This window comes from Pseudonaja textilis, chromosome 2 (assembly GCF_049901715.1).
Source record: "Pseudonaja textilis isolate UNSWEBS1 chromosome 2, rPseTex1.2, whole genome shotgun sequence".
Taxonomy (NCBI): domain Eukaryota; kingdom Metazoa; phylum Chordata; class Lepidosauria; order Squamata; family Elapidae; genus Pseudonaja; species Pseudonaja textilis.
The window spans coordinates 98603520-98732894 of record NC_141991.1 but is presented as its reverse complement, the minus strand read 5'-3'; the positions used below and the strand labels follow the sequence as shown (position 1 = coordinate 98732894).

General features: G+C 41.8%; 2 protein-coding genes across 5 annotated transcripts; both read left to right on the top strand.

Annotated features, from left to right (window-relative positions):
- The first annotated feature begins 11287 nt into the window (after positions 1 to 11287).
- Positions 11288 to 18590, top strand: EPHX3 (epoxide hydrolase 3). Of its 3 annotated transcripts, none has more exons than XM_026696235.2 (8): positions 11288 to 11429; positions 12207 to 12463; positions 12792 to 12874; positions 13469 to 13644; positions 13876 to 14004; positions 15055 to 15158; positions 17006 to 17139; positions 17663 to 18590. In XM_026696235.2, the coding sequence occupies exons 2-8, from the start codon at positions 12224 to 12226 to the stop codon at positions 17898 to 17900; spliced, it is 1104 nt and encodes a 367-aa protein (XP_026552020.2). In that variant the 5' UTR covers positions 11288 to 11429; positions 12207 to 12223; the 3' UTR covers positions 17901 to 18590. The 3 variants fall into 3 exon arrangements, with proteins under 3 accessions (XP_026552020.2, XP_087780803.1, XP_026552019.2); XM_087924677.1 differs by having other exon boundaries at positions 11288 to 11879; XM_026696234.2 differs by having other exon boundaries at positions 11289 to 11441.
- A 42488-nt stretch (positions 18591 to 61078) lies between these two features.
- Positions 61079 to 127821, top strand: NOTCH3 (notch receptor 3). 2 transcript variants are annotated; one of them, XM_026696237.2, is made up of 34 exons: positions 61079 to 61322; positions 74893 to 74974; positions 94806 to 94948; positions 95133 to 95468; positions 96044 to 96166; positions 96509 to 96742; positions 96933 to 97088; positions 97301 to 97486; positions 100678 to 100791; positions 102276 to 102389; positions 103151 to 103384; positions 103665 to 103775; positions 104290 to 104482; positions 104692 to 104837; positions 104998 to 105111; positions 105986 to 106105; positions 106244 to 106396; positions 107565 to 107793; positions 108754 to 108955; positions 109160 to 109313; positions 110410 to 110594; positions 112470 to 112602; positions 113229 to 113480; positions 114612 to 114724; positions 115177 to 115715; positions 116078 to 116398; positions 118588 to 118736; positions 118861 to 119077; positions 119764 to 119848; positions 120147 to 120309; positions 122905 to 123209; positions 123698 to 123845; positions 124607 to 124704; positions 125172 to 127821. In XM_026696237.2, exons 1-34 carry the CDS (start codon positions 61226 to 61228, stop codon positions 126417 to 126419), a joined length of 7197 nt encoding a protein of 2398 aa, XP_026552022.1. In that variant the 5' UTR covers positions 61079 to 61225; the 3' UTR covers positions 126420 to 127821. The 2 variants fall into 2 exon arrangements, with proteins under 2 accessions (XP_026552022.1, XP_026552021.1); XM_026696236.2 differs by having other exon boundaries at positions 61087 to 61322; positions 119764 to 119902.
- Positions 127822 to 129375: the final 1554 nt, after the last annotated feature.

Genomic DNA, 129375 nt, shown 5'->3' with positions numbered 1-129375 from the left:
TGTTACTGCACATGTCTTTTTACCATGAGCTAATTAACTAGCCTTAATCTTCTCTTAGCTCTTGTTTAGATCCTTGATGAGGAAGTAGGAATGTTGGTTTTCCTCTGGACATGTTCTGATTCTTTCATTTTCATTGCCAGTCATTTCTCACAGTATTCTTTGACCTTCCATCTGTCCATCTCCTCTCCCCAGTCACCTCTTTTACAAAGCACTTTGGATGAACATCTCCCTCCTTTAATTTTATGCTCAGGGTTTTTGGGGTACTTTTAAGTGCACATCCGCTGTGAAAGTTGATCACATATGAGCTCACTGCAATTGTACATAACAGAACTGCACCACACTGATGAAATTGAAAACATAACGAAGTGGAGATGCTGGAACTTCTATCAAGAGAGCACCCTCTGTTGTAAAAAATTTTAAATAAATAATTTATATGTATGCAATGAACAACACCCCGTTCCCCGTATCTAGTCAATAGCGAGATTAGTTGTTTTTTTATTTTAATGTTTAACCCTCTTTTTGCATTGAACATTTGCCAAACTTTTTCTTGTCTGTAGTTGAGAGTTTCAAAACCGTGATAGCAGTTTTTTTTTTAGCTTGGTGGCTTTCTCCGTTGTCTTGTTCTTCCTCACTTTCCTCTTTGATCATTTCTGTGTTTTGCAAACTTTTTGAAATGTTTACAGGCCTTTACTTATTTACTTTAATTTTTTTTTAAAAAAACAACAACCTGTACTTGGTCTTTGATTTTTATACATTTCTATATGATGAACATAGTTGGTATCATTAAATTGGAGACTTTTTTTTTCTGCCAAAGGGTTGCTATTCTTTTTCTTTCTTCTTTCTTTTTTGGGAGGGAGGGGCTATATGTGTGATTTATTTTTGTTTTTATAAAATGTTTGAGTTTATAATATGGCTATTCAGACTGAGACCTATTTAATTTCCCCTTCTTCCCCCTCCTCCATGTATAAGTTCAATAACTACAGAGTTTTAAGTGTAAGGGTGTAGCCTAAATGATGTAACCTTGGTTTTTTTTTTTCTCCCTGCAGTCCTGTACAAATAAATAAATGAAATGTACAATTCCACTGTACTTAATGCACGGAACGCTTGGCAAATAATTATGTCAGTGAATTTGAAACTTGTATTAAACACTTTAGACATTTGTAGAAGGGAATTCATAGAGTTTTCACTTATATACTAAAGGTTTTTTGTGCAGTTCTCATTGCAAAAATAAACATTTGTACTGAATATATGAAGTAAACTTTTTCCCTTTCATCTTTTGCTCTTTAGTAGCAAGATTTGGCTAAGATTGTATTGAGTTATGGCTCCCAATAGTTCAGTAGGCTCTAATCCCAGTTTCTATTCTAAAAGTGCAATGAAAGTTAGGCTTCAGAAGATTTTTCTAACATTTCAGCTCTTGCCCATGCTGAGAATTAATTTAAACGAGAGACCTGCCTGGTCAAATCCAACATTTCAGACAGTAACAATACGGTATTACCTGTATGAGAAGATCAGCAGGGGAATGCAACCATACTGCTAGATTTAAAGATAGCGTCTAATATTTGAAGTAACATGGTGTATCAGTCAATTGACTACACAAAATAAAATTATCAGTATCATGTGACAAATTGTGTTGGCTTTCTGGCTAAACTGCATTAAAAAAGTCTGCAATATGCCTGAAACATCTCAGGTGGTCAAACTGAGGGGCTAAGACTGCAAGTCTCCCATTCATTAAAAACCTGTGTTTTCCCTTCCTTGAAAAACAGGAAATGAGAAAGCTGCAGTAAAAATAAAGCCCATCAAAAAAATCCCAGTTCACTCACATCTGCACAAAATGTGCTGGCTTTATATAATAACTTCAGCCATTGCCGAGCTTATTGGCCATCAAAATATGAGTCTAGAGAAAATATGCAGTTCTAGGTGCAGATACATTGCATCAGGAGTGCCACACATTTCAAGACTAAAGTCTAGGGCCTGTCAATATGCAAAATCACTTTTTTTCAGTGCTGTTGTAACTTTGAACAGTCATTAAATGAACTGCTGTAAATTGAGGACTACCTGTGTAAATAAACTTGTGCTTCCAGCTTTTTCTTTTTCCCCAGCCACCTTGCATCATCCTGGCTGGCCTTCCCAGCAGGCAGCATCCTTTTGCATAATCTTTTTGTGTACATCTTCCCCTATCCTCAACCTCTGGAGAGAACATCCTCTCCTTAAGTTTCTATTCAGTTGATTTAATCTCGTCAGTGATTAAATGGCCTCCATTACTTCTTAGGTGGAATTCAAGGAGCTGTAATCCTAACATACTAGGGTGATGTCACATCGAGAAAGGCTGCTAGGCACTAATAGCTGATTTAGTTCTGATTTTGAAGAACTACATCTCCCTGTGTGGGATGATGTCAAAAACTTATTTCCTCATTGGATTTCATGCTTTGGATTTGTGCTCACAGGAAAATAAAAGAACAGACCATTCCGTTTTCGGGGAGAGGGGAGAATCACTGATTACCCATCTTGACCTATACATACAGTACTATTATGTCAATTCATACATGATTTTAAACTGTAATGTAATTTGGATTTTGATTCAGTTTCCTAACCATTTCAAAGACCTCAGGAAACCATTGGTGAAAATGTGACATCACTAAAATAGCTTGTGGCCTACAGGCAGTCCTCAGCTTACAACTGTTCATTTAGTGATTGTTCACAGTTACAACAGCGCTGGAAAAAAGGGACTTAACGACTGTTTTTCAGTTACAACCTTTGCAGCATCCCTATGGTCATGTGATCAAAATTCAGATGCTTGGCAACTGGTTGATATTTATGAGCATTGCAGTGTCCCAAGGTCACATGATTACTTTTTGCAACTTTCTAACAAGCAAAGTCCATGGGGAAACTAGATTCACTTAACAACAGAGTTACTAATTTATCAACTTCAGTGATTCACTTAACAACTGAGGCAAGAAAAATCATAAAATGGGGCAAAACTTGCTTAGCAACTGTCTCACTTAACAGCAGAAATTTTGGGCTCAATTATTGTCATAAGTTGGGCTATCTGTATTTTCACCACATCCGTTTTTGGCTACTTGGGGGGTATTTGAAGGATAGCAATATCCTTCAAATGCTCCCCAGAGGCAAAACGTATTACATAAACTTAGGCAACCGTGCCGCATTCTGAGTAAAAATGGGGAAAATCAAATCACCATACTTAACTTCTTTGCGATGGAGTGAAAACAGTTGAATAAACAAGCTCATACAACCTTAGTGAAGATTATCTGAGATTTTAAAAAAAATCTCTACCTTGGATAGAAATTAAATTCGACTTGTTCTGGGTTAGAAACATATCCATTCTTGCTTCGTGTGGAATCCAATGAGAAAACTCCTTTCTCTTCATGAAAATGCACAGGTAAAAAACCAAATTTCCTGAGTGGGTGTGAACCACAGCCACATTGCTCTTCGCTTTTCTGAGAAACGATCAAGAATCACAAAAGCTTTTCCCAATCTTGGGAAGGGAGATGTTGTTTTGACAGAGCTCTCTGAACAGCTGGAAATGGGCAAATGTCCCACTTTTGGTGCTTGGTGCATGCATAAATAATGACAAAGAAACAAGGCTCTTCCTGTCATTCTTTTAGCAGTAGAAGGTTTAATTAATCATACGAACATATTATATATTCTATTAATTCTTACTGATGTGGTATGAATGAAATGTGACTTTGATAAGAACATTATAGCTTATTAAATTACACACAGAAAAATGAATGGCAGAAAGTTAAATGTTCATAACAATATTTGCACTATAAATCCCTCTTTCCTATCTCAGAACTAAACTTACCCAGTTCCCCCTCAGGCTTCTGTTCTGGTCCACTGCTGACACGTGTTGCTGTTTGGCTTGTATTTTTGGCTTGCTTTATGAATGTAGACATCCAGAGCTACTGTAGAATCAGATGGCCTTATAAATGTAATAAAACAACCCCTGCAGACTTGTCAGAACTGCTTGCAATTAGTCTGAATCTGGCAGAAGTGGATGCAGTATCAGCATGCAGGTATCTGACGGATCATAACAGGTTGGAATTGTTTGTTCCTATGATCATTCTTGAAAATATACTGGCATAGCCAAAACAAGTGCTTGCCTTTCTGGCAGTTGGATCACCTGCTGACTCATTGTCAGCCAGCTGTCAGCTACAATTCCAAGATCTTCAAATCCATCACGGGCCTGCTGACGGTCCCACTTAAGAGGAAGAATTTATAATTACATTTCATGATGCTATTTTCAGCCCATTCTCTAGCCTATTAAGCTTGCTGTGAATAAAACCTTTCACCCAGAAGCATAAATACATCACCTGATTTTGTCATCTATCTGAACAAAAAGTCAATCCCAAAAAGGGGTTTTCACATTTTTTTCAGAACGGGTGTCAAAGTCAAGGCCCGGATGCGGCCTGCCGGGTGCTAGGATCTGGCCTGCAGGGCCACCCTGGAAATAGCGAAGGACCACCCTGCGGTGCTTCTGCCAGCAAAAATGGAGCTTGCGTGGGCTGCACATGGCCCTCCCGAGCTCTGTTTTCTCTGGCAGAGGATTGCAGAAGGCCATCCCAGCTAAAAACGGAGCTTGCAAGGGCTACCTGTGCCCCTCCCCAAGATCCGTTTTTACTGGCAGAGAGTTGCAGGAGGCTGTCACAGCCAAAAACGGAGCTCAGGAGCCTGTTTTCACTGGCATATTTTCTATGGATATTTTTGCCAGAAACTGGTAAAAATGTAATAAATCATGGTCACTTGATCATGGAATGCTACAGCCAGCCATAAACAAACTGGTTGCCAAGTGTCCAAAATGCAGTCATATGACCAAGGGGGAGTTGTGTAGTTGTCAGAACCCAGTCATAAGTAGCTTTTGGGTGAGCCATCATAACTTTGAGCAGTCATTAAGTGAGAATACTGTGCACTATACTTTTGCCTTGCCTATAGCTGTTTTTTGAATTATTCTACAGAGCTAAGCCCTAGTTGCCCATCCATAGCTCCTGGATCCCATTGCTCACTTGTGGAGAGATGCTCAGAAGTGCTAACATCTGATATGTGCTTCTTGTTGACCCAGGTAACAATCAGCCCGGTATAAGATTCCTCTTTTGTTTTCTCACCATAGAAAATGAGTTGATGGATACACTCGCTCTGACTCTTCTGAGACCTGTGTGGCAGGGTGAGCCTTCCGATAGGATGTGTCACTGCTAGCATTGCTCTGATTCTCTTCGGAATGACAAAAGCCCCACCCCTACCACAGGGGGGTATCCATGGAGGGGAATAAATTATTAATAATCACTTGTTATGGTTATGACCTCAATTGAGCCCAACTTTTCTGTTGTTAAGTGAGTTTTGTTCCATTTTATAACCTTTCTTGCTATGGTTGTTAAGTGACTCACTGCAATTGATAAACAACCCAGTTGTTAAGTGAAACTTTGCTTGTGAGAAAGTCACAAAAGATGATCACGTAACATTGGGGCACAGCAACGGTCATAAATATGAACCAGTCACCAAGCATCTGAATTTTGATCACATGATCACAGGGATGCTGCACAGGTGGTAACTGTGAAAAGTGGTCATAAGTCACTTTTTTCAGTGCTGATGTAACTTTAAATGGTCACTAAATGAACTGTTGTAAGTTGAGGACTACCAGTATTATGGTTTGTGTGTGAGCTAAATTTTTCCAAATATGTGCATAGCATACAGTACCTAATCAGGCCTAGCAACACTAGCCACAGTAGGATTTGTTTTGCTTGTTACATTTTCTCCTTTTTCTGTGCCATCTACAATTAACCCGTCTTCCTTCTGTTTGCCTATCTCTGCAAATATGTTTCTCATGGATGTTTACTCTAGAGGAAGTCCCACCCCAAAGGGTACTGAGGCACAAGTGCACTGTAGCTCAACAATACACTGTAGGTCAAACAATACAATCCTAAAATTCTATTAATTCCAACACAGCTCAACGTGATGACTTCCGAGCAGGTATGCCCTGCAGGTCACTCTGATAATTAAGCAGACATTTTGAGGGTGTGCGCACTCATGCCCACAAATAGTCTGCAATGTGAAACATGGAGTGACTCACCCCAAGTGCTCTTGTGCTGCTATGCATGCTAGAGGCTCTTGCTGGATTTCTAGTTTTCTCTGCTTTCAACTCCATCAACTGGGCTCCCTAGAGAAACAGATACTACAGTTTGAAGACAGAGAAGTGTATGTGTGTGGGGGGGAGGGTGCATTTCGGAAAAGGCAGCTGTTCCCTATGCAGACAGCTTGCAAACCCTGGTAACAACAAACCAGACTGCAAAAGTAGTTGGAATGCTAAGTGCTGTTCAAGAAGTGTATATAGTCAAGTTTGCAAATTGTGACAGTTGTAAATCGGGTTATGCATATGACTGACCTGATTTTATGACCTTTTTTGTGAGTCCTAAAGCAGGGCTGTCAAACTCAAGGCCTATGGCCTACATCTGGCCCGTGGAGTGTTAGATCTGACCCACGGGCCTGCCCTGGAAAAACAGCAAAGGACCAGCCCTAGTCAGTGAAAACAGAGCTTGGGAGGGCTGCATATGGCCCTCGCGGGATCTGTTTTCGCTGGCAGAAATTGCAGGAGGCTGTCTCAGCCAAAAACGGAGCTCAGGAGCCCATTTTTGCTGGCAGAGTGCCCTGGTCACTACAGGCGCCTGCCTCCCAGACACAAGTGACATCAAGCTGGCCATGCCCGGCCTGGCCATGCCCCCCTGCCCTCCCTCCCAGGTCAAACACAACTTGATGCACCTTCAATTAAATCAAATTTGACACCCTAAAGCAACTGCTGCGGTTAAGGCATCAATGTGGTCTTGTTTTGCTGAAATCTGGAAGCAAATGCCAGGTTTTGGCAAAAAAAAAAACCCACCATAATAAAACAGGTTATGTAACTGTGGGATGATACAAATTACTTGTAATTCCTGCAATCTTCTTAGAAATAGTTTTAGAACTGTTGCCACTGATTTTATCGTAGGGTTAAGAGAGTGTGGTTTTCCAAGGTCATGTTCCTAGTCAACATCTAAGTCATTAGATCATAACTAGCGTGTTCAATAAATACCATGCTATTAATTTAAATGAATAAGGTACCTTTCTCTTCTACATACTTCTGCCTCCTTGTTCTTCAAACTAGATTGCCAAATGATACCGCATGCATATGGTGTTATCAACCAAATGTCATTTACTTCATGCATCCCAATACCCAAAGCAATACTAAATTGCACTAGCTGTGTGACATTGTCATGCATTTTGTCATTCCCCCTTGCTATCTTCCTTGCATGTGCTGTAGCTCCAATGGAAGACACCCTTGCTTCTGCAAGGTTATGTAACTTTGCAGTAGTTGGTCTTGCCCTAATTGTACTGTTGTTTTTCAGTTGATGAAGGGGTTTGTTGGATTTATACCTTTCTTGGCTCCTTAGTTTTAGTATGCTGTATTGGCTAGGATTCAGCACTTAGGTTCAAATTCAGTTCCCATATTAAACTTTAATCCCAAGTCATGCGATCTGATGGCATATCATAAACCAGCAAAGAATATTCATTGTGACACTCTATGGAAGAGAAGGTTGGATTTTGAAGAAGCAGGATATAAATAGCACTGATGCTTTTGATAGTTGGTGTTGGAGAGGATTCCTGAGAATATTGTGGACAATCAAGAAGACAAACAGATAATTGAAGAAAACAATCCATTTTGGACACATTGTGCAAAGATAAATCTTGAGAGAAGTCTGTAGTGCTGGGAAAAGATGGAAGGAAAGAGAAGAGGAAGAGAATGACCAAATAGCAAGCTTGATGGACATTACAATGGTAATGGATACATCACTGGAAGACCTGAAGGCCAAGCTAGAGACAAATCTTCATGGAAAAAACGGTCTATGTGATCACTAAGATTCAATACTGACTTGATGGTACATAATAAGTTCTTTTGGACCACTAGGCCCCAAAAGTAGCTGCCTAGGAAGTAGCCAGAGTGTGAATCAAACAAGATCCTTGCAGCTTTTAAGTACTGTAAAGCAGCTGGAATTTCAACCATTCATGTGCATACTTTAGAATTTATTATTTCTATATTACTGTTGGCATTGCATTTCACCCAACATCAACTGACTATCTCTCTGTTTTTTAAAAAACTGAAAGGCAGATGGTTCTCTTCCAGGAAACTAAAAGTGACTTGTTTGGAGCCTAGTAGCTTACTTTCCCATAAACAATAAACACAGAGGCTGAGTTCATACATTGTGCTTAGCCACAGATTTCCTAAGTGAAGAAGGCCCCAAATATAGATTATATAGCAGGACCCAATCTGAGTCAGTCAGTGGGACCAGCAGCTTGTTCTTCCAAGCTTTTGAACTCATGCTGTAACCTATCCTCAGGGAACTTTTCAATCTCCAGGATGTGGAGATCCATACCTCTGATCCCAGTGACCAACTCAGATTGGATTTTGCAACATTATCCTGGGACACCTATATCTGCCTTCATTCAATAAGCGTATATAATTCAGCACAAAGTCAAAATAAAGCTTAGCGCATGTACTAACCCCTGTACCGGTAGTTCTCCACTTACAACAGCTTGTTTGGTGATCATTCGAAGTTACAACGGTACTGAAAAAATTGACTTATGACCAGTTTTCACACTTATGGCCATAGTAGCATTTTCATGGTCATAGGATCAAAATCCAGATGCTTGTCGACAGACTCATATTTATGACAGCTGCAGTGTCCCGGGTTCCTGTGATCCCCCTTTTGTGACCTTCTGACAAGCAAAGTCAATGGGGAAGTCAGACTCATTTAACAGTTTGTCTAATTTAACAACTACAGCGATTCACTTAATAACTGTGGTGAGAAGGATCGTAAAATGAGGCAAACTCACTTGGCAACTGTGTCACTTAACAGAAATGTTGAGCTCAATTGTGGTTGTATGTCAAGGATTAGCTGTATTGTGTACTGATCAAAAAAATAAAGGGAACACAAAAATAAGACATCCTAGATCTGAATGAATGAAATATTCTTATTAAATACTTTGTTCATTACATAGTTGAATGTGCTGACAACAAAATCACACAAAAATTATCAATGGAAATCAAATTTAGCAACTCATGGAGGTCTGAATTTGGAGTTACACTCAAAATTAAAGTGAAAAAAAAACCAATACAGGCTGATCCAACTTTGATGTAATGTCCTTAAAAAAAGTCAAAATGAGGCTCAGTAGTGTGTGTGGCCTCCATGTGCCTGTACGACCTCCCTACAACGCCTGGGCAGGCTCCTGATGAGGTGGCGATGGTCTCCTGAGGGATCTCCTCCCACACCTGGACTAAAGCATCCCCCAACTCCTGGACAGTCTGTGGTGCAGCATGGCATTGGTGGATGGAGTGAGACATGATGTCTCAGATGTGCTTAATTGGATTCAGGTCTGGGGAACGGGCGGGCCAGTCCATAGCATCAATGCCTTTGTCTTGCAGGAACTGCTGACACACACCAGCCACATGAGGTCGAGCATTGTCTTGCATTAGAAGGAACCCAGGGCCAACCACACCAGCATATGGTCTCACAAGGGGTCTGAGGATCTCATCTCGGTACCTAATGGCAGTCACGCTACCTCTGGCGAGCCCATGGAGGGCTGTGCGGCCCCCTAAAGAAATGCCAGCCCACACCATTACTGACCCACTGCCAAACCAGTCATGCTGGAGGATGTTGCAGGCAGCAGAACATTCTCCACGGCGTCTCCAGACCTTGTCATGTCACGTGTGCTCAGTGTAAACCTGCTTTCATCTGTGAAGAGCACAGGGCGCCAGTGGCGAATTTGCCAATCTTGGTGTTCTCTGGCAAATGCCAAACGTCCTGCACGGTGTTGGGCTGTAAGCACAACCCCCACCTGTGGACGTTGGGTCCACATACCACCCTCATGGAGTCTGTTTCTGACTATTTGAGCAGCCACATGCACATTTGTGGGCCGCTGGAGGTCATTTTGCAGTGCTCTGGCAGTGCTCCTCCTGTCCCTCCTTGCACAAAGGTGGAGTTAGCGGTCCTGATGCTGGGTTTTTGCCCTCCTACGGCCTCCTCCACATCTCCTGATGTACTGGCCTGTCTCCTGGTAGCGCCTTCATGCTCTGGACACTATGCTGACAGACACAGCAAACTTCTTGCCACAGCTCGCATTGATGTGCCATCCTGGATGAGCTGCACTTCCTGAGCCACTTGTGTGGGTTGTAGACTCCATCTCATGCTACCACTAGAGTGAAAGCACCACCAGCATCCAAAAGTGACCAAAGCATCAGCCAGAAAGCATAGGAACTGAGAAGTGGTCTGGGGTCACCACCTGCAGAACCACTCCTTTATTGGGGAGGTCTTGCTAACTGCCTATGCTTTCCACCTGTTGTCTATTCCATTTGCACAACAGCATGTGAAATTGATTGTCAATCAGTGTTGCTACCTAAGTGGACAGCTTGATTTCACAGAAGTGTGATTGACTTGGAGGTCCATTGTGTTGTTTAAGTGTTCCCTTTATTTTTTTTGAGCAGTGTATTTTCCCCCTTTCCTCCACCCTTGAGATGTAGGTATGGTCTTCCGCTATTCATTGCCCTGGTCTTAATCTTCACAATATAAAACGAGGACTACCTGTAGTTACACGGAATGGATGCGGAGGTCGGCATTACGCGGAGAGGGGCCCCTTAATATCGCGGGCATTTCCACAGCCTCATCTTGCTCTGCAGCCGCGGCTGTTAAGAAAGCGGAGCCGAGGGGCCCCAAAAGTCACCTGCCAGCGGGCCTCGACTGCTTCGCAGTTTTCCGAAGTAGCCCGCCCACTGCCTTCTCCTGGCGGTTTCCCCGTCTACTCTGCTATGCAAGCTGGCCTTCGCAGACCGGGGCCGAGTTAACTACCGGCAGCAGGTCTAGCCCTGCTTCGGTTTGCTGCCCCTTCGAACATAAATACGCCTCGTCCGCGCAGCACGCCAAGAGGCTCGACTACATCGGCTGCCTAACGATGGACTTTGAAGCCGGGCCTTCCTGGGGCTCAACGAAGGCCGAGCCAGCGCCTTGAAAAACAAAACAAAACGCTTCTCGTTCCGACCACTGGCCTCTTACAGCAGCCGAGCCCCCACTCCCGCCCCCGAAATGGGCTCTGGAGACGAGTTCCAGGCCCGGCTGCCAACTCCGATCTTCTCCGGAGCAGCGACCAACTCGCCGCTTTTGGCAGCCTCGGCGGCGGCCGGGTGTAACCTATGGCGGCGGCGGCGGCGGATGCCCGCCAGTGGGCGCTCTCCCCGCCCGAGCCAAGGCGTAGAAATAGCGCCAGCCTTCACTTGGTGGGGCGGAGCTGCGAAGTTGGCTTTAAACGGAGGAAGCGCGGCGCTTCCGCTTCTCCGAAGGTGGAAGCTGGGATTTGGGGCGACGTCTGAGCTTTGGGCATTTGAGCATCGTGCTGCGGTTTGTGCGCGGGTAACTGTCTCGTGGATCGGGTCGGGGCATGCCAAGCTCCCACTCTTCGACACTGGCTGGGATTCGGTAGTCTGGACGCCCGGGTTCGCACGACACGCGGACCCACCATGTAGCCGATCGCGTTTTAGCGTCGCGGTTTGTGTGAATGCAACCGCGGTGCTGTGGATTTCGCTCCCGTGGTTTTACCCTGTGGGCAAGGGGTGCGAGAGAATCAATTCCGGCAAATCTGTCAGATTGTTTTCGAAGTGGAGAAGGAAAACAAAAGAATGTAGGAAAGCGCCAAGACTTTTGCCAAGTTGAATAAGAGATGTCATTCTGCAAAACCTAAATGGAAGCATTAATTTTTGAATTTACAGCTCTCCCCTTTTCTGAAAGACAGCAGCTATAGTCCTTGTGGAAAATGTCAATTAATGTGCATGTATTTCTTCTGCCAGTCAGGTGATGCTCTCTATTCCCTCTTAGAGGTGTTATCTGTAAATTTATCTAAAGTATATTCTTATTATCCTGGCTGCTCTTTATGAAGCTGCATAGCATTCAAAGGAAAGGTTGGGATATTACTGTTTTGTGGCTCAGGGTGAGTTTGGATATAGATTTTTGTTTTCTGTTCACAATTGTTTATGCATCCTGGACATGCTAGCCACAGGTAAACAGGAATCCCTTTTCTCTGGGAGTTGTTGCAATAGATGTAGCTTGAAGTATTTGTTGGTGTCTAATGGTATTTGGAATAAAATACCTAAAGGAAAAAAAATCTTCCCTTTTGTCCAGGATTATAATCCAAAAAAATGGCATCCCTCTATCGCTCCTTACTGGTGCCCACTCGCATAATGCTGAAGGCCTCCAACATTGTGATGCAGTTGACCTTGTATGGTGCTGGTTGTATTGCTGCTCTTTTCTACTCTATGTGGGCATTCTGGCTGATACTTACTAAGGGCCCAAGTCAGGTGTTCCGGAAGATTGAGAGGCTCCCACCAAAGATCCTCACTGATTCCTGTTATGGTGAACACAAGTATCTGACCCTCAAGGTGAGTCTGCTTAAGTAAAGGTAGAGTTCCTTATGAGATCACATTAATCAGAGTTCACTTCAGATGTGAAGATAAGATCTGGGAGCATAGTGTTAAGAAATGAAAGGCTGGGAGGGACATGCCTTAAGCCTTGATTACCTGCCTGTTTAGCATAATAATTACTCTTCTGAATGGCAGCTGCATTCAAGAAAGCAGGAAGAAGACTTTGTCATCACTTGTTGCCCAGTTTCTACCTGCAGATCAAATATCTATAGGCAAAATGTGCTTTCTCATATGATCCTTGCATAACGGTGTGTTACTTCTTTCTCTGTCTTGGCACATTGAGAAGTCAGGGACACGGCTCCACTATGTGACAGCTGGTGAAGAAGGGGCTTGCCTGATGCTTTTTTTGCATGGATTTCCCCAGAGCTGGTAAGTCTTGCTTTGGTGTGGTAGTTGTAGAACATGATCGTGCAAACAGTTTTAAACTGAGGATTGGCATAAGTTAACAGCCCAGGGTACAGGAATCCAAAATTGTAGTTATCTTGGATTTGGACGATAGTGAACCTGTAATTTAGATTTGAGCAGTAAGGTGGACTCATATCTGTACTCAGGAAATGAATGTCTGAAATAAGTGGGTAATCATGTCCATGTCCAGAAAAAAGTCAAAAGATGTCATACACATGGCATTTTACAAATGTAGGAGAGATGCATGACATAACTGGGACAGGAAATTACCCAGAGAGAGCTGATGTTCAGCTAATTGGAATTACATTTCTAGAAGTCACTGTAAATCGTCAGACATTCAATTTTAATTACAACTGCAAAATACACAATTTATTTTATGTTAAGTTACATGTCAAATGAAATGTAAAATATATGCCCAGTGGAATATAATCTTAATCGAGTGAACTGGGAGGTCAATATGAATGGCATCAACTTAAGCTAAGAAAATACGTGATGGCAAGGGAGACTTTCATTGTCCTTTTTCCTTTCCTCTACGTTGTTTGGGTGTATATTATGCAGGTTTTCATGGCGCTATCAACTGAAGGCGTTTAGCGAAGAATTTAAGGTGGTGGCACTTGATATGAAGGGCTATGGCCTTTCTGATGCACCACTGGCTTGGGAGTGCTATCAAAGGGATATTATTCTGGAAGACATACAAGATGTCATCGAAGCCCTGGGCTCCAGTGAAAAAGATGGTGAGTTCCGGAAGAAGGAGAGTTTTTTTTCCTGACTGGAGAATATGATCTGCTATAATAGTGGCTATGGTAGCTCCCTGTTCTTGGGTGTGGGGGGAGTGGAAAGGACATACCTGCTGTTGCTTACCTGGCTAAGCTTTCAGGGAGCTTTTTGTGACTGAGTGAATTGATGGCCAAGATACTTGTTCAGGCTTTCTTTCCTCCTGAAAGTTTTTCTCTTTTGTTCTTTAGAGGATCCCAAGTGCATCCTGGTAGGTCATAACTGGGGAGCAGCAATTGCCTGTGAATTTGCAGCCAATTATCCTAACATGGTGGAGAAGCTGATTTTTATGAATGGTATTCCAGCACACGTTCTCTTCGGTAAGGCTAATCTTCTTCTGTGTCTTTGGGCTCACCATAAGGGATTCCTTATTCAGGGTTCAGTGGCCGTTGAAATTGTATGTGAGTGGTGTTGGGATCTGGCTGGACTACTTCACAGCATGAGTATTTATAGAGGAAGGAGGCCTTTTCTGAATCAGGTATTCTATCTCCGTAAGTTGGAACTGACAGCCCAGACCAATTTGTTTGTCATTTCTAGAGAGGTCTCTGGTCCAAGTTACTAAAAAATACACAGGATGAGTGTGGCACATTTACATGTGAGAAAGTAGCTGTAGCTCAGAATAAATAGCCAGGAGACAATAGGCACCTACAGATACAGATATTGGTTCACATTGTCAGCACGTGAATTCATTAATGGGCACAAGAGTTTTGAGACAATGCTGAACCATGTTTAGAATGAGAATAAATGCCAAGGGGAAGTGAAGTCGAGGCCAAATAGCAATGCCATCACATTCAAGAATGCCAATCTTTCTTGGTAAAAACTTGGAGTAAGAAGGAGGAGGAAGTTTTGAAGTTTGCTGACTTTCATCTCCAGCAATGGGTTTTTATAGAGTAAGCCCTAAAATAGGATGGGCCTGTTTAAAACGATGAAAATTCTTCTATACCAAAAAAAGAGAACAATCCACCCAAAAATGATCCTGACTCTGTGGGTATTATATAGTCCTGCCCACTTTAAAGTGCTATTTCAACATTGAATTGTGTTGCTGGGCATTGAAAAGGGTTCTTGCTCCTGATGGAATTTAATTGCATAACACATTGGCCCAGAATTCATGTAAAATATCAGTTGTTTCCCTTGCTTGGGCTGGCAGCGGATCCAAATTCTAGGAATAGAAATCCAAACTGAATATTTGAATTTTTGACTATTTTAAAAATGTTTGTCTAAAGAGGGCTTCAAGAGAAACATAATCTGAAAATTAACTGAAATAACTCCAGTGAGGCTTCTTAGCTCTTCAAGGTGACCTTTTTCAGGTGTTTCATATAGATTAAGCATTGCTTGTTTGCCTGAGTTTATTTTCCTTTTCAATCTTGCAGAGTATTTCCCCAAAAGTCTCACCCAAATTATTAAATCCATGTACATATTCCTCTTCCAACTACCAAAGATACCGGAATGGCTGTGCTCCTTGGATGACTTCCATGTGAGTAATGATTAGGAAATAACCTGCAAATTTATAACCTCTTGCTTTAGGAGAGTAAGCTTACATTAAACATATAGTAATTTCTGGGAGGAATTTTGGATATTTTTTTTAAGCCTGGGTATGTCATACTGCAATTCCTTCTTGGGTCCCTCTGCCAGGTTTCTGGTTTTATCTGAACCCTTTGATGCTGTCTGCTTTTCTTTAAAAAAAAAATCAGATTCTTTCCCTCCATGGTGCTTCCCGTGAAGCTGTCCCATTTTTTCAGTTTGTCTCCACAGAACAGACAAAAGTAGAGTGAAGGGAGGATGTTTCATTGGTAAATGAACTCCATGGAATGTGAGGCAAAGGTGAATTTGTTTCATGAAGATCTTGGGGATAAATAAAGAACAGCACTAATCATCTGAAAGATGTTATGAAATGCTTAGATTCCGATAGGTTTAGAAGGAGGAGTCTGCTGTATATTTTCCTCCCTATTTGCCTAGAGTTACCTTGTTCTGATCCTCAGTAGACTTTCCAACCCAACAGAATGTTGGGGAGAAGCTGTGTAGTGGGGCCTGCTTATCTTTCTGTCAGCAGGAGGACTCTGGAAACTGAACAGGAGGGGACCGGGTTGGGTGGGGACAGAGGAATGGAGAAGCTGGCAAAAGGAAGTTTGAGTTCAAAAATGGGGATGGTCCAGCTGTGGAGAGAAAAAAAAAACATCCCCATTCTGTTGATTGCTCCATGCTAAGCCCCCTTGGCTGATCCTTGCTGGTCATGCAACTCATTGAAGAGTATATGTAGCTTGCCCTGTGCATCCCAGTGTACAGAGATGTACAAGTAATACAGGAGGGGAAGCCAGAAATGCAGATAACAGCTGTTGTGCTGTCCAGACAGTTTATAGTTAGTTAGGAATTGGGAGCTGTCCCCTTAAGGGAATGCATCATGGTAAATGTAGTTAAGGTATCCTGGGAAATGTAGTCCATGTCAGGTGGTCACATCTGTAATCCTGATTGGTCACTGAATTGACCCTTGGTGGGTTGGGGGAGGTTTCTTCGCTCTTGCCTGAGCCCCAGCAGCATGCTGGTGCCTCGCCCCCTTACTCCTTCATTATGGGGATAAAAAGAGCACTATCCTTTTACACCATAAAGTCAGCTATGCAGAGAATTAGACATTGAGATGAATCTTGACGTAACTGTGAGTTATATTTGAGGATGCCTGATGAACCAATCAAGAGACTTTGTATGGATGCCTTTGTGGAGTTTAATCTGTCTGCCTTATAATCAGCTAGTGGTTGTAAAGGCCAGAACAGCTGTAACATATAGTCACAGAAGCCTGTGACTGCTCTGGGTAGAAGCAAGGCTCTGCATTATTTCCTTGTTTTATTAAGAAATGGGTATTAAGAAATCTTTAATGGCAGCCAACACATCCATACTTTTGTGTGGAGTCACAGAGACAAAACAGTGAAGCAATTCTGTCAGGTATCCAGTCCCTTTAAACCAGAATCCAGGAAGATGAAGAGACCAGACATATTGTTCTTATGGCTTCAAGAGATCCAGTGGGGTATAATCATGCAAATGTTGGACCAGGGCTGCAGGAAATCCCAGGTTCAGATCTACAGTATCTTCAATCATAGAAGCTCCCTTTGGACCCGTCATTGTCTCTCAGTTAAACTACCTCATGGGACAAATGGATATGCAAATGCTACATACGCTCCTTGAAGAAAGAAAAAGGGGCTATAAATGTTGTGCATAAATGTTTAATCTCTCATAAGCATTTTCAACAGTTTGCTCTGTCTCAAAAGACCTGTTGTTATACAAGAGGCATTGGTGCCTGACCTGTGTCTACATGTTCTGTCTTATTTCTAGATAATAAAAGCGGGGAGAACAAGCGAGAAGACAAGAATCCAGAACGTTGATTCACAGCAGAGCCTTGCTTTGTATAATTTCTCAAGGCCTAATGCCTTAACTCCACCCATTAACTACTACAGGAATATTCTCAGGTGGGAGAACACTCTACCTGAGCTCCGGTCTTGGGTTGAGTCAGCATTTCTTCCTTCCCTTGGGGTTCTCTGAACTGAAATCCAATTTCTTTTAATATATCAGGCTAGAGATTGAGAAAATCCTGTGAGCTTTCAGAAAGGCAGTCTGACAGATCTTTATTTCTAGTAAAATTGGGAGATATTGAGTGGTAGACTGATGCTAAAGTTCATGTTCTGGTGAGAGGGAAATTCCCTGAGGATGGGCTCCAGCACAAGTCTGAAAGCTCAGAAGACTAAGCCTCTAGTCCTGATGACCAACCCAGATTGGATCCTACAACATTATCCCGGGACATGTATATTTCCCTTCATTTGTGATGCTGAAATGTGAACATGCTGTTTTTAACAAATCCTCCTAGCTTCTTAGTGATTGGTGTGCATGAAACCTGGGGCGAGGTGGGGGGAGGAATTTAGCATGTAAAACCAGCAAGCTATGAATTACCCAGGGCTCATTTTAATGTTTATCAACATGCATCTGCCTTTACAGCTGGATACCTCCAAAGCACAAAGATATTTTGGTGCCCACTCTGCTGCTCTGGGGAAAGAAGGATGCATACTTGGAAGATGGGCTGTTGAATCAGATACTGCCCTATCTCCAAGGCAGCTACCACATACGTTTCTTCCCAGACGCGAGCCACTGGCTACCTGAGGAGCAGCCTGAAAAAGTCAATCAAGTGATATGGGATTTCCTTCAAGGGAAGCATAGTGACGAAGAGCTAGAATAACTGTTCTGTAAAGTAAAGGCATCCTTACTACTTGTCATGAAGAAATAGCAGCTGCTTGGGCTGGCTCTGGATTTCTGATCCTTGTTTTGTGTGTTTGTCTGCATTGTATTGGAATCCAAGTCTCAGCATTAACTGGCATTCTCCCAGGCTCCACTTACTTTTTTGCATATCCACAGGGTTAAAATACAACAGAAAAGCAAGTCTCAGCTATATTTGTAGAAGTGCCTTGTTGTGGCCAAGTCTTGACCTGTTCCTTACTGCCGAAGATTGAAAGCCAAAAAGGTGTTGGCTTGAATCCTATTGAAACCAAAGTTCTCATGACGAAGTCAGCCTCTTGTTGAACTATGAACCTGGGATGTACTATCAATGCCTCGTGAAGAATTTGCTTCATGACCCATGAAGGATTTGGAGAAATGACTGTGCTGAGAGAGATCCTAAAATTACCTGAGAGCTTATTTGCAAAAATATTGGACGCTCCATTATTCTAAATGGAGAAAGAACAAAGACTGCTTCTGTAGCAGGAAATGTCCTATGTACATACATACGATAAATTGGGCGGAAAGAGACTATTCGTATGTAAAAGGATAATGATGTGTGTAATTTAACATAATATAAGTGCCTCTGATGCAAGATTTGGGTAATACTGTATAATGGTTGCCTGCAATTGTGATAAAAGGCTTTTTGGTTGTAGATTTCATTTATCCTCATATTTTGGACCTGATCTCTAAGAGGTTGAGTTGATAGATTGTTTGGGTCAGCAGGTTCTAGTGCAGGGCTGATTCTGGAGAATGCAAGGTTGGAAGCCCCAATCTTTCTTTTCCAGAAGCCTTTGGAATTGACACATACTAGTTCCACGTTGTGGCTTAATAGCGTTTTTTAGGGAGTGCCTTGCTTGGCTCTTCTCTCTTGTCATGGCATATAAGAGAAGGCACACACAGTCTGTACTGCTTCCTTATGTTGCCACCTGCTGATATACTGCAGACAGTGCAGACAGCTGAAGCTCTGGGCTCCTCCTCCTCTTGGATGGGTTGATAGACCAATGTCACAAGAAATAGACTTAATTGGTTTTTTAAAAAGGAAAGGAGAACATGTAACAACCCTCTTCAGCTTTGAGCAGTTGCATTTAAAGGTTTAAGTAATGGGGAAATAATGTTCAAGTCACAGACTGCAACTTTAAAAAATCTCACATAGAAGAACAACAAAGCGCAATATAGGCTCCAGGACCAATTGGTGTTGCTCCCTCTTAAATTAGAGGAACTGTGCTGGAAAGAAAGTCCATGTTGCATAACAGGCACAATTTGTACTCCGTGTAAAGAGAATATAAATGCCAGAGACAATAAGGCACCCTTTTATTGTTATTATTATTACATTTATTTGCCACCTATCTCTCCGAGGGGCTACCCTCGGGAGCTTGCAGTTAAAAAGGAAGAAATGAAAAGAGTGTAAACAAAACAGAAGTAAAATAATAGAACAATAAATTAAACAATGGGAAAGAAAGAGAAAACATAAATAGGATAACAAAAAGGTGGGTGGGTGGAGAGCAGAGAGCAAGCAGAGGGAGGAGGAGTATGCCATCAATCCAGCAGCCACCTCTAGTGTGGAACTCCCTTATTTGGTCCCCAGCCCAGGCCTTCAGGCTCCTGCATATGGACAGGAGGATGGGGGAAGATCTTACCTTCGAGCAGGGGTGGCAAACACATCATCACATGAAATAAAAATAATCTCTCATTAACGGATGAGCACAGCATCATCACGTGATGTATCGGGACTTCCCCCCCTTTGCTAAACTGGGCGTGGGCATGGCTAGCGCATGACGCATCTGGCCCATGGGCCGCGAGTTTGACAGCCCTGCCTCAGAGAGTACGATATTCCAAAGGCCGGTGCTGCAGCAGAGAAGGCTCTTCTGGATCCCAATAGGGTTTGATGACAAGATCCATAGTAGGTTCTCTCTGCTGGCACTAGTAGGATGGGCTTGTCCTAATGGCATGAGGTGGTTCATCAGGTAGCCTGGACCTATTGCCCTTAAGGGCTTTAAAGGTCATAAACGGCACCTTGAACTTCATTCAGTAGCCGACTGGAAACCAGAGAACAGGAGAGGTGTAATATGGGCCATCCTAGGGGTCCCAAAGACTGTTCTTGTTGCCACACGTTTTTTTAAACCATCCTTGTTTAGCTTTTTATTTTTGTAAAGCAATAGATATTGTCGCTGGTTTTTTATATCATAAACTAACTATAACTAGTTTCCCGAAAGAGTTTTTTGCCATGGTTTTTCACATGAGACCAAGGACATGGTCCTTCAGTGACATAGAAACCCAAGCATTTGTGATGGATCCTACTTGCTTGTAGCATGTTGCTCATCCATCTGTTAATGAGAGATTATTTTTATTTCGTATTTTGGTGGCATTTGCCAAGGTTATTTACTGTGAATGCTTCCTTTGGAAGGAATGAATGGTTGAGTTCAGATTGTTTCTTCCTACACTTCTACATTACCGTTCATAAAATGATGGCACCAGGGAGAAGAGAGAATGGATTAGAATGGCTGATAATGATAAGATAGTCGTAAGACTGCTCATCCTCAGTTTGGCACTGGGAATAGTCCATGCTCTATGAAGAACCCCTTTTTCTTGGAATGGATCCAGGCGTTGCATCCACAATGATCCCTGAACTTCCCAACAGAGGCCCCTTCCTCCCACCTTCATTTTTGCCTGTAATATACCGGCCATCTAAATTCCATTCTCACCAACATGGATTTTTGCACTTCTGTTCCCTAAGATTTATAATAAGCTTCCTCCCGAAATAATCTGACAATCTGCCACTCTCTCCGTGGTGATACAAATGTTTGAATTTTCAAAAACAAAAACAGAACTGGCTGGTTTCTGTCATACAAACCCTTTTCTCACCTGCTGTCCTTCAAATCTTTATTATGTTTCCCCCTAACTCTTTCACATCTGCTTTTGGACCATATTTTACAGCTGGTATGAGAGGACGGTGCCATCTGGTTGCGCCGACCAAGTAGCTTTCAGTCTTATGAGTGGGGATGTAACACTTTTTGCAAGCGTGGCGCTCCTATTCATGCCAGATGTAGGAAAACTGCTTAGGTTGCCTTGTAGATTAAAGTGAGAAGTAAAACTGAGCGACTCTTCTGTTTTTTGGAGCAGGAGCAGCTCCAGCATCTGAGGAAGAGATAGATACACAATTCAGCCAAATTGTCTTCATGTCTTCCATCTGGCAGGCACAGTCTTAAAATCAAGTATTGTCTACCTTTTTGCAAGTCTTGGTTAGTTTTCTGGACTGTTTTCACACCAGCAATCATGGAAACTTTCATGTTTTGTTACTTTTAAAATAGTTTGCTTCTTTCCTTCCTTTATCCCTTGACAGATTTCACAACCTACATTTATGTTGTTTTACTCATTTCCTGTTTCTAATCAGCTACAATCCACCCCCTTCAAATCTACAATCCCTGTAGTCTGGAGATCATATTGACTCATCATACGTTTCTATGGTAAAGCTTAAAAACATGTTGATTCTATATTATCTCTAGCACATGTTCTGGGAAGCAAAGATTTATAAGAAAATATTGAAAATTAAAACCAGAACTCTTTCTGATGCTGGAAAAAGTAATTTTATATACGTATAGGTTCAAATATATTTTTTGCAGCTCTTTGCTCTATTTTTTTTTTTTGTTTTCAGGTGCCAAGAAAGTTAAACAGTGCCCCCCCTTTTTGCCCCTGTTTGTCCTCCTTTCCAATTGTCCGTGTCCTCTTTTGCCTGTTCAACTAGCTAGTATTCTTACCCTCAGTTGCAGGGGCAAGAGAGAATGCCCGGGGCAGAAATTGAGTAAGTCCCATACATATGGACAAAAGGGGTATTTCACTACAAGCAGGTTGTCTTCCACCCCCCCCCCCCCCACCCCCCCCCCCCCCCCCCCCCCCCCCCCCACCCCCCCCCCACCCCCCCCCCCACCCCCCCCCCCCCCCCCCCCCCCCCCCCCCCCCATGCCTCCTACATATGGCAAGGGATTCCCAACAGTTGTCTTCCTACAAGCCCTTTTGCCTTTTTGGCTTCTCTAAAGAAGTGAAAGCCTGATCATACAATCATGGAGAATCTCATTATGCAGAATTGCATGTCAAACCATCCTGAGGCTCCTAATATGCACTTTTTCATCCGGGATTCTGTCCTCACTCTGAAAGGAGCACTGAAAGGGCCAAGGACAAGTCGGAGCCCTGGGAATTAGGTAAAAGAGGACTGCTCAGCAGGGAGTATTGCCAAAGGCTCCCTGGAGATGGTGAAGAAGCAGGGGCAGCTCTACCCCTCTTTCTAAATAAAATGATGGTTAAAAATGGTGCCCTCATTCCAAGGAGCCAGGCCAGAGGATGCTGTGAATTAAACTACTGAAAGACTGGCGCCAAGCCAATTGGAGCCTTATCTCTGCTTGCCTGGCTCTTTGCCAGCTCCCTTCCCCCAGTTTGTTCCACTGTGGGAATGCTCTTCCCCAGGCACCAGAAATGCTTGGCTCTAACACTTAGCATATGGCAGGAGGGCCTAGCCATAGGAATGGATCACTTAGGCCTGATCCTGCATGAGAAAAGCCCCCTGCCCCCTCCCTCTTAAAATGAAAAGGGGGAGAGTACCTTGGTTTAAGAGAGGCACACCAGTTGCCCAGAGGTCAAAAAGAAGACTGTGTTAGCTTGGTGACTGGAGATGTACGTTGTTAAGAAAGAAACATTTGCCTACGGACATCGTTCTGTCTCCTAAGGCCTAGCTGTGTGGAAGGGCTTCAGAATGAGAGAAATGTGCTGTCTGCGTAAGGCTTTTTGCTTCAATGCCAGACATTAAATGCAGGGATCAAGTCTGAGTTCAGGGTAGTGACCAGAGGAAAATCCAGCTTACTTTCAATTGATCCTTACATATAAGGCCTTTGAAGTAATGGGCACTTGTTTATCAAGTCAGCAGTGTTATTCATGACTCTGGCCCTTATAAAGGTACAATAAGAAAATCACACTCTCTTTCCCTCAGTCATAGTCCTAGTCAATATTATTCCAAAATGGCCCAACGTACTATTTGACTGCTGGTGGGAATCTCCAGGAACCGAGTGGACTTCCTACTCTTATTTACAGCTCTGCTTTCCTCAATGGAAGGTTCTTCTGTTGATCCAGATTGTGACCTAAGAAACAGATTGCATTAACAATAACACCTGGGCTTGTTTTGTGTTGTAAGTATACATGTGGTATAAGACAATGAGATTGGAGAGATAAACCAGGAGCATAGGGAAAAAAAAGTGGAACAGAATTGTGGTGAAAGTGACTTTTCTGAATTGATATTTCAAAAATACCTCATAATTGTGTATACAGGTAACTGGACTCCAATGAGGTGGCTGTGCCCACCCAATACACCAACAATGGGGGACAGCATGTGAAGCAGTTGTTTCAAATTTCCAGATGAGTTGTTTCTTTTACAGACCTCTTTATTTTCAAAAAATGGTATTTTTCTACCCCCTACAAATGTTGCTGGGCTTCAGTTCTTATGAGTGCCACCAGCATGACCAACAGTTGGATAGCTGAGAGGTGCACAATCTACCTCACAGATGAAGAAACCTCTAGAGCTTAAATCCTACGGTGTAGGTCTCTCCCTTCCAGGCTTCTTTGAAAGACTGAGGCTCTTCTAGAGTCAAATGGCATCAGATATTAGATGTGTTATCAACTAATTTGGGGGGAACTGCAACTGCTAAGACTTTGTCCCACATTGCTCAAACAGACAATATGAGCATGTTATATAAACATAGCTATTAGGGTTTAGGATTTACGTGGGCACACCTAGTCAGTTGTGTTTTATTATATACCATAATAATGTAATAGACTACATCTTAGCAGGATATAGAATCCAAGATTATTTCTAAAATCCTAGGAAACCATACTCTTCGCAAGGTTAGAAATCCATTTAAAATATATAACAAAACGAGAGAAAATGTAACTGCCTCTGTTGGTACACTGCTCTCAAAGTTGTCCTGTTAACTCAGTGGCTTCCATATTTTGGACCAAATATAGAAAATCAAGGAAATTTGTCTTTAAGACAAGAAACAGCAGTTGGAAAGGGAGGTATCTGGAAGAAAATAATATAACAAATAAACAAAATGAATACACAGTACTGCTTCCTGAACTAGGCACGCATATATCTGGGCTGCTCAAGCTCTACACAACTATGAAATGATAGTAAAGAATTTGTTCTTTACATATCTGTTACCATCCTTGGTTGCAAACATCTAAAAAACTCAAAATGTTTGGAACCATATGATAATTGCATCCTGAACTGCAAATAGATTAACCAAGTCTAGCGTTAATTCAATTATATGAATTAACTCACGAAGTTTAGAGTTTAAAGTGTACAGAAATTGGGCCAAATGCTATGTGGTTCAGTCAACCATGGTTAATGATAAGCAAACAACCAGTGTCTATCTTCCACTTTCACTATAGCTATTTTGCTCTTTTTTTTTTCATGGGCACATTATGTCATTAATTCAGTGTTAATTCATAAGTGATTCAACTCTATGTTTTTTAAACTTCCCAATTTAGTCTATAGACCTGGTAAGTCTTGGTGATCTCCAATCCCTGTACGAAACCAATTTGACCCTAGCTAGTTTTTGGAGATTAGATAAGATCAGTTTACCAACAATGGTGTTTGGCTGGACAATGATACATTTTGTCCAGTAGGGGGAGCATTTACCTCAGGATTAGCTAAATATATAATTTCACAGTATTAGATATGGAAATAACCTGCTTTATTCAACTTTATATTATATTTTGAAGTCCAGAAGTGAATATTAAATGTTTTCTTTTGGAAGCAGTATACAAAAATTAAGGTTTTATCATTTTAAATTGTGTTATTCTCCCAAAGAAACATTTTAAATAAAAAATACAAATAATAAAATATGCACAGCAACACTAAAAACAATATCTTAAATACTATGAATACATTTATAATACATTAAACATTAGTCATTAGATTGGCCCCCACTCTAACACTCTTTCATAAGGCACTGAAGACATGGTTCTCTCAGCGGGCCTGGGGAATCCAGAGCAAAATAGAGCCCATTAAATGGTTTGTATAAATGTATATTATTACTGGTATGTTGTCACGGGTGTCAGGGGTTATCATTTTAGTAATTTATTACTTTATTATTTTCCTTTTTATTCTTTTTATTTCTTTCATATGGTTTTATATCCATCCAAGCTGCCTTGACTCACCATGTGTGAAAAGTTGGCAATATCAATTTTCTAAAATTAAATTATAAATTGTTATCTATACCAGATTACATAAGTAACAGTAAAACTTTATATCAATCCCTCTATCATCTATCTACATATGCTTACTCCAAAGCTGTTCAATAGACATCATTTTTAAAGTGTTTTCTTTCAATAATGGACTTCAATAAAAGTCCCCTGAAACTCCCTCAATTGAATTTTGGTAGCAGCATTGTGTGATAGAAAAGGATATGTTTTATTATATTACTTAGGTATTACTTAGTATTTCTCTTTGCTAACCGTGACAGTCAGTATTACAAGCAGCTAAAGAATCAGTTCACAAAGTCAAAGTTCTTTGCTCCAAGCATTTTCACTCCCATCAATCTTATATACTTCTTTAAAAACTTTCCTTTTGCATGATCATAATGCAGATGCAGAGAATTGAAAAACAAAAATGAACCGTGTGCCAGCACAGCTTCCCAAAAGACTAACCATGGTTTCATGGGAGAAGCTGGTAGAGGTAGTGATTCTTCTTTCAATCTGTTTTATCACCTGGCAAATTTCTGCTGGGTTTCTATCTATAGGCTCTACTTTTTTCAGCTCATTCTAATTATTTTCATTTTCCTACATCTCTTCATAGGGCTTTCTCTAATGGTATAATCGAAAGAAAAAAAGGGCAGGTGTCCCAAACCAAATTGCAAATCTGCTTGTTCCAAGGAAACTTCTTGTCAGGCAGTGCAATACATTTCAACACCAGATGCTCAGCTCCCTGCTCAGCAACTTCCTCACAGAAGAAATTTCAATTCGATAAGTGGGTTTGCTGCAGAAAAGAAATGAATCATAAGATCTGCTTGCTGAAAAACAAAGAAAACATTCTGTGTGTCTCCCCTGCAAGATTTAAACTCTAGGCTTTGCCTCCTGTCTTCATGAATGAATGAACTCTTGACTGTTCTTTTCACAGATTTGAGAATAGGAGACATCTGTTGTTGCTTTTTAATGTTTAGGTAGCAATTATGTCAGTTTTTTAATGTTTAGGTTATGTCAGACCTGAGATCTGCTGTTCCCGAGTTGCCAGCTTCAAGTCTTATGTTTGCATCCTGCCAAGTTCCATAACAAGCAAGCAAACCATATAGTCTCTACCTCTGTGAGACACACAGCTTTCTTCTTTCTTTTATTATGGTGTTTGTTAGATCGGTGGATCGGGTCACATAAGAGGCGAGACGCGAAAGTGAACAATCAGCTCTTTATTGAAGCATCTGAACAAGGACAAAATAAAGTGTGCGAGCCGCTTGGCTTTATACAGCCGGCCGGCGGCTCGGCGGCCAATGGCAGCGCTTTGAATCTCCGCGATCGGCCTCGTCCAATCGCGGTAGATTCTTAGCACTCCAATCACAGTCATTCAATGGACCAATCGGGTTCGGTCCGGGTGGACCAATCAGAATGCGAGTCTTCAAGAATGTTAATACAGAACACCCTCCCTCATGGTTTCGTCCGACGCAGCGTGCCGTGACGTAGTCGCGCAGGTAGGTGGGGCTCCGAATCTGTCTGGCTGACCTGCGCGGTTCAGTCTGTGTGTGATCGTCGGCCGGTTCGGACGGGCTCCGCGTCGCTCTCCACTTCGCTGATGGAACCGCCTGGAAGGGTGAGCCGGGCCTGTCGCCGCAATTCCCGCCCGGACTACCTGGGTTGGTCGAGTTGCGGTTCCTGTTGCTCTCGCCGGTCTTTCCGGGCTGGTTGAGCTGGCTTGGCTGTACCTTCCAGGTGAAGATCCCGTCTGCGACAGTTCGAGGTCTGCTGGTGAGTATGGCTGGTTTATTTGAGCATTTCTGTCTTCTGGTGGGGGTGTTCGGCTTGCTTTGGGGGTGTGCCGTTGATGATTCCGGCCTTCCGTCGTTTACACGGCTTGGTTGTTGAGGCTTCCCTCCCTCTCTGCTTTCCTTGGTTGTTGTTGTTGAGGTGTCGGGGTGCTGGCGGCTAGTCTGGACCGTAGCTGGTCGATGTGCCGCTTCCAGTTCCTTCCGTCTGTCGCTTGGAGTCTGTATGATCGGGCCCGGTTACCTGTGTTATTTGCGCAGGTACCCAGAGGGGGTCTCCTGTGAAGTTCTTCGCGGACCGTGTCCCGATGTTGAATGCCCGGTTCCGGCTGGAGGAGTCCGGGGGTTTCTCTGGGTTGTAGGTGGGGTGTAGGTGGTCCAGTGGGGACCTCAGTTTCCTTCCCATTAGTAACTCCGCTGGGCTCTTGTTCGTGGTCGAGCTCGGCGTGATGTGCTGTATGAAGAGTAGTTTGTTTATTTTTTCCTGGATGTCGCCGGTTTCGATTTTTGGATGGCTTTTTTGTGTATTGACCATCCGTTCCGCCCTACCGTTCGCCGCGGGTGAGCCATCGAGGTCAAGGCGTGTCGGATGCCTCGTTCGGCCAGGTATTTCTCAAATGCCAGTGCCGTGAACTGTGGCCCGTTGTCCGACACTATGACATCCGGTAGCCCGTGCGTTGCAAAGAGTTTGTTGAGCTTGTCGATGACTGCTTCTGTTGTTGTTGTTCTCCATAGTGCTTACCTCCAGCCAGTTGGAGTAAGCATCTACGGTGATGAGGAATGTATGCCCCTTGGTTGGCCCGGCGAAGTCTATGTGTATTCGCGACCATGGTCCTCTCGGGTTTCCCATTCCAGGACCGGGCGGCAGGGGTTGGCTCTCACTCTTGGCACCTGCTGCAGCCGGCGACCCATGTCTCGATTTGTTTGTCCATCCCTGGCCACCAAGCGTAGCTTCTGGCCAGGGCTTTCATCTTGACGATCCCCGGTGTCCTTCATGCAGCATTGCCAACACTCTGTTTTGCAGCGCTTCCGGTATGACTACCCGGTCGCCCCAGAGTATGCACCCCTTTTGTGAGAACAGCTCAGTTTGGCGGTTTCGGAAGACTTTGAACTGCTCGCCGCCATCATTTTCTGGCCAACCCCGCTCTACCCAGCTCAATACCCGCACCAGCCATTTGTCTTTATTTGTTTCATGGGCAATGTCTGGCGCGGTTAGGAGTGGGCTGGGTAGGGTCTCGATTTGCAGGGTCGCTGCTAGGGCGCTGGGTCGTCATCTAGGTCGGGTAGTGGTGACCGGCTTAGTGCGTCAGCGTGCGGAATGTTTTTGCCGGGCCGGTGTGACAGTTCGTATGAGTACGCGGCAAGGAACTCAGACCACCGCGTCATCCGGGGTGACAGGATGTTCGGGTGGCCTTGTTCCTCATGGTATCCCGAGCAGGGGCTTGTGGTCTGTTATGATTGAAAAGTTCCTACCGTAAAGGTACTCGTGGAACCTTTTCACTCCGGCGACGATGGCGAGGGCTTCTTTGTCCAGTTGACTGTAATTTCTTTCTGGCTTGGCCAGCGTTCGGGAGAAAAAGGCGATGGGTGCTTCCTTCCGCCGGGTAGGGTGTGGCTGAGGACTGCTCCGATGCCGAAAGGTGATGCGTCGCACGTTACCATGAGCGGAGAGGTCTTGCTATACTGGATCAGGACTGCATCCGATGTCAGCAGGTTTTTTGTTCGTTGGAACGCAGTCTCCTCCCGCTTCCCCCAGGTCCAGATGGCCGCTTTATCTAGTAACCGGTGTAGGGGTTCCGCCACGGTCACCTTTTGGGGTAGGAAAACATTGTAAAAGTTAAGCAGTCCCAAAAATGCCTGTAGTTCCGCCTTGTTTGTTGGTGTGGGGGCTTCCTTGATGGCTCTGAGTTTCTTCCCGGTTGGGTGTATTCCGTGCCGGTCCAGGAGGTACCACAGGAACTCGACCCTCTCGGTGTGGAGTTGGCATTTGTTTCTTTTGACTTTAAGGCAGGCGTCTTTGAATTTGTTAAGCACCGCCCTTAAACGGGTCTCCAATTGTTCTCTGTTGGCAGCTGCGATCAGCACGTCATCAAGTAGGGAACCACCCCTTTATTCCCTGGAGGAGCCTTTCCATGAGACTTTGGAAGACTCCTGGGGCGACGCTGACTCCAAATTGGAGTCGGTTGCACCGAAAAGCCCCCGGTGTGTAACAATCGTTTGCGCTCGGCTGTCTCTGCATCGACCAGCAATTGCTGATACGCTTGTGCCAAGTCGAGTTTTGCGAAGACCCGGCCTCCCCCAGTGAGTGCAGAAGGTGCTGTACTACTGGGACTGGGTAGGCGCTTTGCTGCAGCGCGTGATTGAGGGTGGCCTTGTAGTCCCGCAAATTCTTATGGAGCCATCGGGTTTGATGGGGTGACTATGGGCGTTTCCCAACGGGCATGGTCGATGGGCTCTAGTACCCCTTGCGCGACGAGCTTGTCTAGTTACTCATCGATTTTCGGCTTGAGCGCAAAGGCACTCGCCGGGTTTGAGGCGGATTGGGCGATGTTAGGGTTAAGGTTGAAAGATATAGGGGCCCTCGGTACTTGCCTAGCGAGTTGTCGAAGACCTCCTGGAATTCTTTTACAAGCGCCGCTTCCCAGTCGGCCTCGTCTGTGTGATGAATGCCCGTCACCTCGATGCCCAGCGGGCGAACCATTGCAGGCCCGAGCAAGCTGGGGCGGTCCCGGTCCATGATTGTGAGTGGCAAGATGTTGGTGTGGTCCTTGAACGTGACCTTAAAGTGCCCGATGCCGGCCACAAGGATGCGGTTTCCCTGATAGTCTTTCAGGATTAGCTTCTGGTCGTCTAGTTCGTTGCAGCGGATGGTAGGGACTAGGCGCTTGATTGTGCGCCAAGAAACCATCGAGAGGTAGGACCCGGAGTCCACTTCCATCTCGCAGGGCTGGTCCTCGATGCACAGGGCCACGTGTACCTTTCGGGCGTCCATGGTTGATGAATGGCCGATGACAACCATCTGGTGGGTTTCCTCGCGCCGCTATGCTTCGCTGAGTCGTCTGCTGCGGCTGTCGCGGCTCCACCAGCTCTCAGTCGGTCGGTCTCGGTGCCTGGGGGTGCCGTCTCGTTGTCGTGGGCTGTTTCCTCGTCGCTGCGGGCTGTAGCTCTTTTTGTTCCGGCACACCTTGGCGATGTGCCCCCGCTTCTCGCAGTGCCTGCAGATGGCGTCGATAAAATGGCATTCGGAGCGGGGTGATCGTCGCCGCAACCGGCGCAATGGAAACTCGACTTACGCCCCTGCGATCCCGGCGGTCGCGCGGTCTGCAGCCGATGGATTTCCTCGCTTCGTCCTCGGTGTCGGATTGGGGTTCAAGTCACCATGATGCGTGGTCGTATCTTGACAGCTGGGTTCCCCGGGCTTCGCGGTGGACGGGGTCGCTTCGTTGGTCAGTGGCCGTTTGGTCGTGTTGGCTTGCCTCATCCGGGCTGCTGACTGGCGAGTGGCCTCGGCGGCGGTGGCCTCGGCGAGGGCGTCGGCGAGGAGATGTTGCCTCTGGCCATCAGCCGGCTCTGCAGCACGGGGTCTCGGAGTCTGAGGACGACTCGGTCCCGGCGCCTGGTCCAGGTCGGGAATTCGTAGGGGCCTCCCAGGTTCCGCAGCTGGGCCACGAAGTCGCTGATGGTCTCGCCTTCGCGCTGATCTCGGCGGTAGAAGTCGTGCCTACGAATGAGGATGGGCACGGTAGGGGTGTAATGGCGGCGCAAGATGGGCTCGAGGTCGGCCCAGTCCATCTCCTTGACGTCGGTGGGTATCGCCAGCGCCTTGGCCATTTTGAACACCGCGGGCCCGCAGTGTGTTAGGAATACTGCCCGTTTCCTCTGGCCGTTGGCGTCCTTGAGGTTGCTGCATTCCAGAAACATCTGGAAGTGGTCGATGTAGGACTCCCAGTCTTCGGTTGCTGGGTCGAACGGAGCGGGCGGCAGGGTGCTGGCCAACTTGCAGGGCGCTGATCACCGTTTGCCACGTGCTAGTTGGTCCTCGCCTCACGATCCCATCCTCGTCGCCAGTGTTAGATCAGTGGATCGGGTCATATAAGAGGCGAGACGCGAAAGTGAACAATCAGCTCTTTATTGAAGCATCTGAACAAGGACAAAATAAAATGTGCGAGCCGCTTGGCTTTATACAGCCGGCCGGTGGCTCGGCGGCCAATGGCAGCGCTTTGAATCTCCCGCGATCGGCTCGTCCAATCGTGGTAGATTCTTAGCGCTCCAAGCGCTCCAATCACAGTCATTCAATGGACCAATCAGGTTGCGGTCCGGGTGGACCAATCAGAATGCGAGTCTTCAAGAATGTTAATACAGAACAGTGTTGCCAGGGGCACAAGGGCCTTACTGGAAAGTTTGGTCAGCCATCTTTGCTTTACAGGATCCAGCTGGGTTGTGCAAATCTATGCTAAATGTGCCTTTTCTACATTTGCCAGTGTATGGGAAACAGGTAGGAATTTTTCCCTATCTTGTTACCATCTTGTTAGCAAGGGAAAGCAGATCCCATGCCACTCCTGACCATTGGGTTTTAGTCAGGGAGTGGTAAGGATTTTCCCTTGCTGGACACACAGTGTGCTTTGCAAATAGAGACCAGGTAGCTAGTCCAAGAGGTGGGTGCACTTACCAGGTAACTAAGAAAATGGTCAGACATAAGGCAGTCAATGATCCACCCATGCAGTATGATTTAAAACAGGCTTGACTGTTTTTTGTTACTGCTGACTACTCTCTTGACAATAATATTCTGAGGGTCACCCACTGGTGATGCAGTGGGCTGAAATAAACAGGATGTGGGAAACCATTCACAATGTGGCCCAGGCTTTTCCCTCCTTCAAAACTCCTTCCCCTTCTCGCTGTCTGTTAGAAGCAAATATAGATTGTTTTCTCCAAAAGTCTTCAGATGAATGATTCTTCAGGTTTTTCAATGTAGGCCAAGAATTACATTTAGTTTATAGTTGATTTAAGGTCACAGGCTGTCCACTTTGGTGTAAAAGTCCAGGAATATCCCAGGTGGTAGGATAACTCTGAGCCCTCTGTTTTAGAAAAACATGCTTCCTTATCAATGAACTTTATTCATCTACACAAGAATGGAAATCCAACAACTGGCACAGCAGGGTCCCAAAGAAAGAACCCAAATCACAAAACCTACTAAGAAACCTCAATTTAAAATAATTTCAATCACATGTCCAAGAAACAGTGTTCCCTTAATTAATAAGTGACTCTTAAATACTGTAATTTATTATCTGAGTTATATTCCTGAACAATTACCAATTTGTATTCTGCATAGTTACATGTAATTTGCTCCAAGTTGTTTCCCCAGCAATTGTTAACTGCTGCACTTTCTCTCCATGTTCATAGAAGGCTAATTTGACCATTTGTATCTTCAGAAAAATCAGTACCTTTCCCTTCACCTGATTTTCCCTTCCAACTCTGTTATTCTATGTTCAGTAGCTGCACAAGTGACTAGGGTGCTATTCCTCTTATCTGAGAGTGACATGCCTTTGTTTATGGGCTCAAAGTTTAACCTGGAGTGGGACTAGCCAGCACTTGGATCCTCCCGATCTATGGTCCAAGTCGATAGACTAAATTGAAAGTTTAAAAAAACTAGAAGAAGGCAATATCTGTTATCTGTCAAGAAAACTTAATGAATGTTATCAGTCACTAGGAACTGAAATAAATTCAGTAACATTTTTATCCTTTATGCACAGGCAGGCAGTGGTGGGCTGATGCCAGTTCTGACTGCTTCTAGCAAACCGGTAGTTCCGACAATCAGCTGGCCCTGCCCTATCCTATATTTCCATCTTTTTCAGCTCAGCTGATTAGCACGGCACAGTGATTCCTGCGCCTCAGCTGTTCTATTTACTGGGGCTGCCCTAGAAGGTAAGCCGTAGAGGTTCAAATTGGTATTTTTTGAACGCTGCGCACACACTCACAGAACCGGTTGTTAAACCAGTTGCAGCCCACCACTGCAGGTAGTCCTCAATGTATGACCACAATTGAGTCCAAAATTTCTGTTGCTAAGTGAGACATTTGTTAAGCGAGTTTTCCCCATCTTACGACCTTTCTTGCCACAGTTAAGTAAATCATTTCGGTTATTAAGTTAGTAACATGGTTGTTAAATGAATCTGGCTTCCCCATTGACTCTGCTGGTCAGAAGGTTGTAAAAAGACTGGTGGACTTGTGGTAAAACCTTTTGGGAAAAAAAATACATAAATGGCCAGAAAAAATGATTGAAAAGCATGTAGATCTTAAACTTGAACTATTTTTATTAGGTATATCAGGTAAATTTGATAAGAAAAGTATGTATTTAATATTGCATGTTTTGACAGCAGCGAGGATTATATTTGTGCAATGCTGGAAAAATGAAGAAACATCACGAGATGAAGAAATAATTAAGGAGATACTAGAGTGTGCAGAAATGGACAGACTGACATTAAAAATGAAACAAAAAGAAGATTGAGTATTACCAAACATGGAATCTTTTTTATCAATGGTTGGAAAAAAGGGGTGGAGATTAAGAATCTAATATGTATTGTTAAGCACATTAAATTACCTAGACAACATAATGTTTATTAAGCACTAAGAAATGTAAAAAATAATTTTAAAAAGTCACAAAAAGGGATCACACGAAAAGTCACAAAAAGGGATCACCTCATGCTCACATGATCAAAATTCAGACTTTTGGCAACTCTCTCCCAACTGCAACCATCATAAATGTGAGTTGCCATGGGGATGTTGCAACAGTCTTAAGTGTGAAAATGGTGTTTCTTTTTTCAGTATCATCGTAACTTTGAACGGTCAGTAAATGAACTCTTGTAAGTTGAGGACTACCCTGTATAACATGTAGTGTGCTATAACCAATACTCACCTTCTAAGAACAAAATATTAAAATAAATTATTTTCACCCACTGGTATCAGGAAATGAGCGCGTGCCTGCTTATACTTAGACACAAACAAGCGCACAGACACAGATCTTGGGAGCAGGAAATCATGAATTCTAGACTGAAGACGAGGTGAAAGTGTCCAGGCAAAGCCAAGTCATATAATAGAATATGGCTACAGAATTAGGAAATCAATCTAAGAATTTCACCGAGGATAATGAGAACTTTGCAACCCATGCTGCAGTTTCCTAGGGTTTAGCTCTGCATGCGTCTTTTTAAATTGCAAGGCCTACCAGGAGGAGGTGGGGAAGGAGACCTTTTATCCCGAATCTCTTGCCAGAACTGAAAGGAATGCTGTTATTGGGGCCATGCCACGAACTTGACCCGGTGGGGTGTACTGGTGTGAGCTTAACCGGAAGCCTTCAGTAGCTGGTACAAGAACGGACTGAAATGCTGGGAACCGTCTGCATTTCAGAGCTATTTATATCATTCTGCGTTGTTCCCTTACTGGTCCTCTCGTTTATTTGCGTCCCACGACTTGGGGCATTGCTCCCTTCTGACCTTTTCTTCCATTCTCCTTTATTTTTAACATCATCCTTTTCTCCAACTGGTTAGCTCCCATGGGGAAAGAGTAGAAAGGAGTGGGAACCAAAAACATTGGGTTCTGCTATCTTGCCCAAGTCTGGGTGGGTCGGCCTTCTAGTGAGACAGGAAGTTCTGGCTTCAAATTTCTTACAGAGAGGTTTGTATACAAGAGCTCTTCTATATGATTTGTTTTTGCAATCTACCTCTAATTATTCCTTGGGAGAAATACAGGAAGTGGCCTTATATTGCAGGTCAAACAATTCATTTGTTTTAGTCCAGCCTCATCTTCTTGTTAGTAGCAAATGTTAACCCACAAAGAGATTTCCCACTAACTTGCTACTCGATGGCTGGATATGGGTATAAATGACAAAAATATATTTGCACAATTTATTTTAAATTATGTTTCTTTTTCAGTTCCTCATTTGAGGTTGTTTGCATAGATAAACATAAGGAGAACATGTTTTATGATGTACCATCAAGCATGACAAATACAATATGCATTACAAATTGTAATAATAAGTTGTAGATGGTTTATCTAGGGAATATATTTTGCCCAGGGAGCTCTGTGACCCAGAGTTCTCCTCCACTTTCTTCCAGGAGAGAGACATCAGCATCTACTGGGAAAGCAAAGAGGAAAAGACAAGACAAAGCCAGTCTTATAAAGTATACTGGACAAAGCAATCAATGCCATCTAGGTCAGCACTATAGGTAGTCCTTGACTTATGACCATAATGGTCATCATGTGATTGACCCAATTTTATTACATTTTTTGTAGCAGTTGTTAAGCAAACATTTGCAATTGTTAAGTGAACACCATGAACCTTATACAAGCCAGTTATTTGCTATGGAGCGTTTTTTGTGGGTAACCAGAAGTCAATGCCAGTTTACGGCAAAAGGCTCAGAATGAACAAAAACTTGCAACAAGAATAAAAGATAATTTTAAAAAAATCTTCCAACATATAAATAACAAGAAAAAAAATAAAGGAAACAGTTGGTCCACTAAAGAGAGAAGATGGCAAGGAAGTAACAGGCAACAGAGAGAAAGCAGAACTGCTTAACTCATTCTTTGCCTCTGTCTTCACACAAAATAAAATATAGCTCAACCCACCAAAAACATAACTGTAAGACAGACCAGAAATAAAAGTTAAGCAAAAAAATAGTAAGAGAACACCTGTCTGATCTTGATGAAAACAAATCACCAGGGCCTGATGGATTACATCCCAGAGTTTTAAAGGAGCTGGCAGAGGTCATCTCAGAACCACTGCACCATATCTTTCAAAAATCCTGGAGCACCAGGGAACTACCAGAGGACTGGAAAAGAGCTGATGTGGTTTCCATCTTCAAAAAAGGAAGAAAAAAAACAGATCCAGGAAACTATAGACCAATCAGCCTAGTATCATATACCCAGGAAGATACTGGAAAAGATAATAAAAAAACAGATCTGCCAACATCTAGAAACAAAGTAATAACTAGCAGTCAGCATGGGTTTGTTAAGAACAGATCATGCCAAACCAATCTTATTTCATTCTTCAACACAATGACTAAATTAGTAGACCAGCAAAATACTGTGGATACAATATATTTCGATTTCAGCAAGGCATTTGACAAAATAGACCACAACCTACTTCTTAGTAAGCTAGAAAAAAGTGGAATAAATAGCACCACCACTACTAGATGGACTCGCAACTGGCTGGCAAACCGTACTCAAGGAGTAGTCCTTAATGGGTCTAAGTCTACATGGAGGGAAGTAAGCAGTGGGGTGCCACAAGGTTCCTTCTGAGGCCCAGCACTTTTCAATATCTTCATTAATGACTTAGATGAGGGAATAGAAGGGAAATTTACCAAATTTGCAGATGATGCTAAGCTGGCAGGAATAGTTAACACCCAAGAAGATAGGCTCAAGATTCAGATGGATCTTGACAGACTGGAACACTGGGCCGTATCTAACAAAATGAAATTCAATGTTGAGAAAAGTAAACTTAGTAAACTTCCTACACTTAGGCAAGAAAAACCAAAAGTACACATATATTGGTGAAACCAGGCTCAATAGCAGTAACTGTGAGAGGGATCTTGGAGTCTTAGTGGACAACCAGCTAAAAATGAGCCAGCAGTGTGCTGCAGCAGCCAAAAAAGCTAATGTAATCCTAAGATGCATTAACAGAGGATACACTCAAGATCAAGTGAGGTACTAATATCACTCCCTTAGTAAGACCACACCTAGAGTACTGCATCCAGTTTTGGTCACCACATTATAAAAAAGATGTTGAGACTCTAGAAAAAGTAGAGAGAAGAACAACCAGGATGATTAGGGGACTGGAGGCTAAAACATACAACGAACGGTTGCAGGAACTGGGCTTAGCTAATCTAGTAAAGAGAAGAACCAGGGGAGACATGATAGCAGTCTTCCAATATTTGAGGGGCTGCCACAGAGAGGAGGGGAGTCAAGCTATTTTCTAAAGCGCCTGTAGGCCAGACAAGGAATAATGGATGGAAACTGAACAAGGAGAGATTTAACCTGGAAATAAGAAGAAACTTTCTGACAGTGAGAACAATCAACCAATGGAACAGCTTGCCCTCAGAAGTTGTGGGAGTGCCATCACCTGAGACTTTCAAGAAGAGATTGGGCTGCCATTTGTCAGAAATGGTGTAGGGTCTCCCGTTTGGGCAGGGGTTGGACTAGATGACCTACAAAGTCCCTTCCAACTCTGATTATCTGTTATGTTAAAACACAGTCATGTGATTGTGGGATGCTGCAAATGGCCATAAATGGAGACAAGTTGCCAAGCACCCAAGATACAGTCATGTGACTGCTTGGTGGGGGAGGGCTGTCAGAATTTCAGAATGAGGTGATGCCTTTTGGGGTAGGGGTCCACTGAAGCTTCAGTCACCAACTTTTGACTTACAATTGGTTGTAAGTCAAAAGGACTACCTGTACTTTTACTGTAACAGCTATAGAAACAGAATCACGCAAGTCTGAATGTGCTTCCCCCTCCTTCTTGGTATGAACTGGGGATCTGCTTTTATGAGGCATTTACTCAAGTTATTCTCTTGGCCCAGACTCAGGCTCCTTTGACCTGACCGTAGCTTTGGTAGCCATTTTACCTCCTGTCCTTTGTTGCATCTGCTTTCTACAGACATGCACCATCATGATATCCCAACCCAAACACCACGACATATGATTTGCCCAAAGCAGGGATGCACATATGAAAGGCAAAGATTTGAGTGAACCCATGACTTCATTTTCTGTCTTCTTGGATTGCTGTGGATGTCTAAAAGTAAAGACAATTTATGGCAAGGCAGGCATTGCCCTTATGCATATGCCACTTCATTTAAAAGCACAAATTAAGTGCTACTCACTGGAGATAGGGAAGCAATAACCTTTACACAGATTTAAGGCATTTTTTGTGATGGTGATCACCTCTGGGATTTGAGGTGTTAAAGATGCTCTTATAAAATGGCTGCCATAGGGGTGCCTGTTCACAAAATGCTGCCATAGTGGGCAGGACAAGCAGGCAAAGCCAGTCCCTCTCACTCATCACTCAAGATTTGCCTTTTTTTTGAAAGTGTTGAATACATTTCCAAAGAAAGTGCTAGGTTGCAGCCACCCACATTGTTTCCAGGAATACCAAAAGTATCAAAATTGGACCAGCTACTTTCCTACAAATCAGGATGATACTCAGTATTACCATGTTTACACTACACATCCTATTTAATTTTTTTAATTAAAAAAGGCTGTACTCACATTTCAAGGTAACATTTGTGTTATACCTTAACTATGGTTATAAACCTTATTTAGGGAGTTTCTACCTTACAAGCTACTATAAAATAACCACACTGATAACTACATGACACACTAGGCTAAAATGAGGACAGAGTAGTTATTTCGTGGTTCACTGCATCCTGCAAAGATCGCATCTGTAAACTAGACTGGTTAATAAGAGTAGTAAGAGGGCCACAAAGGCTTGGAGGAAGAAGTCCATAATACCATGACTTATGAGCTCCACTTTGTAGGTAGGTAGGTAGGAAGGAAAGGAGAAAAGAAGGCAAAAGGGTGTACAATGACTACTGGAGCACAGGGCTTTTACACCTGGGCTAAAAGTTACCTATTAAAGTTGTCACGTAGTAAAATAAATAAGTAAATAAAACGGCCCAGAGTTCTCTTTGTGACTCTCAAGCAGCTGCCAAAAGACACTCCACCGTGTGAGGGCAGCCGTTTCCCCGCTCCTGCAGGGGACGTGAAACAGGCGCCCGCGTCGCGACCCTGTCGCGCGTGCTACAAGTCGGCAAGCAGGCAGGCAGGCCGGGAAGCGGGCGCGAAAGAGAGACAAGAGGCGCGGATTCCCAGCGCCAGGTTTGGGCGGTGAAGCCCGATCTAGATCGGGTGAAGCGCCGTCCCTGAAGCCGTAACCAGTGACGGGTCCTTTCCTAAACCAAGCAGGTCTGCCTTCGGGTTAGGAAATGCGCAATTCCCCCCAGCTTGGTGGAGGCAGCTCTCAGGCGTGGGGATTCCCGCGGAAGCGCCGACGTCAAGCCGCGTACTGAACCGAGATGGAATCGCTCCGCGGCTCTGCCTCGAGATTCGAGCAACAACTTCACCAGGGAGGCCCCCGCAGAGGGCGCAGTGCAGCAGTTTCGGTGAGCCTGGATGCCCGCCAAACTGCACGTAAACCCCCACGGTGAAGCTGAGGACGGTAGTGTATTGGCCTAACTCTGGTTGACTACTTTGTGGCTCACCGAGTTGCGCAAAATCCATAAACTCGGGTATATTCAATAAACTCTGGTTCAAGTAATGGCAGGTCAGTCCTTAAAGGAAATCAACCCGGACTGTTCTTTGGAAGGAGGATTACTGAAGCTGAAGCTCAAATACTTTGGGCACCTAATGAGAAGAAGAGGACCCATTGGAAAAGGCCCTGCCCTGGTGCCGGGAAAGACTGAAGGCAAAAGGAGAAGGGGAGGGTAGAGGATGAGATGGTTACATAGCGTCATGGATGCAAGGAAAATGAATTTGGCACACAGTGGAGGGGAAGAGAGAGCTGGCATGCTGTGGTCGATGGTAGGAGACTAGCGAGCAAGTGTGCAAACGTTCATTTGCATATGCATGGCATTACGGTGAGTGTGCAAACTCATTCCTTCCCGTTGCCACATGCCACTGCCATTAGTCCATGCAGCCAGTGGTAGCGGTGTGGTTGGGGACTGCTAGTCCATGGGATTGCAAAGAGTCAGACACAATTTAGCAACTAAACAACAAAAAGTAAGCCAGAGACTGACAAATTGTCTGAACTTCTGCTGGCATGTGTATGTAGTGGGATTGAAAATCTGAATTAGGCACCTGGGGAAGAGTTGGAATCCTATTGGTAAGTCATTGGATGGGCTTCAGCGTGTCATTCCATCTCTCTTGTCTGTCTTCCTACCTCAAATGCAAAAGAAAAATCTTTACTGGCTTAGGCTTCCCATGCAAATGTGAGATGAAGATTGCTCCTAGGGAGTGGGTGTGAAATCGTTAGAGGAAACCCAATATTTATCCATTTGGATGACTAAAGTAATACCACAATGCATCAGATGCTATTATAAAAACAACATCTACCAAAAGGAGGATGACTACAAAATAGATTAGACTAGTCACTAGGGGTTGGGATTGCCTCAGCAACTTCTGAAAAGAAGGAAATGCATTGCATTGGATAAAGAAGGGATCGTCTGTTGCCTGACCTGTATCATGCCTTTAACTGATGTTTTCTTTTTCCCTGAATTCAGACCAGAAAGGATGGAAATCAGAACGAGAAGGAAGGTTGCCTCATAAAAATGCCTGAGACCTGATCTGCTTGCTAGGATTTGCAAGAGTTCTCCAGTTCTATCTGGAGGCATTTCCTAAGCTGGTGGCTTAGAGGGTGGGCCCAGGGAGGAGAGAGAAGGGCCTCGCAGTGGGGGCCTGACAGAAGCTGGGGCCCTGAGGAGACCAGTTTAATTTGCCGGGTGGGGTGGGGGACATTCAGAAGACAGCTTTCTTTCTCCCTCATAAACACACCCATTTCCTGGCAATGCTCCAGTCCCACTACAATAGGCTGCTGTTTGAAATGTTCTGACACAGCTGGCAGCTTGATGGGAACAGCTGGTTGCCTAGAGGAGAGAGTGGATTGGACCATGGTTTAAGATTAGGGGCCCTGGGTAGGGCTTAAGCTTCTCTCCCCACCTCTCCCCAAGGGAACAATAGCACCAGCTTCGCAAAAAAACCAGCCAAAGTTTACTCCAGACTCGTTCTTTCCAAATGGGCAGATTAGGTCAAGGGTTGATGTTTGTAACGTAAAATTCCTGCGTACAATAGACAGGTGGTAATATGGGAACTTTTAGTGAACTATATCCTGTTCTCTTATTTTGCTTTTGCTTTCTTATTTCTAACTTGGATTTGCTCGATGTATAGTTGGTTTCCCTTGCACCCCCTTCAAAGGTTTATTGAATATTCCATTCATTTAATTCAACATATTTATTTACTATCTAAGGGAGAAATGACTGCAAATCTATAGCAAAACACACAATTTACAACCAGGTTTAATTTCTGGTGCCCCATCTTAGGCTTCAAAGTGCTTCCAGAGTCACATATCAGCCTAGTTAATGGTTTGCTTAATCATGATTTAGTGAGTACATTGGAATTGGCTGGGCAACACACCACTCCAAGCCATATTTTAAGGTTTGATTGTGACTGTCTTAGGTCAGTTTCTTGTATTTGGATAGATTGCTTTGCAACATGAAGTAGCCCAAGTGAGCCCAAATAAATGAAGTTACATCATTGTCATTAAAATCAATTTATAAAGTAACAATATCCATTCTAAAGTAGGAAGTTTGTCATATTTGAAGGATAGCATGAGAAAACAATTTTTAATCATTAAGATGCAGATACAAAGTGAATATGAGAGAGCAGTTAAAAATTGATGAAGTTTCATTTGAAAATAGACTTCCAAGCAATTATTTGCTGATTTTAATATAAATCTAGTTTCCTATCTTGCTATGCCTGCTAATATTTTGCCAGTATTTTGCCACTCTCTTTAGTCCGTTCTGTCTGTCTGTCTGTCTGTCTGTCTGTCTCTCTCTCTCATTCACAAATACACACACACACACACACACACACACACAGTTTCCCTTTTGCTGCTACATTGTTTATTTGATTTCTGTCTAGCAGATTGTACAAACAATCTATTGGAGTATAGTCAATAAGTCAATCAAATGGTATAGCATGTTGAATGATCTTTGCCAGAGCCTGATTCATAATGCTACATTAACTGTGTAGTACTGTGTAGCTAACCAAATATGTGTGAACCAGATCAGCATGTTACAATAAAATAAAAATTGGGAGTTCAGATTTAGTACAATACTTGCAACAATGCAGTAATTTACTCTTGTTCTTCCTATGAAGATAAGAAACAAAGAGCTGTAATGGAGATACAGCATTTTATAAGACGGCTATCATATGCATAGTCACCTGAGACTAAGACCTCTAGTAAACATGTCTGGGATTGTATTAAAGATGCTGAGTATAATCAGAGAGATTAGTTGCAATTCGTTGAATCTGGGAAACCAGCACTTTTAACAGTACCTATAAGGAAAGGGACTGTACAGTTTTCTTAAAGAAGTTGTTTCAGCTTCCCATTACATGTCATTTTTTCATACATAGATTACAATATCAATAAATGCAATGATTTAACGGTATATTAGAGAACTCTATTTGAAGCCCCCTCCCAGTGCAGGAATCTACTGTTTGCTTTGAGAGGGGCCATCTAGCCTCTGTCTAAATACTGCCAACCAAGGAGACTTGGCCATCTCCTGAGGAATTCTGTTCCATTGTTAAACAGCTGTTACCATCAAGATTTTTTTCCTGATGACCAGTTGAAATCTACTTCCTTGTAATTTAACCCCATGGTTTCTTGTCCTGGAACAACACTAAATCTGCCTCCATCACATCCCTTAATTAGAGGAATGTGATTATGCTTCCCACCATCTTCTCCAGGTTAAATATATCTGAGAGTCCTAGCTATTTCTCAGAAGATTTTCCTTCCAGCCCCCTTACCATATTCGCTGCTGTCCTCTGGACACACTTGAGTTTGCCAATGCTCTTCTTGCCCACACTGGTGTGACTGTTGCAAATGCAGAGGATTTATAATTTCTCTTGATTTGTTCGTTGATGCAGCTCTGAACCAGAGGTGGTATTCAGCGGGTTCTGACCAGTTCTGGAGAACCAGTAGTGGAAATTTTCAGTAGTTCAGAATACCACCTCTGACCGCCCCCGCCCCCCATCTATTCTCTGCCTCCCATTGAGTCCCAGCTGATCGGCTGGGTCTTCTTTTGTTGCGCTGCACAGGAAAACGGAGCTGGAAAGCGGGTTATTGGGGTGGGGAGAGAACGGGGATTTTACAGTATCCTTCCCCTGGAATGTGGTGGAGAAAAATGTTTTGATATGGCACTAGGAGTGCATCTTGCTCATACAGACTTCCTGCAAGTTCTCCCATAGCTGGCGGAAAATATTCACTAGTAATGGTGAGAGTTCAAGTCCACACGTCAACATCGCCATGATTGAGAAACATTGCTCTAGAGAATCCATGTTTAAAGTGCACATTTTGTGACACAACCCTACTTTCAATGTTTCAATTTCTTCATATAGTGGCCCACTGCAATATCTTAAAATCTGACCACATACTGTAAGTCTTGAATAGATAGAATTCCCTTTTTGTTTTCCCAAGTGCTTCTCCTGTATAACCTGTTTCATGCCATGGCAGAACTGGTGAAAACCAGCTAGTGTTTTCACATTCAGTTGGGAAGGTGGGTCCAACTCCCAGGTGATTTTCCAGTTTGCTGGTTAGAACCACAATGCCAGAGTTGGCGTTCTGAATGGGCAAGCAAAGAATCTTATCTGTTTTTTTTTAATTTAGTTTCCACATTCGATTAAATTGTGGAAGTAATGTTCAGGGAGAAAGAAAAGCAAGAAGACCCAATTAACTCTCTAGCCAGCCTCTCTGAAGTGAAAACTGAATATGTGTTAAAACCCAATATTTGATCGAAACAGGTAATCGTAGATTTCGGCTAACTGTACTGAATGTTATATATGCAAATCATTTTAAATTTTGTTTTCATTAAAATCTTCACATGCAAGACAGTATAATTGTACAGTAAGTTAAACCTTATATTTCCAGATCGTTACAACACGTGTTTAGTTCTGCATCGGCCTTCCCTTCTGTTTTTCTTAGAACCAGGTGAAGGGAGAGATCCTCGGCAGAAAAGCAGGTAGATTCTAGAATCTATCAGGAGGTTCAGGCAGATTGGTGGCAGCTTACTGTATTGAGTATCCAGGCCTGTGGTGTGGAATTTTATAAACCCTCTTACTTTAGAGAGATTCTAATATATGAAGGCATTGCAACACATAATTGTTTCCTGGCTTTTACCAGGCTGATAACACTTGTCCTGTGGAATGGCTGAAGACACAACATCTTGTAGCTGTGCCTCTGATGGGACCCTAGGTCCCCTCACCTTGTTCATCCTTGCATGCTCTGAGTTTGCTTGTTTCCTGCTCAGAGGACAATAAGTACCAATTGGTAGAAACTACAGTTTGGGGGCTTTTTTCCCAACCTTTTCAGCCTCAAGAGCAAAAAACCCTTTTTCGTGTTTTCTGCCATCTGGGTTCCAGTAGGTACTCAAGGCTGAAGCACAAAGAGCAAAGGTTGACAAGGGGTATAATATTTCATTGGAAAAAAAAACCTGGATGAATTCATGCATTGTAACTTGTGAGGTGACCATTGCATTTTGGCTTAAAGCAGAGCTGTCCACCTTGGCATTTTTAAGACTTGTGGATTTCAACATGGCTAGTTGGAAAATTCTGGGAGTGGAAGTCTACAGGTTTATAAATTGTCAAGGTTGGACACCCTAACTTAAAGCTTATCATAAGGTATGAACACATAATTTATAGAACCATATATTACGCAAACCCAATGAATTCTGATTGGATGCTGTAAAAGTAGCTTAAAAATACAATATGGGTACAGCTACCATATGGCTTTTTAAGAAAAAATGAGTGACTTTGCAGTGGACTCCATTGCCCACTGAACGTGCTTCCCTCAAAAAAAAAAAGCTTAAAATGCTGTAATTCAAGAGTGTTCAAGAAGGTCAAGAAAAGCTGTGATAGCTTCAGTTTGGAGGAGCATCGTAAGACAACCACTTTGTTGGGCATAATCAGGAAATAAAGAACCTTATTTCCCCCTCCCGCCCCCATGCAGCCCAAGAAAATGGTTCCTCTGTGGCTTACTTCTTCCTCGTGGTTGATACATTCTTCTACAAATGGCCTCTTCCAAGATATAAAATGATTTATCTGAGAAAAATAAAATAAACCAGACTTAAATTGTTTCTAAAGAGGACAGTCCAAATTGGGAGAAAAGAAACCTCTGGATTTCCCTCCTTCAATTCTGCCTGCAAATCCCCCTCCCTCTGGTGTCTCTCCAGTTTTGGCAGATGTAGATTTGAAAACTCTTTTTTGCCAATAAACATAGTATTTCATACTCCGTCTATAGATTACATTCTGGCTCCAAATCATGGAAAGGCTGTGGAGAACTGAACCAAGGGATGAATTCTAAGAGCCTTAAGTGGCTTAACTCCTGTTTCTTATCTCATCTAACAGAAAGCCTGTTGCCCTTCTGCCTTTTGACATGTTTTAGGTAAATGATTTTGTCACTCATTTAGGTAGAGTTGAATGTCCTCAGAAGAATGCAGGTTACTAATGGTAAAAAAAAGGAGAGAGAGAGATTTGGACTTTGACTGGGCCACAAGCCAGCCTTGCTGTGAGGGGAGAGCATTGGAAGTTGAAAGATGCCTCTTTTTCATCCGTGTCTAAATGGGAAACAGCTGCAGCTGTTCCAGCCAAAGGATTGCAGAACTGGACTATCCCTGGGGAGAGGCTGTTAAAGATAATACCAGGAAAGCGGGCATGAAAGTTTGACCTGGACCTCCAAAACTTTCTTGCTGGCATGTCCTGCCAGAGCTGGCAGTTGGGCAGCCAATTCTCCCTTCTTAATCCCAATTCTCCCTTCTTAATCTTAATTAATTGTTTACTTTGGCAAAAAAACACCCCCCCCCAAAAGCTCCATTCTCAAACCTATTTGCAATGACCAAGCCTTGGATAATAACTGATGCAAAAAAAATACCAAAGGATATAAGCTTAGATGGAATGCATCCCCTCCCTGCACTGTATAAACCAACTTTGTAATTAGTGGGCAGGAATTTCATGTCAGAGAAAGTTAACCTTTGGGGGCAGCTTTGAACCATAGTATATCTACAGGATCAACCCAAAGTCGGGCCCCATAGACTATTATGTACCTTACATTAAATGTTCAAATTAGTTACCATTTTCTTCCGAACAGTCACTTCCTCATATGATGCATGACCTTTGAACATTCCCAAATAGCATTTTCTCTGAAAAAGGAAAACACGAATGAAACATATTGAACCCTGGGATCTAAAATTTTGATACATCCTGTATATCTCACACTACTGAGTCCTCTGGATTTATTTTAAAATACTTAAAACATTTTTCCTCATAGTTCACCTCCAGGATAGTTCTCATAATAAGCAGCTCCTATTTGAACTGGTTATAGCTTTTTTCCAAATCCTCTTAAATGCAAGTTACCTTTTCTTGAGGAATAGCATCCTAATTTTCATATTCTTGTTGGGTTTAATTTCTGGGAATGCCAAATGCTTTCTTTTATGTTTCGTTCCCATGCTGTGAGGCCACCCTAGTCACCTTGTTGTGCAAATGATGAAGCAAAATAAACAGGTACTTCAGCTGTAAGCCTGCCAGAGTAGAGGCTGAGCTGGAAGAAAGCTGAGAATAACAGAATAAGAAGTTGGAGGGTCATCTAGTCCAACCCCCTACTCCAGCAGGAGACCTATACCATTTCTGGCAGATGGCTGTCCAGTCTCTTCTTGAAAGCTTCCAGAGAGCAGGCGGCTATGATTCAAATGGATTAAAAAAAATATCCAGGACATTATTTTATGTTCAGAGAGCATCGTGGATGAAAGAGCAAAAAGAAATCATGCTTTAGGATTTGTCTTATAGCTGTTTTGCACTTGTTCCCTCCAGGCACTAGAAGGATGATGAATTGTTTATTCAGAGATGGAAAGCCCAGGGAGAAGCTGGCTAGCAGAGGTTAGGACTTTGACAGACTAAAAGAAACCAGGGGTGAAGAAGATGCCCGTGGGCACACAGGAAAATTGGCGTTGTTGCCTTCAATGATCACTTGGCTAGGCGCATACCACTAGCACCAGTCTGTGCACTTTTTATTCTTTGTATGTTGTGTTTTAAATGTCGTCTGTAGAGTTTTGAATTTACAATCTGCTTTTGGCACAAGGCTGGGATTCCTCAGTATCAGCTTTCCATTAAAACAAAAGTTGCCAGCTTCTGTGATTGAAGCTGAAAGCTAGAAAATATTTGGGGGGGTCATAGTGTGAGTGTGATGGTAGTGGTGGAACAGGAGGAAGAATGTCTGCTACAAGCTTAGGAAGCATCCTCACCTTTGCAGAATGGTGATAAATTTCCTCAGTTCCATTGACTTTGCTTCTTTGATTATAGTACTGTATCTCCCCTCCTTCAGGATGATTCCATTTACCACACTTGCAGAATATGAACTATTATTTATTTATATGTTTGTTTATTTAGAATACTTATACAGCTGCCCGTCAAATGTAACAGAACAGAATAACAGAGTTGGAAGGAACCTTGTCAGTCATCTAGTCCAGCTCCCCGCCCAAGAAGGAGACCCTACACCATTTCTGACAGATGGCAGTCCAGTCTTTTCTTGAAAACTTCCAGTGGTGAAGCTCCCACAACCTCTGAAGGCAAGCTGTTCCGTTCGTTGATTGTTCTCACTGTCAGAAAATGTCTCATTATTTCTAGGTTGATAAGTATCCCAACCTGAGGTATCTCTTGAGATATCCCAAACTGCAGAGGCCTAAGGCCTGTCCTCCCTCACCAACACTGGACTGGAACTGGCCACAGACTAAGGGGGAGAGCCAGTGCACAACAGTGCCCCCACAAATCCTGAAGGCAGTCCAGAAGGCTATTCCTATCAAGAGTACTGAAATCTGCCAGTCTTGTCTCAGGTTCTGCATAGATGATCCACAAGCGTGACCAATTTGTTTCAGAGCTGCTACCAGGCCCAAAGCCTGCATAATCAATTTCACCCAGCACCAATTTCAGCATTCTGCCACCCCTGGGCTAGGTCCAAGAAGGGTTTTCCCCCCACCCCTGCAATGAGCTGTTAATGACTACTTGGACCCAACAGCATGGCACTTCCTAGCAGGTCTTAACCAACCAGAAGGGTCACAGGTCCAAAATATAGGGGATAGGACTCGCAACCCTGAGGATCTTGTTTACTTCCTTGGGAGTAACCATTTCAAACTCTTCTAAGATAACTGAGTATTGAATTTGGGCTTTTGGAAACAAACTCATACATTAGGTCATTCTAGTGTATACCAGATGAATTTTCTGGCTGGGAGCCCAGTTCAAGCTCAATTTCCTATATGCTGACACGTTCTACCACCACTTCCCTCATCTCAACCATAAGCATCTCTCTTATCTGAGCTCTCTATGACAGGCTATGATGTAAGAAAGAACCTGAAGATTACTTATCACCGAAACATGCTCTAATTTCCTATGTTACGGCTCAGGAAAGGGCTGCTTTTTACTCGGAATCATGATATCCTAAGAGTGAATAGAGTGCCCCAGAATTGCAGAATAGACTTCCCTGAACTAGCCAACAACTACAAACATTTGTCCTACATCTGGTCCTCTGACTTACAGTGTAAGATTCTGAAACTTGTTTGAATCTAGCATCTTTTTTTTTGACAAATTAAGCTATGGGTATAGCTTTTGATTAGGCAAATTACAGTGTGACACACCAAAGCCAGTGCCTGCAGAACATGGGAAATAAACTCTGAACTAAATTAACTTGGCTGGGATCAGAACATTCACATCCAACAGAGAACAAGTGGGTGCTTGCTTTTGCTGTATAAAACGAACCACGGAACTTGTGATTCCTGGGGCATCCATGGATCTGAAACAAGTGACCTATTCCCACTGTAATGTGTCAAAATATTTTCTTGGCTCATTATGATGTCCAGCTGCAAGGAAAATGAGGAGTCTTCACCAGCTCAGCTGCTATTTAACTGAATTCTTCTCCAAATGTTTATCATCACAACAATAAGCATTAAAACCTAGAATTGCTTTTTTCTCTCTCTCTTCCTTTTCTTCCCTTTTCCTGTTTCTTTTCCCGGGGTGTATAACAGACATCAGCCTATAGATGGAGCTTGCCTTATTTTTTAACTTCATGTAGGTTTAATGATGCTGGTGATGGAAACCATATTTCCTTTCTCTGCTCTCAAAGAGATTCTTACGGTGCCTTGCGGGAGAAGTGTCCACTCGGGGGTGGGCTATATGTGCAGGATCCACTGTCCCCTTAAAAAAGAAAATATTCAGGGATGACAAGGAACAATCATCACTAATGGAATGAAGGACTTCTGTCTGATCCACCTTCCTTTAATCTCGAGGACCAATGTTGGTGACAGGACATCTATTTTACTCCTGGAACCTTCAGGTTGAATGATGAAAGTTTATTTGGTGCCTTTCTATGCAAAGAAGGCCGAACTAAATTGACTGTGCTCAAGAGGGTACAAGGCAAGTTCCTGTTTCTTATGTAAAGCAAACAAAAGCCTGTTTAGCTGACAATGTTCATTCTTGCCCAGAGCCCTTGGGAAGGAAGATCAAAGCAAAAGGGAGGTTAGTAGGACCTACATCGTTTACAGGGAGGAAAACCTGTGAAGCAACCAAACAAAAACAAAAATTTGGTTGCAAAATAGAGTGGGTTGGCCTTCATTATCTCCAGGTGCCAACAGTGATGTTCGTCTTCCTTCACCACAATCCCGGAGATGGCTCAGGAGAAATGATAGCATATCCAGTGGATATATGTGGAAAGTGCAGTTAGCAGCTATTTCAAACTGATTCCTCATTCCTGCACTATTAGCAACTGGATGGCATCACTAAAGCATCAGAAAGACAGAAGTAGGTAAACAGGGAAATAAATTACCTACACTTTTAGCGTTTTTAATTGCTAAGTAGAGAAGCAGAATAAGAATCAAACAGGGCGGTATCATAGATTGGCAGACTCTAATGCTGGAAAAGGTGGAAGAAGAGGATGACCCATAGCAAGACAGTTAGACTCCGCTACAATGAGTCAGACCAGGTTAGAGATAGATCATCATGAAGAAAAATCTCTATGTGGTCCCTAGGAGTTGAAAATGACTTGATGATACATCACCCCACTCTCCCACCCCTTGGGTGATCTGAAGCTGTCAATTGTTTTTCCAAGGAAGGAACTCTTCTACTGTTGTGAAACCTCCAAAACTGCAACCAACTTGGAGGGCCTAACTTTATATTCTTCCTGTTTCCACTCTTGGTTACTTTTGTGTACAGAACTCTTATCTAAGACACTGCACAGTATAGCAATCTGTTCAGTTTCCTCCTGAAATGTAACATTCAAATATGTAATCTGCCTTGTAACTACATCAATACACTGATTGCTGATAACAGCAGGTCTCTTTCTTTGTTTAATTTTCCAAACTTAACTAGATGGCAAATGATTTATTATTAGCTAATGGACACATGACTGTTTACTTTTTGCTATCAGGCTCATTCACAATAGCATGTTGATATGTGTGTATGTGAGTGAATGTGTGTGTGTGTGTGTGTGTGTGTGTGTGTGTGTGTGCATGCGTGCATGGGAAAGTTACATTGCGTTATATTTCACCCAGAAGGGGTTTAATTTGTAGCATGTTCCATGAACTGTCAGCATTTGTGCTGCCCTTCCTGCTTTGGGTGAGAAGTTGCTCCTGTTAAAGAGGAACAATTCTTTAAGCAATTGCAATTGATCTGGACAGGGTGGGTGGGGGGAGTTGTTTTTTTCCTCCATATAATAGGTGGTCTTCCACTTACGACCCCAACTGACCCCAACATTTCTGTTGCTAAATGAGACAGTTATTAAGGGAGTTTTGCCCCTTTTTACGACTTTTCTTGGCACAGTTGTTAAGTAAATCACCGCGGTTGTTAAGTTAGTAACACGGTTGCTAAGTGAATCTGGCTTGTGAAAAGTGTAAAAAATGGTCATGTCACTTTTTCCAATGTCATAACTTCAAGCGGTCACTAGATGAGCTGTGGTAAGTTGAGGACTACCTGTACATCCTTAATTATGATACCTCTTTTAAAGTTTATGCTTCTGTTAATTTCTTTAGGCTCAACTTGCAGAACAGGTGGGATATAGACTGAGTGTCTTATAGATGTGAAGGCAGCACAATCTGCAGACCAATGAGGAAGCCTGCTGTGCTATCTCGTAGCCTTTTTTTCATACAAGGTCTCAGTGGAAGATACCCAGGCAATGAAAGGCAAACATGGGCTGCTTTGATTTCAGAGTCAAACATGCCCTGATACGTTCTGGCTCTATCATGCACACCCCAAGCACGGTGTCTATTTCATGGTTACATTCCGCCCCCAACAACAATACACACATTATTTCAAATAGGTAGAAATACATATTTAGACCAAAAAAGAATTCTAAACCTGAGCCTAAAAATGATAGAATGTACAACTATAACAAAGAAGAAGTACAAGGAACATAACAGATAAGACAGACATGAAATTGTTCTACTATTCATCTTGAGGTCATCTTAAAAGTGAGACAATTATTAAGTGAGTGTTGCCCCATTTTATGACCTTTCCTGCAGCAGTTGTTAAGTAAATCACTGCAGTTGTTAAGTTAGTAATGTTGGAAGAAAAACCCAGTCTGGTTCCAAGCCAGGAGAATTTAAAAAAAATAAAATAATGGAGGCTGGCTACAAAGAAAGAAGGTCTCCATTTATTTGGTTTCCAGAAACTTCAGGGACAGCATCATGTTTCTGGGGTGGCTGACAAAATGGCTGAGTGAGTAGATTGATTTTTATAGGTTTTGGGATGTAGATCCGGGGTGGGATCTGACCCATATAACTACCGGTTCAGTGATTTACGTTTTACGTTGCGTGCACGTGTTGAACACCGTCAGCTTGCTGCTTGGACAACTGAGCAGCACTGCGCACGGGAGCGCAGCATTTGAAAAAGCACTTTTTCCTGCTTTTTCAACCTCAGCTGTGCCACACAAAGCAGCTGAGGTTGAAAAAGCAGGAAATAAAGGACAGGTAAGAGCCCGGGCAGACATGTGGGCCAAAACAGCAGCAGACATAGAACCAGTTCTATGAACCAGACATAGAACCAGTTCTGTGTCTACTGCTCTTCAGAGCTACCGGTTCTACAGAGCCGGACAGAACTGGTAGAATCCCACCCCTGGTATAGATGTACCTTGTGAGCCTTGTGTCTTTTCTTATTCCAATGGTAGTGGGTTAAGTCTATTATGTACTGAAGGTCATGTCCTGTGCTTAGAATTTGGGTGGAATTTGAATTCTTAATTCCATCAGCTCCAGCCTGGGGCAGCTTGGCTGAAGGCATTTTGTTTTATGAATATATTGGCCCAGTCTTCCTGAATGTATTTATTGATTGATTTTATATTGCCACTTATTCACTCATGGCAACATAAGGTGACTTACAGAATATAAAACTACATTTAAAACAATAAAACTAATAAAAGGAATCAAATAAATTAATATAGTATAATATAATGAAATCACCCCCACCCACTCCCACCCCGTCCCGGCAACAGCAGATCACAGGAGCCATTTAATGGGCTCTATCCTACTCTGGGTTCCTCAGGCCCGCTGGCAGAACCAGGTGTTCAACGCCTTCAGGAAGAGTGCTAGAGTGGGGGCTGTTCTAATCTCTGGGGGAATGATGTTCCAGAGAGAGGGAGCCACCACAGAGAAGGCCCTTTTTCTGGGTCCCACCAAGTGTATCTTTCTTGGGGATGGGACCTGCAGCATTCCCTACCTCCTGCTCTGATGGGTCTCAATGGATACAAAATCTACAAAGGCCAGGTTCTTTTGCAGATCTTTCTATTTTGAATAGAATACAATAACAGGGACCTTGGAGGACTTCTAGTCCAACCCGCTGCTTAGGCAGGAAACCCTACACCACTTCAGACAAATGGCTATCCAGTCTCTTCTTAAAAAATTTCCAGTGTTCGAGCATTCACAACTTCTGGAGGCAAATTGGTTACACTGATCAATTGTTCTGTCTTCAGGTTTCTTAGTTTTTCCTATGGCAGGAAGACTGGAGCTGCTTTCTGCCTTTGTTAAGATTTTTCTCTATTTCTCCTTTGGGGAAATATAATATTCAGCCTCTTTTTAATGTTAAGAATAAAAAATATTTTAATCTAGGAAAGGGAGCCTTCCTACAGTAACATGGGGGTTATTAAGTGAATCTGGCTTCCACGTTGACTTTGTTTGTGAGGTCATAAAATTTGATCACATGACCTCAGGACACTGCAACTGTCATAAATATGAACCAGTTGCTAAGCGCCTGAATTTTGATCATGTGACCATGGAGATGTTGCAGTGGTCGCAGGTGTGACAAACGGCCATAAGTCACTTTTTTCAGAGCTGTTGTAACTTCGAATGGTCACTAAACAAACTGTTGTAAGTTGAGGACTACCTGTCCTTATTACACAAGCACAAAAAAATTAAAATGTATTTCCAAAGCAAAGTAGTTAAAATATAACACTTTCCATTATTGTTCATTAACACAGTTCTCTCATTACTAACATATTTGTAAAATTACTTCGTTCTAATATACTCAGTTATTTAAATGGACTACATGTATGTATGTATGTATGTATATTTGTTTTAATATTTTCAATTGAGCATAGTGAGGTTGTTTCCCTTTATTTTAAAGACATTCATAAAGTGGCATTTTATTCAGGGGGAATAGCTAGAAGAGAAAGGAGAGGATAAAATGGACGTTCACAGAGTCACATAAGCTGTACAGACTCACAGCAGTATAGAGTTTTGATTCTTAGCTGCTTTGCTTAGAAACCCAAAACTTGTTGCTTGAGATTTCACACATTGGTGGGGACACTTTCTCATATAACTCCTTGACTTGCTCATTTGCTTGCTTAATCAAGAATGTTGCATTGTCCAAAATATTTTCTCAAGGAAATTTATAGTACTTATCATAAAGCTCTTAAAATCAACATATAAGAAGTTTTAATTGAAAGTACCATATAAAACAATTTCAGTTGTATTCTAAGAAACATAGTATAGTACGATGATAGATTTTCATATACTGCATTAAAGTATAGTCTGTTGCTTCAATAGAAAGGAATTATAAAAAGTCAATTTAAAGGCAAGCAGAAAAATCAAGGAGGGGTTTTCTATAAATGTGGGTTACCACTGTAAAAGGCGTATCTCTGAGGACAAATAGCCCTGATAGTGGGCCTGTGAGTAGACTTTTGATGAACATTTTAAGACCCAGGTAGGTTCATCTGAATGAAGATGGTTCTTTGAGGAACTTGGTTCTAAATTGTTTATGCTGAGGATTCCTCAGGTTTTTTAATAACTTACCTCATTAAAATGATAATTAAAAGGGCGTGATCCCATCATGAATAAAACTAAACTCAATGAATTAGGACTGGACAAGGAATAAATATACTATTACTATATAATGTATTCATTCTTTTTTGACTTTAGCTTACTTTGATCAGTACTAGACTGGTAATCTTTAACTTTATATAACCCCCTATTCCCCCCACCTTTCAAAGGCTAGAAATTTAAAATGATGCATAAAAATATCTTCACAAACACATATACATATATTTCTGAAGACATTTATGGATTACAGATTTATTACAACACATAATTCTGAAATCATCAGCCAATAGGAAATCATACATGACTCACAGCACTATGATTGGTGGATATTTTTATATATAACTAGAGTCATAGTTTTAATCATCCCTCAAAATTTTGTTTTGACTTTCTAGTGGGCCTGCTCAGGAAAAGCAGAGAGAAGCTTTAATAGTACTCTTGCTTTAGTTGTGCAAATATGGTCAACTTTAAAACTATATTAAGATTCCTCTTTAAATTATTTGCTTTAAACTTAGCTTGGTTATGAATTGGCAAAACAGCTGACGTAAAATTAATATAACTTATCCTGAATGGTCTGTCCCTGTAAGTATCCAAGTTTCAGCATTGGGTTCCAGATGAGTTGAATGTTGTTCCATCAATTTAAACTGGATTTAGTAACCAGGGTAGGAGTAATTGGAGCAAGGTTCATTGCCTCTGGAGAGAATTGCAGTTGATGTACTAGTCCAAATTGGTTGTCAACATCATTTCCTGAATAACATTGAATCTAGGGAGATATTAAACTGCTGTTAGTATTTCAAGGCAATTATAGTTTTACCTCTCGAACCAGTTTTTCCCATAGTAGCTCCATTTTGACTGCATCAGAAGGTTATGTGGCCTCATTCATTCTAGAAACAAGACACCAATTGAGTTCCTTATGGATTAAATGGGTGGGAACCAGAAATACAGCTTAACGTCATCCACAAAAAACTGTTTTTAGCCCAACCTGTAGCTACAGACTATATTTTTTATAGCTTTATATAGCTTCTTATAGATTGTATGAGGGGGATGTTGTATGAGGTATGCACCCATTTATGAATACATCCCTACACACAACATACTTTACTCTCTACTGGGCCATGCTGACATGACACAGGGAGAGGAAACTGTATAAGTAGTCCTTGACTTATAACCAAAATTGAGCTGCAGATTTATGTTGCTAAGTGAAACATTTGTTAAGTGAGCTTTGCCCCATTCTACCATCTTTCTTACTGCCACAGTTGTTAACTGAATCACTGCAGATGTTAGTAACATGGTTGTTAAGTCAGTCTGCCTTCCCCATTGACTTTGCTTCTCAGAAAGTCACAAAAGGGGATCACATGACCCCAGGATACTGCAACCGTTGTAAGTATGAACCAGTTGCCAAATGTCTGAATTATGATCACATGGCTATGGGGCAGCAGCAACGGTCATAAATATGAAAAAAAAATCATCAATTGATTCTTTTCAGTGCCATTGTAACTTTGAACGCTCACTATACGAACCGTTGTAAGTCGAGGACTACCTGTAGCTAATGAAAGGCTCAGTAGGGTTACATTAAAGGCACCACTAACACTCTCATTCCCTAAAGTTTTTCTTCACGGAGGCACATAAACTATCTTGTCAAACCTCTTCCTTTCTTCACCCAGGGACCGATTGCAGGATGCCTGGTTTCTCGCCCTTATTAGAAGTGAGAAAACAATAAGATCCTTCCACTTACCAGACAAGATAGCTGGCAGGCCCCACACTGCTTCATTTTCAGTTGATGTTTCTTGCTGGCAAGTTGAACTGGCTTGTTGACTAGACCACTGGCCAGGCAGAAAGACCTCTCCAAGGCTCTCGGGCAAGGGTCTTCAAGCTTGGCAAGTTTAAAACTTGTGGACTTCAACTCCCAGAATTCCTGAGCTAACATGACTGGACGAAGAATTCTGGGAGTTGAAGTCCACAAGTCTTAAACTTGCCAAGTTTGAAGACCCCTGGTCTAGGGCTTCAGGTTAAAACAGGGGCAACATAGACTTCCAAAATACATCAAATGCTAAGAATATGCAGCAGCCTTCTGTCGTTTTGAGAAATAAAATGCACGGGAACCCTGTTTTAAGGATCCAATCTGGATGGGTCAACGGGACTAGAGATTTAGTCTTCCAAGCTTTTGGACTCGCGTTGGAGCCCATCTTTAGGGGACTTATTTCTAGCAGAGTGTGGGCTTTGCCCTGCTCTGTGTGTGGTATTTATATCATGCCTGTTGTGTTTGGTTAAAAAGGCCTAAAATGATACAAACTCTGAAACAGATTTAACGTGATCAAAAAATATCCCCCCAAAACCTTTTTAAACATTCCCACAAATCTCAGCCCAAGCCATGAAACCCTCAGATTCCAATTCAGCCAATATTATGTGTGGCCTTGGCCAGGATGCAAAAGGTTGATCATTTCTGTTTAATAGGACAATTTAAACTGTTGTTGGACTGAATGTCCAGAATATGAGTTTTAGGTTAGAAATGTTCAGATTTTGCTGGATGTAGGATAACAAAGCAGCATTAAAAAAATAAGGATGGGGAGGGTGAAATTTCATTTAATCCAAATTCAGATTAAAATTAAAATGAATTAAATCCAAACAGAATTGTCAGTTAGATTCATTTTTCCCCTGGAGCTCTGTTTTTTTGAATCAGTGGCAAAATTGGGATTGATACCACTACGGGTGCGGGGGGGTTCTGCAACTTTTTCCCCAGACAAAGCCCCTGTCAGGGTTCCGAGTAACACATCCAAGGAAATCAGAACTCCAAGGCTGGAGGTGAGACCCCCATCCTGATTTGTCCATGGGGAAGTGAACTTCAAAACTGCCACAGAGATGCATTGGCTAGAGAGGTTCTTTGTAACTCTATCTCCTAAGGATGCTACCTCTGTCATGAATGAGGAAATAGTTAAACCCGGCAGTCAGGCATTTAGGGTTAATTGGCCTTTAAGGTTAATTGGCTGGGTCATTGACTCAGTTTTCCTGTTTGCAGGACAGCCCTCCCCCGCCCTCCCCCCCTGTTAACAAAGCCAAGCCACTAAGTTATAATTCACCAGCAACTTTAATGGCACTCAAGGATTTTATCTGAGGCTTTGGGAGGCCACACCTATTTGATTTGATTTGATTTGATTTGTCAATTGTTTACAAGATAATAAGTATAAGTGTATACATAGTTATGAATACATGAAATGGGTACATATAAGAAAAATAAAAATAAAAGAAACAATAGGACAGGGACGGTAGGCACGTTGGTGCGCTTATGCACGCCCCCTAGACTGATTGCCCCCACAATGTAGATTTTAAGGAGCTCCTGGAGCTCAGAAGCAATACCCACCCATCCTCCTTCACTCCTGGTCTTAAAAATTAGTCTGATGTAACCAAAATATAGCGTTGCAGTTTTATAAGGGTGGGGTGGGGGTTGTTCTAAGGAGAGGTCCACTTGTAGCAGGCCTTTGGTTTAGGGCAAAGGAGTTGGGTGATTTGCCTCTCTCCCTCCTCTGAGAGCCTTGGCAAAGGATGAGTGGGAACCCAGCATGCAGAGTGGCAGCCTGAACATTCCTGAAAGTCCCTGGCTTCGGCTCTCTGTTCATGAAGATGGAAGGCAGCCAGGCTGCCAGATGTGAGTTATTTGCCTGTAGCAAGCAGCAGGCCTGGCTCAGACGGGTTCCACCACTTCTTCGACTTGAGCACTGATGAGAGCCACATTAGCCCTCCGGCACAGGCAATTTCTACAGGCAGACACGTCAGATTAAATAAGGCCAATATGGAAAGTGGAACATTTAAAAAAAAACCCAACAACCTATGAGCAAATCTCAGATGTAAAACCTTCACGGGGCCATCTAGGATTCACAGTGGGTTGTGTGAGCTTTCATTCTAAACAAAACATTTGTAGTGTTGTGTTAACAACCTTCTGAAAAGAGTATTGTTGGACTGAGACGCTCATAGCATGCTTTATGAACCTTGATTGGTTCTATTAATACTGGTTGGTTTGCTCCTGTTCAGTTCTCTTCCCTCCATTCCATGGTTCACATTCAACATACTCACATTTTAAAACCTACCAAAACATCTTACAAAGTTATGGTTTCTCACAAATTCAGGGCAAAAATGAGATAGGAAAGATAGGCAATGTATCCATGGCCTAAAGTCATTGTTTATCCCCAGGTATTACTGAAAGAATGTATATGTTACCATCAATGTGTGAAATCAGGCATTTTATAGTATGCCTGGGAAATCTATAGAATGCCAAAAATGGGCTGTCAAAGCACAAAATGCTTAATATTTCACAATTTCCTAGGCATTCTATACAATGCCAAAAGACAAACCGGCTAAGTATAATATACTCCCACTAAAATGCCATTCTAGTCTTCCTCGTTGCAACAAGTAGGTCAATACCAGTCTTGTATTTTTTTCAGTAAGAAAGTAATGTATTTTATTTTGCATTTCTTCTTTCGTTTTCATATACGTCCTTTCAATAAAGACAATAACTCTAACCCGAATCTTTTTCACAACTCTTTTCATTCTTTTCCTAAATAGTTCTTGTCATTCTGTAAGGTATTATATATAATGCCCAGGGAAAGTATATAGCATACTAAAATAGCACAGACATTTCATATTTTGCCTAAAAATGTCACAAATTCTATAGATTTCCTAGGCATTCTAATAGAATACCAACTTTTCATAAATTGCCCATTAACATATACACAACATTTTCAACCCCTGAAGAATTCTCCAACCAAATGTACTCTAGATGACATCTTCCTTGTTCTCCCATGCCAGTGTACCAAATTGGATATGTTGCTAATTGCATTATTTATTAATCAAATTTACATAGCTGCCCATCTCATGAGAAGTGACCCTGGGTAGTGTACAATAGTCAATAAGAAAGAATATATACCTAAAAACAGAGTTTAAAAAATAGAAAAATCAGCATTAAAAATGGTTAAAACTAAAAATACATACAAACCGCAAGCAGAGAGAAAGAGAGAGTACATGGTGGAGCCATCTAACCTGGCCTTGAGTTCTCTGGAACCCCCAGGCCTGATGGTACAACCAGATCTTGAGAGATTTTAGTATTAGTGATTACTAGAATGCTCATGTTGTATTATGTAGTGAACTAGATCCCACCCTCCACTCTTCCTGGGATTCTCAAGTGGGATCTTTGTGACACTCAAAGGCATGGCTTCAAAGGAATATGTTGTCAGGCATTTTAAAAATATTGAAATAATCTTTTTAAAAAGTATTTTGAGTTAGGGGGCCTAGAAACATATATGTCTTCATACTGGTAACTATAGGCACCATGTTCCTATAACTATAACCTACATTTATGATGGAAATTTCATTTTGGAAATTGAACTTATCCATCACTTCATAGCAAAGGAACGATGTCAAGGTCCACTAATGTGGTACATAACCTCTTTGTCATCACTGCATCCTGATCTCTTAGTACTTTTTTCCTCCTCAATATTATTGCAAACCAGGCAAGTGTCTGGTTCCAGTGTCAACATTCGGAAACCATGGACAAAGAAGTTAAATAATTCAAGTGAAACAATTCAGGAACTTAAGGGTGGAGCATAGAGCCAAATCTTCATTTCAAAAGCCAAGAGTCTTCTAACTTAATTAAATTCAGCACAAAAGATTATTTAATGGGGTGGAATATATTTTACTGTATTCCTCTGGAGATTGGAATCATTACGCTTCCTCTGCTTCCATATTTGGTTGAAAGGATTGTTCTGTTGGGCCACTTCCACAGTCACTTCACCCACAAATCTGAAAAATACGCTGTACTGTCCCCTCAAGTATTCTCATTCTGCTGCTTTCCCATTTCTCAGTGCTGGACTTACTATGCTCTGGGACAACTCCTTAACGTATTCTTTGGAGGATTGTGTTCCCCGTTCTTTCTTAATTATCTGTGTGCAGTCCATACACATTTTAAAAGAAAGCAGCTTCAGGATGGCGCAATTCTCAGGGAGCTGCAAATAGTCCTTGAAGACTGAAGTCTGGTGCTATTTTTTTAGTGTCTTGTAATAAACCCATCACCCCCCCCCATCTATTGTATGGGTGGCTGTGGATGTCGACTGAGATGGTAGAATGTCTGAGAGGCACTAAACAGGGGGAAGGGAGCCTGCTTTGCACCCCAAATCCCACCCACCCCAAAGGGTGGATCCCCTTGACACATTTCAAAGACTAGAAATGAGAAATTTCTGGAAAGTTTTTTTTTTTTTTTGAAGACTTCCCTTGTAAATCCCCCCCCCCCAACTCTTCCACCCCGCCCCCGGTTGAGCAGCAAGCGAGCCGAGTTTGCGTTATTGGAAGGAGTCAAGAGGTTGCTGTGGGCTGTTCCCTCCACTTTTCAACTGGGGGAAGGATGGAAAGTTTTCCTCTCCTTGGGGATTTCGACGCGGAGGAAAACAGCAACTGTTTTTGGTCACGTTTGGAAGACTTGGTTGAGTCGTGTGTGGGAAAATGCGAGGCAACTTGATAGTTGGAGTGTGCAACCGACTCAAACCACCCAGCGATTTCCCGGCCTTGTCTGTTCCCTCTCCCCCTCCTCCCATTTTTTTTTTACCTCAGCCCCTTCTAGGCGATCCTTTGGACTCTCCCCCGCCCCCCAGAAACCCTTCAAATCTTGCTCATCGCAGCCTAACGACCCACCACGGCCTCAAGTGGAAAGAACTGAGCTATAAACTTTCCTGCTCAGGGTAGCCCCCGCCCTCCAGGCATCCAGATGCCCCTGTAGCCAAGGGGAACGAAGCAGAAGCCCCCCTTCCCCCGCCCCCGAATTCCAAAGAGCGGGAAGGAGAGAGGAAGAGCAGCGGTGCCCTGCAAAGCGCCACGCTTGTCTTTGACTTTACGCACACTCCTTTCCCCGCGCCTCTCTCCCCCCCCTCCCCGCCCAACAGAGGCGTGGGGTGTAGGGAAAGAAGGGAGCGTGGGAGCCTGAGCCGAGGCAGGCCAGGCGGGCTTGGGTGCGGACCCCGCCCCCGGGCAGCGGGGTTGCTCCGCCCCGTTCTAACTCAGAGAAGTTTCCCAGGGTCCGGGGAAAGAGGAGGCGGTGCCGAGCTTTCGCTGCCTTGGTGCCTGGCTCTTAGCCTGAGCTTAGCCCCTTCCATGGATCTATAGGGCGGCCAGCAGGAGTTGAAGACCCGACTGGGGGGGGAATGGGCTCGGCGTCCCGGTTCCCAGGCCCTGGGCGGGCATGGCTGGTTTGCGGCTTTCTAGTGGTCGCGTGGTTGGCCCGCCTGGCACTAGGGGCAGGTAAGGAGCCTCGGGGGTGCTGGTTTAGGATCGAGTGCGGGAACCCCCTTCCATCCAGACTTTTAGGATACTTGGGACGAACCCGTTCCGGGTTGGGGTTTGTTTTTTTTGTTTTTTTGGTGGCACGAGAGATCATGGCCTCTCCGTTTCCTCTTTTCAAACTTCTCAAAAGAACTTCGCTGAGTCGTTTTAGTCTCGGTTCTGAAAGTTTCGAGCGCTCTTTCCAGGACCGGGAGATGCGGGTCCCTGAAGTTATTTTCCTTGTTCTCAGCTAATTCTCTGCCCTCTCTCCCTCCTTCCTCCCCCGCCCCGCGTGAGAAGAAGGGGAGGGAAAAAAAAGTTTGCTGGAGTCCGACCACAAAGAAAATAAACGATCATTGTTTAATTCCAGATTGGGGAAAAGAGGGAGAGGGGGCAGTGATTTAGCTGGACCGGTGGAGGGGGGACGTTATTTAATCGGCACTGATTTGTGCTACAAGGGAAACTATCTTACACTTTTTATTTACTTAAAGCAAACTTTCTTCGCAGCCAGATCCAGCTTCTCAACTTGGAGCAGCTGGAAAAACTGGAGCGTGGACGTAGGATTTGGCTTCAGTCCGTCCTTGCTGTAGTTAGCTAGCTTTCTTTTCAAATGAAATCTTATTCCGCAACCACGCGGGGAGGGGGGGAATTTTGCCGTTTTCTCTAATCTCCCCCTGGAGTTTAGCGATCTTGTACGTATGTCCGAGGGTAGTTCTGTATATTTGCGTTCACAAAACTGTTAAAGGGGGAATGGGATTTAGAGAACATGCTTTGCTGTACAGAGAAGCATTCAATTAAGACTGTTCAGCACAATAAATAGGATTGTGCAATCGATGCATATTAGTATGCCCGTGTAGATACGTGATACCCACACATTTGTCTGGATGGGAGAAAAATGTATTAGCCTGTATGGCAGGGTTCACAGGATAGCATTTAACTGGATCAGCTAAAGAATTAGCAAATGCAACTCCATGGCGGATTGAACTTGATTAGCATTAAATTTAATTTTTCATTACTTGACGTGTTGCATAAACCTAACCCATTTGGTTAGCATGTGTTTCAATATAGTCTGTGGGCTGAAAAAGTGGTGTAATTTAATTACTTTGCTTTATGAGCGAACAATTTAGAAGAGGTGTGTACATAGACAAATGTGCTGATCTTAGCACCCTAAGTACTGTGAGTATTTGCATTTTCTTTTGATGGGAGCCATTATGAATGAAAGGAATAGTTTGGATTTTAAGGTTTCCCTCCCTCCATTTTTTATATTTGATTTGAGATTAAAATGAAATGATCTTGGTGGTGGTGCTTTTGTTAGGTGCTGCGTTGTGTGTACAGAATAATGAGAAGAGGCTTGGGGATGGCTTGAGCAGATGTAGTAGCAGCTGTCACCCCTGGTGTCCTTCCTCCACATTCTGTTGGACTACACAGTTTTATTATTTCTGCAAATAATTCTGCAAAAATTGTCCAAAGACTCACTGCAGCCAAAGCTGCAGGCCCAAAGGTACCAGGTTTCTTTCTGCCTGGCTAGAAATTGCTATCTCTTGGCTGTAAAGTAGCATCTTGGAGTCAGACTAGGGAGTGCACTGCTTAGCAATTGAGGCAGCCAGTTCTCAGGCTTCTTGGGAGTCCAGTGGCTCAGTCTGTGCCCTGAAATCTATTCCTTCTCTCTCCCCCCCCCTCCCCCATACATGCTCACTCACACACTTTTTTCCTCAATTTGTGCTCTGGGAATAAACTGAGATGCAAGCAGGAGATAAGATGATTTAATTGGGTGTCGTGCATCAACTTGCTTTGGCCCATGAATCCTGCAGCAGCGAGATGCCAGGGATGAGATAATTGCTGCAAAAGGTAAATAGAACGTAGGGCTATTATTCAGCATTGGTTTCACTCTCCCATGAAGCTGCCTGACTGGTTTGGGGAAGCCGACCTTGCTTATTACAATGTTCCCAGCCAGCTGGTTCTGCAGTGCGTGGGAATGTGTGGCTCGTCCTATGCATGAGGCCAGGAGATTGTGGATGCCCGGGAATATGAATCCCTCCTCCTCCTTTCCCCGCCAGCTTGCTGCTTGGCTGGACATAGACAGGGCTTTGTTCTTGGTTGAGCAATTCCAAAGCAGGGCTGTTGAAACTCTGGCGGTCTCTAGCAGAGGGAGGCTTGAAGCTGCTGCTTGGAGCCACCCTGGAACGTTTTTAATAACTCTGGAGAATTTGCATTCACACTGAAGTGATGGGAGATTCTCATCCCGCAGCTTTCAAAGCAGCACATAGAGAGGCCCTTGAGAACTAGGTGATATGAAGGCCAAGTTTCTGAGTTTGGATTGGCAGAAATAAAGTTTTCATTGTTCAGGATAGTGGGCTGGGCTGAACCAGATAAAGGTCACGGAAAGGTTGGAAGTCTGTCTTGTGGAAGGATGTGATCTGGAGGGGGTTGCTTTTCTGCCATGTTGTACATAGGAAAATGTATTGCATGGATCTGGCGCTTACGGTTCTTGGACTTTAACTAGGATACCATTTAAATCTGGACATCTAGGCTTAGGGCTAAATCTGAATATAATCCCAAACCGAGAATTTGAGAATTCAAGGATCTTGTAAGCTCCTTCTCTGCTGCTGTTCCTTCCCTTTGGAATAGCATCTCCCCTGAGATTTGGTTTGACTTGACCCCGTCTGCTTTTTGGAAGGGTTAAAGATCTACTTTTCCCACCACCACCAGGCACTGGTGTGGCCCAGTGTGTTATTTTCCCATAGTGCTTACGTGTTTCTATGTTGTTCTTTGGGTTTTGTTTTTTATTATGTTTTTCTTTCAATTGATTATTGTTATTGAAGATTTGAGGTGCTCTGAGTCAAGTACTGAATAAATAACAAACAGGCTCATTAATCAGAAGGTTGGCTTGTACCCAGATGTGCTTTTTAACAGTACCTCTTTTAAACATCCAGTCATCTTGCTGACATTCAATCACTGATTGAGAACATGAACAGCTTCCTTGGATTGAGAAGGAAAAAAATATTTTCCTTTGCCATCAACAGATGTAGTTTTGGTTAGGATTGCCATCAACAGATGTAGAATCCATTTCCTTGCAAAGCAGACATTTTGTCTTTTCCAAGCCTGTTTCTTATTTTCTGCTTTGTTAGACTAATAACAATGTGATCTGGCGCTTTACTTGATAAAGTCCTTATTTGAAAGCTGTTTCATGTGACCATATGCAGATTTTCCCCCCAACTTTGACATACACCACATTCCTTCAGATGGAAAAAAAAAAACCTATTCTCTGTAGAAGAGATTTTGTAAGATAAAATGTCCTACCCTTACAGAATAGGTGGAATCTGTTGCTATGAAGTATTTGGTCTAGGACTGGACATTTAAGACCTTTCAGTCTGTTGTGTCATTAAAAGGAGTGAGGATTCATCCACAAAGATTGAAGCCAGGCCTTACTTGTTTAAAAACCGAGATGCACAGTCAATTTCTTTAATGTTAACCTGTAAAATTGAGTTTTTAAATTCAGTGTGCTTCTTGTAATTGCTTCCCCTGCACTCATCCATATTCTTATTTCTTTTTATATATTTTATGTGAAATTGGAAAGGACATTTTCCATGTTTCTATAGGTTTGCTGTAAGAGGCATCAGACCTTCGCTATTGCAGGATTCTCTCTGGGGATTTGAAACTTCCCTTGTTTTTCCAGTCTTGAGGTGGACATGCCAAGTGGGCATTTTAATCTCCTAGATTTGTTAGAGTACTTTAATGGATCTTCCCTGATGCTGGATTCAGTTTGGTTCAGTTACCAACCGATTATATTTAATTGGCTTCCATTATCCTTCTTTCGGGGTTCTTCGTCTTCAGTACACTTCTGGAAGGGGAAATCGTGGTTTCCTTCCATGCCGTGGTTGGACTTTTTCTGCTGGGTGCAAGGCAGAAGCGTTCCCTCCCCATTCCTGGATCCTATGAACTGAAGCTGTCTGTACTTAGAGCAGAGAGTTGTTGAGATACAGCAGCTGCCTTCCTGCTGCAGCCTCTCCAGAGGCAAAAGTGAGCCAACCAGCTGGCCATTCAACTCTCAGCCTCTCTATTCTGCCCACATGGCAAGCTGGTTAACAAAGGCATTGCAAAGGCAGCTGGAGAGAATTTGGGATGCCCTAATACAACTTTGCTGCACTCAGTCGTTTCTGGAACTGACTTTCAATCGGTATCCGCTTTTTCTTTTATCAACTTGGGGTTTAAAATGCATGTATGTGTTCAAGCAGCCTCTTAGTTCTATTATATTTGGGTCCTACCTTATTGTGGATCTAGTGCCCAATTTAGAGTTCCTAGACATTCTGTTTAAAAGCAGCCTGGATTGAAAATCGGGCTATTATATAGGGACTGTAACATCTGGATAACAACTAGAGGGCAGCAAAGAGTTAAAATTTACTGTAATCTCTTTGCTGCCATCTAGTAGTTTCCCACATTTTTTAAAGTTATAGTAGCCTTAATGAAAATAAGTGCAACTGTTGATCAGCCTTGAAACAGTGGGAAACATTGGCAATCTGAGCCTTTTTGAGAAGGGAACTATGAAGGAGGGCACTTTGTGTGACATTTGGACTCAATTTCTTTTGTGAGCTGTTTCACTCAAAATATCCCTTTTTTGGTCAGAATTTTACTTGTCTCTTGTAAGTTATCTCTCTCTTTTGGCCATGTTGGGTATAATTCCATTCCAGCTATTTATGATAAGACTAGGAATGTCCAGCTTCATTATAGTTATTACTCTAAGAATTTTATGCCTTAAGAATTGATGGTTTGTTTTATTTTGCTTGCTTTTCCATCCCTATCCCATTTTCCTTTTGGGTCAAGAGTACCTTAGATTATAAATGTGGGAGAGGAGTTTCTCTTGCTTTTACATATCACTATGCAGCTTTGGAACGTTTTGATTGGAAAGTGGGGCTAAGTGTACTTTAGAATCGTTTTTTTTTTTCTTTTCTTTTTTTGACCCTGTGCTTAGAGTCCATGCAGTTTTTTTTCCAGATTTCTTTTTGTTAAGGCCCTGTATTGTTTATGTATTTTAAGCAAGCATAACAATTCATATTTGATGCAAAATCTATCTAAATAACCATATATTAAATGTATTTAATCAGTTTTAACCTTGTTTTCTAAAGCATTCTAGCCTTTATAGCTATAAAAATAGGTAAGGAGGGGCAAAGGCTGGTGACATTTGAAAAACCAATGAAAAAACTTTCAATGGTGAGGAATTGTGGTGTGCTGTACTCCACAGTGTCAATTATTCTACACCACGACTAAGAAAAAGTTACACAATATAATTAACATGTGCATATTTGCTCACTTTACAATCATATTTTGGGACAATTTTTTTTTGGCTCAGAATGGTGTGTACTCTGGCACAGAATCTTGATTTTTTTTTTTTTTTTTGGTAATGAATATATGCAGCTCTGTTTAAAAGTGGCAGCCCAAAAGGAGCTGAAATCACTTAACCACACCCTACATAGTAACTAAGACTTGTGGGTGGTTTGCACATCCTGTGTCATTTGAGCATTAAAAAGAAAATGGGGAATTTTGGAAGGCTCATTCAGGGTTGGAAAATTGTTTTGTATTTGAGAAAGAGAAGCTGTGCCAAATAGCATACAGTATGCTTATTGTATTAATGTATTGTTTTCAAACTACGGTATCCACCTCTGTCCTGAAAACTTTCCTGGGGTGTAGAATCTTATTCTAGCAATGGCATTGTCTCAGCTGTTGAGTGTTCATTGTCAACCATAGTAATTGGAATAAATGACCAGTAGAAATTAAATGACCCCTTCTGTGGAGGACTTCCACTAGAAGCTGAAAACATATTTATCCAGCCCTTTTTTAAGTTTATAAACATCCCTCGTTATGTTACTTTATTTTTAAATAATTGAACATAACTAGTGCAATGCTGTGGCTAAAGTGTTGACCAAAATCTGGGAGACTTGACTGAGGTCCACCTTCAGTATGGTGAAAACTCACTGGGTAACTCTGGGTCAGTCATTTTCTCTTAGCCCAGCAAGTAGAACAAAAATAACTGCATTGACTAGTATTCAGTATTCACTTATATTGCAAAATTGGCCAGCGTATCAATAGCAATAAGCAAGATATCTTTTAAAGGAGCTTATCTGGCGACTTTGGATCTTCTCATTGAGGATTTCCATGAGTTCCTACAGCATTCTTTGAAAAGAAAACAAGACAAGGCAATAGATGTTTGTTGAGCATTATGTGCTCTGAGCTAGCTAGTTACTCCATCCATGTGACAACTCCTCTTCCTTAAAGGAAACAGCTGTTGCATGACCAGAATTTTGGTATCTACAGAAATCTTGGGGTACTGGCAGCAGATTAGTATCTCTTGGAACCTCACTCTTATGTAGCAACCTTTTCAATCTTCATGCCTTCCTTTTGTGTTACAAACGAAATGTTTTGGTTGCAGAGAGCAACTCTATTACCACCTGGAAAGAGTTAATTCTGAAGTACACAGTGGAGATAGTAAGGTAAGCCTGACAACAAGGCTAAAGTTGCATAATCTATAATGTATCAAGGGCAGGCCATCTTTCAAAGCTCACGGAGGAACTTACTCAGTGTTATGTCTTAAGTTGCTGTAGTGACCTAAAAACCTTAATCAACCTGTCTACCTACTTATTGAAATTACACTGTTGGTTTTAATTTAATATGACCTTGGTAGTGGGGAATCTCATTTGTTACTTCATTTTCTCCCCCACTTTGAACAATGTGTTTATGATTATCTTGCTTAAGTCATTAGGCATAAAGACATATCTCTCTCTGATGCTGTCTGTCACACAATTGGATGGATGGCTTCATGCTTAACGTCACATAGGTCTCTTGAATATTCATTGCTTGCTTTGTGGTAAATTCTGTAATGCGAGACACATTATAATGTGTCCCCTGAGAGATACAGTGGACGTATCCTGGGGAAATTTGTAGCTCAGTGTCGGTAGTCCCTTGTCTTTTCAAAACTATGTCTTTAGGTTTTCTTCGGCATTAGTGGGTAACCTCTGTGCTCTATTAACTATGAAGTAGTCCTACCTAAGCAAAGGCTACTTGAAGTCCAATGGTTTTATAGGTAAGAGCTAAATCTTCATTCTAATCTTTTTCTGCATTGGAACTGCATGCATTGGAAGTAGTTAGGTTGTATTTCACCAGAAATATACAGTCCAAATTGGAGAGCTAAACCCCCATTTTGAATAAGGATTTCAAATAAGGAATGAGGATTTGGCAGTGAACAAGGATAGCTGCACAATACTTTGAAAAGGTTAAAAGTTGGTGTTAGCTGTAGCAGTTTTTATTGTACTAATATAGTAAAAACATCAAACATGTATGGTGTAAATAAGGGTTCTATAGAATTGAGTGGCTGTGGTTATGGAATAGCTATGGATTAATGCATTTAGTTGACCACTCTAGTGAGCAGATAAGTTATGTAAATGTTTGAACTTTGACAAGATACCAATGACAGTAAAAAGGAGTCAGATTGCTTCCATTAAAAGTCTTTTTTTAAAAAAAAAAATACTTCTTGCATTCATTTGCTTTTTTTAATTACAAATATCTTCTAGAATGTCTTTGTTTCCAATGAAAAACTCAATTTGACCTCCAGTCATTAACAGCTAAGTAGCTTTGTATGACTATGTTGCTTCATTTTTAATTGAGGCAATGCGTGAGACAGGTGCTTTATGAGACAAGATTTTAAATTGAGAATTCTAGGCTTGTTCTCCTGTCCTCTGTAGAATGGCTATCATAGCAGATTAGAGCATATTACCTTAATTAATACAAATCAGACTTCTGGGCCAACATTCCCTGCTCTTTCTTTTAAGCATAGCGAGACTTGGATTCAAAGCATTCCTTTTTTTAAAAATTGTACCAGGTGTTTTCTGATTACAGATTAGAACCAGCTGAAATTTTAGACATAGGGAGCTAGAACAGTCAGTTATACTCGAGAACTAAACTAAGAGGCCTGGTGGCCTGATTATACGAGGGACCAGCATAATAGCTGCAATCAAGATACGGAAGCATTTGTTTCTCATACAAACATCTTGAGAAAGTTTAAATGATAACTTTGCTTTATTTGTTTTTACATGACACACCGGATAGAATATGCCTACAATAATAGTATTATGCTATGAGTTAATATGGTGCAAACGATGAAGTGAAACCAAGAGATCAGGCGTTAATTACAAATTTGATAATAAGGTGAACTGTCCTTCACAAGACACATTTTGAATGAATATGCCTTATGCTTTGTTTTTTTTTAAAGCATAAACAAAATAAAGCAGCCTAAACTTGCAAGTTGTACTAATTACATAAATCAAGTACATTTACGTATCATCATCATCATAATCATCATCATCATTTCATCTTTCTAGCTGTGGGGAAAAGCAAGAGAGCAAATCCAAACTGAAAGTTGTCTGACTGTCTAATGCTGTGTTTCACAACCGTGGCAAGTTAAAGATGAGTGGACCTCGAATTCTGGGAACTGAAAGTCTACTCCTATTAAGCTTGCCAAGTCAAGAAACACTAGGTTTATGTGTCCTCTCTCTCCTAACTTCTGAGTCTTTAGTTAAAATCGGTTTCATAGCCGCAAGAACTTCTACTGTCCTCCCCAAATGAATCCGAGATTCTGATTTTCATGAATAAGACCAAATTCTTAACTACCGTTTTCTTTATCAATTCCCAATGCAAGGAATGCAAAATAGAATCTTGTTCCTGTATTTCTTTGGAAAGTAGAGACAACCTTTTCAGGATTAATTGTGTCATTGGAGAGAAAATAGCCACCTCATTTGCAGATGGAGAAGAAAGGTGAATTGAGGGTTGTTTTATGATTGTATATATAGTTTGCACAAGCAGTGGTGCTTACTTGTGGGGGAAGGATGGATGGATGGATGGGATGAGGATGAGAAGCCAGGCCTCCTGGCACTTAGCTTAGTCATACTAAGAACATGACATGAGGATTAAGTGGTCAAAGCAGTGGGAGTCAGCACTTGACTGTAAAATCTCTGCCTGGATGAGTAACCTCTGCCCTTTCTTACTCCCAGTGGTTCTTTCAAGGGCAGGAAACCTAATTGCTGTCCTGTTTGTTTCTGGATGGGCTGAGGCAGACCTATCTTTCTGGGTTCTTTGCGGAAGCTAATGGAAGTGGATCAAAATGAATTTGTGGGTTGCTTGAATGTGAAGATTTAGCCTTCCCTTTGAACTGAGGGAAATCTGGATTTCCAAAATTCTTCTTTTGTCACAGTATTCCACATTGTACTTTTTCTCCCGGGCGTATATGATTGCATCTCAAACTTGTGCCTCGCTGTAGCTCAGCTGTAGACTATTGGGAGTTAGAGCTCAGCACTGGGTTATAGAATTGAGACTCTCTTAGCCAGGCCCCGATGCATGGATGCTGAAAAAATAACATTCGCTGAAATCTTGGCCGCCAAGATGGTGTGCAGTGGTGGAAGTTGCAACTTTTGAGACCAGTGTGGGATCTGGGATTGCATTCCACTGACACAGATTTGGCTGGAAAGAAGGAAATTGTAGAGAAAAATGAGGGCTTACACGGTGCCAGGAGTAATCTTTGGTGAAATCTTTTAACTGTCTCTCTTGGTTAACTGTTCTGAGAATGTGTCCATGTTCAAAATTTGAGAGATATCCTTAAGGAATTTTGAAGGGCTTCCTTTCCAAGAACCTCTGCCTTTTTATCAAGACGTATGTGCACATGTATATATACACATACAGGGATATGGAGAACAGTTCTTGTTACAAAGGCGGAGAGCTAAATTAGGCTGCTTTGTTCTGCATACAAGGACGTGAGTGAGTCTCTGCGGATGCCAGCAAGGTATTTAATGTCAGAACCCTGTGACTTGTAATGTTTGTTGTGTTGTGAAAGGCATGGGATGGGGTTGGTGAAAAGTACAGCACCTTGGCTTCGGTTAAAGAAGGGCTTATTTTACTCTAGACTGAGCAGAGAGTTGCCAAGAGACATTTTTTTACTGCAGCATTTTTTGCTGGCTCTGCATGCTGACGGAGTAAGGGGCGGCAGTGGAGGGGGGAGAGGCATTGTCTGGAACTGATCTGTGTGCTGGGCACGCACTCCGCTACAAGTGGGTCTCTGGAAAATGGCTGAGAATGAGGGAACTGCCTGGGCCCCAACTCCTTCCATCTTCTCTCTGCTTTGAGAGGGAGGGCTTCAGCCGGGGCCCTGTTCTTCAGCTGAATTTCCCTCCTTGACTGGGCCTGGAGCGCTAACAGTACCTCTCTTGCATAAGGGCTTCCTTGAGGAGTGGATGTTTGTTTCCTTGTGATCTTTTCATAGGGCACTTAAGCACTCCTCTCATAGGACTGACAGGGGTGCCTGCATTTGTGGGACTTTCCCCGTGGGCTGAGCCCTACCAGGAAATATGCTGGGCAACTTACTAATTGCCTCCTCATGCCCCATTCGACACTGCTTCCAGCATTTTCAGAGTAGGTTGACTGTGGGGTTCAGAGTCCCTCATTTTTGGAGCCACTTTTGTTTATCTCTTTCCCCTGAAGAGATAAGGCTCTGCCTTTAGTGTAGGTTTGTCTGCTGAGACTTCTGAACTCAGTGCTCCTTTCAAATAACCCTCCCTGTGGATCCTTCTCTATGGCAGTTCTAGGGCATTGTCTAGGATTGCCCAGTCTCTGCAAAAGTTCACGTCTAGTGTAGAGTGATGAGAATGTGGTTGTATGTTTGTAGACCTCTGGTTGTTCCTGGAGTAGCCACTGCTGAATAAATGGCTAACTTCTGTTTGGATCTGATAAGAAATCCCTCTTCAGGGTGTTGAGCTGGCATTGTTGTAAGGCCTGGCACAGTTCTTAAATTGAAGACATAGCTTCTCCTCTGCTAATTTTTTTGGTGGTATTGGTCCTTGCCTTGATATTGTCATTACAAGGTTTCCAGGACACTAGAACAATCCAAGACTGAATAGACGAGCCTACACAGTGTGAAGTAAGAGGCTGCTCAGTAGAATAAAGTCATATTGTCATTTTTGTTTGAAGAGTGTGAACATAATATCACTTAGCAATAGCAATAGCACTTAGACCTATATACCGCTTTAGTGCTTTACAACCCTCTTTAAGTGGTTTACAGAGTCAGAATATTGCCCTCGACAATCCAGGCCCCCATTTTACTGAGCTCGGAAGGATGGAAGGGCTGAGTCAACTTTGAGCCGGTCAGGATCGAACTGCCAAACTGCTAACAGCAGCTGGCCAGCAGAATTAGCCTGCAATACTGCATTCTAGCTACTCCACCACCACTGCTCTTAAGCATTTGCTCTGGAGAAATGAAATGGATGAACACTTACGTATCCCTTAATATGTTGTGGATAGTAGCAGTAGACACACATATGTCCCATAATTAAGTTATAAACTTTAACCATAGTTAAGTTATAAACTTTCCCATGCTTGTTTTTGGCAGAATTCTCAGATGAATTCCAATCCCTCTTAGCCAGTATAGTCAATGTCTCTCCTGGCTAAAATGTTAGAATATTAAAATGCATCTGACTTGGACATTCATATATACCCCATAATTGTTCTTCTCTCTATGAGATCTGTGCTTTGCCTTCCCACAAGACAGGAAGGAGGAGAGGGGGTCATGAGAAGAGGCTGGGTTTTTTTCTATCATGAATGTGCCAATTCATCCTTTTGCTCTGGACTTTTGCTGGACTTCTGCTTACCTTTTGACCTTCAGCAAAGAAAGTGGCCTATAATTACCAAGAAGTGCAAGAGGTTAAGGCTGTGCCAGTGGAACCAATCAGGCCTATTCTGTGAAAGGATCTCACTATTTTTGCTATTCATAATTATTTTTATTGTTTGATTTTAACATGTAATATCATACTTCACCGAGGATTCCATGGTGGTTGGGTTTCTTTCTCTCTTCGGCCCCGCTCCTCCCACCCATCCTGGCAATGAGGTTAACAATTCTTGGATCTTTGAAGCCATTTATGGAGGAGAGTACTATTTCAATTATGCACAAACAAATTTAAGAGTGTGTGTCCCCCTCCCCCAAGACTTTCACTTTTTTTGCAAATTCTCATAACCCTTTGTCTTTGTCCTGAAGTCTCCTGATAACAACCAATAACTATTCCTTCGGTGAGCATTTTAGCAAGAAACGTTTTCATTTGTGGGATTGTGGACAAGAATTGTCACAGCAAAACTTGCCTTCGTTTATGAGATCATCTTGTTTAACAATATACATAGTAGCAGGGAGGAGATAGAAGGAACCTTACCCCCACCCCACCCCATTTATTAGTGTAGTGTCTGTTGTATGAGAAGAGCCCTTGGTGTTTTGAGTTGGGGCTGAGAAAAGCTTGCTTGAACCTCTGCAGAATTATTGCCTGAAAGGTGGACACACGTTGTATTACACTGGATGGATCTGAGTTCTCCCTTGATGGAAGGAAAGTAGATAAGCAGGCTGGCTGGCTGGTTTTGGAGTATTACTGGAGAATAGAAAAGTAAAAGATGTACCAGATTAGACAGGAGATAATCATAAATAGCACAGTCTTAGAATTGGTTTTTAAGGTCAGATCATAGATTTCCAGTTGTGTGGTTCCAGCTTATATTGGACTATAGCAGTGGTGGCTAACCTTTTTGGGCTCCAGTGCAGGGGTGGGATGCTACTGGTTCTGCCCGGCTCTATAGAACCAGTAGCTCTGAAGAGCAGCAGACACCAAACTAGTTCTGTGTCTGCTATTGTTTGGCCCACCTTCTTACCTGGGCTCTTACCTGTCCTTTATTTCCTGCTTTTTCAATCTCAGCTGCTTTGCGTGGCACAGGTGAGGTTGAAAAAGCAGGGGAAAAGAGGCTTTCCAAATGCTGTGCACCTGTGTGCAGCGCTTTTCAACTGTCTGGGTGGCACAGCTGATGTTTTTTTTTTACACGCTTGCACAGCGTAGTAACACCGGTTGAATCCCACCCCTGCTCCGATGCCAAAAATTGCATGTGTGCTTGCACGTGCTCACATGCCAGCACCCAGAAGGCAATGTGCGTGGGCTCCCTGCAACCTCACCCGCACATCGTGCAGCTCTGCGCATGCGTTCGTGTCTCCCACACAGCCCTGTCCCCGTGCATGCGCACCAGATTGCCGCCTGCATGCACAGTGGGACTTTTCCGGGCGACCTCTCGCGTGCCAGCCACTTCCGGCACACATGCCATAGGTTCACCATCACGGGACTATAGAATAGAGTAGAGTAGAGTAGAGTAGAGTAGAGTAGAGTAGAGTAGAGTAGAATAGAATAGAATAGAATAGAATAGAATAGAATAGAATAGAATAGAATAGAATTCTTTATTGGCCAAGTGTGATTGGACACACAAGGAATTTGTCTTGGTGTAAATGCTCTCAGTATACATAAAAGAAAAGATACATTAATTAAGAATCAAGAATCATAACGTACAACACTTAATGATACTCCTAAGTACAAGCAGCAATCAAATCATACTAGGAAACAGCCTTTTGGTTTGTTCTTTTGAGCTTAAGTGTAAATTTACAATTCCTGCCATTATGCAAAGCTTGCTCTAACCAATCTCTTTTCCCCCCTCTCCACAGCTGTCCAGTGTCTAGATGGCAACAAACCCTGTGAGAATGGTGGGACCTGTGTTGTTTACTCCAATGGAATTGCTGCATGCCAGTAAGTGAACTCTATGCGTAGCTTTAATAACAGCTGAACTAGCTTAGGTTATTTCTTCTTCTTCTGAGTTTACATTTACTTGTTTGTTGCATTTATGTCCTTCTTTCTGTGAAAACCAAAAGCAGCTTTCACGGAATCCTCTCTAATTTTATTCTCATCATAATCTTGTAAAGTAACTCAGGTTGAGTGATTGACACAACTCTATGATCAAGTGGGAACTTGAACTGGGACCTCCTCTTTCCAAGACTAAGATCCTGATTTCTGGCTCTCACTGGATACTTTGTTGTGAAAAGCAAGTATACAGTTTACTTTGGAAGCACCACAGTTGTCATTGTCAAGTAGAAGTGTGGTAAGATTGTTGTGGAATGTCACATACAAAATAAAAGGTCTGGGAATTCTTACAATCTTCATAGTGAAGGTGGATTCACTGGAAGGCGGACTCATTTGGAAGGGATTCACAGGGGCCTTGCTCCATTTCAGGCTCTTGCTTGGTCCAGAGGAATTGTGATACTACATCCTGAGAAGTATTCATTAAATTCAGATTTACACTTGTAGTGCTTTTCAGTTGGGAGCACTGCTATGAGGCATTTTGTTTAAGGAAACTTAAGTTCAGGTTACTGCTCTACCATGAAGCATTTGGGGTGGAGCTTCTCTAGACCGGTTTGTTATTTATCTGCCCATGCTATCCAATATCTTTGTTGTGAGGATAAAAAGAGTAATCCTCACCTAAGCTACTCTTCAATTACTGGAAGGGAAGATGGGATAAGCATCTGATAAACAAGCTATCAAGTGGGTGTGACTCTTCATGACCACACAGGATACACTTTCTCCATGATGATCTTGTCTCTAAGCCTGGTGCTCCATGTCAATGCATTGCACTGATTGCTGCTGTAATCAGGTCGATCCATCTTGTTTTTGGTTGTCCTTTTTTCCCTTTCCTTTCTCCTTTCCTGACAATATAAACTTATCAAGAGAGGTTATTCTTGACTGCTGGTTTCTTTATTGTTGATCTTAAAAGACAGAAGCTATCCAGTGTTTTGGTATCTTCACTGTCTATTCCAAGACTGGTTGTTGTATATATTGCCCCGTCTCCTTTACATTTAGTTATTCCTTTCACTGTGCCTAAAGATTTTCACTACTAGAGCTTGCAGATCATTTGTATTTTCAGCTCTCCGAGTAATGTCACCAGCTTAGCGCAGATTAATGCTTCTTCCTCCAGTTTAAAGGACGCCCTCGTCTTCTAATCCAGCCTCTATCAAGACATAATCAGCATTTAGTTTGAATAAATAATTGGAGACTTTAATACACCATTGCTTCACTTCTTGGTCTGTTTGAAGCATTGCCTGTCCAGACTGTGGCTTCCTGTCCTGCATATAGTTTTTGAATGAGGACAATGAGATGATCTGGGATTCTTGTTTTCTTAAGGACATTGCACAACTTGATATGATCAACACAGCAGAAGATCTTTTTACAATTGGTGAAGCATATATTGAGTTCTTTTTGGTATTCTTCAGCTTTCTCAATTATCCTGCATACATCAACAGTAATGGATCTTGCCTTTTCTAAAATAAACTTGACATTAGGCAGTTCCATTTCCATTGTAGAATCTAACCTGCAATAAATAATCTTAAACCTTATTTTGCTAGCATGTGAAATTAACGATATTGCATATTCTGTTTCTTTAGTATTAGTATGTTAGGCTGCCCTTTCCTAATCTATTGATCACTGATCTTCTCCTGATTTGCCAGCCTAGTTTATTAGAATTTTTACAGTTTCTTCTATATTTCTACAGATATTTCATCAATACCTGTAGCCCTCTGATTTGGTAATTTAGTGCTCTTATAAGTTTATCTTCTGGTCAGAGGTTCTTGTAGACATGGAATATCTCAAAGTATCTTGGCTGTTGACTTCTTTAATGATTTTAGCATGCTTTTTCCCTTCTTTCATTTGCCCTTCTTTTTGAATCATTTTATTATAAATTACTATTTGTATTTGGTACATTTTTCTCAGTTCAAATAACTTTCTGTTTTGCCACATCTTTTCCATCTTCAGTATCTTGACAAAGGTTGTTGTGATATTGCTTCTTGTTTTTTTCTAACAGCCCTCTGATTTTCTTTGTTAAGTTCCTTCCTAAGATCATTGTTATTTTGGCTTCTCTTCTTGGCAATTTGCACCATTTGTTTTGACATCTAGTTTGCTTTCTTCTGTTTCTTCATCTTTGGCTGATTCTTTACATGCATCATTAAGATTTTTCTGATTTCTTGCTACAGTTCCTCTAATTTTTCTAATTGTCAGTGAGGTTCAAAACTTCAAAGAGATTCCTGGTGTTTCCTTGAAAATGATGAGTCAATCATTTTGCAGATAGTGGTTGTCTTTCTTCTTCTTTCTTCTGTTTGACTTGGAACTTGTATTTAACCAATTTGCAATCTATTCTGCAGTTTGTCATGTCTGTTTTGTACCTGAGCTCTTCTGCCTCCTTGTACCAATTTGGTTTCCTCTACTCCATCTGATGATGTCCATGTGAAGAGGCAATGTTCTGGCTGTTTGAAGACTGTATGAGCAACGAAGAAATCACTCGATTGGCAAAAACTGATAACGTAGCCTATTCAGTCAACTATGTTTTTTAAAAAACTTTGGCAGTCTCCAATCATAAGCAGCACAACTGGCATGTCCTATTGATTTCATTTTAAAACTTGACAGCTTCCTCTTTTGCATCAATGATTGATGCACGAACTTGGATAACTGTCATAATTAAAGATTATCTGTGAAGTCCAATTGAAGTCAGTTACTGACTTTATTGTACCCAATCACTGTGTTTGTCATATCGTTCTTGGCTGTGAAAGCAACACTGCCCTCTTTGTTTATCATATAATGCAGAGTGAACACTATGATCTCCTGAATGAAAATAGCCAATTCCATGCTCATACTACTTACATTTTTGTATTCTTACTATATTTCTGTCTTTGTGGCTTTGGATTTTCTTTTCCTGCAATGGCAACACCAGCAACTAGACTCCCAAAGGCTTTAATCTTACTATATCATAAATACCATTAGTATTCCAAAAGATCCCCAGCAATTCCTCAGTAGCATATTGAGTGTTGGCTGAGCTGAGAGGCCCATCATCCAGTGTTATATTGTCAATCACCCCATATTGTCTATCCATGTGGTTTTCTTAGTAAAACACGGTAGTTGTTTCCCATTGTCTTCTCCCACACAATATTAAACAGTGCTTTGCCATTGTTAGTAAAATTATCAACTGCTTCTTCCTTCTGCTTTTTTTAAAAAAATATCTTTATCTAGAAATTTATAGCTATAATAAGAACTAATACAAAATGAAATAGCACAAAGAAAATGAAAAGAAAGAAATTACAGAAAAAGCTAAAAGTGCAATTAGAAAATAGGAAAAAAGGAGAAAGATATAAGGATATAAAGAAATGGCTTCTGATATTTTTCACAATTGTAAGTAATCCAACTGGCTTTTGCTCCTAAGGAAAGTCTAGAATTCAGTCTTCTGATTTCTAGTCCAGTTCCATAATTGCTATACCAGACTGGTTTACTCTGATACGGGTGCCTGCTTGCTTTAGCTGGACAGCTATGATGACCTTTATATATATATTGGGAGGTTCTGTGGTAAGTACTATATATATTCTAGGCCAGGAGTTCCCTGATCTTGGCAACTTTAAGATACTTAAAAAGTTCTTGGACTTACGAACTTCTAGAAATCCTCAGCCAGCCAGTTCTCCATGCTGGCTTGGGAAGTTTGGGAGTTAAAGTCCGTGAATCTTAAAGTTGCCAAGACTGAGGACCTCTGCTCTAGGCATACGTACAGTTCTTTGCTCATCACACCATCACAATGAGACATTTCAGGAGGCTAGAGAGAGTAACACTTTCTGAATTCCAAAAAGTGCTGTTGAACCAAGGGTCTTCAAACTTGGCAAGTTTAAGACTTGTGGACTTCAACTCCCAGAATCCCTGAGCTAACATGACTGGAGGAGGAATTCTGGGAGTTGAAGTCCACAAGTCTTAAAGCTGTCGAGCTTGAAGACCCCTGTGTTAGACCCTCAAGGGGAAAAAAATACACTACATATTGTTTGGTGGGTCCCATGGGGGAAACCAGTCTTTTCTTCAGTGGCACCCACCTGATAGAATATTTCCTCACAATCTTTCCTCCCCCGCCTCAAAGTTACCATTTCTGGAGTTCGTCAAGATAGTGTCTCTCAAGGCATGAGACCAGGCCTCAGGTCCCAAGGGAACTGGAGACATTCTTAGATGGCTAATGGTTGATCTTTTACAATCTTTCTGTGGTTTGTATATTTTTTTAAAAAATAGGGCTTTTTTCATTTGTAATGGTGACTTTTTATATTTTAGTTGATCATGTTTATATATTAGTTGTTTTCATAAATTGTTATACATTGTCATTTTTTATGAGATGGGCAGCCATAAAAATATGAGAAATAAATAAAATATCAGTAGTGGGGTAGAGCAGACGTGATTTGGGAAAAAAGATCCTACTTCCAATCCTGAAGCTTTAAATAAAAATGAAACTTGGGGAGACTTTAATTCAGAAATCATAGGGAATCTTTGCTTTTGACCTGTCTGTTTATAAGATAGCACATTCCTTAAGCTGGGAGGTTGTTTGGGGAATTTGTCAATATGGATGCTTATTGTTTGAATGGTTTGACAGCCACTAGGTTACCTTATATATGAACTTGTGCATATTTTGGCAGGCACTGCATTACATTGTAGGAGAACACCCCTTGGAACACATTTTATATTGCCTTACAATGTCGGCTCTGCTTTCCTATAACAGGATTTCCAAGCTATACTGCTAAATGGTGAAAGTTGGAGGAGGGGGAAGGAAAAAGGAAAAGCTACTTAGAGTACAGAAGACACAATAGATTTCAGCATTGCTCATTTATAAACATCACTTCCTGTCGAGGTGATATGGTGCAAGGTGCTTTTCTGGTTTCATTGCATGGATGGCCCAGGGCTCTTGGATTCTCACTCGCCCTGCTCCTTCAGTTGCTTCTCCTAGTGGCAGGTGAATGAACTTGTGCGGTGAGTTACTAACTTGGCATACCTCTGCCTGTGTTGGAATCCAGGACAGGTGGATCTGCCTGAAGCTGCTACGCCCAGAACAGGTGAATCACTGGAAGGCAGAAAGTGTGGCCTGGATCCCTGGATGGGATTTAATACAACATGAAAAAGAATAGCTAGCTCGTAAACTTGATCTGGAGTCCAAGGACAGAATACTGCCACCAGCGCTGTAATGGTGTTTTGCCAATTATTTGTTAGGCTTTGTGAAAAATAGTGGTACGAAGGGGGGGGGGCGGCTTTGGGGAAACGATAGACGTATTTTGCTGGGGGTTCAAGAAAGAGGAAAAAATATGCAGCATGGTCTGAAACCTGTTGGACAGGTTGAGTGGGGAGGCCTGGGAGTGCCCAGTATTGAATGGAAAAGCTTTCTTCCTTCTCCCCCTTCTTTCCTTCCTACCACACCTCCTCCTCAACACCTGCACCGAGGCCTCTGAAAGGGATGGTCACCTTTTGACTTCTTTTGGTTTGGCTATACCCAATTGGGGGAGGAAGAGAATAGGTAATTTTTATTTCAGGTCAGCCTATTTCTCCTCTCCTCCTTTGTGGTTTATGAGGAAGTGGAATTTGTTGAAGGCCTTTGGCAGTTGTTTCAAAATTGGTGCAAGTAATGTGTTGGGAAATGAGAGGGAAAGCTTCTAAGAAAGGTGTAGAAGAAGGAAAAGAGAGTATGACTGGAGCTGGGAGAGAAGAAATTAATGTGGGGGCGGAATGAGCTAGGATGGATATTGGAATTGAATTAAACCTGTTACAAAAGTATTTGGTTGAAAATGTTAGATGCTGATGAAATACAGATTTTAGATTTTAATGCTAAGCCTGATACTGCGGAATCTTGCACACTATTTGTAGGTGTAAAAATACTGAGTGTAAAATGAAAGCTTGTCCTCAAATATATGTACCACTTCTACTCAAGAAGTTTGACTGCAGAGAGCTCATTACACTTCACAGGATTTTCTGTCTTAGCGCTTGGTCCTTCATATTTGTTGCTTAATTTGTTTGAGATGCAAACAAAATTTATTCAGGAGCAAAGAGAAAGAATCATCTTACTGTAGGTAGCCATTCAGGTAACCTTCCCATTCAGAATATGCAAATATACACATGAATTCTAATCCTAGAATAGTAGTTACCTTGGTTTCATAGTCTGGATTTTGAGATGCTAGGATTCAGGGCTAATAGGCCTCACGAGCTTTTTGTTTCTGCAAAAGAATTGGGCAGACTAGTGAAGATTTAGGCTGCAATACTTTGTGCATACTTTGATGGCAGTGAATCCAATTAAGCCCAGTAGACTTAATTCTGAACATTGCCAGCATTATATTCCAGGATGGGGATTTAGAGTTTGATATCTTCCTTCTGTAGAAGGGGACTTGTTTATATATCAGGAGGGTGTTCTTGAAGAGATGGCATCTCTGCAAGCTCATGGAGCAAAGGAAAGTTGTGTTTCTCACTTTTCGATATCTGATCACTAATCTATTGGAAAGATATCTTTCGTGAACTTTTCTTTAAAAAAAAAAAAGAGTTCCAAAAGAGAGTTTCTTTCTCTTGCCAGTGGGGCAGTTCGTATCCAGATTATATATTTAAAATCTCATGACCATTTTTCAGTTAAAGATACAAACAACTGACTACAAATACCATTTACATTAAAGTCCAAAGATCCTAGCCCCTATAGTGAATTTAAAAGAGTGATTTATATGTCACTTAAAGTCAGGGAAAGGGTGCTTCTGTTACAGCCATTTCAGGACCAAACTTCCTCTGACAAGTTTCTCATTCACATATGCACCCCATTAACTCTGCCTGCCACCCATTCTTGATTACAGTACTGTGAATCAAAAGGGAACAAAAATGATTCAGTGACCATTTTACTGTTAAGAATTCCGTTCCCCTTGCTTTTTACTTGAACAGGATATATATGTGGAAATAAACATGCATTTGATATTGTCATGTCTAGCTTGGTGAACAGTATTTATTTGAATTAACATCCCAGCAAGTAATTCAACTTGGCACTTCCTTCTTTCTTCATGCTCTAGATTTTACAGGATAGATTTTGTGCTGCCATAAGATAAAGTTCAAGCTTAATGAGAGGTTATGAAAGATGGTGAGTTTGGGATATTAGCTACAAAAACCAGAATGTGAGTCATTTGCACATCCTCTGGTTTGTTTCCTCTCTAATATGCAATGGCCCCATTGCTTCTTCCCCCCACAGCATTAATTCTACATTTAAGTGGCATTTGCACATCTAATTAAGTTAGGTAACTTTTTCCTCTACTCATAAATATTCAAAGTTACCCCCACCTCCAAAGTGCAATATATGCTCTATTCTAGGTGGAATCTTGTATTAGATTAATTGTAAGCATTATCTACTTGTTCTCAGTACATTTAAAAAGTAAATATAATGAAGTTAGCTCTTTTCTTGTTCCTTTCACTGTGGAGTATGGCTGGCTGGGAATTTCTGGGAGTTAAAGTCCATTGCTAAGTTTGAGAAACATGTGTCTCACTCATAGCTTGGCAAGAGGGAAGACTGGATTTTTCAGTTTGGATCTTTGCAAAGAACAGCATCAGAAATTAAGTCAGAAACCTAAAAAACTACCTGGGCTTAAAATATTATTTGCCAGGATTCTGTTGCAAGGAAGGCAGTCTAGAAGGAAGCTGTATGCTTATCTTCTTACTTCAGGCTGTATTATTTTGGTGCTGCTGACCAAGTACAAGTAACTCCTCTTTGGTGGTGCGCAATTTCTTTTCAGTGAAGTGAACTGAGATGAGAAAAGCTGTTGTTTTCCTTATTTGGATGGGTGTGAATGGGATTTGCCTGCAATGCCCTCAAGGAAGCCACAGTTTTGGCAAAGGGCTCCAGGCCTGCTACTAATGCTGGCTCAACCCTGGCGTAAGGGCTGAGTCATAGAGTGCTGAGCGATGTGCACAGACAGATTTGGTGATTCACGGCCTCTGGAAAAAGAGACAGAAACTGACTCTTTTCTAAAGGTGAGCAGGCAGGGGCACAGTGCCAGGGCTTGGCTGCTAGTACTGAAAGAAGAAGGTTTCTCCTTGGGGGAATCAAGGCACCACAGGTTGTAAGATTGCATCTATATTGCCCTGGGGCAAGGAGGAGTGTTCCCTAGATTAACAAGGCCCTACTTGTTGGTGCAGGACAGTAGTTTGTGGCAGGCCTGCCATATGCTGCAGGCCAATGTTCTTCCTTTGTGCCTCTGGTTTTCGTTTAGTGATACTGTGTGCATAAACCAGACTTCTATGCTGGCTTTAACAAACCATAGTTAAAGCATTACATTTCTATAGGAACAAACCCAACAGAAGCGCACACAGAAGAAACTAGATGCTATTTCAAAATCGAACAAATCTTAATTTTTTTCTTTTAAAGTAACAATTGTGGCAGGAAGAATCAAGTTTTTGTGACTCTGAGTGAAGACATGCGTCTTTCTTTCCCATACCAGTGAAAATAATTAAAGCTGCTCTTTGCTCTGGAAAGGAATTTGTCATTAGTGCCAGTGGCAGTTTCCCCCCTGGGAAGTAGTCCCCCCCCCCTAGAAAAGTAGTTTTCTCTGGAACTGCAGCTGCAAGGGGGAAAGGTTTTTGATTGTTAGTTTTTTAAAGTAAAAAAGTTCCATCTGGGCATTTAAAGTCTCTGTTTTTGATTCCAAAATAAGCAAGACTAAATTGCCAGTCATTCAGGCCAACAAATCAAATCAGCAAACCAGACTGCCAGACTGCATCTTCGGGAGGAAGGCAACTCCAGGTTCTGTTTCTTTTTCAACAGCTGTGTTGAAAGAGCTAGGATCTTAGGTGAATTTGCTGGGAGTGTTTCTCCCAGGCTTCATGTGTCATAGCAGGAGACCGTGAGCCACAAGGCCATCCATCCATTATGTTCTCCATATCATATTGGGACCATCGATGCTCAGATCCAGTCACCTGACTCACCCCCCCCCTTTTTAAAGGGCACTTTTTATCCATACAGTTACCTATGCTTGGATGTGCCCTGGGACGCGAGTGTGGCAGGCCAGAACATACAATACTTATTCTTGCTAGAGATTATGAAAATTATAGCCCAGTGCTCCTGGTCTAAGTTTGAATATTCTTATGAATGAAGGCCAATATATGTATCCCAAGATAAGGTCACCAGGACCAGAGCTTTTGGATTCGTTCTGGAGCCCATTCCTCTGGGAACTTCTCTCTAGCACAGGGGTCACCAACCTTCTGGACCTCAGGAACCACCAAACTCATAATTTTAAATCCCGCGGACCAGAGACCCTGGGAAAATCCCCCAAAAAGTCTTCAGGAAAATTCCCCATCCCATTTTCCTACTGATCGATCATGCTTTATTTGGGATTGCAGGATACCGTCTTCAGCTCTGTTCTCAGGGGGAGAGAGAGGGGGACAGAGAGACTTTTGGCTTCATGCAAAGAAAGCAGCAGAAATCTTTCTTTCTCTCCCCCAAACTCTGCCAGAAATGAGTCTTTGTGAGATTTGTCAGGCCGGTGCACCCTCTTGGAGCAGGATGCCTTGTAGGGGCCCAAAGACTCATTTCTGGTGGAGTTTGGGGGAGGGAAAGAAAGACTTTTGTTTCTTTCCTTGCGTGAAACCAAAAGCAGAAGAAAGAAGTGGAAAGAAGCAGCCCAGTGGCCGAGCGAGGTGGGGCAAGTTCCCCCACTCCACCCTTCCCCCCACACTTCATGTTGTTCACAATGCAAGTGATACCCTCCCTGGCATCGGGGAGGCTGAAAATGGGATGCATGGAGGCCCCCAGAGGACAAAAATGGGCATGTTTTTGTCCTGCAGAGTGCTTCTGGATGTCGGGCGGGAGGGCAAAAACGGGACGTGTGGAGGCAAAAAACTATTTTTTTCTTGTTTTCCTTCTCTAAACCAAGGTGCGCCTTATAGTCCGGTACGTCTTATACTCCAAAAAATATGGTATATTTTCTATGTCCTGCAGAAACTGATTTGGCATTCCCAGGGAAGTTTACAGAATAAGAAGAATTCAGAGCAAATAATAATTAATGATCTGAGCAAATGAATCAAGTGCATAAAAGGAATATCTTTATTTCCTGGCTTCTGTTGTACAGCTCTTGTGGAAGTATTTCCCAACTCTAAATAGACTGATTAGTATGGTTCTTCTGAGGTAAATCCCAGCCTTTGAAAGGATTATTTTCCTTTTTTTATAAGGCATAGAAACACTTTTCAAGCTGGCATCTTTCACCTTTATAACATTATGGCAGCTTGTTAGCAAGCCAAGAAAATATTCCTAGTAATTCCTAGTCTATCTTCTTCTAGTTCAGTTGCAAATAAAATGACTCAGGGTTTCTTTATGGTTAGTGCATGTATGTGATAAAATTTCTGATTATGATAAGAGTGATAGAGATGACTAGTGAGAAGGCAAGGGCATTGGAAACACCTTCCGTCTTTGGTTTTGTTTTCTTGAAAAGAATAGTGGTCACGTATTGGCTTTAACTTTCATAAAGAAGACAAAGAAGAGGAAGAAAAAGAGTGATAAACTTGAGCTAAACCCAGCTATGAAGAGGTAGAGGATCTCTGGTGGGCCATGCAGCAAGACATCGCAACAGAGGAAATATCTATCTCTTCAACCTCATTAAAGTGATGAGCTGAAGAAGCTTCTTGGATGAGAAGGGAAACGTCTTCAAATAAAAACCAGAAAGTCCAGTTGCCTCTTGAAAAAGCATCTATGGGACAGCCATGACTGAGAATCTCCATACTCATTAAAGTGAGTTTTGCTGACAGCTGAAGAGCACTAAAGTCATTTAAAGTGACAATAACTTACAGATCCTCTCCAGAATAGAATAACATCAACTCAAAATTCCATCATGGCCACCAACCAAGATCAGGGAAAGGAGATGCTGGACATAAGCAAAGTCTCAAAAGTGGTGATTAAACAGCAATTCCAACATTCCCCCCACCCCACCCCCGCAGCAACTGCTAATTAAATGCCAGGAATTTCCCAGGCAACATGAAGACATAATGCTTCCTCAGTGATTTGGGGAGTAGGAACATATCTTGGAATGTCCATCCCGCCACTTTTGGTATATGGTTGGGAAAGAAGGACAACCATAAAGGGAGAAAAGAGAGCCCTAGATTGCAGAGGAACTGATTGTCTCTGGCTCTGCCTGCCATTCCACGCTCCAAGGAGATGAAATACAGGAATGCCTGAACAGCCTCTACCTGCTGAAAAGTGAAGTGGGCCCTGAGTACAACATTGTCTCTTCCCCAAATAGAAATCACGTGCAAGAGGACCTTTTTGCCTTGTAGACTAGTTTTCTGGCAAAAGGCTAGGCAGCAAGGGAAGATCTGGGGTGCACCCCCCCCCAAAAAAAAAAGGAAGCAATGAAAATACCACCACCACCCATCCACCAAAGAAGAGTCTTCTGTTTTTAGGAGCCCTTTTGTTTATACTGTTCCTAAACATATTCATTTCTTACCTCTTCTAGAAGACAAGCATAGCAAAGATGAAAGGTACAAGATTAGATATGTGAAAGGAGCCCTTAGCAGGGGCAGAGCCCTGCTAAAACACTTGAGCAGCCCCACAGATGCACCAGAGATTTAAATCTTGATCTGGCGTAAGCTAACAAAAAATTAACTTTTCTTCAAGGCTTCAGGAGATAGAGCTTGGAGTACTTTATAACATCTAGTCAGTGCATGAGTAAGAAAGGGAAGGGACAGAAATTTCCAGAAAATTTTATGCCTACACATTGTAGACCATTTAATGTGCATTTTTACTTAATACTCCTGAGAAAGATTCTTAGATTAGAGCAAATACTTGCCACAGTAGCTCTCAATGTATACTTTCTTCTTAAGGGGCCTTCGAAATATTCCCAGAGGAGAAACCTTTAAAATCATAATGGCAGAGTGGAGGCTGTTCAATGTATTGTCAGGACACTTGTTCAGCTTGGTGGCTTAATGGGATATGTAACTTTGGTATGTAACACATAATACTAGTCTAAAACTAAATCCTACTCTAGAAACAAATTGCTAGTGATTCCCTGGCCTCTATGCTAATTGACACAAGGAGCAAGAAGGAAGATTGGCCACTAAAAAGAAGTAGAATCCAATGAAAGAAATGTTCGGCCCCTTTTCATAGCAGAGATGAGAATCTGAATAAATTACATCAGCTTGATGACCAAAACACTCACATAAGCAGCTGTTGCAAACATTCTGACACATCTGGGAATTCAACTCCATTGATAGGTGAATGCTAGAGACAGTTCAGAGCAGAGGTGGGATTCAATTTTTTTTACTACTGGTTCTGTGGGCATGGCAGGGGAAGGATACTGTAAAATCTCAAGTCAAAGGTGGTATTTGCCGGTTCTCTGAACTACCCAAAATTTCTGCTTCTAGTTCTCCAAAACTGGTCAGAACCTGCTGAATACCACCTTTGGTTCAGAGGAAATACCCTCTGGAAACAGAATCTGGGAAACTGAGTGTCTTGCTCTACCACAAGTACTCTTTAATCAGGTGTCGGCCACCCATGGCTCCAGAGCTGCATGTGGCTCTTTGACCTCTCTCCTGCGGCTCCCTGCCAACCCGGTCGCGCAACCTGCTGTCAGCCCCGAGACACTGGCCCAACCTGGTCACGCGACCTGCTCTCTACCCCGAGAATGCATAAGCCTCTCTGCAGAGCCGCACGGCTGAAGCGCCCCTAGCGTTTTCTCTGCACTGCCTGCGATCAGCTGCTTTTTGTGATTCTGAGTCCTTTTCAGGCATCTCAGTGCCCGCTGGGGTCCCCTTCGTGTCGGCTCAGGAAGGAAGGGAACAGGGAGAAACAGCCGCCGCCACTGGATGCAGGGAGGAAAACTCCAGCTCTCCTGTGCAGTGTGATTGGCTACTCACCTGAACATGCAGTGGTAGGAGGAGTCACCGTCGCTGTGATCACAGCCCAGGAGGGTATCCTGCTTGTGCGCACCCATGTGACAGAAATGAGAGAGAAAAAAGGAGAGAAATGAGAAAATGATGGAGGGAGAGAATGAGAGAGAGGAAAGAGAGAAACAAATGAGAGAGAGAAAGAAGGGGAGAGGGAGAGAGAAATGAGAGAGAGCTGGAGGGAAAAATGAGAGGGAAAAGAGAGGGAAATAAATGAGAGGGAAGGAGAAAGAGAGAGAGAGAGGAAAGGGGAGAAAGAGAAAAAAATGAGAAAACAATGGAGGGAGGAAAAGAGGGAAACAAATGAGAGAGAGAAGGGAGAGTAAGAAAGAATGAGAGAGGGAGAGGAAAAAGAAAAAACATAAGAGGGAGAGAGAAAAGGGGAGAAAAAGAGAGAAATGAGAAAATGATGGAGAGAATAAGGAAAAAGAGAAACAAATGAGAGAGAGGGAAACAAATGAGAGGAGGGAGAGAGAAATGAGAGCTGGAGGGAGAATGAGAGAGAGGGAAAGAGAGAGAAGGAGAGACAAAGAGAGACAGAAATTAGAGAAAAGGAGAAAGAAAGAAGAGAGAGAAATGGGAGAGGGAAAGAGTGAAACGAGAGAGAGAAGGCTGAGAGAGAAAGAAAGGAAAATGGGAGAGGAAGAAGAAAAAGAAAAACAAATGGAGAGAAAGAAAGGGGGAGAAAGAGAAATGAGAAAATGATGGAGGGAGAGAATGAGAGTGGAAAAAAATGAGAGAGAAATGAAAGAGAATTGGAGGGAGAGAAAGAGGAAAAAGAAATGGGAGAGGGAGAGAGAAATGAGAGAGCTAGAGGGAGAGAATGAGAGAGGGAAAAGAGAGGGAAACATGAGAGAGAAAGAAGAGGGAGAGAAAAATGAGAGAGACTTGGAGGGAGAGAATGAGAAAGTGGGGAACAAATGAGAGGAGAGAAAGAAAGAAAAAGAAAGAACTCTCAGATCTATGATGAAAAACTAGATCTCTTGCCAAGAAAACGGCAGTTTGCCAGGAGATACAAATTGGAAGCAAGTCTGATTTTTTTAAAGGAAATAACAGATGACAAAAAGTGCATCTGAAAATAAGATTATTTATAATTTTGGATAATGTATTACATTGTTAAACTCAAAATATATTGCTGTTAGTACAATCTTGCTAGCGTCTATCAACTTAGAGTTCACTATGAAAAGATTACGGAGAAGCAATTTCCCACAATTAATAACTTTATTTTCGATTTACTATCGTATTCAGTGAGAAAGAAAGAAAAAGAAAGAGAGAAAGGAAAGGAAGAAAGAAACAGAAAGAAGAGAGAGGGAGAGGAAAAAGAAAAACAGAAATATGAGAGAGAGAGAGAGAGAAATTCATTTCCCACAGAAAACACCAGGAGCCACAAAACTTGGGTAGGCATGGCTGGGGGATCATGTGACTGGGTGAGAGTGGTGTTGAGTTGGCCATGCCCACCCAGGTTTTGTGGCTCTCGGTGTTTTCTGTGAGAAACTGATCCAAATGGCTCTTTGAGTGTTTAAGGTTGCAGACCCCTGTTCTTGATTAATGATGGTAATTGAGATCAGAATTTCCATTATCAAGCACAGCAGTTGCAAAGTGTGATCACATTGCTTAGCTATGGCAGTCCTGGCTCTCCCAGTTGCTGCCATTAACTGAATCCCACCTGGTAATTAGGCAAAGGAGCTACCATGTTCCAAACTATTCCTGGCTTGGTTCCTCTGAGTCCCAAACCTAGTTAAGGTAAGGGATTGCTTCCTCTTCAGCTTTCCCCTGCCTATATCTCCCTCGCTCTCTCCGAATCAATGCCTTTTTGGCTACCATGCTTTCCACTGATCCTGCTGGCCCTGCCATCCTGAGTTTCTCTCACCCTGCCACCCCCAGTTGATCTTTGCTATGTTCTTTCTCCTGCTGCTGATGAGACAAGCCCAGCCTGGCCTCTCACAAGGAAGCTACTGGCCACATCAGGCCTATAACAACATATATGCAGACTTAAGCATAGTTTCATTTAGGAAAATGTGACCATCTTAGATCAAGCCTAGTCCAAAAAACACCAGGGAATTTCTAGAACCCTGGCACTCTGACAAATTAGCCATCAATAGACACAAAGGCATTAAAAACATAGACTATGCAAAAGAGACAATCAACCAGCCAAAAAGGGAACAAAATGACCCCAGCACTTCTCCAACAGCAATCAGCACCCAAATCAGCATGGATTAACTCCAAGATTAATATCAGAACAACAATCAAGTAAACAATACTCTAATCAAGAAAATGCCAAAGAAGCCAATAGTCCAACCAAAGAATCTCCCCTACCAACCCTGGCAGAGCAAGCTACTAGAATATAAACTGACAACAAACCACACTTCTTATTAGCACTAATGATGTTACATAGTTTAAATAACAAAACATCTGCAAGGCAACAAAAGCTCAGAGAGCACCAAGGACCCCTTATTTCAATCCTGAGCTGCAAATACTCTTTGTTGATAAATTCACTTCTCCAGGTACAGCCTTTACATGCCCAATATTGCAATGCTATATAGCTGTGATGGCGAACCTATGGCACGCGTGCCACAAGTGGCACGCAGAGCCATTTATGCCGGCACGCAAGCTGCAGGCAAACTTACCTCACTGGGCATGCATGCACCTCACAGCTGATTTTTGGCCTCCCAAAGACTTGAAGGCTTCTGCAGGCTTCGCAGGGCGAAAACTAGCCCTGTCTCGTCACTTCCTGTTTTTCTGAAAATACCAAAAGTGACAAAATGGGGCTAGTTTTCAACCTGCAGAAGCCTTCCTCAAGCCTTTGGGAGGCCGAAAAAGGCCTCAAACCGGCTGAAAATCAGCTGTGAGGCGCAGTGCAGGTAAGGGGGCGGCAGGGGTGGGTAGGTGGGGATTACACAAGCATATGTGGGGGGGGGGGCACATGGCCTTCTGGGTGCTGGCACGTGAGTGCAAGCACACGCACAGTTTTTGCCATAGGAGCCGAAAAAGGTTAGCTATCACTGCTATATAGCTTAACTGAGTCTGCATAGGTGTTATTGTTTTAGTGCATCCCTTTCTTGTCACTCAAAAAACTGAACAAGAGTTAAATTTACTATCTGCAATGATAGGAGGGATCCAGAAGAACACCTCTATGTCTGGCTGTTGATTTCTATAGCCACCACATTCTATTTTAATTTAATTTTAGTTATTTAATTTTATTTTTTACTAGCAGGGTACCCGTGCTTCGCTATGAAACTATGTGATCAGGCAAGACGCTCTGGAATATAAGACGCACCTTAGTTTTTAGGGAGGAATATAAGGGGAAAACATTTCTGCCTCTGCCTACCATCATCCATCAGTATTCATCTGGCTAGCTTCCTGTCAGTGTGTGAGAGTTGAGGGCTGTTGGGAAACTGAAACAGTATTTGCTGTGTGAGCAAGGAGACAGCAAAGATCCTGGGTGTGGCTTAGCTCAACTGTTTTGTACTCTGAAACAAAACTGAAAGTGAAACTCCTCTGCTTGTGTTTTGCTTGTATTTGGCAACTAGCAGTTGGAACAGATTTCTTTTCAGGTGGGGAGTGGGCGTAGAACTCCTTAGCATCAGAGCGTATTAATAATATACAAAATACTAATGTTCTGATGGTCATTTTGAAAAATCCTTTCTTAATGAGCACTTAGCAGCCAAGAGAAATATACGTGCCAAATTTCAAGTTTGTAGACTTTACGGTTCTGGAGATTTTGTGATGATGCATAAGTGGTATTTCGCTTTTATATACAGTATATGGATTTGGAAGGGTGGATATCTCATGTACTGAGTGAGTGAGGACTGGATATAAAGAGAGGAAAGTTGCTTGAATGAATAAGTTTATTGTATTTGTTCACCTGGGCTAGAAGCCACTATAATGAAGTAGTTGTAAAGATACTATGCCTCTTTTTTAAATTGTCTGGCTCCAGTAGTTATGGAAAAAAGATGGTGGTTCTTGGAGACTGTAGTTTATTTTGACATGAATTCTAAGGGAGTTGACTTGAAGGAGCGGCTGTTGTGATTTAGCAAAACTGAAGAGAAGCTAAACTGGTTTTAAAAAAATAAGCTTATTGTAAGGTTGGGGACAAGATTTGCTGAAAAAATACATACAGTACATATAATCTTTTGTTTACAATACCTCTTTGGATGAATGGTCAAACTATGTGGATTTAACCAGAACAGGATACACTTCTGGTTATTGCAGAATAGATTTACTTCTGGGTTGAAATATTCTAAGATCAATAAGCAAATGTTAGTAAACTATTTGGTTTCTTAAAGAACAATGAGTGTGGGTTATGGCTCATTTAAATCTTAAATTGCTGCTATGGGTTAATTTTACAGCACTTCACAAATCTACAAATCATACAGTAGACTTCAGTGTTTCCTCTTTTTTTTTCTTCCTAAGTGTTATGTGTATATAGGCACCTGAGTGCACAATGACCACACACAAACATATACAGTATAGAGCTGCCAAAGTGCTACTGGCAGCTTTCCTCCAGATGCAGTTGCGGAGACATTGGATGTCTGAGTGCCTTTTCCTTTGGCCAGTTGCTGTCTGCAAGTTGTGCCTGCCTTTCTCTGGCTCTTTTTTCCTCCTGGCTTGAGTTTGAGATCCCCCGCCACTCCACTAGAGCTGCCTTCTTGATTTTCAGACAGGCTGTTCTATGTCTTCAAGGCAGAGCTTCTCTGTGCTTTCGATGGATCTCGTCCACCACTGACTGGCTTCAATTATCTTTCTCCCTCGGAGTTTCCACGACAACTGGACCTCGTCAGAGGCCTATCTTTGGCTTTGGGTAAACTTTTTGTTGGCCCTCGCTTGCACAAGATTCATGGCATCTGCTTTAGATTTGAACTGCTGGGAAAACAGTGGTCAGCGGACAACTTCTGCAGTGTGGCTGACATTTTTGGCAAGAGGATGGGTGGGTGGTTCCTGTGCCTCATGTGACAAACTGGATTTGCCTTGTAGTTGGTCTGGTGTTCCCATTCCTTGCCTGATCCCCTCTGTGGATTGGCAAGGCCTGGCTGGTGCATAGGACGTGCTGTTCAGGCTTGGGCAGAAAAACAAACAGGCTTTCTGCGTTGCCATGACAATAGCAGGCTGTAGGCAGAGGCTGGGAGAGGGCTCTGAGGCCCCTGGATTTGAGTGACCTGTTAGAATGATTCCAGAATGGCTGTCGATTAGGAAAGGGGGCTGCCTAATGCTCCCACCAGCACTCCTTGGGTTAACCCAGGCACGGGCAATTAATTTTCCCAAGGAGCTACATGAGAAACAGGGACTGATGTGGAGAGCCAAACCAATAAGACCAACACATTACTGTGAAGATGTGTAGGCACCTGTGTAAATTGGAAAAAAAAACCACTTCCCTTCAGAATCAAAGAAATGCAATTGTATTGTGTGCATATGGTATACGCTTACTTACATTTGACTTCTAATTTCTGATTGACCTCACATGGGCTGGACAGCCATGCACTGGATGTGGCCCTGGGGTGGGGTGGGGAGTGGGTATGTAAAATGCCCAGATTTGGTTAGCTATTACTTTACTGGACCCAGATTGATGGAAAGTTTAGAGAGGCAGCTGGAGCCAATTTGTAGGAAAGAATTTGTAAATGCCAGGTTTTTAAAACTGCAGGAGTTGAAGGAAGAATGTTTCAATATGTGGCTCTCTCTCTAGTGAGCCATGTAAAGTTTAAGCCGTTTTTCTTTCTGGGCACAGTAGCTATTTCACCCATGTTTATATGTCAGGGCAAAGCTCTCTCTCTTTTTGCCTGCCAGGTGTTAGCAATATTCTTCCCAGGAGCAAGAAGCATCTTTCCCAAGTTTTTTTCTATTTAATTTGAATTCAGCCTTTTCTCAAAAGTCTGTGCTATGGATTCTGTAAAATCCTTCATGTTTTGACTAAGTTGACTAGTTAGTCACTTGACTAGCTTTTTAAACTCAACCCCCCAAAATGTCAGGGCTCTTGATACCAGGCATTACAACCATATTTTAGAAACTACATTTAGTCCCATCTCAAGCAGATATCAATATATTGGCAATGTTCAATGGCATTAAATTAAGTTGTATGCCAAATATACAAACGTCCTGTTTTCAATTTCTCTCTCTTTTTTATTCTGTGGGTTTTGCTGACAAAATCTTGTCCTGGATGGGAAAAATTTTTTTCTTAGATTTGCCTGGGATTTGTTAGTAAGAGGAAATGGTTGGCTGGAACCTGAGACAAGGCCAATATTTTAAGATATCTATTTTCAGCTTAGCAAAGGTGAATGTGGGCAGTTAGCAAAATACACAGATGACAGATCCTGGTAAACTAGGATAGTGCAAATTAGAAAAAAATGACTTCACTGAAGTGTTATTTAGTGGAGGAATAAGGTTTACAGCAAAGGTATTGTGTGCAGACTCTTAACTTGTTTGCAATTCTGAAGTGGTTTATGCACAAAGAGTAAATATGTGAATTGGTGAAAAGAGATCCTAATCACTCATTGAATTAATTCCTTATGGAAGTATGATCTGAATATATCGTAATAGCCACAGAAACTTGTGGAGTTGGAAATTTAAACGGGGTGGGGAGGAGGTTGTGAAGTTTGAGGCTGCTATTTGATTGTGTTCTTGTTTTGGAGGCTCTTTGCTTCAAGGACAACTTTTCTCTCCCCTTTCCCCCAAAGGGTAACCTCTCTAGGATTGCTTTCTGTATCCCCCCCTGGCTGCTATTTCTGACAAATTTTTCACACGCTACCATTTCAAAAAATTTTATTTTAGAGTGAATCTGTGTTAGTTGTAGGTCTTTAGAATATATGTCCAATGTATGACGGGCATGGATGCCAAATACAAATCTAACAAGCTTTTTTTTTCATGCTAGATGCCAGCCTGGTCTGATTGGAGAGCACTGCCAGTTTCAGGATCCATGTCACCAATCACCCTGTGCCAATGGGGGTTCATGTGAAAGCACCTTGCGTGATGGCACTGTGCACTACCAATGTACCTGTCCCAAGGGCTTCCGAGGTAAGGATATCCAGTGTGATAGAATAGGGAGATAAAAGCTTCTGGTAGAAAAGCAGTCTATTGGGATGGCAGTACAACTGGGTGCTCTCCAGGAAGAAAGAGCCCTGAATATAAACGAGGAAATAGATCTTTTGGGGGGAAGAGCCATCTTCCATGTTCGTAATGTATTTCCTTTTCTGTTTAGGTCAGGATTGCTCTCTGTTTGATGCATGTGCCAGCAAACCATGCGTCAACGGTGGCCGCTGTACTAACTGGAATGGCCGATATAATTGCACATGCCCATCAGGTTACCAAGGCCGCAATTGTCGGAGTGATGTAGATGAATGTCGGGTGTCTGGTCTGTGTCAGCATGGCGGTACCTGTCTTAATACACCTGGTTCCTTTCGCTGTCAGTGTCAAGCCGGTTATACAGGACAGCACTGTGAGAGTATCTCTACACCTTGTGCTCCTTCTCAGTGTCTCAATGGAGGCACTTGCCGGCAGACAGGAGATCTCAGCTATGAGTGTGCTTGCTTACCTGGTGAGTGAACTTCCAAAAATTGTTGCTTACCACTGCTCTATGAGAGTGCGGTAGAGAGAGATAATCAGCATAAAAATAACTGATGCAATTGTGTTGTGTGGAATAGGAGCATCACATGGAACACAAGCTAAACTATTTGCTTTTGCTAAATTGTATTTCACTGCTTTCCTGTCAGGAAACTCATGGGAAGCTATTGAGAGCTTTGGCAGAGCAGGAAGGAAGCAATCTAAAGGGAGGCAGGGTAGGCAAGTTAGCAGACACCCTGTTTGAGCCAGAATGTAGTGTGAGGCTTGGCTAATGCTTCCGCCTTGATCTAGTTTATGATCAGGAATGCAGGAAGGGCTTTCACTGCATAGCTCAGAGCCTCTTTGGCTAACAATTCCTAACCAGACTTTAAACTGTATGTCATCTATCCTGGAAGGTATCCTGGTATGTGCTTGATGGAATTCACTCACGTGAAAGGATGCATAATTGCACATTTCACTTTAATACTGGGCTTTTTTGTTTTTCTTTCCTGAAGCTAATTTTTCCCGCTGTCCCCAATTAGGCTAAATTATCTTTTCCCCTCCTTTCAGGTTTTGAAGGACACAACTGTGAAATTAACATAGATGACTGTCCAGACCACATGTGCATGAACGGAGGCACTTGTGTGGATGGTGTCAACACCTACAACTGCCAGTGTCCTCCAGAGTGGACAGGTACTGGAAAGCACGCCAAGAAACAGAATATGATTAATTTCAAGGGGTTTAATAAAAATCTGGGCAGCTTTTAAGATCTGGTTATGAATAATATTCTTTCCTTTTCTCCATGGTATTATAAAAATATTAACTATCTAGTTAGGACATCTGCCTGTTTGGATGGGTAAGACTGTTTAGTCCTTCCAATTTTGGTGAAATGGTTTTATACTGGCTTAGTGAACTAGGAACAAAGAAGAGCAATGACAACTCACAACTGGGAACAGAAGAGGAACTATAGCTTTTGGATTCAACTCTGCTTTGGAAAACATTTAGCTGAAAGTATCCCTTTTTTCTGCACCATAGGCCAATTCTGTACTGAGGACGTGGACGAATGCCAGCTGCAGCCCAATGCTTGCCACAATGGGGGTACTTGCTTCAATACCAATGGAGGCCATTCATGTGTCTGTGTCAATGGCTGGACTGGGGAGAGCTGTAGTGAGAACATTGATGACTGCCAGACAGCTGTCTGTTTTCATGGTGCTACTTGCCACGATCGTGTAGCATCCTTCTACTGTGCATGTCCTATGGGCAAGACAGGTAGCTATCTCTATGGTGCATGTCATCAACAGACTTCAATCGATGTTAAATACATAAACTTGAAAAGGCGATGGGTATAAAAAGAATATGATTATTCTTTAAATGGAAAGAAATAATGAACACTCTTGCTTCATGTTTTTTTCTTATTTCTTGCATATATATTTCTTCTCATGTGACCTTTCTCTTTCAGGCCTCCTTTGTCACTTGGACGATGCCTGTGTCAGTAACCCTTGCCATGAAGATGCCATTTGTGACACCAACCCAATGAATGGCCGTGCCATCTGCACCTGCCCACCAGGTTTTACTGGCGGAGCCTGTGATCAAGATGTGGATGAATGCTCCATTGGTGAGAATTTCATTGTTGTATGGAGGTGTTCAAGAAGGAATGGATGCATAGAACTATGCATCTTCAAAACAATGGGAGGGTCCAAAGGTTTTCTGAGATAGACTGACCTCTGCTGGCATGACTTTGAATTGTTTTGTGTCAGGTTATCTCTACGGGTATAATTTTGGGGCAGTCAGCCAACTACTTATCACTTGTTATTTTGCTACCTGCAGGAGCTAATCCTTGTGAGCATTTTGGCAAATGTGTGAACACACAAGGCTCCTTCCAGTGCCAGTGTGGACGTGGTTATACAGGTCCACGCTGTGAGACAGACATCAATGAATGCCTCTCCATGCCTTGCCAGAATGATGCTACCTGCCTTGACCGTATTGGAGAGTTCACATGCATCTGCATGTCAGGTAGGATCCCTGAATCTGGCTCCAAAATTATTGAAATATATACTGAGGTTGCTGCCCTTCGTGTAGTGGCTTTCAGAATAATCTCAAAAGCAAGAAAAAGAGTAAGCATGAAGAAGGGAAGAGAGTCAAATCTCTGAGAAAGCTGGGTTCCTTGAATGAGCTTAATTAAGTAGTTTACTTCCTTGGTTCAAAAACATTCACTGTTATTGTGAAGCTCTATAATGCATAAAAGGTATTACAAGTACTTTCTGAAAATAATTGAAGAATAAACTTGACTGCTTTGCATCTAATTGTTTGCTTGGTCTGAAACTAGCTTTATGATGTATTCTTGTGTCTTCCACTTCACATGTGTCTAATTCTGGAAGACAAAGAGAATATTAGATTTAGATTCTGATTTTTCCATGTTTCCTTTGATGTGCTGTTCTTTATTGGAATATTGGATTTATATTCCTTATTCCTTTGGTGGAGAGGAGTCAGGTGGGATTTACTGAGGATGATGTGCCATTTGCCCATTGTACATCTGCAGTTTTTACCAGATGTTTTTTCTTGAAATAAGAGATGCAGAACTATTGGAATTGCAGTCCTCATGATTTTAAGTGTCCAGCTTGAGGTTTTCCTTTCCCCCTCTTGCTAATTGTGAAATGTATTTCACCTTACTATCACAAAACCACAATTCCTTAATATTTAGATGGCCAATATAAACGTAGATGAAAAGCTGAGGAAGAATTGTTCATGGAAAAACTAGAGTTATGACTGTTGGAACCTTCGAAGAAATGCTATGCTGTACACTGGAGCAAGAAGCAGATTGCTTCTTTCAGAAGTTTCTCTAGAATTAAAGCATGTATACACACACACAACATTTCATAGAAAGTGAGAGATGACTATACAGTTGTCCATTTCCCATTGTGGCAGAACTTTTAAGATTGAGGCATTGCATAAATTTGTACAATGTTCATACAGACAGTTGGGAGTGCAGCATTGTGCTTAGAATATTAATGGTCAGGCTGGCCTAGTGAGTGATTGGAATTGGCTGTTCTTTGTACTTCCATTACCCCATATAGGGAGCAACATTCTCCTTCCTTGCTCACTCATTGGTTAGTGCTATCTTTTTGTACAGGCCTGAGGGGGAGGGGTAAGTCTTCCTAGCTGAAAATGCCTTTGGGCAAAAGGGGATCGTAAACTTTGTTTGAATGTTACATGTTGCTCACCCAGTATTGCTCTATCCTGGAGCCATTCCTTTTGGGATTAGGATACAGTGAAAGGACTGGAATATTAAGACCACGTAAGTGGCTTCAGAAATTATCCAGCATGAGGACTATTACTTTCCTTTACAATCTTTTCATAACAAGAAATAGGAAACCTTAATAAGGATGCTATCTTAAACTAGATCAAGCTATTTTTCCATCTAACGTTTAGTAACAGATATTTTCTGTAACACCTAACTTATCTTTTTCAGTAGATATATCAGGAGTGCAGCCTGTAATCCTCCTCGTTATAAATGCATGTGCTGTAGCTTATGTATAATGCTGTCCTACTTAAAAGGACATAAGCAGGACTTCTGCTTACTTCATGTAAAATCCAGCATTCCAGGAAACCAAACTTAATTGAAAATGGCTGCCCTATTACAGTGGTTCTCAAACATTTTGGTCTCAGGCCTGCTTTACATCATTAAAAATAATTGAGGACCCTAAAGAGCTTTGGTTTATGTGGATTATATCTATTGTTATTTACTGTATTAAAAATGAAAACTGAAGAAATTTTAAAATATGTATGAATTTGATTTAATTGACTGAGAACTGCTACACTGTTATATTGCCTGTCATATTGGATTAGCATATTTATCTCATTTAAATTTGAATATTCAACATCACAGGATTGTTGTGGGGAAAAATAAATAGAAGTAATGGGCATGTTAGCTGCCTTGAATTATACATAAAAAGGTGGGATATAATAATAATAATGTTACATAAGAGATGTGCTCAATTCATCAGTTGAAATAGTGAGCTAGTAACTGCTGAATGCAGTTGGGTAGTATGACTATAAGGTTGGAATGTGTGGAATATTCTGAAATATTTGGATTAGAGAGAAATAATCAAGGTTGGACTTTTCAGAAGAAAATGGTTTCTGACCGGTGGACCAATAATTCTCACAGCTACGGTATTAAAGCTGTCTTTGTACGGATAGTCCTTAACTTATGACCATATGGATCTCTGAATTTCTATACGTCAAAAGAATCAAAGCACCCATGTGACTGTCCTGATTTTTACAATCCCTCTGTGGTAGTTATTAAGCAAACACAGGTCAATGTGCCTTTTTTTTTTTTTGCTGAAAAAAGATTGAAAAGGCCAGTTTCCAGCAAAAAAGTTGTAAATTATGTAACATGGCTGCATTTTGCTGCAATCAGTCGTAAAGGTGAATAGGTTGCCAAGCATTCAAAATGTAACTGCAGGGGAGTGTTTCCATCAGAACTCTCATAAGTATAGGTAGTCCTCGACTTACATCAGTTTTACTTAGTGACCATTCAAAGTTATGTCACTGAAAAAAAGTGAGCTATGACCATTTTTTCACAATTACAACTATTGCAACATCCCCATGGTTGTGATTTCCATCCGGATGCTTAACAACTGTCTCGCATGGAGGATGGTTGCAGTGTCCCAAGGTCATTGATCCCCTTTTGTGACCTTCTGACAGGCAAAGTCAATGGGGAAACCAGGTTCATTTAACAACCATGTTACTCATTTTAACAACTGCAGTGGATCACTTAACAAATGTGGCAAGAAAAGTCACAAAATGGGGCAAAACTCACTTAACTAATTTCTCAACTTAGCAACATAAATTTTGGGCTCAGTTGTGGTTGTAAGTTAAGGACTACTTGTACCTCTTGTACCTGTTTTCACTACTTGTCCATCATAAGTTGAAAACAGTCATTAAGCGACCGGCTCTTAAGCAAGGATTCAAACACTTCAAAAAAACCTAGATTCTATGATTGTCCAATTTCGCAAGTAAATGCCGTTCATTATGGTGTATCTTTTTCCCCCTATATAATAAATTAGCATTCCTGATGACATGGGCTCTTTGTCCCAATATTTCTATGAGAGGTATGCCGAGTACATATTACGAATATAGAGAGAGACAGGGTGAAATTTGATGAGGTTAGAGTTTGCAATAGAAATTATTCTTTGTGATTGCAGGTTTCAGTGGTACTTACTGTGAGATAAATATCAATGAGTGTGAAAGCAATCCCTGTGTCAATGGGGGTGTCTGCAAGGATATGGTCAATGGGTTCAGTTGCACCTGCCCCTCAGGTAAGTATAGAACTTTGCCAATCCATATGAGCCTTACCTCATATTTCCAGTTGGAAAGAAATGAAAGTGGGTTGTTGTTGTTTTTTAACATGACAGATTCTGTATCTAGAAACCATTTTTTTTCTCACTTCGCTTCTTACCACATGTATGTGCTTCGACTGTATTTGAAGTGTGTCAGGCCCTGACATTTAGAAGATTGGGAAACTGCAGTCCCTTTCCATAAGAAGATTAGTTTTTCTCCTTGTAATATTTTGAGAATGCCTGTTCTTTGAGTCAACTTAACAGTATGCCCTGCTTTGTTTTTAGACTTGTGCTGCAATTTCCCTTGAATTCATACTGCCCCCTGTGACTTTTCTTGTCTACTGCCCCATTGTTTAGACTGCATACCGTTGGTGTCCATTGCTGAGCAAAACAGCCTATTTGGAGAATTTTTGGTCAGTGTCTGGGCTACCGCTGTAATTTTATGATAGTATCATTAGCTTCTTCCCCAGGACTTGCCCAGCCTTTCTGCTACAACTGGGTGGAGGTACTATGCCCCATTTAGTTGTTTTTAGGGTTGATTGGCAGACAAGCCTCTAGCATGCTCTGTGGGAGCTTGGACAATGGCATCTTTGTTTCCTTAGCCTGTCGCTCAGGCCCCTGAACCCAATTTACATGTGGGGTAGACACTGCAAAGCCCCCTGTGGAGAGAAGGGAGAGAGACATTAAGAGCTCTTATTATAGGCCTCTGGTGGTAAGGCTGAGTTGTGTGACTAAGCTGTATTTTACAGTGCCAAACCTTTTCTATTACTGCCTGTATTTTTTTAAAATTCAAATTGTCAGTTTATACTAGGTTGATCTAGTTCCAGCCATTTGGAAACTCTCTTAGAATTAGCAAATACTGACTCTGAACCATGCCTGTAAGGCTTTTTATTTCCCCTAATGGCAATGGGCTGCTTATGTAGGATTTTCCTTACATAACTACTGAGAAAGCAGAAGTAGCCATTCAGGTAGTACTTCCATTCTTCCCAAGGTCATATTGGATTTACCAGAATTATTGCATATATGCATGGCGTTGCGATGGTTTATGAAGTAAATTTTGGTATCTGTGACAAATTAGAAGATACAAATAATATTAGCTGATGTGGAACATTAGTTCATTGAATATGAGGTCTTTCACTCTGAAGTCCATTAAATCGAGCCCCCACTATATTTCTATATTTCCTGGCTCCCAAAACTCTATAGAAGAAGATTAAAACCGAAATGAAAAGCCAATAGCATAAATAATAAAATCAAACTTCTGTCATCTCTGCACTCAACAAACCTGTAAAATATGATACAAGTAATAACATTTCTATCAGAGTGAATAGCAAAGAGGAAGCACTATTTTTTTGTGAGTTGTCGTTGGGATGTACTGTACTATCTGATGAAGTAGGACCTGTGGTTTGATTGCCATTTCATTGGTTTTTCTGATTCATTTGACATATTTTTCCTTCCACATTCAGGCTTCTCAGGTTCTATGTGCCAAATAGACATTGATGAGTGTGCCAGCACCCCATGCCAGAATGGTGCCAAGTGTGTGGATAGGCCCAATGCTTATGAATGCCGTTGTACAGAAGGTGATTGCTTACTACAGAAGTTGATGAGATTTGATAATAAATTCAAGGGTTTATGGGATATTAACACAGGGAGACATAAATGCTGCCACACTGTTTTCTATATATTGTGTGCATGATATGAGTTCTTTCCCCATAACATATCTCTTCATCCAAAAGTGGTGCGTGTGTGCATGCGTGTGTGTGTGTTTTGAAGTAATAGTCGCTAACACTTGATTCAGGGACTGTTTATTTCTATCTTTGGTATTGGATCTTGAATCAGTGGAAAAAGAATTATAACATGTTTTTCAAACTAAAAGTGTACATTGTATTTTTTTCTAGGGAAAATTGTGTTTCTCTATAGTGAAAGATGGCATCTAATTCCTCCTACTTAATTCTTGTAATTGGGGGCAGACATTTATTGCTCTTTGCTGTGATAGGAATTGGCCATCTTTTGTTCAATGTCTAAATTTCAGTTTACACATACCTCAGAGTTACTCTAAGATAACTGGAAGATGAGACATTGGTCTCTTTTTAATCAGTAGCTTGGTTTGACTTTTTACTTCCTAAAATTAAAGTTAGGAGAACTTCCTCAGGAGCTGAAGAAGCTTCTTGGATGAGAACCAAAACATCTTCAAAGAAAAACCAGAAAGTCCAGTTGCTTCTTGAGAAAAGGAAAAAACACCTTTGGGACAATTATGACCTAGATGACTTAAGAATCTCCATAGACATTCCTCAGGAAGTTACTGTAATGCATGTAATGCTGTCTTCTGTTTTTCTTATAGGTTTTGAAGGGGTTTTGTGTGAAAAAAACATAGATGACTGCTCTCCAGATCCTTGCCACCATGGCAATTGTGTAGATGGCATTGCCAGCTTTACTTGTATATGTGTGGCTGGTTACACTGGGTATCGCTGTGAGAACCAGATCAATGAGTGCCACAGTAATCCCTGTCAGCACGGAGGCAAATGTATTGACCTAGTAAATAAGTACCTCTGCCACTGTCAGCCAGGGACCTCAGGTAGGAACATTTTTTCTTACTCTACAAAAAATGTTCTCTCTTCCCTTAAGAGAGGGTTCAAGCCCTCTTTTAAGGGACAGAACTCTTGAGCGGTCACTTCACCATTTGTATCACTCACAGACAGCACCCTTAAATGATGTTTCAAGAACCTTGATAACTCATGCTAGTGTACTTCATCATCTACACATGTCATTTAGTCAACACAAAACACAAATCCAGTGGTGGAGGGACGGGTGGACTACTGCTTTTCTGAGACCCATAATATGTTCTTTCTTTCAAGGCGCTAACTGCGAGATAAACTTTGATGACTGTGCCAGCAATCCTTGTGACTATGGGAACTGCCGTGATGGCATCAATCGTTACGACTGCATCTGCAAACCTGGCTTCACAGGTGATGGCTGGGTGACAGGATATGCTTTGCTGGGCAGCTGGGGCAAGAAAGGAAAGGAGGCATTAGTTATAAAATCAGCGAAATTGGATTATAGCATATGTACTATAAAGAGTACTTGGCTTTGCAGCCAGAAATTGGGGTGTTCAGATTGGCTGTAAGAGAGAAATGCACAAGCTGTGGCTCCAGGATGTTATGTGGTCACAGTTTCCGTTTAGATTTAGCCTTTCTAAAAATTGTTGTTGAACTGCAACAAATTGAAAAAGGATTAAATAAAGAGCACACATTTTTAATTAGTTCTTAAGTTAAAAGTATATCAAATCAAATTATTACTTGTTTTGGAATATAACCCCTGATGTACTATTTAAAGGTTTAGTGCACTTAGCTCCAAATAATTGTAGCTTTCTATTGGTTTAATTTTAAATTGTACTGGAGGCAAAGCCAAACTGACCTACTGTTCCTCAAAGCTATAACCTTGAACATCTCATTACTGAGCAGTCTTTTTCCCCCCTTGCAGGTCCTCTATGCAACATAGAGATTAATGAATGTGCATCCAACCCCTGCAAGAATGGTGGTACCTGTGTGGATGGTGAAGATGGGTTCTCTTGCCTTTGTCCTGAGGGTTTCCATGATCCACATTGCTATTCAGAAGTGGATGAGTGTAGCAGCAGCCCCTGCGTGCATGGCACATGCCATGATGACATCAATGGGTGAGAGCTTTCACCAGGCCCAAGTCTACATGGCGGTCTTTGCTAACTGCTAATCGGTCAGGAGTGGACAGGGTTTATTCCTGTGAGAGATTTGTGACTGTGAAGAAAGCAGTGCATTAAATCTGCATCAGTAGGCCATTCAAGTGGCCTTGGTGAACTGTTTTTGGAAGATGTGAGGAATCTTGACTTCATTATTTTATCTTGATTAGGTACCAGTGTAAATGTGAGCCAGGCTGGACTGGAACCAATTGTGACATGAACCACAATGAATGTGAATCCAATCCGTGTCAGCATTATGGCACCTGCACAGATTATGTCAATGGCTATCGTTGTAAATGCAAAGAAGGCTTCCAGGGTATGCTTCCTTGCTGTGCTTACCTTGCCCATGCTTTCTCCAAAAGAAGGACACCAGTTTTCCCTTTCCCTCAATTCTGCATGACCGGGTTGGATGAGGGCACTGGTTTCTTCTGAGGTTTTAGCTCATAGGGTTAATGAAATTATAATTTTCTCTTCAGGGACTTACTGCCAGATCAATATAAACGACTGTGCTTCTAGCCCCTGCCTCAACCAGGGCACCTGTATTGATGGCATTGCCAGTTATACTTGTCTGTGTGACTTACCCTACACTGGTAAGTGGAGAGGTCTTTGTGATAGAGTTGGTTGGTGGATTGGATGTTTCTTTGTGAGTTAACGTAATTCTTACTCCAGCCTGTTGTCTGGAAATTGCTTACATCAATATTGATGTATGCACACACAAAAAATGATACTGAATACTAGATTGGATCATGGATCATATTCAAAACCTATACTCTTTTGGTTCCATGATACAGTCAAAGCAGCTCTGGTATTAATTGTGTAGAAATCTCAGCTGTATACATAATGCATAGTGGCCATTCCGTGATGTTCTTGAAGTACAAGTTGAAATAGATATGTGTCAAAAGGTGTAAATGTATATGTGTACATATAAAACAGGGCAAGAAGAAACAGGCTGGTAATCTTGCCTTAAGTTTCTTGACATCTTGGTATCTTCCTTGTTTAAGTATTGATATCAGATAATAGTATAAGAACATCTGGACAGGAAGAAGCTGAGTGAATTCTCACAATGGGTAAGGTCATCAGCACTGTCCAGTATGTGTCTATGACAGTTCTGCAATTCTATTTTGGATTTCACTTTAAATTAAAACAGTATCTATTGTTTATGGAGAGAAACCACTATTTCTAAGCAGCAGTATATTATGGCTTGAATGTTTGAGATATATCAAGATACGCTTTGCCATAGAAAGAGTTAGTTCTGTTCAACAAATAATAGTAAATAAACTTTTAATTATTTAGTTTTATGTGTGAAACAAAATTCCCATTCATGGCACTTTGTGATTAAACATCTGTTCATGGAGTTTCCTTTGTGTTCACTTGGCAGTCTTATATTTGCAACTTGAGATACTCTCATGTTGGATCAGCAAATGAGTCCATACTCTTGACACGCTTCTCATTTTTTCCCCCCAGGACGGAACTGTGAGAATGTCTTGGCTCCTTGCTTCCCTAACCCATGTAAGAACAACGGTGTTTGTGATCACACACCTGACTATGAAGGGTTTGTTTGCAGTTGTGCACCAGGCTGGCAAGGTATTAAGACCATCTCTTCTTTTTCCCTATCACTTTCAGAGTATTGTATTTTGAATAGCTTTGAATGGAAACAAGATAAAGAAATTAAAGCATTAAACACTTTCAAATAACTGTATACATTTTGTTTTCTCCCTATAGGGCAGAAATGCCACATTGACATTAATGAATGTGACCAGAACCCATGTCGAAACAGGGGCACTTGCACCAACACCCTTGGCAGCTATAGATGTGCCTGCCGCCCTGGCTACACTGGCATCAATTGCGACATGGATATTGATGATTGTACACCTAGTAAGTTTATTGAATACATGGAAAAACAGAAAGAATCTGATTGAAACTAAAGAGTTTGGTCTCCAGCTGGGTTATTTTTTTATTTTGAGACAGGATGTATGGCATTGTTCCTGACCTGAAATTCCTGCCTTCTTGTTGTCTTGTCAAACAAGGGCTTCGTTCAACTGTTTTCTTAAAAGTAATTCTGACTTATCCTGACACATGAAACCAAAACTGGACCTCCTTCATTCATTTCCAGTGAAATTTAGACATATTTAAATGTTTTGGGAATGGTTCTTAAGTCTGAAGTCCAGAGGCAGTTATGATGCTAGATCAGTGATCGGGAATTTTTGGCCTCAGTGTGTCAAAAATTTGCAACATACCTAAATTGACTTTGCAGGCATGTCTTTCATACACAAAGATCAAGCCAAAAAAATAATTCTCTATCGACACCCTCCCCACTGCCCTATCGAGATGATTTTCAACAGCAACACTTGATGATAGTGCTGAGGTTAGGCTTGAAGTAGATGCTTGGACCTTGATTTCAGCCCGCACTCCATTACTACCACTCAAAAAGGTTGTCTTATGCCCTACGTCAAGGCGTAGAAGTATTACAGAACAAGATAATTGACCTGCAGCCCTCCCCAAGATCTGCCATGCACTACTTATCTTCAGACAGTGTTCTCTTTCTGATGGAGAGGCTCCTGCAACTCTCCCAGGGTTTCTCCAAGTTGTACAAGGCCTTCATTCTTGAAACAACTTTGGAAAATGCTCTTCCATGACCTCTGCTGCCTCCCAAAGCCACAGAAGAGCACACCACATTCTTGCATAGCCTCCAAATATCACCTGAAAGCATGCCCTGTTTCTTACATGATTTTCTGAGGGTCCAGAAAGCACGGTCCACTCGCCCAGCTTCCAGAGTGGACACAAGAGCACAGTTGATTCTCTTAGTGTCCAGAAGTCATGAGAATAGGGCATGCTTTTAAGAATAGTTGCTTGGTTTTGGTGAATACTGCTGTGACACTCAGAACATCGTGGCATGCCTCCATGTCATAAATTCACCATCACTATGCTAAATGCATGAGAATATACAAAATACAGGATTTAATTATTTATTAGAAGGCTTCCTGGTAAAAGAAAAGAATGCTTATGCTTACTAAAACCTTTTGAATATTCTCCCTGCCAATAGATCCTTGCCTGAATGGTGGCGGCTGTCAGGATGGCATCAGTTCCTTCATATGCACTTGTCTGCCAGGTTTCACAGGACCACGCTGTGCAACTGAAACCAATGAGTGCCTGAGCAACCCATGCCGCAATGGGGCCACCTGTACAGACTATGTCAACAGCTACACTTGTACTTGTTCCCCAGGCTGGGTTGGCTTACACTGTGAGCACAATGTGCAGGAGTGCACTGACAGGTGAGATGGTCAGGATTATTGTTGTAATGGTAATGGTCTTGCTCACAATTTCAATGGCTGAAATTCAGGGTGCTAAATAGTTCAGTGTGCACTTTGGAAGTCCTAGAATTCTCTTTATATCTTTAAAGCCAAATAACAGTGGTGAGAATTATTTTGGAGATTTGCATCACGTACCAAGAACATCCCCACTTTTCTTTCTTTGAAAGAAAATTGAAGAGGCTCAAAAGCCTCATCTCTTCTATCATAGTTCTCAATACATGGATGTATACTCATATTCCCCCCCCCCCCCAAAGACCAGGTCTTATATTAATTTTTGCTCCAGAAGATGCATTAGGGCTTATTTTCAGGTTAGGGCTTATTTTCAAGAAACATGCTAAATGAAAATATGGTACTAAATATGGTACCATTGCTGACAATCAACTGGAGCTTTTTTTGGGGGGGGGGTAGACCTTATATTATGAACATCCTGAAAAATCAGGCTAGGGCTTATTTTCCTGTTGGGGCTTATTTTGGGGAAAACTATATATAGTGCAAAGGGTAGAAAGTTATGTTTTTCACTATTGTCAAATGGAGAAGTAGATTATTTTATATACATACTCCTCTTGAATTCTGAATTCTGTAACACTGTTCCTTTGAATTATCTGCTCTTAGACCATATAGTCCAAATGGAGAAAAAATTGGATGCTAAAATGTAGGAAGATTTACTTATAATGTTCCATTGCCTGTCTGTCACAGGTAAACTGAATCCTAAATATTGAGCAAGATGAAAGATTAATTACTGGGCCTGCCTGGAGAACAGAATGGCTTTTCTTACTGTTTCATTTTTCAGATAGAGTAGAAATTATTCTTATTTAGATATTTGCCAACATATTTAGCCTAGAAATTACATTTCTCTAGGGGAAATTCAGTCTAGACAGTCTTGCTGGCCTCTCTGTAATTTTATACTCTGTCTTTCGGCAGCTCTTGCTTCAATGGTGGAACATGCTTGGATGGAGTGAATTCATACACATGCCACTGTCGTCCTGGCTTCACGGGCACCCACTGCCAGCATGAGATCGATGAGTGCCAGTCACAGCCCTGTCTCAATGGTGGGGTGTGCCATGATGGTGTGCAGTCCTATCGTTGCACTTGTCCTCAGGGCTATACAGGTCCTCAGTGCCAGGTAATTTGCTCCAGGCTTCAGGTAAAGGAGATGAGAACAATTTACATCTTTAGAGTTTATCTAAAGTGAGCAAGGTGTCTAAAAGAAAATCCGAGACAAGGGGGTATAAAGCACAGTAGCTCAATACGAAGGGAAAATAAAGGTTTCACATTGGTAAAACCATAATATTTTGTCACATACTCTTGCACTGTTTTGCCCTTCTAGAACCTTCTGGATTTGTGTAGCCACTCCCCCTGTCAAAATGGTGGGCACTGCATACAGTCGGCTGCTACTTTATCCTGTGATTGCCCTGGAGGCTGGACTGGCCGTTACTGTGACATCCCAAATGTTTCTTGTGAAGTGGTAGCTAGGAACCGAGGTAAAGGTCTTTCTGCTCCAGTACTCTTCCATCTGTAAAGAAAAGTTATATATAAAGCGGAAATTATATACAAAATGTTCCTCTTCAACCCTGCTACTTGTGTTCACAGTGAATATGTCTTGGCCACAAGCTCAAATGTGTATTGTTAATTATCCAGGCTTCTGAACATCATCTTGTACTCACTGTTCAAGTATTTCAGAGCTACTGGGACAACGTCTTTAAATCCACTGAGCCATCAGTTAATCTTCCAACTGCAATTCCTAGGAGTGTCCATAAAATATTTAGCATTCATGAAATTTTATTTTCTGTGCTTTCCAAGGATAGTGTAAATATTGCTAATGTTATTTGACCCAATAATAGATTCAGCATTAGCAGATGTATCAATGTTTAGTCAGAGAGGATGTTTATTCTGTTTATTTCAAAATGGGTTATCTCTAAACAACACTGAATGTTTGATTAATCAATGAATGGCACAGTAGAGATGATAATCTGTTTTGGAGATCATCTGTTTGAAACTCAATTACTGTAGTTTAGAGTGTTTCAAATTATGTTCCATGGAATCCTGGGGTTCCTTGAGAATTTGAGGGTTCTGTTGAAGGATTTAGGGAAACAGCCAATTTTCTGTCACTAAAGTTTTGCATCTTGGCCAGGGTTTTCAATAATTTTTCTAAATCGTTTGTGCATTTCTAAATCATGTAGCCTGAAAACAATTGAAAGCCCTTGCTCTAGCTGTATGAAGTATATTATAGACTCTCGCTTTTTAAATCTGCCATAATTATTTTATTTATTTTATAAACTTATTCAGCTTCTACCAAGTGATGCCAATGAGAACTGTAAATATATCCTTTAAAGAGAAATTGGAATCAAATTTCAGAAAAACTGAAAAAGTGTGTTTTTCCCTCAGAGAAATTGAACTTGGAATAGAAGAAATTCCAGCTATTTTCAAAGGCTCGGAGCATAAATAATCTTGATTATGTACAGTCTTGTTTTTCTTTACTTTCTTTATTCTTGTTCATTCTGTTTAAGTTCTTTTAGGAAGTGGTACAGAGGATATGTAGAGACCACACAGTGAGTAACTCTCTTTTCCTCTGCATAGGTGTAACCAAGGAACAAGTGTGCCATTACGGAGGCCGCTGTGTGGATGCTGGTAATACTCACCAATGTATTTGCAAGAAGAGCTATACTGGAAGCTACTGTGAGAGTGAGGTCAATCACTGCCAGCACAGCCTATGTCGGAATGGGGGTACCTGCCGCAGTTTTGTGGGAGGTTATGTCTGTGAGGTGAGGAAGGCCTAGCCAACCATATCAGGCAGACAACCTAGCTTATGTTCTAGGAAAGGTGCTGCTCCATAAAGGAAAGGTTTGAGGCCCTAACATTGCAAGAGGATGTTGCGAAGATTGGGAGCCAAGGAACTGGCCCAAACCTATACCTTATTTTTCCAATTAATGTAAAACAAGATAAAAAACAACTCTAATGATGTGTTGCCCTGTGTTGTGTACATTTCTTCATAAAATACCACAGTTGTTTTCTGTTGTTGCTATTGCAACAAGCAGTGCAAAATTTAGGCATATTTGATATTCCTCATTGGTACTGAATAAAGCCCTTTTTACGATGCTGTAATCCCTTAATTCAGGGTATATGAACAGTAAAATGCTTTCCATTGTTTCTTGGATTTTTGTTGCAACCATGTGCTAGATCAAACTTCCGCAATATTTCAGATTTCACTAAGCCAGTAGAAGCTATTTGTATACAACTAATTTTGCAAAGTAGATAGAAATACAGGTGTTACCCTGGCTGGATAGGGAAGAATTAGAATTTAAGAAAATCTGGAGAGTTAAAAGTTTTCCATCTCTACTTAACTATTCAGTACTTGGATGGCAGTTTCTATCAACACTCAACGCCCATTCTCTCATCTTTTCTTAAATCATTGCACCTTAATATATTTTCCTCTGGTAAAAACGTTGCTGGCCTACCAAATTCAATGATAGAAGGGCTTTAGTTAATAAAAAGACCACATTAATCTCTTCTAAATAAAGCTCTTACAGTTATTTAGTTATTTCTGCAGTACCGTATGATTGATTCTGGAGAATGATTGCGTTTAGAATACTGTCTGAATCAAGGCTAAAGACAAAACTAGTTTCAGGTAAGTACCTTGAAATGTAGCTGCCAGCTATAGGCAGATGTCCCATGACAGGCAGGGAGGTGTTTTAAGTGTTTTCCTACAATTTACCATAAATATAAAAGGAATGGAGAGCACCTTTCTGTTCATATATACTATAGTAAATCAGGTAGGCATCCATGGGAAGACTCTGAGCACGATTACTGAAAGCTAATAATAGTTTCTCATTGCTTTGAAAGGAAGAAGTGAAAAACGGTGCCTCACTTGGCCTTAAATAGACAAATCACAGTTTAAAGGACAAATACCCAAATTCCTCTCCCAGCTGCTATTCTGTTCAAGTGTTTGATGTGCAGCCATAACTGTTTTTGCCCCCCTGCTCCCTCACACACTCCCCGTTAAGTGTAATCCTTATCTCTATACTAAATCATTGTCGTTCAAAAATGATATATGAGTGTGCTCTTCATTATCTTATCATATAAGCCCCCAGTCAGATTTAAATCTGTGTTTGCCAGTTCTTTAATACTATAATGGAAAACAAACAGGCATAATGGGGGTGCCATAGTATCAGAGATTTGTCCCATAATATTTTTAGAGTGGATTGATAGTGGATCCGTATAACTGAAATGCAGATTCCTTTCTCAATGCAAACCTCTTCATTGCAAAATCTGACTTTTGCTATATTTTCTAATGGAAATAAGATAATTCTGTCTTGTTAAACCTTTCACAACAGCATTCGTCAACAAAATTTTCTTTTCTTCACAATTGAGGTATCACTACTTGCTTTTAAAAATAAGACATTTTGCACCATTGTTTATAATTATGTGGATTTGGATGATATATTTCTGTTCTGTTAATTCAAATGTTGTTAAGGCAAACTATTATCTGTATTATGAGTGTATATTGGCATCATTTAAAAATTGTAAATCTTATTCAATATTCTTGATTTAATGAAGAATGGATAAGAGGTACTTTGAAAGTATGTTTTTAAGAATACTTTGTCTTATTATCTTTACCTGTTGTTTTTTTCTCGTTTTAGTGTCCTCTCGGCTTTGAGGGGAAAAACTGTGAATTTGATATTGATGAATGTCAGTCACACCCATGCCAGAATGGTGGGACTTGCATTGACCTCACTGGTCGCTACATTTGTTCCTGTCCACCAGGAACACTAGGTAAGCACGTGGCTTTTTTGGGGAGTGGGATAACAGCACCTTTTCTCACGTGGGAAACACTGTTAGTATTCTTAGGTAGAAAGCATAGGACACAGAGGGACATATTTTAGTTTTAACCAGTGCAGCTCTGACTTTCATTTATTTATGTGGTGGGTGACCTAGATTTTTTTCTTAAATCCCTTAATAGAGAATATAAGGTCCTTTGAAAGTACTGGACTTTTCCCAACAGTATTGAACAGTTCATGACTTTCCTGGTATTTCTGAATATAGACTCTCATTAATGTCTAGCCATCATGGCTGTCTATCAGAGCTAACTGTAACTGTTTTCTAATCTCATTTGTAAAGCCATAGATTTCCTACCCAGTATTTCATTACTTATTCAGGCAATAAGAAGCGAAACACTGCCTTACAATAGCAACTTATTGAAAATCCCTTACTTTGGTTACATTAGTAGCATTGATGGGAGTTGGAACTAAATACACTTTGAATAGACCAGGTTGTGTTTTCTCACCTTCAGAATGGGTTTTTTTTTCTTTTCTTATCACAGGCAGTTCAAGAGGTAGGGAAATAGTATTAGGGTACATAGTATTAGAACATTTAGTATGATGGATTATTTGTCTCTATAGGTGTCTTGTGTGAAATAAATGAGGATGATTGTGCCATGAATCCTAACAGCCGTGTCCCCAAATGCCTCAACAATGGGACATGTGTGGACAGAGTGGGTGGTTACCGCTGCAGCTGCCCACCGGGCTTTACAGGAGAGCGTTGTGAGGGAGATATAAATGAATGTCAATCCAATCCCTGCCATCTACGCAACACCCTGGACTGCATTCAAGAAGCCCGTGACTACCAGTGCATCTGCAAACCAGGCTATACTGGTGAGTGAGAGTGCCAGTAAGGCGAATGTGATGGGATTCAAGGGGCAAGAATGGGTGAAGCTGGGCTGCAGTGGTGAGCAGAGGAGACAGGCTAAAATAAATGTCAGCAGGAAAAAGCATTAAAATTGTTCGAAATTGTTTATGAATTACCCTTGGAAAGTCACTATTTGGTGACTTGGCTTCAAAAACGCACAAAATGAACCTTCAGGCATTCTGGCAAGGGTGGCATGAGGAAACATTTTGTTTCTATGAGTATTTTAGCAAAATAGCAGATGAATAAATATGTATATATTTTACCTAAACTTCTCTGGATTCTCATGAGTCATGAATTATTACACATCTACAGTATTCATGTCCTTCATGATAATCTTATAGAATAACTTTGTTTTTAAATAATCACATATTTATTCTGCTGGAACCCCCCAAGTTCAGTTGGTTTGTTTTTCTATTTGGTCTGTCTCAATCTGACTGTAAAAAAAAGTATGTTATTCTTTTGCATTTTTCAGATGAAAGCTTTGCATTCTATGATCTGTAGGTCATTTCCACGTTAATTTTAATTTATGAGGTTAATATATAGTCACTTGTATATTCTATTTCAGCATCTTTCCGATTGCTTGAGTTTGGTTTGTATTCTGTAACTCACATTAAATGAGTATTTGTAAGATCACAAATCTATAACTGTATTTGTAGTTTTACCGCCATTACATTTTCATGATAGGAAATCCAAATTATATCTGATAAGGTGGTGATTACAGAGAGACATCCTCCAGGAATTCAGATGTTTCTGAACTATAATTCCTAGAATTGGTTAGATTTCTTAGAAATCTTGGGAACTGTGGTTCAACAACAACTACAACAACAACACACAGAGAGAGGGAGAGAGAGAGAAGTGGTTGTATCTGACTGGTTGAATATTTTTATAATTCATGCCTAAGTGGAAACAATATACTCAATTGCTAGTTAAATGTTGATAGAGCTCAATAGGCATTTATGTGAAAGGAGAATCTGTCAGGTACAGAAGCTGGTACTAATATATGTGTCACATTTAATAGGGTGATGGTATTCTCTTGAAAAGTTTGCACTATCATTGGCAGAATAACATTCTTCCCCCCCCCCCTTTTTTTTTTTTAGGCCGCCATTGCAAAAACATTGTGAATGCATGTGAATCTCAGCCTTGCCAGAATGGTGGGCAATGTAAATTGGCAGTAAACTTGCCTTTTGGATATACCTGCCACTGTCCTCGGGTGAGTACCTAGAACAAAGCTATATGTACGACACCATGGCACGTACTTGGAGTATAAAAATTATAAGGAATTAAGCAGGGCAAGGAGGAGTGAAAATAGGGAGGAATGTAAGCTGGTTACACTGAAGCTGTGCTACGAGTGAAGAAACAGACATTTTATCATGGGTCAGAATGCGCTTTCTGTTTGGGGAGTATTAGAAAGCAATTCAATTGCATAATTGTATGATACTGTAGAGGTTCCAGGTATGGCTACAGTTTCTACAAGAGAAATATATAGAACTATAGGTAAAGGAATATGATTCTTAAACCTTAAACTTTGGGTGGGAAAGGATTTTCTTACCAGAGTGACACTTGCAAGAAGGGACACACTCTACCAGAGATATTTTGTTAATGATTTTTTTTTGTTTGTTTGTCTGGCTTTCTTTATTATCTCCTCTTACGGTTCTTTTTCAGAGCTACTCTGGCATCAATTGTGAGCGCAGTGTATTCTCTTGCCGAGAACTCTCCTGTTTCAATGGTGGCACCTGCCGGGCTTCACCTCCAAGTGCCCACTGTTACTGCCTTCCTGGATGGACTGGACCAGATTGCCGCCTCCGTGCCAATAGCAGTTGTGCGAATCAACCTTGCCACAATGGGGGTGTCTGCCATGAGATGGCCACTCCCCCTTATTTTCAGTGCCTTTGTCCCGGTGACTACACAGGTGTTCGCTGTCAGACTGTACGCATGGCCCGGCCACCTCTGCCCCCTGTCCATTGTCCATTGGAAGAATGTGCTGCCAAGGCAGGGGACTCCTATTGTGACAAGATGTGCAATATCCCAGCTTGTCGCTGGGATGGAGGTGACTGTTCTCTTTTGGTGGATAATCCTTGGAAGCAGTGTGAGAGCTCTGAGTGCTGGACGTACTTCAACAATAGTCAGTGTGATGAACTCTGCAACACCGTTGAGTGTCTTTATGACAACTTTGACTGCAAGAATCGTGAGCGCACCTGCAAGTGAGTCCTGCTTACATCTTTAAAAGGGAACCTGTAGATTATAGTTCCCTAGTGCTTGTTAGAATTAAGAGTATGTATTCTTCTGCCAGATTAACTGAACGAGACAGTGAGATTTTGTTCAGAATGTGGACATTGTATTCCCCCCCACTACCGCCTCATTCTAGATATCTTTATTTGGGGGGAGGGCAAGCTGCCTTAATCTATGTAATCCTGATGACTCAGTTGATTTGTGGTGTATACGAAAAGGTATTCCCTGCAGCTCTTTTATGGTTCTTTGTCAGTGAAGGAGACATTTTGTGTTACGACAGGATTTGTTTTAGTACAAATGACACATTTCGATCTCCCTTTTTTTTTTTGCACAGCCCTATTTATGAGAAATACTGCTCAGATCACTTTGCTGATGGGAATTGTGACCAGGGCTGTAATAAAGAAGAGTGCGGTTGGGACGGGCTGGATTGTGCCCGGGAAGTACCTGAGCACTTGGCAGAGGGTGTTCTAATCATCACTGTGCTGCTGCACCCCGATGAACTGCTCCGCACCAGCACCATCTTCCTGCAGAAGCTGAGTGCCATTTTAAGGACTTCCCTGAGATTCCGTGTGGATGAAAATGGCAACTACATGATCAAACCTTATTATGGAACTGGGCGACGACTACGCAGGGAACTGGGCCAAGAAATAATTGGGTGAGTTTTATGTAGGTGGGTAGAGAAAAGGAAGAGTTTTGAGAGTAAGATAAGTAAAGCTTATTTTATTATGAACCAAAGCGCCTCCTTTCCCACCCCCGCTTATCAGCTGCCTTGGTCAGTGATGTTCAAAATTACGACAGTGCTGAAAAAATAACTTTACAACCAATGCCCACATTTGTGACCATCGCCGTGTTTCTCAGTCATGTGATCGCCTTTGTAGTCAATATGCTTTGTCCTGTGCCCAACTTATTCTCCCTACCACCTTGCAGAGGGAACAGATTGGAGAGGAAGGGATTATAAGAGAACAAGCAAGCATACCATAAGGAATACATGTCAGAAAGAGAGTAGTTGGGGGCCGGGAAGCACGAGGGCTAAGCCAGTAGTTCCGTGTATTTCCTATGGTTTGTCTGCTTGCTCTCTTGTAATTCTGTCCTCTCCAATTTCTTCCCTCTAGGAGGAGGGGAAGAAAAAAGGAGTCAGACACAGGGGAGAGTGCCTACACAAAACACTGATCTTTCCCCACCACCCCAGAGCAGAGGGATTGACGAGGAAGAGATTACATGACAATAAGCAGGCATAGAATGTTCAATACACTGGACTCTTAGCGTAGGCACTTCTTTCAGTGTGTATTTCCCCCCTGCTTGCTCTCCTATAATTCCTTCTCCAATGAACCTAAATACAGACTTGCTAATTATCCTAGGTGTGGGGTAATTCCAAAGGGTTGGGGAGTGGGGAAAAGGAAAGCATCGTTGTCACATGGTTTCCTACTTAGCACTGCTTTGCTCCATGACAGCAACCAATCCCCTGTAAAATCTGACGGTTAATGGTGCTTTATTTTTTTAACTACATTAAAACAAGCTTCTTAGAGAGTGCCAGATTCCCATTTGTGGTTGCTAAACGAGCGCTACGTATCTACTATAATCCCTATTTGGTAAGAGGCTGTAGATAGGGCAGCCCTTGAAGATCACTTGGAAGCTTGCCCTCGGAAGTTGTGGGAGCGCCATCATTTGAGATTTTCTTTTTTAAAAAAAAAAAACAGTTTTATTAAGTTTGACAACAAACAAAAACACATAAAACATAAAAACATCATCCTTTCCTTCATGAGTTTACAGACAGTGTATCGGTTGGTTTATCACTTTTTTTTTGTGCATCCATTTCATAGTCTCCATTGTAGTTATATTGCATAATAGCTCATATTATCAATCAACAATTATATAGCCTGATATCATTATTAAACAATCATTTGACTAATTTTATTAATTCATACTTTAGCGAGATAACTATAGTTTACTTAATTTATTTTATAGCAAATCATAAAGTCATAGCAAGTCTATCTTAATAAAATTTTATAAAGATAATATCGTAGAAAAAAAGAAGTTGCCCTCGGAAGTTGTGGGAGCGCCATCACTTGAGATTTTCAAGAAGAGATTGGACTGCCATTTGTCAGAAATGGTGTAGGGTCTCCCGCTTGGGTGGGGGGTTGGACTAGATGACCTACAAGGTCCCTTCCAACTCTGATTATCTGTCTGTTAAATCTGCTATAACTGGTCCAGAATATGGCCACAGAAAAACAATTACAGGTATAGCTCAGGTTGCCCCTGCAACATCTCTGCTCTTCAAATTACCCCAGTTACCCCTGGTTTGTGGACTGCATTTCAAGGTGCTGGATTTCATCTATAAAGCCCTACATGCCTTGTGCCCACTTATCTCTAGGACCACCTTAATCCGATTGTCTCTGCCTGTCCTATAAAATCTGAGGGTTTATAACTCTGTTTCATTTCTTTTTTTAAAAAAAAAAACTACATTAAAACAAGCTGTGTAAGAGAATGCTAGATTCCCAGAAACCGGTTGGTGCTAATTAAACAGACAATAGCATGAAGAGTTGAACAAATGGGATAAATTTGCTGTTACAAGAGGGTATGGCATGCCTTTTATGAAACGTGCAATATGTTTGAATTTTTAAAATATTTAATATATTTAATATAACTTAGAAGCAAGTTCATCCATAATGCACATGGGGGAATGGCTGCACTAAAACCAAATGAGTCAGGTCAGGCCTATTCCCTGGATTTAAGGCCTGAATAGAGAGAATTGAACAAAACGCAGAGGTAACTGGACTTTTGCCTTTCCCCGGAATTCTCTGGTATGCTAAAGGAGACCCTGCTAACCCTTTCTGCTTCCTCTAGGTCTGAGGTCACCCTTGAGATTGACAACCGCCTGTGCTACCAAACGTCAACCAAATGCTTCCCTGATGCAGAAAGTGCTGCTGATTACCTCGCCGCCCTGTCGGCAGTAGAGCGCCTAGAGTTTCCATATCCACTCAAAGCCGTGAAAGGTTAGGGGGTTTTTTCCCCCGCTTTTCCTTCCAGGGGTATGGAAAAGGCACTTCAGGGGAGCAACACTGCATGGTTGTTTTATTTGCAGCCCAAGTTTATGACATAGATGTATTGCTTCCTCAGGTACAAGAGATACAGTCGGCACAGACCCATTCAAGTTATTGCCCTTGGTGGTGGTAGCAGCCCTCATTCTCCTCGTGATCTTGGTCCTGGGTGTGCTGGTGGCCCGGCGTAAAAGAGAACACAGCACTCTCTGGTTTCCTGAAGGTTTCAGTCTGAAGAAAGAGAGTAGCAACAAGAACCGTCGTGAGCCTGTGGGTCAGGATGCCCTGGGCATGAAGTAAGAGGCCCTTATTCATTCCAGAGCTATCGAGCAACAATCTCAAATCTTTGCTTCAGAGGCTTGTTAAAGAAAAAGAAAAAAAAAGGGGGGAGGGGGAGAGCCTCAGGGACATTCACTGTCAAATCATGTTAATGTCTTGCTAAGTGACAAGCGTTAATGTGGCAAAACCTGCTGTCCCCTTCCTGCTATGTAAACTATTAAGGAAGGGATTTTTATTTTCCTACGATAAGCCTAGAAACCCAGTGGGCTAATGGAGAAGAATTCCATCCCTCTTCTACCTAAATACGAACCTGCATAGGGTACTCTTTACTCCTTGCGGCCATTGCATGAATTTTCTGCAGCTGTAGCTGTAGTATGTTGCCTGTGCTGTAAAGGGTAGTTGGATGTCTTTGATTTTACTTGATGCTAGCCCTTTCTCATCAATTAATTAGTTAATTAAATGTGTTTGCTGCCCATCTTATATCCAATGGGCAGCTTACAACATTAAAAACATTCAAATCATCCATCATAAAAAAATAACAGCGGATAAAAACATTTAAAATCATGGACACAAAATGGCAAAAAAGGGAGCTGGACACACGTATGTGCCTGCAGGTGGATGTTTGGCATATAGCCAGAGGTACGATTCCATTGCCTGCTATGCTCTGGCTTCTCATCTCACTGCATGCGTTTTCCTCTTTCAGGAATATTGGCAAAGGGGAGAGCCTGATACCAGACAGCTCAGAAGACTGGCTGGAAGCCGAATGCCCAGAGGCCAAGCGTCTTAAGGTATTGCCTGCTCATTGTGAGACTTTGGCTGACTTGAGAACCGGAGCTGCAAAGGTATTCCAGCTCATATTCCGAACTATTCCATTGCCTCTTCTCCTTTTCTTCCCCTTTCTGGTTTTCAAGTCTGGGCAATGTTATATGCACAGTTCTCTGCCAAGCTCCTGGTGGCCTAACTTGTTCGGTGTTTCCCATAAAGGGCATTGTAATTTGTCCATGCTGTATACTATATAATGCAGAATCCATAGAGGAAGTGTGACTCTCTGTGATAGACGTTGGGGCTTCTGTTCTTCATCGCCAGGTGGAAGACCCAGCCCTAGACTGCGAAGACCCAGTGGACTGCCGGCAGTGGACACAGCACCACTTGGTGGCAGCAGATATTCGTATGCCTCCGTCTATGGCCCTGACACCACCCCAGGGTGAATTTGACACTGACTGCATGGATGTCAATGTCCGTGGGCCAGGTAACACAAAACAGCTTGTTAGACGGACACTGTACACATACTGTCTTTATAGGCAACATTTGATCAGTCCAGGATTTCTCAATTCATGACCTTTTCTTAATTTTAGCATATATTGTTCTCTCTCTCTCTTTTTAAAAATCCATTTTATTGTAATTTCTTTTTTTTAAAACAAGTTTTATTCAGTTTTCCACATTTTAACATCTCTTTTTAGTGAACAGAATGATTACAGGTTTCACATATACATACAAATATGACCATAATTACATATTCAATTTTTGTATTCAATTTCCTATCTTAACGATGCTTTTATACATTTTCTATTTTATTATATTATTCCAAATGCTTATCTCATTATTTAATTCACATATATTAACTTCATAATTATTATACATAAGTACTTTTAATTGTCACATTTGTTTATTTCCTCTTAAATTTTGATTAATAACATTCCTTCTATAAATTGGTTTCTTCCCCTAACATATCAGTTTAAGTGCGCCACCTCTAAGTTACATATTGATTAACTATCTCCCCTTTTAAATCCCATTAAATGTTTAACATTTTATTACCTAAAATATTAATATTAATAATCCCATTTAAAACTACATAACATATATAAATCAGATTCTGCATGGTTTCCCGTTTTTAATTTCATCAGGTTTATCTATAATTTCAGAAAAAAAGGACATATTAATCTGCTCATTTAATCCTAAACCCTGATGTTAATTCTATTTCAGCTTTCCTCCTATATCAATTCATTTATTTCAGTATATTTAATACACACATTCCATTAATTATTCATTCATATTTAAACAAAAAATAATTAGCATTCCAATCCTAAAAGTATTTCAATATATTTAATAAACATATTCCAATATTTGTTACAATTATCTCTATACATAAAGCAAAAGAGCATTGCATTATCAAAAAATAACAGTTCTATTTTCCATCTTATCAATCAATGTCCCCATTTCACAACTACAAATTTATTTATGTTACCCCCCCCAGCACCTTGCAGAATCCCCTCTCCAAATATCAATCAGCCATTATCTCGGTGTCTAATTAAACAATTTTTCCCATTTTTTTAACAGTTCCCATATTTCTTTGTTCCCAAGTCCTGTTTCTTATCCGTTCTTTCCCTTTGTATTTTCCCCTTTATTCTTTCACTCCAGTTTTTATCCCCCTCTCTATTTATAACTTCCTTCCGCCCTTCGAATTTCTGCTGATTCTTTTTCCCTTTTTTAATTTTCCAGATATTTCCCTCTTTATTCAGTTTCCCAGATCTCCAATTTTTATTTCCAACTCTTTTCCTCTTTCTTTCCAGAGTTCTTTGTTCTCGATAGTAATTAAGATGGCCCTGTGATTTGCTCACCTCCTCGTCTGTCTTTTGTCTTTGTTGTTCATACTCTGCGATCGCATTTTCAATGAATTTTGAAGCAAAGCCCAGCATTTCACCTCGTTCTTGTAATACTTCTTTGGTGTTTCTAAGTTCCATTTTCAATACCAGAAGAGATATCACCATTTTATCGCTTTCTAATTTGCAGTTTGATCCAAATAGTATCTTTAAAGTTAATTTCCAACAGTCAGCTTTTATTTTCTTCCTCTCAAGTTTTATTCCTCAGCTAATCCAATGCCAAATCCATATCAGAATCAACAATTAATCCAAGGGCAGAATCTTCCTGTTTCTTTCTTTGTTTCAATGTTTCAATTTTTCAAAGTTCTTGTTTTATTGTATCAAATTTCCTTACAATTTTAAGAAACAGAGTCTTTTAAAGGAAAAACAAGTTAGATTTAACTCAGATGGCACTCTGTTCTGACAAGTCTACACCGCCTTTTCTGTTTTCTTCCCAATTATTCAGAGCTTTTTAAACCACAATCTTCAAAAAAAAAAGGGTCAAATCCAATTGATATTAAATTTTCTCTTTAACAATCTATAGTTCAGCTTTATTAGTGCCTATATAGAATCAAAATATACTTATCCAAATTGATTAGATGATTCCTTCTCTAGCTTCTACCTTTCTTGGTTCAAAGCCCCACCGCTGTCAAAAGCAGTTCACACCTTTTTTTTCTTTTTCTACTCGCTTCCTTAAGTCCTTTCTTAAAAATTCTTTGAAATGTTAATCCTGGGGGTACCTTCCATTTAATTATATTGTCCCATTCCTCCTGCTGTTCGCTTCTTTCTCTTTCTCCTGCACAAACTTATTCCAGTCTAATCTTCCCCTTCAGGGCAGCCATTTTAGACCACCACTTCAGGTGTCTTCAGGAGGGAGCAATTGCCGTGCCGGGGAGGGGATTTGCGACTCCCCTCTACCCAGCTGACGGTCTCCCCTTTGCTGCCCCTACGAGGCGGCTTCTGCCCCAAATCTGGTCAGTTGAGGCTCTCCGACACCGAAGCACAGACCAAAGCCGCCGCGCACAGTCGCGGTCATCGGTCCATCTTTGGGGAAGCTCAAAACCCCATTTTATTGTAATTTCTTTGTATGAGGGTTGTGAGTCATCGAGAGATGATTGGCATACAGGTTTAATAAATGATTGTTACATTAGTTCAATGAAGAACAAACTATGTTAAAGTAATCTTTTATTGTGTTGTCTGTACAGATGGTTTTACCCCACTTATGTTGGCCTCCTTTTGCGGTGGTGGCATGGAGACCGATCTGGCTGAGGAAGAGGAAGCAGATGACTCCTCTGCCAACATCATCTCAGACCTCATCTGCCAGGGGGCTAACTTGAGTGCCCAAACAGACCGCACAGGGGAGACTGCGCTACATTTGGCGGCTAGGTATGCCCGGGCTGATGCTGCCAAACGCTTGCTCGATGCTGGTGCCGATACCAATGCTCAAGATAACACAGGACGTACCCCACTTCATGCTGCTGTGACTGCTGATGCCCAAGGAGTCTTCCAGGTGAGCCTTCTCTCTATGAATGAGCCAATGGAGCCTTTCTACTTCCTCTTATTAGCTCTGAGTTAAATTTATATTTACTGACAAAAAAATAAAGTAATAAAGAAATAAACAGAAAAATAGTTTGTTGTGAAAGCGACTGCCTGCGAAGGCTCCTGGATTGGGTCTGAAAGGCGAAAATGGAAGCAGTATGCTCCATCCCATTTGGATAGACCAGGTTGGCCTGATAAAAAAATACTTAATCCCATATTCGCTGATATTAAGAGCACAAAGTCACAGTGTCTCTTTTATTTTAATGTGAATTCAACTGAATGTTACAATCTAGTTCATGAGCCATCAATCTGTTAACCTCTGAGATACTCCACAAAGTCATCCCTAGCTTTCCTAATAACCAAATGGTAACTGACTTAAATATTGTAATGTAGATGGTATTACTTTACTACGTTGAATGACATATAGTTTGCTCTTCTTCCACCTAACACTCTTGTTAGATCCTGATCCGGAATCGATCTACAGATTTAGATGCTCGAATGGGAGATGGTTCAACTGCACTGATCCTGGCAGCAAGGTTAGCTGTTGAAGGCATGGTGGAAGAATTGATCGCCTGTCATGCTGATGTCAATGCCGTGGACGAATTGGGTATGTAGTTTGCAAAATGAATTGGCTTGGTCTCAGCTTGGCTAGGTTTGGGACAAGTTACTTAACCTTGACTATGTTCTTTCTATTGATTTCTACTACATTCACTCTATATTCTTAGTTAACTGCTTCATAACTCATTTTACAAGATTGTCCCAGATTGATTAGTAAAGATGCTCATAATTCAGTGTATTTTTTTCCTCATACTTACTCTCCAGCCTGGCTACTATTCTCTTCCTTAGCTTTTTTTTTTTTAAAGTTGATGAAAGTTACTGCTGCAGAAGTCATGCAGACAGCTGGGAGTGGGAGAGATTAGAATATGTGATAAAAAAATAAAATATTTTGGTCATGAAGATGACTTGTAGTTATTAATTAGGGAGAGGGCTTGATATATACAGGATTCTGCCAGTAGATGTATCCTTCCAGTCTTTCATAAATAAATTTATTAATTTCCTCCCTGCAGCAAATAGGCCATCGTTTTTCAAGTTTTTACTTAAGACTTTTCTTGGCTACAGATCAGCTGATTTACTGGAAGATTTTTCTGTTATCCTCATATTAGCTCATATTAAGAGCACAAAACACAATGCCTCTTAATTTATACAAAGCTCAGTTTTAATGGGCAATATGGAAGATGACAATCTGGCGTGATTGAAGAAAGATAATTCCTTAAAATTTAGGAAAAGAGGTGTATTAGAAGGCTTTTAAAAAAATCTAAGGATCATTAGCAAGTGACAAATGTATTCTCTTGATATCACTTCTATCAGGAAAATCAGCCCTGCACTGGGCAGCAGCTGTCAATAATATAGAGGCTACAATTGCTCTGCTAAAGAACGGGGCCAACAAGGACATGCAGGACACTAAGGTGAGTTCTCCAGTTGCCTTTTTAAAAATCACATCATTATGCCTTTGACATAACGGTCACCAAAGATGGAGCTAACAAGAAAGGATTAGCTTCTGTCTTTTCTAGTGAGAAAGTGGGGCTTAGGCTTTTGTACCAGGTGGATTGATGTCCACCCCCTTTTTCCCTCTCTTCCATTTTGGACTGAAAAATAATAATTTTAGTTAATACCTGTTGCATTCTAAATGACACACTTGAAAACATCTTCCCATTTAACCCGGTGATTTCCTTTAGAATGAGCTGTCTTGAATGTATATGGGAGTATTGAAGAGAGAGTGATTTGTAAAGTCACTCATTGGTATTAATTTAAGTCAGCCATTTTAACAAGGCCTTCGGGGACTGTTGGCCATATTTAGTGGGGAATTCTGGTACTCTGAGAATGTCAAACTGTTTGTCGAATGTGGTCATGAATTTTCCTTTCTCTGCAACAGGAGGAAACACCACTGTTTCTAGCAGCTCGGGAGGGCAGTTATGAGGCAGCCAAAATTCTACTGGATCACTTTGCCAACCGTGAGATCACTGACCATATGGATCGATTGCCACGTGATGTGGCTCAGGAGCGCTTGCACCATGATATTGTTCGACTTTTGGATGACTACAACACTGTGCGTAGCCCACAGGGAGTCCTGCCTGCTGGTCACTCTCTCTCCCCTCTCATGTGCCCTCCCAATAGCTTCTTACCTAGCCTGAAGCCCACTCCACAGGGCAAGAAGAGCCGTCGGCCCAGCACAAAGAATGTGACAGCAGGAAGCAGTGCCAGCCTGGCACGGGAGAGCAAAGAGGCCAAGGCGCGTGCCAAGAAGCTCAATTTGGAGTGTCAAGGCTCTCTCCTAGAGAGCTCGGTCACCCTGTCTCCGGTCGACTCATTAGACTCTCCCTATGTGCCTAACCCTGCCTCACCTGGGGTCTTTCACACCGCCAATGCCTCACTGTCGGTGCCCTCTACCCCCATGGTCCATGGCATGATGGACCCACCCTTTGCTGTCAGCTTGGCACGCCTTAGCGACCTAGGGGATGGCACTCTGCTTTCCATGAACCGCCTCTCTGTGCCACCTGGCCGCATGGGGCTCAGTCTGGGCATGGTGGGCCCTGTGGCCATGCCTTTTGAGTGGCGTGCCCGTGTCCCCACTTCTCAGTGCCAGCCCATCATAGGGGTAGTCCACCCTGCTGCTTCCCATCCCAACCTGCACCAGTCTGGCCAAGCTTTCCCGCCAGGATTGCTTCTGCCTAACCACATGGCCATGGGGCACAGCTCTCAGGGCTTGCCCAACCCAGCTCCAACCCAAGCCAAGGAAGCTCCCCAGCCAATGCCTCCACCAGCAGCTGCTGTGCGCAGTAACCAACCTGTCTCACCCCAAGAGGGCCAGGGTCAGGTTGCACCGCCACGCGGAGGGCCCCCACCATACCTAAAGGCAGCAGGGGTAGAGGATTATCCAACCCCACCGTCGCAGCACAGTTATACACAGGGGCAGGACGCAACACCCAAGCACTTCCTTCACCCTCCCAGTGAGCACCCCTACCTGACTCCTTCGCCAGAGTCCCCGGAGCAATGGAGTAGCCCCTCACCACATTCCTTGTCTGACTGGTCTGAATCCACACCCAGCCCAACTGTATTAGGGCCAAGCCACACCCAGCTTCCTTCGGCAGAGTCCTCCGCTAAAATGCAGGTGTTCGCATGAGGCACTTGTTTGTGAAACACATCCCAGAGGCCTAGGTCCCTCTGTGGCCCCCATTGGGGCCTGTGCCAGCCTTGGGGGGTTCTCATTGCCCCACAGTTGTGTTTTTATAAGAAAAAAACTAAAGTGTAAAAAGTTTTTTTTAAAAAAAATGCCTGATCGAGGAGAGGAAAGGACGGCCTCATCATTCCCACACTGCCATGGAACTCAGGCCGGCCCTTTCTTCCCCTCCCATGTTGTCTCATCAACTAGGTTTTGGGGAAGGTTTTTTTTTTTTTTTTACAAGAGATCTTTTTGTATAAACCTTGCATTTAACTCTCTCTCTCTCTCTTTTTTTTTTACAATGAATTCGGTATTAGATCCTGTTGTGTGCCATTGTTCTTCCTTGGGATGGTTTTGTCTCTTGGGCTGAGCAGCCACCTCCTCTCCCACCATGTTGGGATGGGACTCTGCTCATGGTTATTTGTGTACTGGGTACGCAGCATTAGCTCATTGGCATTGCCGTCCGGAGGACCGAATCACAAACTTGCCTCTGTCACACAGGGAATTAAGCCCCCACCCACCCCACCCCACCCCCAGCCCCGTCCTCAAACTCGGCACTTCGTCACATTCCAGGTTAATTTATTCATCTTAAATTCTGCTGCACTCCCCATCTTCCAATCCCCCTCCACCTCCTGAGTTGTTTCTCCTAACGCTAGCAATAGTCCTGGTGACTTTCTAGTCGCCAGAGTATTTTGAGCCACTCTGTATTTTTATACCTGACCCTCTTTTGTTGCCCCTGGATCTTATCTAAGGCTGCCTTTGACCAATGGTATCTTTTCATCGATGACACTTGTTTTGCCCCTGTGGTACTCTAGGATCTTGAGGCAATCACAGATACAAGAGCTTCACTTTGGCATAAAAGGTACTAAGCTAGTATAAAATACTTTTGTTTCTCATGAAGACTTTTGGCCCAGCAGCCTGCTATCTATTTTGCTTTGTATACCCTACCTCCTTGTACCCTGTACATTCCAGTTATTCCTGGCTGTAAATATTGCTGATGGGAGCAGTGGCAGACAGGATCTTGTTCCCCTGGGTGAACACAGCTTTCTGCTTCCTTCTCCCTTTCCATGCTATGTAGCATAGTGGGGGAATGGCTCTGCCAGTTGCCCCCTCCCGCCCCCCGCCACCACCACCATAGGACCATTTCTAGCTCATTTTAAAACTTTTTTTTATAAATCCAGTGTAAAACAAGTAGCTTTAAAGCAGCTGGGTGCTTTCTGTACAGAACGGCTTAAACCGTGGCATAATAAACATAGCTAATAAGGAAACTGCCTTCCCTTCATCTGTGTCATTTATTTTTCATTGTTTATTTAGACTGTGTAACAATACATTAAAGAATGTAAAAACGTTCCACTAACAAAAACATTGCCTTGTTTTCTTTCCATCCGAGTACAATTCAGGATACTAACAACTGTTCCACTACAAGACTCCCTATGGCTATTATCTGAACTGGTTCAGTATGAACATAACATTTGGACAAAAACTTAAAAAGAATATTCCAACTCTTGAGTCAGTATTCCATTGTGGGAGTTTGCAAAGACTGAAGCACTTAGATAGCCTGCATAATTTAAATTAGAATGTTTTGAACTTTTCCTTCCCAACAGTTTTTTTTTTTTTTTGATATTCATTTTCTGCCACTACAATATAGTACATATCTATTATGCTTTGCATTGGGCTTCCATGGTAATCATGGGGAGGTATGGTTAGACATGTTTGGGTTTTTTTTCCCTGTGTTGCAAGTGTGGAGGATATCCAGGGCTTCTTCACAGAGATAAAACAAATAGTATTGGTCAAGTTTCCATCAAAAAAATCTCTTCAAGAAATCAAGGAACACACAACTTAAATAAAAAGAGAAGATGTACAGAATATTTGAAAAGCAAATTTGCTGCTGCAAGACAAAATATTTCTAATAAAATATTAATCTTTATGTTTTTGACCTAAAACATTCACTTAGATATTTCATTGCCTGACTCTTTGGACTCAGTATATCCTATATCATACAATTTACAAATGAACAATACATATCTATTTTTAAGAAAAAGGTTCTTTACTTCAAAAACAAGCTTTTTGTTTGAAATTTACAAAGATTAAACTTTTATATGAATCTAATGCAGAAAATCAGTGGCAGCACAATGCATGTTCTTGTAATTGTACTGTTAAAAAGACAAAATACGACATTTTTATCTGCAACCTAAATAGTGTAGTGGTGTGGTTCATTGTGGGGTCAGTTTATTCTTGCAATGTCCTACTTTTGTCGTTTAAACATGATTCCCCACCATCCTGTCAGAGCTGAAGAAGCTTCTTGGATGAGAAGTGAAACATCTCCAAAAGAAAAAACAAGAAAGTCCACTTGCCTCCTGAAAAAGCACCTTTGGGACAACCATGACCTGGATGACTTGAGAATCTCTACAGATGTTTAAACATGATCCATGTACTTGCTGAAATTACTGTCTACCAGCTTTCGTGCTTTCTCCCCCATTTTTTTCCCTCTGCACAAATTAAATGTCTGCAAACAAGACAGCCATTTAACTCTTCTAAAGCAAGGGTCCCCAACTCCCAGGTTGCAAACCTGTACTGGGCCGCAGCCCATTCAGAAACAGGCCGCAGAAGTGGCAAGTAAGCATGTGTGTATCTAAAACCATCCCCTCCCCTCCCCTACCTCCGCCAGTCCGCCAAGCTGAACATTTCACAAGTTAAGAAATTCTCAAGATTTTATTTCAAAATTGAAACTGAAAAATCAATTAGATTTTACAAACAAACATTCTACATTGCTTTGAGTTGTAAATCAGCAGAGTATAGAAGCCTTGTATCATATTATCATAGTCTATTCACTTCCATGGGGATATTTTGAAATTTTCCCTGATAGCCCCTCCGTGCAGAATTTCATTTTTACCACAGCTCTATATTTAGAATGTGA

What these genes read in the sequence shown, in the direction of transcription:
- EPHX3 (XM_026696235.2), top strand. Translation starts at nt 12,224, where the DNA reads ATGGCATCCCTCTATCGCTCCTTACTGGTGCCCACTCGCATAATGCTG. An exon ending in GGGCTCCAGTGAAAAAGATG is followed by an intron (nt 13,645 to 13,875) that starts GTGAGTTCCGGA and finishes TTTGTTCTTTAG; the next exon opens with AGGATCCCAAGTGCATCCTG. An exon ending in TCCAGCACACGTTCTCTTCG is followed by an intron (nt 14,005 to 15,054) that starts GTAAGGCTAATC and finishes TCAATCTTGCAG; the next exon opens with AGTATTTCCCCAAAAGTCTC.
- NOTCH3 (XM_026696236.2), top strand. Translation starts at nt 61,226, where the DNA reads ATGGGCTCGGCGTCCCGGTTCCCAGGCCCTGGGCGGGCATGGCTGGTT. An exon ending in CTGTCCACCAGGAACACTAG is followed by an intron (nt 112,603 to 113,228) that starts GTAAGCACGTGG and finishes TTGTCTCTATAG; the next exon opens with GTGTCTTGTGTGAAATAAAT. An exon ending in CAATGCCGTGGACGAATTGG is followed by an intron (nt 123,846 to 124,606) that starts GTATGTAGTTTG and finishes CACTTCTATCAG; the next exon opens with GAAAATCAGCCCTGCACTGG.